The sequence below is a fragment of the Lepisma saccharinum genome, chromosome 10, assembly GCF_977018435.1.
Source record: "Lepisma saccharinum chromosome 10, izLepSacc3.1, whole genome shotgun sequence".
Classification (NCBI taxonomy): Eukaryota; Metazoa; Arthropoda; class Insecta; order Zygentoma; family Lepismatidae; genus Lepisma; species Lepisma saccharinum.
The window spans coordinates 51,838,524-51,955,546 of record NC_139238.1 but is presented as its reverse complement, the minus strand read 5'-3'; the positions used below and the strand labels follow the sequence as shown (position 1 = coordinate 51,955,546).

General features: G+C 36.9%; 1 protein-coding gene across 1 annotated transcript; it reads left to right on the top strand.

Annotated features, from left to right (window-relative positions):
* Positions 1-706: 706 nt before the first annotated feature.
* Positions 707-100,817, top strand: LOC145994102 (SWI/SNF-related matrix-associated actin-dependent regulator of chromatin subfamily E member 1-like). The gene is given in 8 exon segments (XM_083130189.1): positions 707-862; positions 20,397-20,603; positions 27,318-27,397; positions 38,907-39,043; positions 40,957-41,129; positions 58,874-58,975; positions 63,169-63,347; positions 100,763-100,817. Coding segments are annotated over 8 exon segments (1,089 nt in total).
* The last annotated feature ends 16,206 nt before the right edge of the window (positions 100,818-117,023 follow it).

The window sequence follows — 117,023 nt, the reverse complement described above, 5'->3', positions numbered from 1 at the left end:
CTGTTCCAGGTGGCGAAGATCATTGATTTTGACAGCATACACCATGGCTTTGAGGTGGCCCCATAGGTAAAAGTCCAGGGGAGTGAGATCAGGGATCTTGCAGGCCACTCCACTGGACCTCGACGGCCAATCCAGCGCTCTGGAAACTGTTCGTTGAGTAATCCACGTACCTGCAGACCGTAGTGAGGTGGTGCCCCGTCGTGTTGAAACCATAAGGGGAAGTCACTATCCTCCGTCGCTACGGATGGGAACACCAGCTCCTCCAACATCTCTTTGTAGCTGTCGGCATTCAAATTTTTGTGGATGAACACAGGACCAATGACCCGTGTTCCCCAGATCCCGCATCACACCATGACTTTGGTATGTCCAACCACCTTGGATAGATCAGTCCAATGTGGGTTACTGTCTGACCAATAACGCAGGTTCTGCTTGTTAACCTCCACGTTAACGTAAAAGTTAGCTTCGTCCGTAAAGAGCACATTCTGGGCGAACCGTGGGTTATCTGCAAGCTGTGCTGTTGCCCATTCCGCAAACTGAAGCCAGCGGTCAGGATCGTCTTCAGAAAGGTGGTGTAATAACTGCAGCTTGAATGGATGAAAATGATGTGTCTTCAAGATCCGGCGTATGGAGGATCTGCCAACACCAGTCACATGAGACATGCTACGCACACTCCTTGTGGGACTGAAGGCGAAGACCTAACACGGCGATGGTTGTCGCCTCATCTGTTGATGAACGTGGCCTCCCAGGCCGTGGCGTATCTTTCACACTCCCTGTGGCAGTGAACCGGGACAGCAGTGATGCAACTGTGGCTTGGGAAATTGGATGTCGGTCTGGATGGCGAGCGTTGAAATCGGCTGCAATGGTGCGAGAACTTCTTTCCCCTGATATTAGGATTATCTCAAACCGTTCAGCGTAGCTTAGTTTCATGTTGTCCTTACAACCTGCAACGAAGAGAAAACCTTTGTAACTCCTACACGAATAAAGATACGTCAAAATGAACAAACCATTTAATTCCTGACAAAATTCTAGCCTGAAATTATGTGTCACACGACCCCCTTCCCATTTAAAAAAATGAAGTTGAATCCAAGATGGCGGACTTCAAGATGGCGGCCGTCAAGATCAACCTCATCATAAAGTTTTCCTCCACCCCCAACACGCATATCCAACACTCACTGACACCTATCCCCACAGTGGCTTCTTTTATTTAGGTGTATTGCGACTTTTGACCCACTCTGTATATCTTTTTCCTTTTCCCTGACAAAAATTTACCTGTTATAGTGGAACCACGATCAAAACAACCTGCGTAGACCCGCGACCCCTGTGCACCGTACTCCCGCGAGTAGGGGAGGGGGGAGTGGTCCATTCTTCCTTATGGCCCGAGGTGGAGGGAAGAAGGGAAAGCTGCGCGGGGACTTTCCGTCCCAAGGTTTTTTTCCTTGTGGTCGATCTATACGTTAATAAAATTAATAATTCAAACCATAAAATTAAATACATGAATCGATGATAAATAAAATTCTCTGTACACGCATTTCAACAAAATGCATGTCTTTAAATTGGATCAAATATTATGTGCAATATTGCATGACTCGAAATTGCAAGAGTTCATTATATTACATAAGTGTCGAGAAATGCTGATCACTACTTTTGCATTATAAAATTTCAATGTCAAATCCAATATCATTGGAAAATTCGCTGACGCACAAGATTGATGTAATATTGACCATTCTTTAACACTTCGAAGCAATTTTCAAAATGGCCGCTTGCCAAATCATGCACTATGCAACAAATATCTTGCACGTTAATTCAAAACTAATGCTCCACTGTGTAGAACATTGATGTTTTGTGTCGCACTGTAATACCAAAACACTTCACATTGTGTGTTAAAACTAACACATATATACAGCGGCGGCTTAAGAGGGAGAGCCGCCGTGCCATGGCACTACCCTCAGAAGAAATGCATACCTAGCCCAAGTATTGTTAAATTAATACATTGATAGTTTACAGACAAGGAGATTCGAATCTTGCAATCGGTCAAGCTGACGTGACGACCGCCCCAACCTCCTCACTGCATCGCCAGCTGTTTCGTACCCTCGGCGAGACAGCGCTCCGCGCCACCCAAGAGCTGGCCTAACCAAGTTGAAACACATGCAGAGGGTTGGAAAAGTCTCAGCGAGTAACATTTCCACCATGAGCCGGGAAGAAGTTGGCAGGGGGTGGTGTTAGCCAATGTGGTTAGCCCATAAGACACCAGTCGTGACCTTTTTCGCCTGGCACAGAGAAGGAACTTTCGCAGTGTTGACACAGTTTCCATCTTCAGAGATAAGTGTCTAAATACGACGGATTTGTAAGACTTGTTGGGGAAGTAATTCGTGAAAAAGGTACTATCTACTTTTCTACCAACTTTTGGATAAACGAACCTAGTATTTTTCCAAAGTTAAATGAACCTTTTGATAATAGATAGATACGCCTAGAGGGTCATCCAGACTTTTTAAAAATATAATAGTAAAAAATCCTATGGTGATGCGAGTTTCCTTTGGCATTTCGACAATTTCTTTTTACATCAACTGTCTAGAATATTTTCAACATCCAGTTGGAATACGTGTGCGTGGGGGAGGAGAAGGTGAGAAGATTTGTTTTCCCTTCCTCTTGTAATTGTGTTTTTAGTGAAGTGTCCTGTAGTGTATAAAGATAGGTGAAGATGAATCGTATTAGTGTGTTCTTACATAAACACACACTGTTTTCCACATTACCAAACGAGGATAAACATCTTGGCCAGTGGGGCAACCTCGGGGAGGGGGGGGGGGGCATTGCGGGTTTTTCTTTTCGATTTCTTGATCACGTTGGCACTACCCATCATACTTGCCGCCGACCGCCACGTATCACTTTTGCTTTATTGACTTGTATGTCTGATAGGCTGCTTATACCAACGTATTTTTTTGAGCTTATTTGTTTAGCTACTGCATTGACAAAAAAATGAAAGAAAATTATGCTTTAAACAAAACATGCATGAAATAGTTTATGCTTTTAAAACTTGTTTAATTAAAACTTCCATTCGTAAATGTTCCAAATATGCATATGTGAATATTTTGTAACCTAAACAAACTTTCACTACTGATGCACAAAATTGTTTTGCACTGGGATATGGAAACTGCTACTTGCATGAAAACCAGAAAATCAAAAATAACACTTGGTTTTCTTCACGGGAAAAGTCCGCATAAGTACACATGGAAAAGCCTTACATGTGCATGTGTGGGGAGACAACATTGCACAGTTTGAATAACACATCTGGGATTATTGTTGAAACCAAAACTGCTACTGCGGAATGTTTTCTTTTTCTCTGCTTCTCTTCTTTGTGATACATGCTAATAACAGCTGCAGGCATGGTACGAAACTTTACACATGGTAAGTGGTTTTCATGTGTAAGAATGGGTAGGAAACAGCAAAACACATGTGGTGGGGTATCTTTTGTCTGCATTGAAGCAAGCTAAACATGCGAAAATGGTTGTTGAACTTGTAGAAGTAGGGGAAAATGTTTCAGCTGCAAACTATGTGGGAGGAAGTTATGGCTGATCCTCTCACATGATGGGATGGAAAATTTGAAGTATGTTGTCCAATCGACTTGTATCTTGATGACAGAATGCTGTCCTTGATAGCGAAAAATGTAGTGCCGTTATAACTAAAGTTTTATCTACATGGCTTCATCAGGGTGTAGTTTAGACGAGCCTGTCCGAACGGTAGTTGACGGCTTCTTGCGGAAAGTCCTTCGTAAAATGCCAATAACTGGTGTAGGCACTTCCCATCTGTGGTGATCTCTTCTGTAGACAGGTGGGTAATTTATAAGGGAACTTGAGATAAAGAAAGGAAGCTATTGGAAGTTGGTTTCATTGATTCAAGTTAATCACAAAAAACATTTTATTCCATTGCCTTTTCTTAAAATTATATTAAATTAGATTGCCTCATCAAGAAAAAATACTATTATAATATATAATTAAAATAAATTGGATACATATCTGCCACAATTATTTGAAAATAAATAAGGAAAATTAAAATAAAATTCATAATTGCAATTAAATAAGAAAAATAATGTCCATGATTGACATGTTGCCTTGAAGAAATATAAAAAAAATATAAATTATATCTGCGTTGCTCTGAATCTAACTGTCTTGCAAGTTGACGGTGTTTATAAAAATAATAGAAACGTGTTGCAGTTAACAACAAATTCCATACAATGAAAACTAAAATCGACATACGCAAACAGAATAGAATATAATAGAATAGAAAGAATGGTATTCATTTAAGCAACCGTGTTTCGGTCTCGTGGGCCGTTCTTACAACCAACCCTTGTCAAAGATACAATAAATGAATAAAAACATGGAAAAGTAACACATTGATCATGATAATACAATAAAGATAATATAAATATTATACAATAATAAAATGATGCATTGAATTGATAAGTATAAAAGATAAGTAATAAGTCCTCACTAGTTCATTGTGTTTGTGCGGAAGGGGGGGGGGCGGGAAGCAGTTTGTTCCATTCCCTTTTCCCTGTAACAATGAAGGACTTGTTATAGGTGGCGGTTTTATGTTTGGGGATTGTTAGATTGTGTTTCTTGCGGATATTATGTTCGACCGAAGTTCTACGAGAGCAGATCTTATCGAATAAGTATTTTCGGGGCCACTCTTAAGTATTTTGTTCATCAAGTTGAGTGTTAAGTATTTTCTTCTATTGTTAATGTTTAGCCAAGATAGTTTCTTTAAGTAGGGGGAGATATAACATACAACAGTTCTGAATTTTTTGAAGTTTATAGTTTAGGCTCTGGGAGATATTATTGTACACTGGAGTGCAATAGCCTAGTGTAGAAAGCACGAGTGCTTGCATAAGGCTATGTTTAATATTAGCGTCCAGAGTATGTTTTAAATGATACAAAGAATTAGGTTTTCCATACAGTTTTTCACAATACATCCTACTTGTTCCTCCCAGTTTAAGTGTCTATCGAACAAAATACCCCAAGTGTTTACATGTATCGACTTCGCTTAGCGGTATACTGCCGAGAGTTGGAGAAGAAGGTGCATTTTTGTGAAGTTTTATTAAGTGTACCATGAGTTCCTATGTCCATGAAGCAAGATTTTGTTGGATTTAATTGAAGGGAATTTTTCCCTTGACTAATTTGTTATAGCATCAAGGTCGAATTGGAGTTTGGTCATTGCATTATCTTAGTTTTCTGTATTACACTGAGTCTAGATTTGAGAATCGTCAGCATACTGATGGTAGTGGCAATTTTGGACAGCACGGTCATAATCAGCTACGTAAATCTTATATAGTAGTGGACATAATATACTTCCTTGAGGAACGCCTTGTTTGGTTTGATTGGTTTGAGTTGGTGTTTTAAGTCCACTTTATGCACAGTAAGGTTAATCGGGACTGGACCTACAGTTTAAAGTGGGATACGAACCACTTGTGCCTCCACCGAGTATCGAACCCGGGACCCCTCGATTACAAGGTAATGACGCTACCACTGCGCCATGGGGGAGCCTTGGTTCACTTTTATGCAATGAAAAACATCTAGTAAATGGTACTTCGGACTTCCGTTGAGCCTCCAGGCGGTAATAAATATAGCATCAGAGAATTATAGGAGTGGCATTCAAATTATAACCCAATAAGGATAAGAAAAAAACTTTTTCGATTCCGAATTTTCATTAAACAAAAAAGATAAATTAGACCACTCGAGAGGCCATATTCCAGATGGTAAAACTCATAATCAGATAGATCATATTCTCATTGATAAGAGAAGGCATACTAGTATAATTGACGTTCGTACACATAGAGGTGCTGACTGTGCCAGTGACCATTATTTAGTAATTGCTAAATTAAGAGAAAGACTCTGAGTGATAAATCATAAGCAACAAAATCTAAAAGTTATAAAATTTGATACAGGAAATTTTACTGATGAAAGAATTAAGAAAGATTACCACAATAAACTGACAAATAGCTTTGATGCTTTGCAGGATTTAAATGATGATGAAAATATTAATGAAACAGACGTAAATAAGAATTGGGAGCACATACGTAATGCAATAGAATCAGCAGCTAAAGAAAGTATAGGATACCATAAACCGAGAAAAAGTAAGCCATGGTTTGATAATGAATGTCATAATCTAATAGAAATAAGAAATCAGGCTAGCCTTAGGTGGTTATTTAACTCTGATGATACAAATCTAAACAATTATAAGAGAATAAAGCGAGAAGTTAACAGCACGTTTAGAAGTAAAAAAAGAGATTACTTGAAAAGCAAAATTAACGAAATTGAAATAAACAGCAAAAATAAAAATATCAGAGATTTATATAAAGGTGTAAATGAGTTTAGAAAGTGGTGGCAACCTAACGTAAACTTGATAAAAGATAAAGACGGTGATTTTCTAGCTGACCCAAGCGATATTCTAAATAGATGGAAGAACTACTTTTAAATGTCAATGTAGGAGGAAATCAGAAGTAAATGAAGTACACACAACAGAATCTTTAGTTCCAGAACCTAACTTGACTGAAGTTAAAGATGCTATTAAAAGGCTAAAGAATAACAAAGCACCTGGCATTGATTTAATATCCGCTGAGTTAATTAAATATGGTGGAAATTCATTAATATGTCAAATTCATAAATTAATTTGTTTAATATGGAATAAAGAAAAAATCCCTCAGCAGTGGAAAGAATCCATAATTTTTCCTGTGTTTAAAAAAGGTGATAAAATGAACTGCAATAATTACCGTGGAATTTCTCTACTCTCAACAACATATAAAATATTATCTAACATTCCTTTAACAAGACTAACCCCATTTGCTAATGAAATTATAGGTGATTATCAATGTGGATTTAAACGTAACAGATCAACTACAGATCAAATTTTTCACATCAGACAGACACTTGAAAAAAAGTGGGAATATAATCAAAATGTCCATCAGCTATTCGTTGATTTCAAAAAAGCATATGATTCTGTCAAAAGAGATAAATTATATAATATATTAGTAGAGTTTGGAATGCCTAAGAAGCTTGTTAGTATGATAAAAATATGCACCAGTGAAACAGAAAGTAAAATTCGTGTGGTTATTAATATGTCTGACAAATTTACAATTCATGATGGGTTAAAACAAGGAGATGCATTATCTCCATTGCTCTTTAATTTTGCTTTAGAATATGCTGTTAGGAAGGTTAAAGAAACTAAAGAAGGACTAAAATTTAATGGTGTGGCTCAGTTGTTATCATATGCAGATGATGTAGACTTACTGGGGGATGATGTGAATACAATTAAGAATAATGCTGAAATATTTTTCAAAACTGCTAAAGAGATAGGTTTGGAAGATAACAAAGAGAAAACTAAATATATGCTTACAGGCCGAAACCAAGTGTTAGGTAATAATCAAAATCTAATTATTGATAACAACTCGTTTGAACCAGTTTCCAAATTCAAATACTTAGGAGTAATATTAACAAATGAAAATTATATTAAAGAGGAAATAAAAAGTAGGCTTAATTCAGGAAATGCATGTTACTTCTCTCTTCATAAACTTTTGTCTTCTCGTTTAATATCTAAGAAACTAAAAGTTAAAATATACAAAACAGTAACCTTGCCTGTAGTATTATATGGATGTGAAACTTGGTCCCTTACATTGAAAGAGGAACATAAATTGAGAGTATTTGAAAATAAGATCCTTAGGAAAATCTTTGGTCTTAAAAGGGATGAGGAGACAGGTGAGTGGAGAAGGTTACATAATTTAGAACTACATCATTTGTATTCATGTCCAGATAATATTAGAATGATTAAATCAAGAAGACTTAGATGGGCAGGCCATGTTGCACGAATGGAAGAAGAAAGAGGAGTTCACAGGATTCTTGTTGGGAAACCTGATGGTAAGAGACCTGTAGGAAGGCCAAGACGAAGATGGAGGGACAACGTTGAGATGGACCTAAGGGAAATCGGTAGGGATGGGAAAGAGTATATAGAACTTGCTCAAGATAGGGAAAGATGGAAGGCCTGTGTTGCTGCAGCCGTGGACCTTGGGGTTTAAGAAGGCTAGGGAGTTAGTTAGTTAGTTAGTTAGAGTCCGCCATATACTTCAAGTGACTTGGTCTTATATGTAGACTCGCCAAGAAAAAGATATACTTGACTCATGTAAGAACGGTGTGTTTATCCCCTCGGTTTGTCCAAACAAAATAGATCGAGAAATGGTATGAAATATATTTAAATATAAATACGATCACTAGTTATTACTTACTGCACTAAACTTAACACGAGGTTAATTAGTAAGAAGTAATGAATTTCATTGCTGAACGAGCCTGTGCCAATCACCGAGGCTAGCTTAAGAATATTGCTATTAATCTCAATTAAGTGCATAAAATGCTAAAATTGCCTTTTATGAAACTTTCCCTGATTCCTACCTAAAATTCGTTTTAGCAAAATGTTAAAACTACAAAAATTAACTGAATTAGAGACATACAAAAATAGCAAAGAATTTTATCCTGATTCTAATCAAATGCGAGTCGTTTTCCCAAGACAATTCCATAAAATAAAGTTATTTATTATAAACGTAAAAAATTTGGAGGAACAACTCAAAGAAATTTATTTTCTTCTCGTTCATTTGTAAATTATTAGTCGTGATTAGTCTCAAGTTCATACATGCGACGTTTATGGCAAAATTTTATCTATGTAGGTCGAATTATCCATAACATTGTTGACTTTAAATTCTATCGTTAAATAAAATATCTAATGGCTACATCCTTAAATAAAACTGGTCTCTTGAAAATTTGATAAGCGAACGTCACTGAATCTATCAAATATGCATAGTCTAAAACTTTCGTTGACTGTCCCCATGCTAAGTTCTCACCGTGCTGAAAGAGCTTGGGAAAGCATCATTGACATACTACGGACAAAGTATAGTAAGACTAGAGCTTGGCCGACTGAATGCCAGCGACTCTGGAATGCGGTCATGTGACGAAAAGAAGGTTGTGAAAGGTTGCAGAATACGACAGCGGACGGATGCAAAAACTTAAATACTTCCGTGCTCGTACAAGGGCAACGACTTTGAAAGGTGCAAGCGAAATTAAAGGCATCATTAGGTTGTATGGAAATGCAATCGGCTTTAGTAGTGGATACATATGTACCAAAAAAAAAAAAAAAAAAAAAAAAAAAAAAACAAATACGTAATTAAAACAAATATTAGGAAAATTTTAAGCAAATGTGTAGTCATAAAAATGTGATCAGTCAAAGATACAATAGCTTCGGCAACCTGAAACTTTATTGTTAAATACTTGAAAAAATCAATCTAACTGTACTTAGGTACTCTTTGCAACATGTTAATTGACCGCCCCAAAATAATTCTAAGTCCTGATTTCGTAAACTTAGCAACATTGCACTTCAGTTCCAGCTGAGAGTATCCAACTTTGAGTCGGTCTTTCAACTAGATGAAAAACGCTGTGGTGAAGGGTTTCCAATTTCGCACATTCCATGAATTTATAAACTATAGCAAATCGCTAGTATAATACACAATCAAACAAAAAGAGTAAATAGAAATAAGAATAAGAATCTTGAAGAATTGTAACAATTTTGCTTGGTCGACTTGAAATTACATAGTTTGAAACACTGAACAGGGGTTTTCTCCACCAGGAGAAAATCGCCATCAATTTTATTAGAAAGAGGCAAATTTCTGAGGAGTGTATGCCACATTTCATTTAGAATACCCTGCACAATATCGAACAGTTCTCAAAAAATCATTTCTTTCACGACTTCTGGAGAAAAGATGCTGGGACACAGGAAGGTCGATTTTACCATAAACGTCGACGTGTTTTTAAGGGGATGTTGTCAGTAAGTTAATGTAGAGCAGTTTGTTAGACGCTGGTATTCTTATTGAAAGGTCGCGGATTCAAAGCCCACCCTATCTTTTTTTGTTAGCTGAACAGAGACAGTTGATATTTCAACACTGTAAAAATATCCGATGCACACTTTGAAGGATGTCTCTTCTGCGCAGTTTTTCCCTAAAAAGGTTAATGCTTATTCAGTTGCTTCACAGGATTTAAGGTTAAAACTTTTGTATTTTAGTTATTCTTCATAAGCTGAGTTAGCACACCTTATAACTAATTTACATATCATATATATGCATTCAGAATGCTGTAGGTAATGGTATTTAATCCTGGGTTTGAATTCTCATACCAGCATACCATCTCCCATTCTCATCTTCGCGATTAACCAAAATTGTCACAAAGGCGATGTAAATTAAACCAAATCATCAATCAAGTAATGGAATTTAAGATACGTATTGTGTATGCTCTTCACTGCACACATAAAACATTAATTATTTGGAAATACTAACACACAAATGCACACAATTATAGTAGGAAATAATCCTCTACATTGATGTAGTGAATGTTTGTAACGAACGAGAGAGTTTAATGTGTTCAATTCGCTAAGAATGTGTATGTTATGTACGTTTCTTTAATAATGACTGTTCTTATTCCCCTCACTTCCAGCTTCCAATGCATCTAAAACTAATAATAAATCCCCAATTCAAGTAAGTTAATGGATATTGCAACAGAGGCCGATACTAATAACTATTTATATATTGCGTGACATCTACAAAATGCAATACTTGCGAATAATTATTAATTCGCCACTGCTTTATATCCAAAATACGTGTCTAATTTCAACAAAATATTTGTGTTATTTCAACAGAAATTATATCTAACGAACTTTCCACCAAATTCACATTATTCAAAACAACCACCCTCAGACTTTCCTATACGTTACTTGATTCTGCCATTCCACCTTGCACGTGATTGCGTAATATCATTGAAATTGTTTCCGGAAATTCTAAACGCTTCATTATTACTTCCACCTCGTGAAATACACAGAGTGATCATCCAAGAAGAGTATATATATTTACGTCCGATGCCATACTCCTTTTGAAAATAAAATTATGCAGCCTGAGCAATCGAAGATACGACCACGCTTACCAGGAACAAGCACGTTTTCTGTTATCACTTCAATCCCTGAAGATAAAAGAACTGTCGAAACCTCTGAAGCCTATCCGGAAATAACCTGGTTGATATCCCGGTAAATCCTCTTCATCAAAGTTCGCATAAGTTTAAACAAAATTTGAACTAAAATACATTGCACAACATCCGTCATTTCTGTAGAGAGCAACTTATCCATAATCTGTGGCAAATAAATATTTAGAACACTGGCAGGTGGTTGTTGCCGCCACAGTGTTAGGAAACTTTTCGTCCATTTCCTTGTAGAACAGTTTGTAAAAGGCGCAAATGTTTTTTTTAATCTACAATGAAAGATCACAGGTTCAAATCCCATCCGCTCCATTTCTTTTCTGTAGACGTGAACACAGAAGTACGATATTTATTAAATAAAAGAACTTTAAAATAATTTAACCTTGATTATGACAGATTATTCTGAGAAAAAAAATTGTAACATTAAAACTCTAGAGTTTCAAGAGTAATCCTCACGAATACTTTCATTCGACTTCTTATGCATATCTCTATAATGACATGAGATTGCATATAAAGCATTGTGTCCCCAAAACTGATTATCGTTCAATTTCCAACATGAACATTGAAACATGAATGTTTTGGTGATGTTGCATTGAGAGCCGAAGGAAGGAAATTTGTGAGTGGAATGTATTTTTATGTGAATAAATATGATGTTTCAATCATTGTCTTGGGGAAAAGATCGTTTTATTATTGCTTTTCGTGAGTAGTGGTAAATACTATAGCATGAGGACAGAAATCATACAAATGAAGAGCTCATATGATTAAACAGACTGATTTGGCTATACATAAAACAATGTCAAGATGTCTATATGAGTCAATTGCCCAAGTGTGGTACAGTGGTGGAAAAAAGTTCTTCCCCATAAGACTTTAATGGCAGTAAATAATGCCGGAAAGGTAGGTAACACACATTGCACCTTTAGGTGATCGGGTGATTCTGTCTGTCTCAAGGACCAACTCGTCTTTTATGCAATAGCCAACAGACACAGGAAATGTAGGAAAGTCACGTGACATCAGGTGGAATGTTGTTCGTCATAAAATCGCCTTTTCTTAAGCCAGGTCGCAGAACCGACAAGAGTTATAGCCTATGTCCGAAAATGATTCCCCTAAAACCGTTGAACGAAACGCTAAAATAATTCTTGCCTTAATTACAAGGGCTACTATACTATATGTGCCGCGGTAGCTCGGTCGTTTGGGAGTTTGATTACCATGCTAGAGATCTGAGTTCGATCTCCGACTGGGGAGAATTGGAATTTTGTCCACATGTTCAAGTGGCTCCGGCGCCCACCCAGCGTCGTATAAAGTGGGTACCTCTAAGAAACTTGTGGGGGGAAGGGGTAAAGGCGGCCAGGGGTGTGGTGCTGATCACATTATCCCCACCTTCGGCCGTAACAAGAAAGTGTGGGACCCTAACTCCGCACCCCCTACACGCCTTCATGGCTTGGTGCAAAGCACAAGGTAGCACTTTGCTCTTTCATTTACTAAACGTCCCGATTTTGTAGGAACAGAACTTTCTAATTTCTATGTGGACTTCTTCCAAGTTCCGTAGGGATGTGAATAGGCTCCAGTTTTTCTTGACACAATTCATTCATGTTATATTTCGTTATATAAACCACGGCCGATGTCCTGTGTGTGTGTGGGGGGGGGGGGGCTATAATTCAAACATGTGAGGTGATACTTTTCTCACTACTCCATTCTCCAATTCTTCGTATCCGAAATAACTCTCAATTCCACACACTGAAAATGTAGCATTTCCTAGATCTTAGCATGCAAATATCTAGCAACAAAGTAATGTGTAGGCACATAGTGGTTCGGATACCACTTTAAACTGTAGGTGCATTCCCGATTAGTCTTACTGTGCATAAAGTGGACTTAAGACACCAAATCAACCAACCAACACAATCCAGTTATCGTCCAGATTATTGAAACCAGAAGCTCTGTCGCGAATAACATAAGCAGGAAGACAATGTGAAATTACCCAACAGAAACAGAACCTACAACGGCTAGATTGGATTAAATCGACGATACAGCACGCGTTCTGAAATGAAGAAGAATACGAAAGTTGAAGGACCTCGATACACACACACACTTTTCCTCCCCTCAATGGTAAGATTTCTTTCTTGCAGAGAAGCCATTAGGTAGGGATTCAAGGCCACGACGAAAAAGTGTTTACATGCAATGACGGGACCAAAACAAGGGTCTAGTTTGATATGAAAGCTGTGTTCCTCCTTATTTCGTACGTCATTGATAACAGGAACACGCCTCGTCTGCTACCCCTAGTTTCGTAGAGCAGACGCTTGTTTGCCACCCTTTGGTTCCGTGACCTTCGCTCGTAGTTAGCAAGAGTGAATGACTCACCAGATACCTGTTGTCTGTAAGCTTATGCAAGAATAGATATTTCGTTAGCGTTTGGAAGTATTGTTTCATCTGCAGTTATATCAGTTAACGTTCGAATTGTTTCCTAATGGTTACGTTATTTATAAATTAGTTCTCGAGAGTGAGCTTTCTATCTATTTGTATGGGGGGGGGTATACAGCCTGCACGTATTATTTTTTTTCCTGAAACAAGAAAAAATTCCAAGACAAAAAAAGAGTCGTAGAAGAGTAGTTAACAAAAAAGAAAGAAGAAAACGAAAATGTAAATGTTTATATAAATTATTGTATAGATCGAGTAAATAATATTTTCTCACGGGGCCTCCTCGATGGCGTAATGATAACGTCGTCACCTTATAATCAAGGGATCCCAGGTTCGATACACGGTGGATGCACGTAGTAGTTCGTATGTCATTTTAAACTGAATGTCCAGTCCAGATTAGCTTATCTGTGCAGAAAAAGTAAAAAAAAGAAATTGTCACAGTGTAAGAAAATTTCATGTTCAACCACATACAAAAGGAATAATTTATTCCATGTTGGAGTTCACATTTATAGCATCTAACCAACACAATTATGGATCGCAACGTATTTTCTCAGATCTATTTTAATTATACGTGCATGATAAAATAACAGAAGTTGAGGAAAGAGAAAGCCAAGCAAAACACAGATGCCTTCTCCAGAATTTCAAATCTCGTTACTTAAGGTTCTGGGTTGAAGTCCCGGGCACGCATGACCCTCTTGTTCTTGCCCTTTTATCTGCTTTAATGTATTTAATCATAAATCGTCGTTATGGTTTACCTCCAGGGGAGGAATAATGACAATAATTGCCAATACAAAGCCAATAACGAACAGAACAACAACTCAATTAGGGAGATGTCAAGAAAGAAACAAGACTTTACAATGTCTCCGTCTCTCGGTTTCTCGAATTGAAAATTGCTCTACCGTTCTCGGTCTCGGCTAGTTACATATAGAAATCGAAAAAGTATACATATATTTCATATATCCCGGTTTTATAGGAGATTTCGTGAGATATGAAATAAGTACTCGTCGATCATGTTTATTTTTATTAGTTTTGTTACGTAACATCACTTTTCTTCCCAGCCGTGGACGACTGACCATTACATGAAATTAATGACGAAATACTCAAACACCTGTGACAAGGACGGTACTCAAATCCGGGAACTTTGGTGACGAGATCGAAGGTTGACCACTTAATGAGCTTGCCCACCGAGTCTGCTTAATGTTGCTTGTGTCAGGTAATTCGAAATAACTGTCAATATCCCACATTCATTATCATTTGTTTCATAATTTATCTTATTGATGTTATTAACCCGAAGTCGAAGAAATAGTTGAAAGGCAATAATGCAAGATTGAATGTCTATGATGTTACTTCGTGCCGAATAATATGACGTGATATTATGATATGAATATATTAATAATATAATATGCCTAGTCATTCGATTGATTGATCCAATTGAGCACACAAAATATGGTATATTGTCCACTCCTAACCAACCTCCGTGGTGGAGTGGTTAGAACAGCGCGCTACGACAGCATGGGCCCCTGGTTCGAATCTCGGCTTGGCCATGGGTGTTCTTGGTGAGTGTCCGTTAATCAATGTCATCATATCATCACTCATTACTCATCTTCATCGTCGCTATTTGCCAAAAGTGAAAGAATAGCGACACTAAATAACAAAAATCTAATCAAATGGAACATCTTCACCGATTTAATTCTATACCGTACCAAATTCCCAGTTTATTACTGCTTCTTGCTTCATTTTACAGCATTTCAATTGTTTTCCGGTTCGAAAACAAATGGAATGTTGTTTTGTGCAGTTGATTGTGCATTGTTTCGTTGTTTGGATTGTTTAATTAACGTCGCATTAATTAGTTTTAGACCAATCGTGACAGAGGGAATCGAGAGCACAAAGGAAGGGGAAAAGACAAGTTAGAGACCACGGCTCTCTTTAAAGGTAGGATTCCTTGAACACGACTGAAGTGACTGCAGAATATTATGGATAAAATTTGTTTCGCTTTTTCCTTTTATTTCTGTTTCAGTTATTTTACTTCGCTTTTCTTCTCCCACTGACGTTAATCGTGTCGGTGAGGAAGAATTATAAACTCGTGAAATGGACGATGGGACAAAATAATATATATGCCTCTCCCACGGTTCGAAACTGTAGCCACAAAATATTGTCTTATTTTTAAAATTTACGTCAAATATGGTTTCACTTGTCTCTTTCTCAAGGCGTTCCATTGCCTCTCCGATGGCGTAGTGGTAACGTCTTCGACATGTAATCAAAGGCTTCCGAATTCAATACCAGATAGAGGAACATTTCGTTCGGATACCACTTTAATCTGTAGGTCCAGTGCATAAAGTGGACTTAAACCATTAGCGTGTGGCATGTGGCCTGTGATGAGAACCATCATTTCAGTGAACCTTCTTGACAATGACTAGTATCACTCGAAAAATATTTTCTTACGAGTAGATCTTGTTAAGAAACCAGTTGCTGAAATGTTCTTCTTGAGGCCACGTAGCACCCAGCTGTTGTTTTTGTTGCTGGGGCATGAGTCATGTGACTCATGCTATCAATGCTCAATCCTTCCCGAGAACTCAGATCCACCAGACAAACTTAAGCGAATAATTTGTTATTTGGGTTGCATAAACAACAGGCTTTAAGACGTTACGAAATTCTAGGTACCGTGGCCCAGGTAATTCTTTCTCCGACTGTACACTGTCAAATCTAAAGAATCCTGAATTCTAGTGTACAAATGAAGAATTACAGTGTACAAATGAAGAAGCCTCAACAGACTGATTTGGCCATGTGTACAAGAGCTGAATCTGTCAGTCTGTTGTCTGTAAGCCCGCTAAAAATATAGTCTTCTTGATTTTGTTATGAATACTCTTAACACTAAGCCAAAAATGCTCATAAGAGCTTTTTGCTTACACAGTAGTATTCTGTAATATATGCTTAAATACTTGTTACTGTTATGTTAATATGTTACCTGGAATATGCTCAATATTTTAATTCGGGACCAGGCTCAACTCTTATATCTAATACTAAAACAATGCACTATGCAGAGGTCTTCTAGAATTGCTCTGTGACTCTCTCATTTCTTACATCATAAACATATGATTTTTCACCTATAAGAATAACACTACATATGGTGCCGGCAGGGAGTGTATCATGGAAATCACAAATTATTTTAATGTTTGTCCTGTCATTAACCACAACCTGTTTCCTTTTCGAGGTGTTGATGACAAACATGGGTCTCTGTGCTTTGAATTCATCTGGTGAGTAATACATGTCAGTATTCCCGGTTGTATCTCTTTTGTATGCTGTATAGGCCTCATATAATTTAAGGAAATCATCCTTGGACATGTTTAAATTATAATTTTATCTAGGAAACACCTCATTTCTGCCATTTTTAATATATATGTTCTTGATGTTGCAGCTATCAAACTTACTTGAATTTTTTCTTGGTTATTGTTTCGTCCGGTCTGAAACAGTACCACCACAAAATCTGGCATGTCATATTGTATACTGGAGAATGAGTTTGTAGCATCAAATTCATAATAGCTACCAGTAGCAGGTTTCTGGACACATTGATATGTATAAAATTGTAAAGGCACCTGTGGATTTTTTAGAATATCTGCTTTGTATTTAAGAGCATAACTGGCTTCATATTCAACAACCGGGATTCTTAGATCCATAGTCTGAATAAGACATTTGCCTTCATCAGGTCGGGTATTAGGCAGAGCTGCCTCAGTAGAGTTTAATGTACTGTACCTCATCAAAGCATTATTATCATTGGCGGCTCTTCTAAATGTGATTCTTAAACCACCCTTCCACACAATGTCTTTGTAATCTGAGAAGAATCCTGGCAACAGGCGCATTGGGAACAGTACAGTGTGGCTCTTAGTTAATATTTTATCACCAGCCTCAAATCCACATATTTTGTAATAAGAAGCCTCGGTCTTGGATAAATTCAGTGTGGCCAAAGCTGTAGAGGTAATACCAGGGTAGTCTACTCTGTTTATAACAACACCATGTTTTCTGATCTCGATTTCAGAGAACAGATGTGGTACAAAATTGTCTACCAGTCTTATATTTGAGTTAGCCGGATAATCTGTACCATCAAGTTTTACAACATCAAACTTGATATAGAGGTCTGCTCTGTGGGGGTGTATAAAGCCATCCCCTACATCAAGGTCAACCTCAATCTCTGTGTTGGGTTGATTTAAATTTGCAAAGGTCCTACGGTTCGGGGGGAATGACTGTAGCTCATAACTCTCGATATTTTCCATTTTTTTGTATGTATTTTTATTTAAATATTAATTTCTATGATAGCAGTTGTTGTGGCTCCAGCAAAATCAACTAATACTTCTTTTTCATTAGTGACCATCAACTCAATGTAGTCTATTCTATTATGGCCCACAGGAAAATATAATGTTGGTGATGGAGTGTAGATGATTGGCTCCATGAATTCAGGATTAGGTTTGAATGTTGCAATGATGCCAGTTTGTTTGTGAGTGCCTATGCCATTTGATTTGGTGATCATACCCTCAGCCACATTACAGTGAATATTCAGAGTCTCTATGGCGAAGAATTTAGGTATATTAATAGCAGTGTGTTTGATGGCTGGTTCAAGTTTTGTGTTGTTCTGGAAGCCTAATAGCTCTCCTATAGTACCCAGATCTACTGTCTCTGTAGCAGACACAATCTCTACTCTGTGAGTGAGAGAATTTTTTGTTAACACTATACCTCTGGGTAACTGAGCATTTAGAGTAGACAGATTATACTGCTCTGGAGTGATGACAATGTTTTGGTCACCAATTGTAATTGTGTTGTTATGGTGTGTAATATTAGGGATCAAGTACATGCCATAGAATGCTCTAAGAGCTATTGTTTTGGGATAAACTATATCATCATGTAGTCTGAGCTTCAATATTGAATTTTGGCTGGTAAGATGGAATACTCCCATGATGCTTCAGATACCACAAGGCTTTCTGAAAATCTTCAATTGATGGTTTATTTATTTGAGACAGATATCTAAGCATAGATAAACACAGATGTCCACAATTAACATCTTTGAAGTTTTGAACCCGCTCATTATTGTAATAAAGATTAGTTGATTTTAGATATTTTACTAAATTCTCAGGTGGAATACCTCCAAATGAATCAAATATAAATGCCTCATTGTTTGAATATTTAAGATAGCAGATCCAGTGAGTGCCCTGATTTTTGTACTTATCCAAATTGACTATGCCACACTCTTTTTTGAGTGGTTATTCTGGTAAAGAATCAGACATGTAAACACCTCTAAAATGTTTGATGCCCAGTGGTTGGATTAAAGATTCAATATCTTGGTTGGTAAGCGGCTCTTGTTTTTTTAAAACTTATTCATGGCTCTCTTAAGACCTTTGCCTTGTTTTTCTATGGCCAGATTATGGCGCCTTAGTTCATCTAATTCTGCCTTATTCTTCTTGACATCTATTACTGTTTTTGCTATGGCAGCTGATCCCCCTGCTAGGCTGCCAACTGCACCGAGTGCTGCTAAGATGGCTTGGATAGTAAATATAAATCCACCCACATGTGATTTTTTTCTGGATTGCTGTAATTTTTTTAACTGGGGGGTACTAAGTAACAATTTCATACCGTGGCCCTTGGCAAGACAAGAGCTTTTCTTCTTGCGCTGCTTTTTGGTTAGAAGACTATCAATAGTCTCAAGTGATTTGAGACCTGCATAAGGTATCTGATACATAACACCCTTGGCCTTCATCGTAGGTTTATTATGTACATATTCTGAGATTACATAGCTTAATTAAGTTGTAACCAGTTTATTTAATCTGTTACAACCCCCACCCTAGTTTTTGTTTGGTGTTCATAGCTATGGTGGTCCCTAATGCTGATATTTTTTCACCCAAAGAAGCATCTCTGCTTACTAATCTACCCCGCTAGTACCTTGTGAAATACTCCAGTTCTAATTTTCACTAATAATTATTAGCAACATATATTACATTATGTTACAGTACATCGTTTGCCCCATGCTTTGTCCTTCGTGCATACACACACGTCACTCTCTTTCCACAGCTCACATCAGCCATGGTTGCAAAAACTGATATTCGAATTCTAGTGAGCAGCATTCCATGTGACTTTCAGAGCAGGGATGCCAACCACGAAAACAAAATCATTCCCAAGTAACCGAATACTGGCCAAATTTCAACACTGTTCAAACAGGATACATGCAATTAGGGGTAAAGGAACTTCTCTGACATACCGTAGAACAACTTTTTAAACAATAAATATAGTGAAACATTTCAAGGTGCAAAAGGAATAAACTAGTTTGGATAAAACAGGAGAGGGGTTCATAATTCACGATATGTGCGACTTACTCACTTTATATATATTAATTCGTATTTTCAATAAATTAAAAATACAAAACTTGTTACTTACGTGAAATGAGTATCTATTTTGTGCAACGACGTTTTGGAAACAACTGTTTCCTTCTTCAGGTTATTTTCTCGGCTATCCGAAATATACCATAGCCTCGTCAAATCATGTCATTCGTCAGGAAAAAGGAAATTGTACAAATTTGGTAAAGGTAAAATTTGGAAAACGCTTCTAAAACCGTTGTTACCCCCATGCACTCTATCACTTGTTAAAAGTATCACTGCAAAACCTTCGCACTAAAAGTCCTATGTACAACTAAAACATTAAAAGAGAAGGGACGCCCTCTTGTTACACTGTTCCCATGCGGCCTGCCAGTTTCTTCCTTGTCGTATGTGATGAGGGGTGATAAGAAAGAACCAAAAGCGGACAGGATATAGTTTTGCATATGAAGTTAAATCAAGGAAGATGTAATCTTAAAGAATTAACCAATTGGTATAAATATTTGTACTTATGTATAATGTTCCTTCTGTTCACCAGTAGTAGTAATTTAATTTTCCTTGATCCTTGTCTGCTTTCCCACAGAGCGATGCTCGCATCCCCAAACCACCGAAGCCTCCCGAGAAGCCACTCATGCCTTACATGAGGTACAGCCGGAAGGTATGGGACCAGGTGAAAGCCTAGAATCCGGAGCTGAAGCTGTGGGAGATCGGGAAGATCATTGGCAAGATGTGGCGGGACTTGCCGGAGGAGGACAAGCAGGAGTACGTAGACGAATATGAGGCTGAGAAGGTAAGTGGTTAGTTTCTTATGCACTTCCATTGACGGAAGTAGTGACTACGATTTTTCCCCCCTTCCATTAGCATCTTAGCAAATGCAGCTTTGCTGGCTGATAAATATATACAGGTCAGAAAAAGCATACAAAAAGGAAACATGAAATCACTGTACAATTTGAGATAAGGAACCTAGGGTCGGAGAAGCCAGCGTATCAAGACACGGAGCATCGCCCCACTTCGTTGTGGATGCCTGCAACCAGGGGTAGAAAAACACACTGTGCCTGGTCGCCATGGCGACTGAAAATTTTCAGCTGATTACTAAATTTTAAAATTCAGTTTTTTTTTTTATTTATTTAATATTTCAAGTTTGCTTTCAGAAATTTCCATTACATTTTAAAGAAAATAATTAGTACGGTATGTTTTGTTTAATGTTTCTGTGCTTTCTGTATAACGTGTATAATTAAATCCGAATAATAAACAAGTTACTGTAATTTTTTCCTCTGTTGCAAAATCTTGGAATCTTAGCGATATGGTAGACATGGCCATTATTATATTGCATAGTTATTAATGGTATTGAGCCTTCTTTACTAAGGCCACTCTGATGCAAGAGTTAATTACTTTTAAACCAATCTTGTATTAATTAATAAATTAAAAATTTTAAGGTCACGTTTCAAAATGTGTAGCTTTATCTTAGTTATCATGAGTATCTTAGTTCGTATTTGAAAGAAAATGGCTCCTGGGAAAAGGGGACTGACACCTAAATTATTTTTAAGTTTTGTCTATTGCTGCCTGCAATATTTGATTGTTAGATGGGGAAAGGCTATTCCCTGGCCTGCAAGGTCACCTGACCTGCATCTTCTCAATTTTTCATCAGGAATATGACTTGTTCACGAGACCCCAGTCGACACGGACATGGAATTTGTTCCCAGGATTGGCGCAACTTGTTATGTGATTCGTAATGTGCCAGGGATATTCTTCAAGGGTGCAGCTGAATCTCGTACATTGCTGTCTTGCTTTCATTCTGTTTGGTCACCATCATTTTGAACAACTGTTGTGAGGTACCTTATTGTATGTTGTTGACGCCTGTTTGCCAAATGTCAAGCATTTACCTCATATGTGTAAATCACTGTCAATAAATGTTGCTACTCATTGTACTTCAGCAGTGTCACTAACTGTCCATACATGTTACTTATTGTCATTCCTATGGGCCATGGTACAGTCACGGACGGACACTTCTGGTTCGTAACGATACCATTGAGAGTTAATGGGTTTGTTACAACCAAGAAGTGTCCATGACTGTACATGCTAGAGCTCAACATGTTTCAGCCCATCGTTACGCTTGCTTCGACTGTAGGTTCCCCATCTCAAATTGTTCAGTGGTGCATCACTTATTTCCTGTTTGCATGCTATTACTGAATCACCCTGTATATCTTTAATGGTGTGGAGGTTGCGTTTGACACATTTTAACAATGGCCACTGTCCTGCCTCCAAGCTCTTGGAGTCATAGTATTAAGCAAATGTGTCAGCTCGTGTGGGTATTTGAGCTGAGTTGGTGATCCTAGCGAAATGAATCATTGCCTCCGGAGTAAGTTTACACTTTGCTGCTAATGTGAGGCTGTGATATGTCCACATATTATAAAAGGTGGCGCAAAAGTCATCATCCTATTTGAACTGACCTTTATTTTGACATCTTGTTGTTTATATCAGTAGTGTTTTGTTAGTTAAAGAGAAGATACTCACGAAATTTATTTTGTGTGAAAATGAATAAGTATACCTCACATGAAGGTGGAAAAATTGTGATAGTATTTTTAAGGATTAATCCATCTGTAATCTTGGTTAAACCACGGTTTAAAATTTCACGTAAGTAATGTTCCCAATCGTCCAGTGCTTACACCGAAAACCATTCGACGTCTTGCTTCCTTTGGGGATATTTGAAGTCATTGGTTTATATGAATAAGCCAGATACGTTACAACGACTAAAGGGCAATATTCAGCATGAAATTGAAAACATTTCCCCGCAGATTCCTTCCAACACAATGGAAAACGCAGTAAAAAGAGCCCAAATTTGCATCAATTCGAATGGTGGTCATTTATTGGATGTTATCTTTAAAAATTGAGAACATAAAAGTTTAACACAAGAAAGCCTACTTTCTTAAATTTAAAACCCAGGCTATAGGTTAAGAAAATCAGGTGATGACTTTTGCAACACCTTGTACCTTGTAATTATTGGAATGGTCTCAGGTCAATACCCAGTGAAGGTTTTGATCCAACTGTAGGTCCACTCTCGAAGAACCTTTCTGTGCATAAGCTGTCTTCAAAATAAATTCCAATTAATTTGAAATACTTTTGAATAATTTTCTGTATCTGTTGTTTATTTACTTTTCAGTTGAAATTAAAGAAAAAAGTTTTTGCATAATTGAAATGCATAAATGTAAGAGAAATATGTGATGAACTGTTTAAAGATGTTTAATTTTTTCTTCCTTATCAAAGGCAAAGTTTGAATGTGTTTCCTAGCCATGGGATTCTACCTCTATTTCCATGATGTCTAGGTCATGCCTATTGTATTGCCTTCAGCTAGTGTAATCACATAAAATAATCATAGTGACATTAAGAGGTGGCTTTTTATTGGATGTGTACAATCTTAATTTTTATTCCCAATGTCTTTTTTGTACATCAAAAACAACTATACTTCTCTTCTAGAAAAATAGGCCATACTGTTTTGAGTGAGACCTGTAGTATGATATAATTTGCTTACTGTTAGCAAGATATCAATATTTAAATAATAGCTCACAGTCATAAAAGAGCTATGAATAAAAATGAATTTTAAAAAGTGAAGACATTGTACTTGTAGTGGTCAAAATAAGTATTTTTTGCCAAATGTGCATGTTCTTATCTGATAACACAGGGCCGCATGGGTTCTGTTGTTTTTATAATTTTGGGTGTTTTACATGTATTTGAACTTGCTGATGCTGAAACTGGCATTAGTTTTCTCACATCACGCTAGAATTTTTTACAATTCACAATTTATATATGTGGGTGGTGGTATGCACGTTTCAGTGCAATTAAAGTGATTGTCGCTAGATGTCACTGGTACGTTTCAAAATTATTCAACAAATAATAAAGACGAATAAGCTTTAAATACAGAGAATTTTTGTTTTATTTAAATTAATTAGTATGTTTCTTGCCTAAATGCTGAAAATAATACTATGTAAAACATTGATATATCATTTGAAATTAATTTTACATGTAACTATCAAAATTCCTAATTTGCTTCCATGATACGTTGATCTACATTAACATTTGGTTGTTCAGTGTGGTACATTACTGTGGTGTGGCCATGGCATCTCGTGGTTGTCTGAATAGCCCAGATGTGTTTTGCTACATCTGCGGTGAATTTGTTCCCCGGGTACAGAGACAGAAAATTACAGATTTTGTAAGAAGAGCATATTACGCATACTTTAAAATGAAACTAGGAGATCAAGATAAATCGTGGGCCCCACACAAGGTATGTAGATCATGTGTGGAATCTTTACGAAACTGGAGCACGGGAAAGCGGCCATCTATGCCATTTGCAATACCCATGGTGAGGAGGGAGCCTCAGGACCACTGCAATGATTGTTTCTTCTGTTCCTGTAAAATTGTAGGTCGAAATATTAGAAACAAGAAAAAGATAGTGTATCCCAATATTCCCTCTGCAATGAGACCTGTGTTGCACGGTCCAGACTTGCCTGTACCGACACCTCCATCAAGTCTTGAGTGTGTAAGTGATCCTGGTTCATTAAGTGATTCAGTGGAAGGAAGTGAAATGGAAGATTACATTTATGACCCCCCTCACGGATCTCGTGACCCTATACCGTTCACTCAAAGCGAACTCAATGATTTAGTTAGAGACCTAAATTTATGTAAAAAATCAGCTGAGCTTCTTGGTTCCAGACCAAACGAAAATAACTTGCTGGATCGTGGAACAACATTTTCCTGGTACAGACACCGAGAAAAAGAGTTTGTGCCTTATTTCTCGAAACAAGATTCTCTCGTGTTTTGTTGTGATGTGTTCGGTTTGCCGACTAAGTTAAATTTTCCTTGTCTTTCAACAATAAAACAAGTTTAAAATTTGTTCTGTTACATAATGGAAATAAGTTCCCCTCAGTTCCTATCGCTCATTCTGTGTCACTAAAGAAACCTACAGCAATATGCAACTTGTTCTTAATAAAATTAAATATGAGGACCATGGTTGGTTGGTGTGTGGTGATCTTAAAGTTTTGAGCATTTTACTTGGACTACAATGTGGATATACGAAAATGCCATGTTACATCTGTGAGTGGGATAGAAGGGCACGAAATTACCACTGGGGAAGAAAAGAATGGCCAATACAGAAAACGTTGAACCCGGGTTCAAAGAACATCTTACAACAACATTTAGTCAGTCCTGAGAAAGTTGTACTTCCCCCCCTTCATATCAAATTACGGCTGATTAAACAATTTGTGAAGGCACTTAACAAGGAAGGACAATGTTACCAGTTCATATGCAACAAATTTCCATCCCTGTCGTACGGCAAAGTGAAAGAAGGTGTTTTTGTTGGACCAGACATTAGGAAATTAATGAATGATAAAGACTTCGAGGAAACAATTACTGTAGCTGAAAGAGATGCTTGGTTAGCATTTAGAAGTGTATTGTTGAACTTCTTGGGGAACCACAAAAATTCTGATTACAGAGAAGTTGTTGAGAGTATGTTACTTAAATTTCAAGAGCTGGGTTGTAACATGAATATCAAACTACATTTTTTGCATTCACACCTTGATAACTTTCCACAGAATCTCGGTGAATTAAGTGAGGAACAAGGCGAACGGTTCCATCAGGACATGAGGGATATGGAGAAAAGGTATCAAGGACATTTGAGTGTTAGCATGATGGCTGACTACTGTTGGGCATTGTACAGAGAAACGCCAGAAGAAAATCACAAGAAAGTTAGGAAAGCTTACAGAAGAAAGCATGCTAAACAGAACTGAAAAATATGTATTGTGTAATGATTTTCTTGTGTGTATATTATACTGCTATATGTCGTTTTCTATATTATATGGGTCCTTTGTGTCTGTCTATATTCATTTTAAAATAAACATGTTGATGCGTTTAGTGTGATAAGCTACTTATTCTGATTGAAGAAAAGAAAAATTATAATAAAACAGTATGCAATATTGGACAAAGCCCAAATTTTGAAATTTGATTTGTAAGAAAACCTTGCGTGATAGAGAAAAACGAATTTCATATTCGTGATCAGCATGGCACAAATAATAAAGTTCACCTATTAAACAAAAAACAACATTAAATTGAATTTAATTTGCGGCCCTGTGTAATCATTTTGAACAGTAGGTATGTGTAAGGAAGAAACAATGCCCTAAACCCTTGAGATTCTTCCCCTTTGAGGGTCAACAGTAGCATCTTTTTGCTGGGGTGACTTTTGGTCAATTCATCAAGTTCCATCCAGGCCCGTCAGCCGCCTTGACATTAGGTAAAACTATTTTGTGTAATTCGTTTGCAGTGAAGAGTGAAAATGTAGACAGCAGATATTATTTTGCTCACAACTTTGGTGAAAGATGAATTTGCAGAGCATGAACAGCAGCTATTACATTTGTTCATTTTATGTATAAGAAGTGTAAGTAGCGGCAAGCATTTAGGAGATTCTCTTCTCTAGACTTCAGAAAGTTCCTTCACAGGGGAGCTTCTTTATCTGTACCTTCGTTGCCCCTATTGCGACCTCCCATTTATACAGAAATCTGTGATTTTGAAGTCGATATGCAAATTCCCTCTGCATCTGAGTCAAAGGTTAAACAGGTCCCAAGTTTAGGGAATGAAGGGGAGTTTTTTATTTTGGCCGGAGAAGGGGGGAGGGTGGAACGTACGCTAAGCACTGTGATTGAATATTGTCCATTTTTTCTTGTGCGATATAAATATCTGTATCATCAAATGTAATATGGATGATTTCAGTAGCAGCCAATTGACACTTCAATATTTTAAAAGATACAGAAAACATGTAGTATTTGTGTGCTATTTCTAAACTTTATGTAACTTTATCACCCCCCCTCACATAATTTACCTTCATTTAACACAGTTAAACCTTTTAAAAATGGGTTTTGTTTACAATGCTCTCCCTGATAACCCGTGAGCCCCATCTGGAGATCAATTCTAGCTACGGTCCTGGTTCCATGACTGGACCAGAATCTGGTTATGGTTTGCACGCTACTTCTCAATTATTCTCGCAATTGTACATCTAGCTGGTCTCTGTGGCCAAGTGGTTAGCACTGGTCTGCCAGTGGTCCTGGGTTCAAATCCTAGCCTGTGCATGGGTGTTTGCGAATATTCCATCGTCAATTTCATTACATCATCTCTCATCCTCTACTTTGAGATTAGCCAAAAGTGACAGACAAGCTAAGTCAATCAATCAGACGAAGATTGGCTTTGCATACCAGAACACAGATAATTTTTTTTGAAAAAAATAGTACACTAAAGTACAATGTCTTCATTATTTTTATTAGTTCCATAACTGAGAACATTTGCTGGTCTGTTTCTTTATTTTTTCATAACATTATATATATGAACTGTTTTGCAGTTTTTATTGAACATTTTGTGTACTGTTTTTATTTGCTTCCATATATGAACGATCTTGTCACTTGCATGGTCTAAGATATCTGCTGTGTACTTCTAAATGTCGTAAACTGTATAATATATATTCCAGGTAGAATATAACGAAGCTTTGAAAAACTATATCAATTCTCCTGCCTACCAAGCGTGGGTGGCTGCCAAGAACAAAGGTAGGTCAGCCACTCTAAGAACTAGCTTAGAGGTCTCCTCTAGCGTGCAAAATAGTAAGGAGCATGCCCCTTCTTACAAAACATTACCATCATCTACTTATGAGCATTGTGTACCTTGAAGACGAAGACGAATAACCTTTGATGCTTTTTTTGTTAACATATTCCAGTTGGGACCTTCTTACACGTATTTTTGCTTTTGCTTCGTAAATATCAGTGGGGAGTTTTCCAAACGTTACGTATATACCATCTATACATACCAGTTGAGTACTGCTTCCTTGACCCATGCCTGACTTTGGTGCTTCATTTTTTGTTTGTTTCTATTAATATTTGTGTAATTTCTTCTGCGGTTGGCATCACTGTAACTCCCGGCAGCTAATTACATGAATGTCTTTCGTTTTTGGCAGGTATTCACAGTATAGGTATATCTCAGGGTTCCCATTGGTTTAAAAATCCTGGGAAAGTCACGGAAATTTGAAAATACGTCCAAAAACCTGGAGAAATTGATGAATGAATGTGAGAGTTATAATTTTTTGGTGCATCGTCACGTATGGCCATTTTTCACCCTTCAAAGTGTACAAGGAAAACATCCTCTTATCTAAAAGCCTTGCCTTAAAGTTAAAATAGATTGTTAAGACCCCCTTGAGAGAGGTTATAAACTCAAGATTTTAAACGGACCTGCACAAGACAAACACATCATAACCAAAAGCTCAATATGCTGAGCAAGACAGAAATGTATTTTATTTTAAAACATAAACTGAACATTACGTTTCAACCTTCTAGAAAGGTCTTCATCCCACTCTTTACCAAATACAAATGAAATAAGGTACAAAACATGAAGATATATATACACACAAAAATCACTCCCCTCCAGACACAAGATTATTAGAAAGTTGTTTATCTGGAACATTCCTTTCCAGGTGTTCCAGCAGATGGCCTTCTCCTGTCAACTGTTGTTTCACTGACACGCGACTTAGATAAATATTTCCTTTCATCTGAAACGTGATTGGACTCCTTATCTTACACTCTTTTTCATTATCCTTTCTTTCTTCATTCCTCTTCTTCCTTCTCTTGTCCTTTCCACTCTTTCTAACACCTTCTTCCATTCTTTGTTTTTCTTCAGTCCCCCATTCCAGTTCATTGTGTCTTCTTTCCCTTTCTTCTCTCTTTTCTTAGCTTCCTTCCATTTTCTCACTAGTATTCTGTTCTCCCTTCCTATCTGCTTATCCTCATCCCACTCTAAGTCATGTCCTGTTTCTCTCGTGTGCTTAAATATCGCATTTCTCTCTCTCTTAAGTCATACATCATCCCTATGTTGTTTCAACCTGTCCGTCAGCCTCTTTTTCGTTTCTCCTATGTACACACACTGTCTTTCTTTACACTTCACTTCGTAGATAATCCCTTCCTCTTCACATCATGTTAGAAAGATAAGGCTAGTGTAAAAATTTTCTCACAAACTGTGAAGAGTCCCACTCCTCTAAAAAAGCAAAAAATATTTTTTAAAACACTGTCACCATTCCCCAACATGGATGATAAACAGCTGTGAAGATTAATAAAAGTTTGTGCGAGGAAAGCAAAATCAGCACTTTCTAAAAGATAAAAGAACACTTAAAATACCATTTCAGATCCTGCCCTTTCAGCAAGTGGCAATGGATGAGATGGCTGCCCCTCATACGATGCTGTTTTAAAATGACTTCTTCTCAATGGGACGGCAGAGCACGTATGAGGAACACCATGCACCAATGGTGGGCTTGATACCAAAGCCTGATCCCTGTTTTATCATCACACTCTTCCTGCCAAGTATCAAAAAGGAAACAATGAAACTTAATGAGGTGTTTTTTGTATACTTGCTACGATTTGTGAATGAAAATAAATTATCTCTTTCTTGAACCAGTTTCTTGATGGAAGATGTACTATATACAAAAATGTTTTTATAACTAATTTTTGTTCACTTATTTTGAACAATGTTGCAAGACTGTAATTTGATTATTATTATGTCAAAGCACCAAGCAAAGAAAAGTGAACACTTAGGCTATGCGAAGACATACAGCAAAGTCTGGCATTGCTCATCACCTTATCACCACAGGCCATACCATCTCTTGCCACCACAGTGCCCCACCCAACAGGTTCCTTCATCATTATCAAGGAAACCCACGCCATCATACAGTGGAATCCGACACTCCACTGAAACACAGGATAAGCTCATCTCACCTGACACTCCATACTTTGAAAGAGTCTGGACAACAGGAGGAAATACAGACCAATCACACAAACCCTAATCCAAGACGCACAAATAACATTGCACTTAGTAATCAAGTATTCAAGAGCTCGATACCCAGTAGTGATTCAGATCCCACGTCAAGTCCCGATTGGCCTATGTGTGTATAAAGTGGACCTAAGACAAATTTCAAAGCACATTGCATCGAGCATCACCGCACAGCAGATGATACAACTAGTTTAAATAGCTACTGTTGCGTATAATTGTCACCTTGTTATCAAGGAGTTCCAGGTTTGATACCCAGTGGAGGCTCATAGTGGTTCAGATTCCACTTTACACTGTAGGTCCAGTCCAGATTAGCCTTACTGTGCATAAAGTGGACTTAGAACACCAACTCAACTCACCTGAATTTGTAGGTGTAGGCTACCAATTTGTGCATGCAAGAAAGTTAGCATTAGCTAGCCTGGGAGTTTCATGACTGCAACCGTAAGTGCTTGCGATTTTGTTGTTGTTAAGTTAAGTCTTCTGAATAATGCACATTGAGTATTACACTTTTTATCACACATATTATGTAAACAACTATTATATTTCTTAACTTGCATCATAATGCCAAGGGTCGCTGGGTTAGAATCCCAGCCTGAGCATGGGTGTTCTTTGTGAGCATCCCTTCATCAATTGCATCATATCATCATTCACCCTCATGTTTGCGATTAGCCAAAAATGGCAGAAAACCGAAGTAAAATAAACCAAATCAATCAATCTAAAAATCCAACAATTTTAATTATTACTTATGGCTACATGACATGTTTTGTTAGTGTTATGTATTGTCAAGTTGTTTAAAAGATTAGCACTATTACTTGTATCAAATATCCATTAATGGTGTGACAAAAATACTTTGGGTCAGTAGCGTACGCTGAGCCCAAGTCCTGGACTATCGCACTATAACACATGGCCCTAAACCATGGAGGAATGGAGAAGACTAGGCTCGCGTAAACCCCCGGTATTAATGGTTAGACATACATTTTGCTCGTTCTTCGTGTCTTTAAGGAAGCCACGTTGCCATCCCAACGGCAGCAGGTTTCAAGCTTCTAGGAATTCAGGTTGCCAACTCCTAAGAATGCAGGTTGCCAACTCCTAAGAATGCAGGTTGCCAACTCTTAAGAATGCAGGTTGCCAACTCCCAAGAGTTCAGGTTGCCAACTCCGAAGAATTCAGGTTGCCAACTCCCAAGAGTTCAAGTTGCCAACTCCCAAGAGTTCAAGTTGCCAACTCCCAAGAGTTCAGGTTGCCAACTCCCAAAGAGTTCAGGTTGCCAACTCCCAAGAGTTCAGGTTGCCAACTCCCAAGAATTCAGGTTGCCAACTCCGAAGAATTCAGGTTGCCAACTCCTAAAAATTCAGGTTGCCAACTCCTAAAAATTCAGGTTGCCAACTCCTAAAAATTCAGGTTGCCAACTCCTAAAAATTCAGGTTGCCAACTACCTAAGAATTCAGGTTGCAACTTTTACTCTCTAGGCTTCAGGCTTCGCAGATAGCCTAGCTAACCTAGAATACACACTCCTGCTTTGACTGTAGTAAAATGTTTGTAATTGAAGAAATATAATATTTCCTTATTTTTTATTTTTTGTAAGTGTAAACCCACTTAATCTTACCTTCAGAGCAGCATCTAATCATAGGAAATGTAAATCCCATTGTATAACTTCACATTAAATTCGCGTTGCGACAACAAGAAAAGTGGCACCGTTCTGGCTGAATTCAAGCATGCACCTCCAGTCATACGGGATGTGTAACAGCGGTATTTGTTGGGCAAGATATAATAGAAAATAACTTCCTGAGTGTTGCAAACTTATAACATAATTTTTATCTCCTTTCTCCTACTACAGAATGAACAAGGTGGTTACAGAAGTCAAAGCTGTGGGATACTAAACAGAGTTGGGGGGTGGCATGGGTTGGTGACTCATTGTATATACAAGATGATATTCTTCTCATGGTACATGTAGCAACATGTAACTTTGAATAGATGTCATTCACTCTTGATCAGCATAGCAACGGCTTTACGACCTACAACTAAGAAAGCCATTTCTTGAACCTGGATTGTACTGTGCATTATATACAAGATGGAATTGTTTATCCTCATCAAAAACCAGGGTGTATATTATACATATATGCACATTATACATGTGTAATTATAGTAAATATTTGAGAAAAGGCCTAGAAAGGTGTTGCAAGAATTGGCATACAATCAAGTCACATATGATGTGAATGTTGCAAAAATGGGATATTCAGCTCATCATTTTAGTCTGGTAGGAATTTAGAAGCCTGAAGCATTTTTCCTACTCTCAGTAATAAATGCACACCATGAAACTTACTTTTAACTACTTTGACCCAAGTAAAGTGCGTGGCATGAATTAATAGGTCCAATTTAATTTTAGTTTTTCTTGTATATACGCATTGCTTGCATTGTAGAATTATTTTCCTGTAGTATACGGTCATTACAAGCATAAGAAAACAGTTTTTCGTTATGAGGTTTCAGGAGAACACACGCTCCCTTCATTAGACATTTATTTTCATTTTGACTAAAGATACAGTTATAACTGGTTAGTTTTATGTGCCATGTTAAAAAATTGCTAACCATTGGTATACCTGTATCTTTAGTCAAAAAGAAAATAAATGTCTGATGAAGGGAGCGTGTGTTCTCCTGAAACGTCACAACGAAAAACTGTTTTCTTGTGCTTGTAATAACCGTAAACTACAGTAAAATAACCATTTAATTTGTTGAAATGAGGATTGTTAATTAATGTATTGCTACTGATTAGAAACTAACATTGATAGATGCATATACTAGTTTCTGTATGTTGTTTGCTGGATCTGGATATTGTCCTAACTTGTGCTATCTGATACTTACTTTATTATTATTGCTATATTGTTTGCACTTTTTATAAGTTTCCATTTTTCTTATAATTTCATAAAAAAATAACAATATATTTACGTTGCGTTAAAAACATCATGTAACCTACATGTTTTACATTCATTATTCTCAACATTGTAGATCTAAGCAAGCATGTGTCTATTTATATACAATCATTATTTGTACTTTAGTGCTTCTAGCTCCACATTGCACCCACAGTATGTTTTAGACGCTCATGTACATCAAAGCAACGATATTGATGAGACGTTTATGTGCCAGGTTTAATTATTTCATTCTACAAACTAATGCACAAATCTTTACTTGTTGCATTCTCAGGTTCATTATTTTTAGCTTCATTCAACATTAGTTTATAGCCAGCTTTAGAGATGGTTAGAAAATACGCATTTGGAGAATTTTACTCCAGTTTTTTTGTTTGTGCAAAAATCAAAACAGAATGTTAAAATTCATGAGCTGTGAAAACCACATTCTTAAAAAATACAGTTCTCAATATCCTCTACTCTTCATTGATACTTGAGTATATTAAGTTTATTATAATTATTATTTTTGCAGTTTTTCAGTTTTTTAATCCACTGTACCATTTGGCATGCCTTGTTTTTTTTAAGGATCAAGATTTGAATGACCAAAATTTATATATGCAAACATTACGGGGGCTTTCGCATTAGCAATTGTGTAAGTGGTGAAAGAAAATGTTTCTCTCACATTGCTAGTAATTGGTCAGATAAAGTATCTCATTTGAGTTTCAAGGGTCATTCGGAAAGTAAAGAACGTTTCACCATACAAATATATTTATTGATAATATTACAGAAACAGAATATACCCATTTTGCCTCATAATTTTACCTACTTCTCCACATAGTCACCTTTGACATTCAGACACTTGTCGTACCTCAACACCAGTTTTACTATCCCCTCCGCGTACCATGTTGCTGCCTGGTGAGGTGATTCAGTCGATCCATGAGAGTATCCTGTAGGTCCTCATCACGTGCAAAGCGTTTACCAGAAAGGTGTCGAAAAGAGAAAAGGTAAAAATCTGAAGCTACGTCAATTCTCGTGAATGACGTAGTCCATTTTTTGTTTCAGTGCATCCGCAATGACAGAGGGTCTCCCTGATCGCTCCATGTCATAAACATCTGTTTGCCCATTCTCAACTCAAATTTTATGCACCATTTATGGAAACTTGCTGTGTTCATAACTCTTTGGCCATAGATTGCAACAAGTCTCTGATGAATGGTACAGGGTCTAACGTTTTCCGATGCAAGAAAGGAATCACGTGCCATGCACCTTATGGTCACCGCATTCATTGTTACAGCTTGTTACACTTGCCACATGAACAGTTCGGCAAATGCTCCAGGCAACTAGCTACACCGCATTGAACACATCAAACAAATGACTGGCTCAACAAAACAGTTACGCGGTCGCAAACCTACTGTACTTTCCGAATGGCCTACATACACATGTTAAATAAAGCACTTTGCTGCTCATCAATTTGCTATTATGAAATCACCTTATAATTTTAGATTGTACAATTTATTTTAGACCATTGCATGTTTGTTACTTTGGAAAGTATCATGGACTCTTACGGTTTGTTGGTTGTTGTAATAGCTGAGCTGTTATTTTTTTAAAAAATATTAAGACTTGTGACAGAGTATTTTTCAATTTTTGGGATTCATGAAGTTATAAATACTGTATTTAATTTATTCAAATTGATAATGGTCCATCTTTACTTAAATCTCCGAAGATGCTTTGTGCAGAAAATAAAATGTTAAAGTCAGGGAATAATAATAATAATAATAATAATAATAATATTATTTATTTATTTTGCAGTTTTTCCCATGCTTATTAATATTACTTGACTTAACTTGACTTAATTCCTTCCGTTCCTATTGGAACATAGGGCATCCACGAAGTGTCTCCATCTCACTCTGTTGCATGCGATCTTCTTCATTTCTTTCCAACTTTTTCCCTGTTGTTTTCCTTCTTCTTCAACAGTACGTCTCCATGAGCTTTTGGGTCTTCCCCTTTTTCTAGCACCTTGAGGGTTCCAGTAAAGTGCTTGCTTTTCAATTGTGTTGTCTGCTTTCCTTAGTGTGTGTCCTATCCAGTTCCATTGTCTTCTTTTAATTTGGATTTTAATCTGGTCTTCTGATGCTCGTATCCAAACTTCTTGATTTGTGATTACTTCTGGCCAATGTACATTTAATATTCTCCTGAGACATCTGTTAATGAAAACTTGTAATCTATTTGTGATTTCAGTTGTGACTTTCCAGGATTCTGCTCCATACAGCAATACTGATTTAACATTGCTTCTAAAAATCTTTAACTTTGTTTCTGTAGTTATAATCCTACTTTTCCATATTGGGTAGAGTTGTACAAAGGCCCCATTTGCTTTCTTGATGCGTTGTTTTGCATCATGTTCTGCTCCTCCATTTGTTGCAACTACACTTCCTAAGTAGGTAAAATTCTATACATCTTCTAATATTTCATTTTCTAATTGAATATAATCTTGAATTCTTGCATTTATTCGCATTGTTTTAGTCTTTGGTTTATTTAATGTCAGTCCGATTTTTTTAGCTTCTACAACCAGATCTTCCAATTTAGTTCTTGCATCTCTATAAGATTCTGACAACAGACACACATAATCGGCAAAATCTAAATCTTCTAATCTATCCATAAGGCCCCATTGCATTCCTCTTCTTTTTTCCCTTCAAGGTTTCCCTCATTACTGTATCTATTACGAGAAGAAAAATAAGAGGCGACAGAATACATCCCTGCCTCACTCCAGATTCTGTTTCAAAGGGTTCTGTAACATCTCCTTCATGAATAACTTGACTCTTGTATTGTCGATATGACTCCTGAATTATCCTTATTATCTTAAGTGGTATTCCAAACTTCTGTAATATTTCCACATTTTTTCCCTTGTTATAGAATCAAAGGCTTTCTCAAAATCTACAAAGATGGTATACAATCTAGTATTCCATTCTATGCATTGCTCAATGATAATCCTTAATGTACAGATTTGATCTGTGCAGGATCTACTAGAACGAAATCCTGCTTGCTCTCTCCTAATCTTGGCTTCTACTTTATCTTGAATGCGATTTAAGATAACCCTAGTTAGTGTTTTACTTGGGACCGATAACAGCGTGATTCCTCTCCAGTTATTACAATGTGTCATATCGCCTTTTTTTGGAATTTGTATTATAAGACCCCTTTTCCAATCTTCTGGCAGTTTCTCTTTTTCCCAAACTGCCGCCAACACTTCATATAATATTTCTGCCATCAAGTTCACATTTACTTTCAAAATCTATGGTGGAATTTGGTGCTAGTTTGATTTCCTGAATTGAAGGAGGAAGGTCTGAAATTCTCATCTTTGTACGCTCTTCATTTTCTTCAGTTTCTTCAGCCTCACTCTCTATTTCTCTCGTTCTGTCATTTTCTCTGATGTTCCTATTTAATACCTCTTCAAAGTGTTCTTTCCATCTCTTCATTTGTTCTTGTTTGTCCGTTAACAGCCTGCCATTCTTATCCTTAACTGGTATATTTTTCTTAAATTGTCACTTTGATAGTTAGCGTGTTGTTTGATAAACTTGTTTTAAGTCACTTTTACTTGCTGCTTCCTCTGCTACTCTTGCTTGCTGTTCTATCCAATTGCGTTTATCATTTCGAGCACTCTTCTTCACTTTTCTATCAAGATCTTTATATTGTCTTTGTAGCGAACTCTTTTGGGTTCTTGTTTTTGCAGTGTTTAATTCTTCCTTCTTCATTTCTCTAGCTTTAATTTTATCCCATGTGTTCGTTAACATCCAGTCTTTCTGATTACTTTCCCTATATCCTAAAATTTTTCACTTATTTCAATCAAATTTGTCTTGAGTCTTCTTCCAATTTCTCTCTATTGTATCCTCTTCTCTTTCTTCTATATCTTCATCTTGCTCCATTTGTAAACCTTCAAACCTGTTCCTAAGTTCCAATACAAACCTATTTCTTGTATCTTTATCATTTAACTTTTTCAAATCTAATTTCTTTCCCATTTTTGAAAACTTTTTACATGCTGCCATTATACGAAGTTTAAAGACTGCAAATACCAAGTGGTGATCACTACCAATATCGGCTCCTCTTTTATTTCTTACATCTAGAAGGGATCTTCTCCATTTACGGGTAATGCAAACATGGTCAATTTGATTTTCTGTCACATGATCAGGTGATACCCATGTCACTTTATGGATATCTTTGTGGGGAATAACAGTTCCACCTATGATCAGGTCATTTTTGCACAAAGATCAACAAATAACTGGCCATTTTCATTCATTTCCCCCAGTCCATGTCTACCCATAATATGCTCTATTCCTTCATTATCTGATCCAATTTTTGAATTTATATCTCCCATCAAGATGTATATGTCTTTCTTATTATGTACTAGTACTTGGTGCAATTTTGAATAAAATTCCATTTTTTCTGTTATGTCTGAAACTTCTGTTAGGGCATAGGATTGTACTATTTTAATGTTTCTCACCTTTGCTTTGAACTTCGCAGTTATAATTCTTTCAGAAACAGGGTTCCATTCCAATAAACTTTTCTTTGCTATTTTACTCAAGAGAATACCTACACCATCCCGATGTTTTTCCTCCTCTTCCCTTAATGAATATAGGAATGTAAATCCATCTTTAGTTCTCATCTCTCCAAATCTTTTCCATCTTGTCTCACTGATCCCCAATATGTCCAACCTGTAGGCCTGCATTTGGGCTACTGCTTGCTGAAGTCTACCACTCTCTCTTAAAGTTCTCACATTCCAACACCCAATTCTCGTTTTCCCTTTCATGCCAAAAGTCGTCATCTTAGAGTCAGTCCTGCTATTCTTCGTGAATGTTTCTTTAATAGTGGAGTTTAAGGTGTGCGGGTTATTAACCCACAGCACCCGATCTTGGTGATAGGGCTGCTACCTAGACCTCCAAGCAGGACGATTTTCTGTAGGGGTTTTCTCCCTTAACCTTTGAAGATCCCTCTTCACCACAAGGCAGTGGTTTTCTCTTCATTACTCCCAAGAGAATGTGTTGCCTCTTCCGCCGTTTGCACCGTACCGAAGGATTCCTTCTCTACCGCATCTGCCGTTGAGGACTTCGCCGTAACCCTGGCAAGGGGCCCTTACATGGTACTATCAGCCGGAGCCAGCTGAACCATGGTTTTTTAAAGAGGTGTTACTACTCTTGGTTCATCCGCCTCCTCCGCCGTTGAGATGATCGTCCATCTTCTTCCGCCTTTGGAGCCGTTGACCGATAGGTTGCTTCTTAGTCTGGCTCCTCTTCAGTAGCCTGCCCGGCATGGGAGACCCTGCCAGTAGCTATGCTACCGCCGGTATAGCCTAGTGAATCATCAGAGCACGCAAGCCCCACCAGCAACTACAAGGTCCTGCAACCACTAGGTGGGGCTTATTAATATTACAGTATCACTTAAAACAATGGAATAAATTTAACCAAAATAAAAGAAGCAGTTATACAATGTATCTTGTCAATAATGTTACACTGTTCAAACAACAACTTAACTGTGAAACAAACATTTTTAAAAGAAATTATTGTACATAATTATTTCAAATGAAGATGTTATAAAATTTTAATTATGGATTGCAAATATCATCAGGTAATTCAAAATCATTTTCTTTTCTACAATCTGTATACGCTTGAGTTGGAATTGCATTAACAAGATGTAAAAACAACATAAAATAATAACATTAGGAAAATGAATAAACTTTGGAAGGTCAAGGTATGCTGCAGTACACCTTCTGCTACTTCTGCCTTACTTCTGGTGTGTTCATTTCAAAGAGAATGAGAGAAATGACAATTTTTGCTTTTTATATAAGGATTTTTTTCAATGTTTCCATTTTTAGTGTAATTAACAGTACAGTATTATTAAAGTATTTAACAGTGTACAAGCTGATAATTCGCAAAAGCAAAATCAACAAGAAAATAAAATACAGTCACATGGCTGTACGGTAGAATATAAAATACTGTTTTATTACAATCATTAAAATACACGTTTCATATTTTGTATTTAAAAATGCCTTCTCTATTATAACAAGTCTATTTTATACCAATTATGGGTTTGTCATCATCAGCAGTAATCTTCCATCAATGGAATTGAATCTATTGGATTACATCCATATATTTATTGGAAACATTATCCAAAGTTAATAGAAGCAAAGTCTCCACTTAACGTTTCACAAAACTTAGTTCATACCCTGTGAAAATTTTGGGGCTGCAGCACCGTGGAAGGCCCTTCAAATATGTTGTGAACTTCTGTGTTACGTTCCCAGTAAAGATTCTTGCAGTATCTGCCCGCCCAAAAGTTGAGAATTACTCTAATCCTGACTTGGTTGTGGTAAGTACAGAGCATGTCTTATATTCCATGGCAGCTCAACAGGCGACCGAGGACAAGGAGACCCACGAGAGATCCTCAAGCGAGAGAGGGAGCAAGGCTGCCGATCGTCGCATCGACATTCAACCAGCAGAAGATGAGGATGGTGAGACGGATATTTCGTTCTGTAGGATTAAAATCTTAATCTTTAATGAAAGGAATGTGATATGATTACTATCACATTTTGCACTCCCTTTTTATTTTAATTTTATTTTATTTATTTTATTGAAGATCCCTGAAGAACAAACAGGGTAAATAAGAAAGGCCGAAAGAAACTTTACACATTTCGTACAACATGATTTGTAATTCCTTCCGTGGTTTTGAAGGTTTATAGTACAAGAACTATAACATGTACATATCAGTACATAATTGTTGATGACAAGAGTAATGTGAATCGCATAATGTTCTAGCTTGCATTTAATCGGGATGGTAAGCAAATCAACATAGTCATGGTCAACCATAGTCATAGGGTTTTGAAATGTTTTGAATTTGTGCACATTTTTTAATTAATTGGTTTGTGAATTTTGTTAACTAATTAGTCAACACAGTAAAATAGATATTAACAGTGTGTTGCAATGTCGATAAATCAGATATTTTTTACACCATTGTTACATGTAATGTTGAAATCTGCATGAACCAATTTTTAATATTGGGAGGGTCCCTCGTGAGTGTAGTGGTTATGCTGTCGCTAAACTGTAGGTCCAGTCCCAATTAGCATATCTGAGGATAAAATGGACTTTTAACCAACTTTGAAAAAGACTGGGTGTTTATGTATCACATTTTCTTGTAGGTTTGAGTTTAAAGATAGTTTCTAGAATTAATTCTCATTATCAGAAGATTTAAATACTAGTTATAAGAATTACTCATTGTTTATACAGTTAAACCCCGATTTCCCATTCCTGGATTTTATACGAGGTTTATTTTTTTAATTAGGGACCGTTTTAAAATAAAACAAGGACATGCAAAGGAAGAAATTTAATTACCTCTGTGGCTGTTCATGTGCACATTCAGTTACTTCTCAACGTAGTTCCCATAGTTGTTGAGACACTTGTCATAGTGGTAATAAGCTTTTGTAGACCCTCATCAAAGAAATCTGCCGCCAGGTCAGAAAGAAGTACTGTATGGAGGGTGGTCCATCCGCTTGCAGCCAAATGAGTCAATGAGTGACTGTGTGGCCGTGCGTTGTTGTGCAGTAATATGATACCGGAAGACAGCATTCCTCGTCGTTTGTTCTATATTGCTCAACGAAGTTTCTTGAGTGTGTTGCAATATACGGCTGCATTAACTGTTTGTCCATTCGGCAGAAACTCAAACAGAAGCACACCGAACCTGTCCCAGAAGACGGTGAGTTTCTTGGTGGAGGTCGCTTGCTTGAACTTCACTATTGTGGTGGATGATGTGTGGCACCATTCCTTGGATTGTTGTTTTGTTGTGTGGCTCCATTCTTTGGATTGTTCTTTTATTTTGGGGGTGTGGAGGGACTGGCGATAAAAACCTGCCGCTTTCACATTTTGTGTGGTCAAAAACCTGATCACTGATAATATCTCACACTCGGCATGCAAGGCATGTCGGTAACTAACACACATGCACAAAACAACCAAGCATCCAGTGTTGCCACCGTGAGCACAAAACGGGCCCCTAATTAAAAAATAAACCTCGTATTTTTCCAGATCATATATGAGGTGTAGATTGTAGAAAGTAATGCAATGTGCGACAGGAGTCTGCCTTGCCTCTAATACTCTGAAATTGCTTTGAAATAGGACAGATGTTTGGAAAACTGCTGATACCCACAACTTGGATTTTGCAATTTTACCCTAATATCCATAATGTCTCATGTATTCAATCCTCGTGGTTCCAACATAATAAGATGCTATACAATGTTCCCATATTTTACATTTTCCTGCATTTTTTTTAAACTTGACCCCATGAAAAATATAAAGTATGCTGTAATAATACAATTACCCAAAGTAGAATATTTGCATGTCACGCAACTTTAATCCACGAATTTCTCTTGAGCAGATCAGGACGATGGCTTTTCCGTGAAGCATGTGGCCTATGCTAGATACCTGAGGAATCATCGTTTGATAAATGAGATATTTTCTGATGCTGCTGTGCCGGACGTGAGATCTGTAGTCACCACAACAAGAATGCAAGTGTTGAAGAGGCAAGTTATGTCTCTGACAATGCACCAGGTGGGTACTTTTTTTCTATTTTTATTTCGGCGGGGGGGGGGGGAGTGTCAGTTGAGTACAGAGCAAGATGTCTCAAATACATATCCTTATCTGTGTAGGCGAATGAAGTGTTATGAAACACACATGACCAGTGACAGTACCCGGACCACATCTTCAATGTTTTCCAAACTTTTCCTATTAACACAGTATATTGTTACTTAATTTTCCATTTTGCCATGAGGGCTATGATACTCACCATGTTGAAAGTTGTACACAGCTGCCCCAAATTCAGAAGAAGTTGGCCGTCACTTATGTAAAGTGTGTGTTTTGAACTCCATGGTTTTGACAAGATTTAGGAGTGAAATTAAAATACTTAGCCCTTTTCCCAGTCATTGTTTAAGAAGTAATTTATAAATTATAAAATTATATTGCCCAGATGGTTGATTAATTGATTTGGTTTATTTTATTTTGCATTTCTGTCACTTTTGGCTAATTGCAAAGATGAGGATAAGCGATGAAATGAAATTGATGAAGGGACACTCGCAAAGAACACCTGTTGTGCACTGTGCTAACCTCTCTGGCCTGGAGTTTGGCTATTGGTCAAATTAATATGCATTTCTGACCAAAATGTGAATAGTGTTTGATTCTCATTGGAGGTATACGGTGATTTGGATTCCAGTTGAAACTGTAGGTCCAGTTCCGATTAGCCTATCTGTGAATAAAGTGAACTTAAAAAGAGTTAATAATGAATCTTTTGATTCTCATTTATTGTAAAATTTGTCGGTCCATTCCTATGTTTATTTTTATTTGCTTTATTTTACTTCGCTTTTTGTGCCAATTTTGGCTAATGGAGATGAGTGATGACATGATGAAATTGATGAATGGACACTCATAAACATCCACACTAGAGTACTGCATTGGACCACTTTCGTTCGCTCAAACTCTATCGAATCTCCCACGCTCGAGCATGATTCGGTCGAATATATAGAATATCAAATATCATTTCTATGTGACAATAATCGTACAAATATATGTGTAAAATTTGTGCTGGTAGTTTCAGCCCATAATCATCTATTCATTTTCATATATTGCTATGTATTGGTAAGAAAGACTAAATTACATTTTAACATGTGTTCACTTTAGTTTCAATTTCACTGCATCTTTCACTTCACGAAGCAATTTTGAACAGACAAATTACGGTTGTACGCGAACTACTGGGCTTCGCGATCGTTTGCTTCTTCGAGTGTTATTCGCTCGAGCGAAGAAACAGTCGATTTCGTAACCCATCTAGCGTCATCAGTGCGAACTATTAGCCGATCGAGCAAAAAAGCCTCGATGCAGCACTCTAATCCAGACCAAGAGGGGTTGAGGAAAACTGCTATTACAAAGAAAAGTTCGAAAGCAAGACGAAAACAGGTCTTTGTTGCCAAGCACATGTTTTTCAAGTTGCTGCAATGTGGACTGCATTGTCTAAAAATAGAAAGATGCAAGAAGGGGGAAGATTTGGCATGCTTTCGTCACCCCTTTCCTGGCTATCGTGGTGGTTTCGTGCGTGCATCAGTTGGAATTTTTTGTGTGAAGTTTGTTATAGGACCTCATCAATTAGTTTGTGAGTGTGTGTGTTTGTGGGAACGAGCTGTTCAAGTGCCATTAGGGCTAATAGTGCCTGCAGTGTTTCCAAAAGGCATATAGTGTAACGAACCTGAGAGTTTAAGATTTTATATTTATAAGAAGTTACGATTTTTAAAATGTTTGTTATTTCAAATAATGTGCAAGTTGTCACAGATAATTATAGTTAGACTGATACAGTTGTAGTTGGAACTTTTATGTATGTTTATAAATACGTCAAAATCTGTTCGTGTTGACGTCACTTTCTAATCTCAGCCGAGGAAGTGAACTAACCTGAATGTTTCTCACCTGACGACAGACTGAGTTTGAAAAACAATTGAAGGTGAGGAATAATAAGAACTTGGAAACGGAGAGAATTGAAGTATAGTTTTTGGTTTTTCGAGTTTTCTTCTTGCCGATAAGTTGAAAGTAAATAATTAATTATGTTCTTTGACTTTCGCTTTATGTGAGGGAATATACCAACGTTAGTAGTGAATGTTCTAGTGTTGTACTGGTAAGTGATTATGAAATATACGCGTTTATAAAACTGCGTTTTAACTTTGAAAACAGTGTTGTGTTTCTTTTCTACCCAGCTAGCCCTGATGATTTGCAGATTCTCATGTTCCCGACTAAAGGAGTAGCGGACTAACTTTGTGATGACTGGTGTACAACCGGGGGACGTTGCATAGTTATTTTGGCGCCCAACGTGGGGCTCGAGTGCATAGTTATTTTGGTACAATCGTGGCGGCTTGACTGCAAAGTTATTTTAGTAATTATTAACGTGATACCCGATTTAGTGCATACTGAAAGTGCTCTTGCATAGAATTCACGAAGGTGATAGTGAAAGTCCTTGGAATTCACGAAGGTAAAAGTGTGATAGTGAAGTGAAGGTATTAACTGGTAAGAGTCATAGACGGTGTTGTAGAATGGAGAAAGACGCGACAGGAATGAATCTGCGAAGCAGAGGAAGAACGACAATGGATGCAGAAACCAAGTTTGGATGCTGTGATGATCTCACCAATGACAGGGAATTCTTCCAGTGTTGCCAATGTTTGCAGAGGTTTCATAATAGTTGTGATGGGCAGAAAGTAACGTTGGCATCAAATAAAGAGATGCGATGCAAATCATGCTTGTCATCACCAGAAACTGAACCAGAACCGAACGTTCCTACCAAACCCTCAACAGATCACTGGCTACTTGATTGGTTGATGAAAGATAAAGCAGAGCGAAACCAGAAAGAAAAGGAGGATGAAGAGCGTAGACAGAAGGATGAGGAGCGTAGACAGAAGGATGAGGAGCGTAGACAGAAGGATGAGGAGCGTAGACAGAAGGATGAGGAGCGTAGACAGATGGAAAGGATAGAGGAGGAGAAACAGCGTAAGAAAGAGATGGCTCAGATAGAGAAAGTTCGAAAGAAGGAGATGATGGAGTTTAAGCTCATAGTTGAGTCTATAGAAGAAAAGAGAAGGAAAGAGAAAGAAGAGGAAGAAGAAAAGAGAAGGAAAGAGAAAGAAGAGGAAGAAGAAAAGAGAAGGAAAGAGAAAGAGGAGGAAGAGGAAAGGAGAAAGAAGGAAGAAGAAAAGAGAAGGAAAGAGAAAGAGGAAGAAGAAGAAAAGAGAAGGAAAGAGAAAGAGGAGGAAGAAGAAAAGAGAAGGAAAGAGAAAGAGGAGTAAGAGGAAAGGAGAAAGAAGGAAAAAGAAGAGGAAGAAGAAAAGAGAAGGAAAGAGAAAGAGGAAGAAGAGGAAAGGAGAAAGAAGGAAAAAGAAGAGGAAGAAGAAAAGAGAAGGAAAGAGAAAGAGGAGGAAGAGGAAAGGAGAAAGAAGGAAAAAGAAGAGGAAGAAGTTAAGAGAAGGAAAGAGAAAGAGGAGGAAGAGAGAAAGAGAAAAGAAGACTTAGATATTTTCCGTGCATTGATTGAAAAACAGGAAGAAACGAGGATACAGGAAGATATAAAACTAAGGTCAGAGTTACAGGCTCTATTCTCTCAACATAAACTTGAACAGGTAGAGAGCGTCAGAGGAGAGATAGAAAAGCTTAGTATTAAAGTCACTGAAAAGGTGGACGAAAGGGTAAAGGAAATTGTGGAAGAGCAGCTAGAGTTCTTAACAGTTCGGCAAGGACGGATAGAGAAGGAACAGGAGCAATTGAAGAAGAATATGGAAACCTGCCTTGCAATTGTCCAGTCTGGAAGAGAATCTGAATGTGACCCTCCACAGAGAGTTCAAGAATTAAAGAGTTCTGTAGAGTCTTTTAATGTAGCACTACAAACCTTTGGTGAACGAACAGAACTCATAGAAAATATAGTGCAAGGACAGAAAGTTGAAATAAAGGAAGCTGGAGAAAAGGTTAATTTTTCTCCGTGAGAAGGCTAAAAAATGGAAGTATCTCTTCGCCAAGAAATTCAGGAACAGACAGTTACAATTATAAGTAGGGTCAGTGAACTGCAGGAAAAGATCCATAATTTACAGATTCGACCAGAAACCTCTTCCGATATACTGCCTGATCCAATCCGAGGACTGAACCCAGAAGCTACTTCCTACGAACCTCCAGTTGTACTTCCAAACCCTTTCTTCCCCGGTAAAACCACAACTTCTGATAGATGCAAGAGGCCTAGAGAAAAGGATAGTAATTACAGTTTTTCTCCTCGACGAAGAACAGAGTTTAAGATGCCCAGAATGGCTGATATCGCGAACATTCCGAAGTTTAAAGGCGATATCGAAGCTCAATCTGCCGAAAGATATCTGCGTGAATTAAATGTCAGTTTCGACTTAATGCAAGTGCCAGAGCACTATAGATTGGAATTATTACCTCGGGTTTTCACCGGCAAGGCTGAGCATTGGTTAGCTGGTAATATGGACAACTTTGTGAATTATGCTGATTTCTGCGCACGCTTTAAGGATGAATTTGCATCAGAAAAGGCAAAACAAAGGCAACTAGCGGCTGTGAGGAACCGAAGGTATTCTCGCCTGGTCCACGACAACTTAGAAAGTTTTGCCTGGAGTGTCTACGCAGCGTACAGAAACCTAGCTGACAATTTTAATGAGAGCGAAGTTCTTAATTTGATCATTGGACAGTTGCCGTATTGCATTCGGAATCTTTGTCTGGCGCACGCTCCACGAAGTGTGGATGAATTGACACATTTCTTGAAGGACTTCGATATTTATGATGACCCTGATGCCTGGAAGAATAAAGAAGACTCTAAGAATAAAGATGCTGCAGGCAATAAAAGTTTTAAGATCCGGAATATCCAGACGAATTCAGAGAGTCGAGGAGGAAATTTCTCACGACCTCGAAGATTCAACAGAGGATTAGGCAGGAGAGGTTTCAACCAAGATCAAAACCAAAGACAGAGCAATTTCTACAGGCCTCGTCCAGAACAAGAGCAGAATTCTCCAGACAGATGGCGTTACGAAGAACGACGTAGCCGTAGTCCGCTCAGACGGTACTCTCCACGACGTAGAGGTGACAATTGTGGTTCTTTCTCCCCAAGACATGACGTTGCCTCAGAGCAGGAAGAACCAGTGGAGACTACTAGAGAGTTTCTGCACAACCAGCGATCCCAATCATGTCAAACAAACGTCGACCTTTTCTAAGTGCCTCCTCTTCTTTTAGGCAAGTAAACTCGAAGGGACGAAAAATACAAGAATAATATGTAAATTCTTATTGCTGACCGAAAATGTATCTTCAGGCAGTCAAGTGCAAACAAATTCCGTATGTGAAACTGGTGTAATTTCCGGAAGACTCAAGAAGAGAGTGTTAGATGGTAGACAAGTAGAACTGGAAATCGGTGGTCTGAATTTTAGCACCAAAGGATTCATTTAAGAAGGTTTTGGTTCTGACTTCCTCTGGCGAATGCTTTTTCCTGCACCAGGCAGAAATAAGTATTAAGAAAAATGCAGTTGATGTGTTGTTTGTTATCACTCCTGATCAAATGAAGGAGGATTTTCCAGATATATAGTTAGTGCGGTACATCCGGAAGGTCCGAGATGAGGATAGAATCGGGATGTATAAATCCGTAGACCTCTCAGAGAAGGCCCATATAGTAAATATTTGGATTGATTCCTATAAGCAGGAGTTATTATATTGCTGGTGAGGAATTTAAAGGCATTATTCTAGAAGCACAGAAGCAAGAAGAGTGTTGAGTTTGAAGTGCTATGGAAAAGTACTGATTCAGTTCATTGCTTATCGAAACCTATACAGTTTTCTACAAAGTCTTTCTGGAGAAGAAAATAAATATATGGAATCAATCATTGCCTGAATTCACTGCTTATTGGCTGATTAACTATCCTGGATTACATTCTGTTTTGGATACTGTAAACTACGTCCTTTCTGAGCTCTTGTCAAATGAAGAGAAGCCAAGATTGAGTCATTCAATTGTCAATATAAACTATAATTCAATGTTCTTTATGTACTCAAAATTTTTTCAGAACTTGTAAATTACAATTTCTTCAAAAATTTTCCCCAGACGAGGGGCAATTGTAACGAACCTGAGAGTTTAAGATTTTATATTTATAAGAAGTTACGATTTTTAAAATGTTTGTTATTTCAAATAATGTGCAAGTTGTCACAGATAATTATAGTTAGACTGATACAGTTGTAGTTGGAACTTTTATGTATGTTTATAAATACGTCAAAATCTGTTCGTGTTGACGTCACTTTCTAATCTCAGCCGAGGAAGTGAACTAACCTGAATGTTTCTCACCTGACGACAGACTGAGTTTGAAAAACAATTGAAGGTGAGGAATAATAAGAACTTGGAAACGGAGAGAATTGAAGTATAGTTTTTGGTTTTTCGAGTTTTCTTCTTGCCGATAAGTTGAAAGTAAACAATTAATTATGTTCTTTGACTTTCGCTTTATGTGAGGGAATATACCAACGTTAGTAGTGAATGTTCTAGTGTTGTACTGGTAAGTGATTATGAAATATACGCGTTTATAAAACTGCGTTTTAACTTTGAAAACAGTGTTGTGTTTCTTTTCTACCCAGCAAGCCCTGATGATTTGCAGATTCTCATGTTCCCGACTAAAGGAGTAGCGGACTAACTTTGTGATGACTGGTGTACAACCGGGGAACGTTGCAATAGTCGACCATGGCTTCTCCAAGTGATCTCAGTTTGGATGAAATTCGAGATGAGCTTGAGGCAATGGACACGGACTCAGAGTGGGAAGACGAACAACTTGACATTCCCTCCTTGACAAAGACGTGACACATGTTCCCCCTCGCTTCCTGTCGACTGCCAACCCCCACCCCAAACTGGAAGGACCGCTCTCAACCTGCAACCTTTCCTAGGACAGACTGAACTGAAGGCTCGACATATTGACAACAATTCCTCTCCTCTGGACTAAAGTCGTTTTCACGTTCAGAAGACACAATGGGCTCTTATGGACAATGCTTTTCTTATGGGGAAATACGGGCGCGCTGTTGTGAAATTTCTCGATTTACAAATTTAGCTTACGTAAAATCGGTACCTGCAGTTTTGCAAGAAATTTTGTAGAGAATCCGATGGTGAACACAAAAAACTGGTAACTTGTTTACATATTTTTAGATAAATTAAAAACTCAAATTTTCTGTGAAAACAAAATTTTTACATTGTTTTCATTCCTAACGTTGAAACATGCCGTAAAATTGAAGCATTCATTATGAAAAAAATTGACACTGTTTTTTAATTGTCATAGGTGATGGTGGTGCTCAGAATTTATCAATATTTTAAAGCATATTCACATTAAAAAATATTCAAATAAAGTATGTGGAGATTTTTTATATTCGTGCAGTAGAAACTGTCGTCGCTGGCAATTTTATGTTCTGTAATTCCAAGTAAAAACTTCCAGCGACAAAGTTGTGGAGAAAATAATGAAATTATTTTTTATAACCACTCAAAGGTTCCCAGAAATATTACTTCCATGCATTTGGAGTTTCTTTTTACCCCGAACCGCGCGAAGTAAGGAGACGTTGTCTGGCCATCTTGAGTTGACTCACCTCAGAATTCCGGCTAATCACCACCAAGTTTTTCGAGTTGTTATTTTATTTCCATTCAGTAAAAATATTAACTTCATGCAGTTTGTTATAATAGAATTGCAATTACTTAAATTTAATAATTGACAATTATTTCCAATGCTGCTGTTGTGAGCAACATAGTGCTGTCGCAAATACACACGTTGTTTTTGTTTACATTACTGTCGACATTAATACTGAAATGAAGATCACCTTTCAGTTACCATCGTACACATAAATTCATAGACACCATATTAACCCTTGAAAGGCTCTCCAACACGTGACAAAATATGGGGCTTCAAGATAGGACATGCCTTGCTTGAGTCATTGACGTCTAATCAGTTCAAGTGCGCCATAACTCATTTGTTTGTTTGGGTTGAAACTTGAATCTAACCCATGTGCCAGGTTTCCCTTACTTGAGTGAGAGATCTGCTTTGGTCTGTTTCGACTATTTTCCTCTCGAAAAAATGTTTTCAGTTTTGTGAGCGCTCGGTGATTTTTTACTTTTTTAAGTGATTTCTGAAGTGTCATTGTTATAGACAGCGTATCTTTTATTTCGTGCATTACACTCGCATGTAGTGATCGCAATGGATCGTAGGAAAAAGGGTAAGATAATTAAAAGTGGCGAGAGAACAGCAGTCTTACGTGTGTTCGCCTACTTGAAGAAAAATAACCCCGGACGTAACCAATAATAATACAACAACCAACAATAATAAATTTATATATATATATGTAACACATTACCATATCTCAATGTTATTCTATGAAAATATTACAGAGAAAGGCGAATGAATATTAAATGTGCCTGTGTATTAAATTAAATCTAATGGGAAAATGACATGCTAATGAACTGTAACGTTCACAGTATAATATTAATATTAATTATTACATATAATTATCATTATATATACAAAATATGTAACACCTTCATTGTGAAGGAAGCTGATATTTCCTGGCGACATGAGCTAGCACTGTATTGGCAACACTGTGCGGTTTCTCCATAAGCGGCGTTGTGTCTTCTGAACGTGAAAACGACTTTAGCAGCGGCACAGCCTGGACCATCTGGGGCCAGAACACCATCTTCTACACACGCTAAGTGGTACGAGGTGCGTGGCTTCTGCCATTTCCTCAAAATGGTAAGAGAACAGCGACAATGTGCATCGTGCGGGCCACGAACCAAATGCCGCTGCATCGTGTGTGATGTGTCTGGAGCCATGTTTTATGGAGTACCATCAGTGAGAGTCATGGCTCTAGAGTCTCCAGACTAAGTATGGGAGTTGCAGCAGCAGAGGTAAGTACAAAAGACATCATATTTGTACTTTTTTTCCAATGACTTTTGGACCAAATGTGCACTTACGTAAATTCGGAAAGAGTCAGTGGCACGCAGTGGAGGTACAAGTCGTGTTCTATTGGTCATATGATAATAGTGCAATTATTTTCGTGTTCCTAAAACTGTAGTGATTATTTCCATGTGTATTGTTACAATGTTTTGTACTTTTTGTCGGGATGGGAGGGGGGGCAAAACCCCAATTTTTTTAAAAAAAAATCTTGAATTTTCAGGTTCAACCCCCTCCCTTCATATATACGCCGAATGTGCATAAATTTTATATAGTCCGAATCTGTGGTTCATTCCGAGTAAAACGATATATCATTTGTCTGTCTACGGCAATTAGCGTCCGATCTACAGTCATATTTATAAAACTGCATTTTGCTGAAAATCAGCTAGAGCGACAAGGGGTTACATGCGAAAGAGGCTCGGGTGGCTAAAGGTTAATATATGGAGAGTTGCTCATTATATATTATGCAAATTATTAAAACATGCTTTTACACCTGAATTTAAGTAATTTATAGAACTTAGAGACTGTTTTATGTAAGACAGTGATCTCTTGTCCAATGCAGACAGTTGGTTGATGATCTAGTTTCCTCACTGGTTGTATGCAGGAGGGTGAGGTAGTTGAAGAGAAGGGGACAAATGGCTGTTGAAAAACATGTGGCTAACGTGCTTGGTTCCAACACAGAAAAAAACGTTGGTTGGGAAAAGCTGCTTGTTTTTGCCTGTTTTCTCTGCTGCACTTGGGAGATGCAGTGCTGCTACATGAAGGGAAATTTCCTTGGGTAAAGAAAAATCCAGGTGCAATTTTAGGTAAAGATTGAAATATTATGAAGATTATAAAAACTGCCAGAAAATTTGAGTCTGTCGGACTTGTGTTTTTGTTTTAATTTTATGGCTGCATTGCTCTTTTATTTTATTAAATCTAATTTATCTAGATGGAGATGATAAAAAATATGTACAATAATTAAAAATTGTTTCAGTTAACCAGTAAAGACCACTGGTCACTAGTAACATTTTCATAACTAACTAACTAACTCTCTAGCCTTCTTAAACCCGAAGGTTCATGGCTGCAGCAACACAGGCCTTCCATCTGTCCCTATCTTGAGCAAGATCTATATACTCTTTTCCATCCCTACCAATTTCCTTTAGGTCCATCTCAACGTTGTCCCTCCATCTTCGTCTTGGCCTTCCTACAGGTCTCTTACCATCTGGTTTCCCAACAAGAATCCTGTAAACTCCTCTTTCCTCTCCCATTCGTGCCACATGGCCTGCCCACCTAAGTCTTCTTGATTTAATTATTCTAATAATATCTGGACATGAATACAAATTATGTAGTTCTAAATTATGTAACCTTCTCCACTCACCTGTCTCCTCATCCCTTTTAGGTCCAAAGATTTTCCTGAGGATCTTATTTTCAAATATTCTCAATTTATGTTCCTCTTTCAATGTAAGGGACCAAGTTGCACACCCATATAATACTACAGGCAAAATTACTGTTTTGTATATTTTAACTTTTAGTTTCTTAGATATTAAACGAGAAGACAAAGGTTTTGAAGAGAGAAGTAACATGAATTTCCTGAATTAAGCCTACTTTTTATTTCCTCTTTAATATTATTTTCATTTGTTAATATTACTCCTAAGTATTTGAATTTGGAAACTGGTTCAAACGAGTTGTTATCAATAATTAGATTTTGATTATTACCTAACACTTGGTTTCGGCCTGTAACCATATATTTAGTTTTCTCTTTGTTAACTTCCAAACCTATCTCTTTAGCAGTTTTGAAAAATATTTTAGCATTATTCTTAATCGTATTTATATCATCCCCCAGTAAGTCTACATCATCTGCATATGCTAACAACTGAGTCACACCATTTAATTTTAGTCCTTCTTTAGTTTCTTTTACCTTCCTTACAGCATATTCTAAGGCAAAATTAAAGAGCAATGGAGATAATGCATCTCCTTGTTTTAACCCATCGTGAATTATAAATTTGTCAGACATATTATTACCCACACGAATTTTACTTTCTGTTTCACTGGTGCATATTTTTATCATACTAACAAGCTTCGTAGGTATTCCAAACTCTACTAACATATTATATAATTTATCTCTTTTGACCGAATCATATGCTTTTTTGAAATCAATGAATACCTGATGGACATTTTGATTATATTCCCACTTTTTTTCAAGTGTCTGTCTGATGTGAAAAATTTGATCTGTAGTTGATCTTTTACGTTTAAATCCACATTGATAATCACCTATAATTTCATTAGCATGTGGGGTTAGTCTTGTTAAAAGAATGTTTGACAATATTTTGTATGTTGTTGAGAGTAGAGAAATTCCACGGTAATTATTGCAGTTCATTTTATCACCTTTTTTAAACACAGGAACAATTATGGATTCTTTCCACTGTTGAGGGATTTCTTCTTTATTCCATATTAAACAAATTAATTTATGAATTTGACATATTAATGAATTTCCACCATATTTAAATAACTCAGCTGGTATTAAATCAATGCCAGGTGCTTTGTTATTCTTAAGCCTTTTAATAGCATCTTTAACTTCAGTCAAGTTAGGTTCTGGAACTAAAGGTTCTGCTGTGTGTACTTCATTTACTTCTGATTTATCTCCTACATGGACATTTAAAAGGTCATTAAAGTAGTTCTTCCATCTATTTAGAATATCGCTTGGGTCAGCTAGAAAATCACCGTCTTTATCTTTTATCAAGTTTACTTTAGGTTGCCACCCCTTTCTAAATTCATTTACACCTTTATATAAATCTCTGATATTTTTATTTTTGCTGTTTGTTTCAATTTCGTTAATTTTACTTTTCAAGTAATCTCTTTTTTACTTCTAAACGTGCGGTTAACTTCTCGCTTTATTATATTATAATTGCTTAGATTTGTATCATCCGAGTTATTTAACCACCTAAGTCTAGCCTGATTTCTTATTTCTATTAGATTATGACATTCATTATCAAACCATGGCTTACTTTTTCTCGGTTTATGGTATCCTATACTTTCTTTAGCTGCTGATTCTATTGCATTACGTATGTGCTCCCAATTCTTATTTACGTCTGTTTCATTTATATTTTCATCATCATTTAAATCCTGCAAAACCTCAAATCTATTTGACAGTTTAATTTGGTAATCTTTCTTAATTCTTTCATCAGCAAACTTTCCTGTATCAAATTTTATAACTTTTAGATTTTGTTGCTTATGATTTATCACTGAGAGTCTTTCTCTTAATTTAGCAATTACTAAATAATGGTCACTGGCACAGTCAGCACCTCTATGTGTACGAACGTCAATTATACTAGTATGCCTTCTCTTATCAATGAGAATATGATCTATCTGATTATGAGTTTTACCATCTGGAGAAGACCAGGTATATTTATGGATATCTTTATGTTTAAAAGTGGTACTTTTCACAATTAAATTCTTTGAGGTTGCAAAAGTAATCAATCTAATACCATTATCATTACTTAATTCATGAAGACTTTCTTTACCAATCGTGGGTTTAAATGTATCTTCTTTGCCAATCTGTGCATTACAGTCACCTAACAGAATTTTCATATCATACTGAGAAAATTTATCAAAGACCTGTTCTAACTCTGTATAAAAATCATCTTTAGTATTATCATCTTTATCTTCCGTTGGTGCATGTATGTTTATTAAAATAATTTTACACCACCTACCCTGTAAAACTGCATATGATATCCTATCATTAATAAATTCTACTGTTTTAAGAGCCGAGATAATTCTATTATTTATGAAAAACCCTGTTCCAAAATTATGGTTTTCAGTACCACCATAGAAAAAAGTATAATTTTTAGTTTTACAATTCCCTTCTCCTGGCCACCTAACTTCCTGGACAGCTACTACATCTAATTTATACTTCACTATCTCATTAACTGTACACTGAAATGCCCCAGGCCGGTAAAGGCTCAGAACATTCCAGGTGCCTAATTTAATATCCTTATTCCTAACGTAGATCTTATCCTTAGTCCAGGGACCTCCCAAAGTAGTCCCCACCCGGAGATCCGAACGGGGGACTATTTTACCTCCGGAATATTTTACCTTGGGAACATCCATGGCCTTATATTTCTGTTTCTTGACATGTCTTTTTACAGTGCAGAGTTGTCAGCTCTACGCCTAACCCCCGATATGAATGGAGGAACTACTACACAAGACAAACACAAACATATTAGACAGCACAATTACTACACCAGACGAACACAAACACATTAGACAGCATAACTACTACACAAGACACACACAAACACATCACAACTACTACACAAGACACACACAAACACATCACAACTATAACACAATATAAACACACACACACACCACAACTACTACACCAGACGAACACAAACACATTAGACAGCATAACTACTACACAAGACACACACAAACACATCACAACTACTACACAAGACACACACAAACACATCACAACTATAACACAATATAAACACACACACACCACAACTACTACACAATATAAAAAACAAACAAACAAACAAACAAACAAACAAACACGCACGCACGCGCGCGCGCGCGCGCGCGCGCGCACACACACACACACACACACACACACACACACACACACACATGGAAGCTGACATGCACAATAAATAGAGCTTTGTTAGCTTCACTACCACTACAAATCAGAAATATTCCTATGCCACTGCACGTAGATACAAGGCTTTAGAATATTGTTATTTCAATCCTAATTTCTACTTCACAATTCCCACACAAACTCTAAATGATTTTTCCTGTGTGTTACAGAATCCTGAATTTTTCCCAGGGTAATCAATGCAGAGTTTGTTATTATTAAAAAAAGATATTTTACAAAAGAGTCCAACATTCGATACAATAACAAAGAGCTTGTTTTAAGATTATTGAGATATTATGATATATGTTTCAAATTTCTTTTCTCGTTTATTTTCCAGAATTGATTTTCAAAATTCCACTTAATCTATTACAACCACAATTCTAATTGAAAAAAAAATGAACAGCATAGTAGGCGGTGAGAACATCAGAAACATTACACTAATATTATAAATTATTTTCCAGAATTATGTCAAACTCAAATCACAATTAGAATACTAGAGATTTCTTAGAGGTGACAACATGTTTATACTCGAAAATGAAGCAAATAAGAATATAGAATATTGAAATATAAAATAACTTCACATAAATACAGTGGACCCAATTTGTTGCATTGCATTGCTTACAAATACAGATTTCTTAATCTGATTCCCTAAAGTCTGACCATGAAGTTAAACAGCAATGACTTCTTATTACAACAAAAGCGAACTGCAACTCGTTCGGAATTCTCTCTTAATCGCAATCCCGAACAATTACTTCAGGAATGCTTCATACTCTAGCATCAAGTGCAACAAAGTAAAACCTGGAACTGCCGTTGAAAGCACCTTTGTCTATTCATATCTCAAAATTTAACATATAGTAGAGCAGCGATTGCATATATCACTTTACAATTAACATTACAGTAGCAAACGTGATGCCTGCTCTCATAAAATGTGCGCCTTAGCTCAACACATGTTAAACTATAGGGGAAAGTGGGGGAATTGTGCGCACCTAAGCAATTTTCATTATATTTGGAAAGGTTTTGCTTGAGAAAATATGAAATTTAGCTTAATACTTTTTCATTCTTTCTCCTTTTGAATGAAATAATTATAATTGAAAGAAAACAGTGTGTACGTGAGTAATGCATCATGTAATGCAAACCTGCATTTGCGCACAATTCCCCAACCTATGGGGTAATGATACGCAAGGGTAGGGCAATGGTGCGCATTAATAAATAGTTCAGCAAATAAAAATGTATGTAGTTATATATCAGATTAACAACATATAAATTGAATGTGTTAAAAGTGGTTGCCTTACAATTGTAGAAGGCAATTGAATTGCTGTTTCAATATTTAAAATTGAAAGAAAATTAATGGGGAAGACGATGTTATTTTCGATTACAAAAATCACACACGTAATTGTTGGCTGTATCGACACCAGTACACTCTGCATGGCTCCATTCACAGCAATAAACACATCGATACCATAATTCACCGTCTTTCCCAAAATCACCACAAATTCCGCAACGTTCATTAGTGTCTTGTACAATCAAAGCACTGCCTTGTCCGCTTTCTAAGTCTACGTCATCCAATTCATCGTCATCAAAAACAATTTCTTGATCCTCGGTGTCTGACTCAGACGACTCTGAAAGTTGCCTTTTCCTTATCAGCTTCTTCTTGATGCTTTTCATTCCACACGGAAGTTTATGGTGTCGCGTTATTTTGTCCAACTTCTTCTTACTTCCTTCTTGTTTCTTCTTTTGGGCCTCTTCTAACTTGCGTTTAATGGGCGTACTGGTCAAAATTTCTGAATGTTGTTTTGCTCGCCGAGAATTCTTTACAGTTTTGGTATCATTCCCTTTTCCTTGACGTAATCCCATTGGGACAAAGGAAAGGAAAGAGTTTGTCCCTGCAGCAGATGTTGAAGGCACATTATTATCAGGATTTGGATGGATGATTTCTTCCACTAAGTCTTCATCTGCACTGTTCGGAATGCCACATGATTTGTTCGAACTTTTAGGAGAGGAAGAATCTTTGTTTTCTTCCACTAAGTCTCTATCTGCACTGTTCGGAATGCCACATGATTTGTTCGAACCTTTAGGAGAGGAAGAATCTTCAGCGATAACAAGTGTAACGTCCTGAACAGGAGCAAAATCATGATCCTGAAACTTGTCGGGATTAAAGGGAAATATTCCTGTAGAGCGGAAACCTGAAACAGCTTTCTCCATTGTTGCAACTTTTATGAAAGCATGATTTAGGAGTTCAGCCAAATCATATTCTGTCACCCTCTCATGGCCAGTTGTAGTTAAATAAAGATCATATTCCCTGTACAATGCATTTTTCAATGGACTGAAAAATGTTACGTCGAGCGGCTGCAACCGGTGTGATGTGTGCGGTGGCAGAGATACCATATGAATGTGGTTATTCCTGCAGAATTCATAACTCTCGATTGAAATATGGCTTGCATGGTTATCTAAAATAAGCAGCACTGGGTCACTTGCTGCGGGTTTTGCAGATTTCTGGAAGTGAACTAGCCACTCAGTGAACAATTCTGCGTTTGTCCAACCATTTTTCGAACACTTGTAAGAACACCCGATAGGACCATTTCTTTGTAATTGAGGTGTCATACGTTTCCGCGGATAAATCAGCATTGGAGGAATATAAGATCCAGCAGCGTTGACAGCAAAAACACCAGTTATTGTGCGCCCTTTTTCTGCTGAAGTAGCAGCACCAATCCTCTTCATACCTTTCGCAGCGTAAATCTTCGGGCACTTCTTTGGGACGACCGTTATTCCTGTCTCATCCATGTTGTAGATTTGCCTCGGCTCAAATTTATATTCATCCATAACTTTCTGAAGATTTGAGAAAAATAGCTTCGTTTCTTCTTCATTGAATGCAGTAATTCTATTTAAGCTTGTTCCTTCGGGTTGTCGTAGAGTTACATCGGGATTTCGTTTTAAAAATCCGTACAGCCAGTCTTTACCTGCTAGAGCCTGTTCCATATTGAAAGAATGTACAATTTCGTGATCTTCTGCATATCTAAATGCTATGCGTCTTAATTCTTTCGGAGTTAACCCGTAGAATAACTTTGCCAGTGTCAGAACATAGTCCTTCAATTCACTTTCCACTTCAACAGAAAACGTTGATTTTCTTCCAAGCCGGGTTGGAGTAGGCAGATCACGATTTTCTACAAGCTTTTTCCGTAAAGTAGACTCAGGTATGTTGAACCATCTGCCAACTTCCCTTATTTTTCTTCCTTCATTTTTGATAGCGTCCAGAGCGTTTTTCAGATTACCCTGAGAGTAGGAGTTCTTCTCAGTTTTTCTGTTGTAATTTCGTGGCATCTGTGAACAAAATAAAAACCTGGGTATTACTACTTGTTTCACCTTTAATGTCGTTTGGGGAAATTGTGCGCATTCAATTACATATACGGGGGAATCGTGCGCACCCTTTCTCCGAAGCGCACCATTGCCCCACACCAACCTTACAAAAAATTTACTTTCTAGAAAAAAATATAAAAACGTTAATCTCGTAACAAGTAGACACGTGTATAGACATGATCATGCACTATCGAAACAAGCATAGTTCAAAACACTAGAGTAAAAATTTAAGACATACCTCCTTATTTTCGTCAACAGCAAAATAACAACAATGGACACAAAAACAAACATCCACTCGCTACACACAACACAATACAACTGGCGCGAAAAGCCCAATGTAGTAGTATTTCCTGAGACGCCCGCTAGGTTATAGCATGAATCGAAAGCTCATTCTCTGGCTCGAACCTTCGGAAACGTGGTGCGCACGATTCCCCGCCGCGCACGATTCCCCCACTTTCCCCTACCTATTCTTTTCTCAGTTTCATACCAACCCAGAATTTGGAGATTCTAACATATTTACAGAATGACTTTCAAATGTACCTCCTAAACAAAAATAGGTATTGAGGTTTTTAATCTGAAAAAAATATTTTATTTACATAAAACCCTAACAAGTAATGTTCGGGATAATTTACTTGGTAGGTTTAAAGTTCGAATTTGTCCCTGTTAAAGTTGGTTTGTCGGATATGCGAGTATTTTTGACTAGCTGCTGTCATAAATGTGAGACCTCTTAGGGTGGGTGAAGTTACTGAGTCATGAACAGGAAACGTATTTGTATATGTAAGATTTTCATATTGATGTCATTTTTTGTGTTGCTTTGTTCAGTGCGTAATCAGGTCTTTTTTCCATTTGCACAGAAAAAACTTGAAGCTGAGCTTCAGCAGATTGAAGAAAAATTTGAAGCCAAGAAGAGAAAATTTCTGGAGGCGAGCGAGACATTTCAAGACGAACTCAAAAAGGTAAACACTAGCACTGAGCTGGTTCACGGGGTTGCAGTGTTGAAACCCTTGTTGGCCCTCTTGTCATTCTGTCCAACTGAATTCCGGAATTTGATCTTAGGGAAGGTTGCAGGCATATTTATCTAGCTATTTAATTGTCTTTTGTGTTTAATCTTTTGCCTCATCATATTTGCTTCCACTATTATCTCTCTCCAGGGGCGCCGACTTGTCAAAATTATTGGGGAGGGGGCTCTGATCACTGAAATAAATTAATGAATGACTCCCTCCCTCCATACATTTTTTTAAGTTTTGGCCTCAGTGTTCGGAATCTCGTAAAAGCCCATGAATTCCTCAAAAATATTAAAATTTTCATTTACAGTTCGAATGCAAAATGTCAATTGTTCACGGATGGATATGTCACAAGTCAACCATAATAGCAAAATATTCCCGACTTTTGATATCTGCTACCACGGAGCGCAAAAGAGATCTCCCTAATATATCAATCATCTCGTTCTGAATGTCATGTGAGAGCCATTTATAGCCTAAACGTCCCATCCACTCTCCTAGTTCATGAACATCTTATTTTGAAACTCTTTTTAGTAAAAATGTTAACAATACTCATAATTATATACTTAGTATATAGTAATAAGTTGTGTCTCTGGCCATTACCCCCCCCCCCCCCCAAAGTTGATGGTTTAGTGGTCTCAACCCCCCAAAGTTGTTGGTGTAGAACATTTCAAATGTGTATTTAAAGTTAAGTTCATGTGGCACAATTCAGAGTAAACTTTACAAGAGAAGCAAAATAATACATTACATCCTCTTGGGCTCTGGCCTCACATCGATAACATTGGGGGGGGGGCAGCTCGAGCCCCCCCTCCAAGACCCATGTCTCTCGCGTATGTCTCTCTCCCCCTCTTTCTATCTCTCTCCCCCTCCCTCTGGAAACATGAACAGTAGGCAAGAACTTTACCTTGCTTCAAATGTGATAGCATACCTTACATAGTCTTAGTTGCATTGCATTAAGCAAACAGAAACAAAACACTAAGATAAAAGGCCAGTATTTTCGTACAGTTCTTTACGGATTATAATTCAGGTAGGACTAAGAACTTTATTGTTTCTTATCCATAAACAAATGTATGAGGGTTATTTTTTGCAATAAAAACGAAGTAAGTAATTGTTTAAAAAAAACACATTTACTTTCTGAATTTACATACACTTCTCTATTTTTCTATATAATTTCCTTGCAAGTTTAAACATTTATTGTAACAAACTAAGAGTTTTTGTATACTCTCATAGAACTCTGCCGCCTGTGATGATAGCCAGTTACTCACGGTCGTTTTCACTTCTTCAGCCGTGTCTAAACACTTGCCGCCCAGGAAGGACTTCAGATGGCGGAAGAGGTGGTAGTCGCTAGGTGCAAGGTCTGGACTGTATGGCAGATGATCGAATACCTCCCACTCAGATCAAAGGGCGTGGAATGTTGTCAGCCGGTGTCGTACTGATTCATGACACTCCAGGGTCACATGCTGCGGCTCAAACTCAAGATCTAATCAAATCTTTTCGCTATTCGATCATCTGCCACACATTCCAGACCTTGCATCTAGCGACTACCACCTCGTCTGCCATCTGAAGACCTTCCTGGGTGGCAAGCGTTTAGACACTGATGAAGAAGTGAAAACGACCATGAGTAATTAGCTATCATCACAGGCGGCAGAGTTCTATGAGGAGGGTATCCAAAAACTCGTAGTTCGTTACGATAAATGTTTAAACCGGCAAGGAAATTATGTAGAAAAATAGAGAAGTGTATGTAAATTCAGAAAATAAATGTTTCTTTGAAAAACATTTACTTACTTCATTTTTATTGCAAAACGGACCTTACTTAAAAAATAACCCTTGTATTTTTATTAGAGCTGAACTCATACCAGTGTTTGAAAATTGAAATGTTTCAAAATATTCGTTAATATTAGTGAGTGAGTGTTTCACTGCATATACAGGGTGGGCCATATTGATGGGACACATTTCAAATGCATATGTGGAGCATGTAGGAAGCAACATTTTATTACCAAATATATGGAAAACACTGCCAAAGGACGGGAGTTTTGCACTGTGTTCAGTGTTTGAAGATTACATCCCTGAGATGGACACAACCTTGACGAGAACATTCTTTGGCTCTAACAGTCATGTTCAGCATAGTTTTGTGCAGGGTTTCGCTGGGATGGCCGCTATCTCCCTTCGGATGTTGTCCTTCAGTTCATTGATGGTAGTGGGCCTTCTGGTGTACAACTTGTCATTTAGGGGGCAGGGCACTTGCCCTCCCTGAGATTTCTGGAAAGGCTTTGCACAATTCAAATTTTGAAATTGTAGCGTGAAAACATGATGTGAAGTGCCGTGAAAGACAGCAGATTAAGTGCCTATGAAAACATTCTTCACACCCGAAATGAGACGGCTTGGCCTAAGAGACATGTGGCCGCAGCAGGATGGTGCCACTATTCATACAGCAGTAGTGTCAATGACAACCCTTCGACGACACTTCCTGGGATGGCTCATCTTGAGATTTGGTGAAGTCAATTGGGCATCCAGATCCCCGGATCTAACTCCACCGGACTACTTCCTGTGGGGTTACCTAAAGGACAAGGTGTACATTACAAACCCCACTACCATCAATGAACTGAAGGACAACATCCGAAGGGAGATAGCGGCCATCCCAGCCAAAACCCTGCACAAAACTATGCTAAAACATGACTGTTAAGAGCCAAAGAATGTTCTTGTCAAGGTTGTGTCCATCTCAGGGATGTAATCTTCAAACACTGAACACAGTGCAAAACTCCCGTCCTTTGGCAGTGTTTTCCATATATTTGGTAATAAATGTTGCTTTCTACATGCTCCACATATGCATTTGAAATGTGTCCCATCAATATGGCCCAACCTGTATAAGCATCAATTTACCAGAGTTTTACTTTAGAATATTAAGAAATTACATGATAATACCAGGTGTAGAAGTATGAAACCGGAATTGGCCGATAGATGGTGCTAGCCGGCAGTGGAGGGCGCGGAAGATCGCGTAAGCAGCGCCAGCTGCTGCCCGCCACTCCCGAGGACGTTATATCGGAACATAGTAACCCGAGTGTCAGACAGAGGAAGGTGTTGCACACCCGGAACATGTCGAGTTTTGTGCCTACGAACTACGATTTGCGGACAGCATTGGCGTTCTGTTATCATTTGAAGAAAACCGCCGCAGAATCGCATCGAATGCTCGTCGAAGCTTCCGGCGAACATGCTCTCGGGAAAACACAGTGTTTCGAGTGGTTCAAGAAATTCAAAAGTAGCGATTTTGACTTGCGAAACGAGGAACGTGGGAAACCTCCGAAAAAGTTCGAAGACAACGAATTGCAAGCTAAAACCCGGTGAAACCGTTAACGCAGATCGCTACCAACAGCAAATGATCAATTTACATCGAGCATTACGTGACAAACGGCCGGAATATGAAGCAAGGCAACACAAGGGCATCCTGCTCCATGACAAACGCCTCACCACACACAGCAAAACGGATCCGAGAAACAATCGAGGCGTTCAAATGGGAGATACTAGGGCATGCGGCGTATTCTCCCGACTTGGCTCCTTCAGATTATCATCTATTTGCCTCACTGGGACACGCTCTTGCAGAACAGCGCTTCAATTCGTATGAAGATGTACGAACATGGCTCGCGGACTGGTTCGCTTCAAAAGAAGAACGTTTTTTTTTGGCGTGGCATTCATAACCTGCCGGAAAGGTGGGAGAAATGTGTAACTAGCAATTGAGCTTACTTTGAATAAAATATTGTTTCTCAGTGTGGGGCGTTACCCCCACACCCCCTATACGCCTTCATGGCGTGGTGCTATGCACAGGGGAGCACTTTACCTTTTTTTATTGTTTCTCAGTTGCAAACACCAGCCGTTTACTTCTTGCAAACAAATTCCGGTTTCATACTTCTACACCTGGTATAAGATAGAAACTGATGTAGTCATAAAATAGAGTTTTTCACATAATATTGGTACAAATTCAATGGAAACTTCAAATTGTGCATAATTTCCTGGATAATTAGATTCCTTGAAAGTGTCACGCTTCATTTTTGCAGACTCACGGCTCAGCCTTAATTTTATTTATTTTATGGTCTCGTTGCTTTCAGTGTCTTGACAAGTATTTTGCAGTTACTTATTTTTAATTTCTAAACCAGCATTGCAAGCGTGCAGTGGACGATGACACATTCCAATGCATGGTGGAGCGCCAGTATGAACTCCTGAAGAAGGAACGGGAGGAACGGCAGAAGGGAACAGGAAGCGGAGCTGACTCCGATGACATCAAATCAGAAGAGGACAGGGCCCCGGACTCTGAAAATTCTCATCCCAGCCTGAGGTGTGTATTTGCTTATATATTTTTTAATTTTAATTAACTACTGTTATATGTGCTGGTATAGTTAATGTTTGTACTATTGGCCAATGGGACTGGAAAATTCTTTTCTGTCTATGTAATTGTTAGCTATGTTGTCACATAATTATATGAATTTTATGTGAATTACAGGCATCATGGATGGGATTTTTAAAAATGATCTGAACTGACTTCATGAATCAATTGTGTCATATCAGGGTATTAGTTTACTGTTAAAATTTTCAACAATTTTTCTCGTATGTAGGCATTGCTTGCATTGTAGAATTATTTCTCTTGTAGTCTACGGTTGTTACAAACATTAATACATTTTTTTGAAGGGAAGGGAGAAAGGCAAGCAAAGCATGTGTTTTCCTGAAACGTCACTACAAGAAACTGTGTTTTTATGCTTGTAACAACTGTAGACTATATGAGAAATAAAATTTTCAACATTGACCAATTTGGAGTGAAAGGAGTGGCCCTTTACAAAGACACTCAAATGCCAACCTCCCTTCCATGTAGTACACCCTGAACTGCATTTTGGAGACTGAAGCTGTGACTGAAGTTCAAATCACAAACCCTGAGACCTTCTGTAAACAAAACCACGTGCATGCAGAAAGCATTGCAAACTCATAGAAGTAAAATAATCCACTCGAAAATCCAACGTTGTTACAGGATTCATTACGTGAGGTAAAACAACAGCCAATTTGTAGTATGGGATACGCTGCCGCAAATGACATCTTACTTTAAACCCAATGCTCTTTCTTTTGTACTTATTGCTTCACCTTTATGGTTAACTCTCTGCACCAGTAATCATTTCCCATAAATTTGGCTTCTTTCTTGCATGCGAATTGAATATATTTTACTTGCATTTTTTTTAGACAAAATTATATAACATGGTAATGTATATTTCTAAGATTTGATATAGATAGGAGTGTATTTGTAGATTTTATGTAAATTGTATCTTATGTAAATAAAATATATAATGGGAATAAACAGCCATATTCAATGCTGTAAGTCCAATAAATATATTGATGATGATGATCAAAACAAAACAAATAAAGTTTGTAAATTTATTGCAGTTGGAAACTTTGACAAGCATCATAATAACGATTTTTGTTCCGCCAAATATAGTGCACTTCGTAAAATAACTTGGTGACATGGCAAGGCAAGGTAAGTGTGAACATTTTGTAGTAATATGCATTGTAACTTTCAATGAGCTTAGATATTTGTGTACATAATGCTATTTTATGACATTGGTTATTTTCTAAAAATAATCATGTGAACAGCAAGGAAGTAGTGCCACTTTTAACTTGGCGAGTTCTATGCATGCGGAAAGGTCTCCGTGTTCAGTGATACATCGAATCGGTGAGACGGTTTGTTTACATAAGGTCTCAGGCTTGGTGATTTACACTTTATCAAGTCTTTGACATCTGATTCCTCTGTGGGGTTTGTGTTGTGTTATCCATAAATGTTTGTAATTGTACTTTCATTGTTTCCATCTTATCACCATTCGCATATTCGCGATTAGCCAAAAGTGGCAGAAAAATGAAGTAAAATAAATCAATTCAATGAATCAGTTTGACAAATTGCATATCTACAGGGCATTTCATAAGTCCCTTTGGGCTTTCCGAAGCGGTAGCTCATGGGTCAACTCACCCAAGGGTTAGGAAGCATGTCCGTGAATAGAGTAAATATCAGAAGTTTTTAACCCACCTTATAAATATTTGATATGCCCTTCCTTGGTGACTTGACAGACGTCGGTCGTTCAATCTAGCTCCTGCCATACAGTGCCGTTGGTAGCAACTGCATCCATTATTCTTTGTCAATGCTCTGGTAAATCTTTTGGTTAGAGATGCATGTAAACACAATATATTTATATAAACACAAGCACATGTAAAAAGTCACATAGAGTAAGGTTGCGTTACCGACCATAGGTTGAGTGATATAGCAAATTGCAGGGCACGCGGAGAAATGGCTGACAAACCTATGGCATCCACACAAAATAGCCTTGAACATTTCCCTCACTCCTTGACACTTGTGTATGTGAGTGAGCTATTACGCAGCAAACTTCAAAATCCCAGAGTGATTTGTGAAACATACTGCATAAATAATCTTAATTATGTGCTACATACAGAAGATTTCATTTTATGAGTGTTTTGTTAACCCTCTGTCATCTGCATCCTCATTGCCGACAAATGTCCCGTGCTTGCCCGTCATTAAAATCAACGTTATTTATGTGAATTATTGATGCAAATCGAGGTTGAATTATACTAGCACTTACTGGAAATGAGGCAAAATCTACATCAACGCAAACATGTCCATTTCGGACATTTTTATCAGTTATTAAAATAAAAGTAAAAATAAATAAAAGAGTCTTAGATTTACAACCAGGGAGTCGTAACGTACCCAATTTGCGTTACACGGTACGTTCCATTTTGTAGGAGGAAGAGTATGGTTCAGCTGCTGGTACCCATGTAACGTAACGAAATGCAATATGTTATATACTGACGTTACAGAGAACGTAACAAAATGTATTATGGTAGATATTAACGTTATAAAGGAACGGAACGAAATGAGCACATTGGAACATAACGTAATATGCAATATGGTATATACTACCGTTACAAGGAAAGTAGTAACGAAATGCAATATGGTATATACTAGCGTTACAAAAACGTAACGAAATGCAACATGGTAGTAAATAACGGTACATAGGAACGTAATGAATGCAATCCTCCGTAACGGAATGAAGTGAAAGGCCAAATGTTAATTAACGTTACATAGGAATGTAGCAACATGTAAACCACTGTAGCGGAACGGAACAAAATGCAGTTGGTACATACCATCTGCATAAGGAACGTAAATAAATTCAGTATGGTAGATGTTAACGTTACAAGGAAAGAACAATTCACAAATGTTAGCTAGTAACGTTATAGGCGCGTGACGAATATGATCTACTTAACATCAAGGAAGAAAAAGGAATAGCCAAAATCTCTTACCTTTCATTGGAACATTGCGAAAAATAACTCAGTATATCGTATGGGATTAATGTGAAATAGCCGTTAAAAATATGGTTGTTTGTAAAAAAATGAATTTCAACCAGTGTTGTTAAAGGGTCAGGAATTAAATCAATTCAATTCCGGTTCAGCAGGGAATATTAGCAGTAGTATTGATGTGCGCCAAGGCCTGTTTTCTTCGTGGGTGGTCCTTTATTTGCACGTACTTAGAACTAATTTGCACGGGTTTTAATTAATTCGCATGTACTTAGAATTCATTAGCAAGTACTTAGAGTACTTTACATTTATGTATTTGCATGTTTATAACTTTTTATGAATATATATTTATTTATTTTATGAAAAATATGTATATAGAAGGTAATTAGAGGTACGAAATGTTATGCATATGGTTTTATATTCATTACTGCAAAGTATGTAATGTATAAAATGTTAATATTAATGTTTATAGTATTGAAAATAAGTTTTCTATGGTTTATGAACCGCTATGAACGGTGGTAATGGCTGTAGGTACAGGTCCAATTACGATTGGGGACGGTCCCGGTACTCGAACCCACGATATGTAATATTATTAATTAGTACTATGTAATAATGTATGTTATTATGGTATGAAACACGATGATCTCAGACGCTAGACAGAATACTGTGTCAGAATCTCGACTCGGCGGTGATGCCAGACAGAGAGAATGAATTAATATTCAGCGCAGGTATAGGAGAAAGGAATTTTGGGGAAGCGCGCTCAAGGTCAAATGACGTCACAACGTCAGGACAAAGGAAGAACCTGATTGACCAATCAGAGAACGCGTCGGTAGATTTTCAGAACCATTTTTTTCAAGGTTAACCAGTACGCAAGAACAGGGGAAAGCTATGCAATACTGTAGGGCAGGGGAGGTATTCAACCAGACAACAAAGGATGTCTGAGAATGTGCAGCAAGGGTCAAATCTCTGAAGCTATGCGGTTTCCGCCGCCAATTAATATTCCGCTCAGGTTTGCCTCCAAGGCACAGGACGCTTTAGCGCAGGTTTTTTTTATCTGTACTATGAAGAAGGGAGAGCTATTAGGGACGGGGCCTACAGTTTTCACCATTTGCTTTTATCACGGGGTAATGAACCTAGGACCCTTTGATTATTGATTTAGGTAGTAAATGTATGTTACTGTGTGCTATTTAACTTAATTTTGAGTTTATTTTTTACCAAACTTTGACTTTATGTCAAACATTTTCACAGCTTATCCTTATTTTTACCAAAATAACACTATTTGTACTATTCAGGCAACACTTTTATTAAATTTTGGACTCACAAAGACATTTTTTTTCAACGTTTAACTTATTATTTTACAACTTTATATTAATTTTTTACCAAAATAACACTATTTGTACTAATCACCAACATTTTTTATTAAATTTTGGACTCACAAAGACATTTTTCAACTTTTAACTTATTATTTTACAACTTTAAGTTAATTTTTTACCAAAATAACACTATTTGTACTATTCAGGCAACACTTTTATTAAATTTTGGACTCACAAAGACATTTTTTTTTTCAACGTTTAACTTATTATTTTACAACTTTATATTAATTTTTTACCAAAATAACACTATTTGTACTAATCACCAACATTTTTTATTAAATTTTGGACTCACAAAGACATTTTTTCAACTTTTAACTTATTATTTTACAACTTTATGTTAATTTTTACCAAAATAACACTATTTGTACTATTCAGGCAACATTTTTTATTAAATTTTGTATTTACAAAGAGATTTTTTCAACTTTTAATTTATTATTTACAAGTTTATGCCTATTTTTTTACCAAAATAACACAATTCAATCTGTTCAGGAAAGACTTTTAGTTATATTTTCGACACACAGAGTGTGTGATCTCAATTTCTATCTGTTTATTTCACAAGTTTAGGCTTATTATTACCAAAATAACACAATTCAATCTGTTCAAGAAAGACTTTTAGTTACATTTTCGACACACAGAGTGTGTGTTCTCAACTTTTATTTGTTTATTTTACAAGTTTAGCCTAATATTTACTCAAATAACACGATTTGAACGTGTTTTTATTACATTTTGGACACACACGCACTCTCTCACACACACACACATCCACACATCCACACACACACACACACACACACACACACACACACACAGAGAGAGAGAGAGAGAGAGAGGGAGAGAGAGAGAGAGAGAGAGAGAGAGAGAGAGATTTCCAAGTTTACAGGATTATTCTCCAAGTTTACTCAAATAACACAATTTAAATGTGTTTTGAATTATATTTTGTACACATGAAGTGTGTTTCGTCAAGTTTTACCCGTTTATTTTACAAGTTTAGGCTTAATATTACTCAAATAACACAATTTAATCTAGTCAGGAAGGATTTGTTATTATATTTTGGATGCACAAAGAGATGTTTTCAACTTTTTTACTGATTTTTTGCAGGGTACGTATTAATTTTTATTTATTTTGTTTTGTATACATTTACAAATTTTTAACTTAGAGTTTAGTATTTATTTAAATTTTTTCAAAAACACTAAAAAAAAGTACTTTTAGCTAAAATGTAAGCCACAGAATATATTATTATTATTATTATTATTATTATTATTATTATTAGGGTTTACTGATTTCCACTATGCTATTTTTGGTTCTGTATTTCTATATGTATTTATTTAGGTCCGGTTACGCCTGCTACGTAGGAAAGTTTCTTTATTTTAGAGTTTGCTGAGTATTTTGTTACTTTTATACTAGGTAAAGTTTCCAAAATATATCAGGTAGGGCTCCATCCATATACTTTTGTTTTTGCTGTTTGGAGATGATGCGATCAGCATCACTCTCCATCTGCTTTTTATTTTATGTACCCAATATTATTTTGAGGCTTAGTGAATTCTAGAGCCTATTTATGCAGGAGAGAGGGCTTGAAAATTTTCATTTCAGATAACCCACAACTATTTGTCAGAGTATTTTAAAGGATATTTTATATTTATTATGTGCTACTAGAATATCAAAGCTTGCTTAATTTTTATGTCTGTAACGCTGTTATTGTATTTCTAGCTAAGGCTTACTGGATAAAGTACACGAAATGTTTATCATTTCAACTATTTGCTTTTATACGAAGCCAAATTTTTAGTGTAACGAAAATTATTGTGTGTCTATAAAGACTGAAATCCCTTTCCCGATGGGTCCATAACTGGACGCTTACGAACATTGTTCCTTTTATTTTTAAAAAATATAACCATTTATCAATATATTGACAATTCACAGGACAAGACGAAGTTCACAGACGACTGACTATATGGACCATAGGTTCATTTGCTAATTTTTTTTCTATGCTAGAAGAATAATTTAGCCTTATAGCCTTTTTCAAGGTATTTTAGAAGTATTACTGGGTTTTTTGGGTGCATCAACATTTGGGTTATTTCCATTTGGTTTATTATACGAGGCTACAATCACTATCTGAACACTGAAATTCTCTGATTGAAACTAAAAGCTTAGGGTGTAACTAGGGACTTAGTATGTATAGCGACAATTTATAGGACAACATGAACCTTACAAAGGATTATAGGTGACGTAGGACCACACGCCAGATCTTTGTTAATCTGCAAGAAGCACTTACAGCTAATATTACGAGGAAATGAGCTTGATTTTTACTGTTTCACGAGAATGCTATCTTTTATACACCCAATATTTGCTTTTTCAGGTAACTATTTGTACCAGAAGCACTTACAGACCAACTCTAACTAGACTTCGACTTATTCTATATCAGGTGCTAAATTTATAAAGAACTATGATTGTGTATATTTCTGAGGAAATACGCAAAAGCAGATTACCCGATTAAAGTATCTGAAAAACAGATTTTTCTATGCAACTATATTTTCATTGATTGGATTATTTAACAGATCAAACAGGAAGACTGCAAAATTTATTAAATGTAGTTCTATAGTATAGGTGGTTTCAGAGATATAAAAAGAACAAATATAAGATTTTGCTGTTTTTGCTTCTGAGGCTAATCGCGACGCTAAGGGTAAATGGCGAGGAAATGTAACGGAGGAGAAACAGTCCCAAAAGTTATGGGCTGCATGTAAGTTAATACCACAGAGATATTACAGTAGGTGTAGTTTCTACCACCAGAATTTTTCTATCATAATAATACTGGTTATGCTGTACTGTTAGCTAAAGATGCTGATATTTGAGAAACTCAAAAGCTTATTTGCAAAATTTTAAGATAAATAATAATCTGTTAGACTGTAAACATATTTTATATCCATTCTGCACAAGATCCGATGACAAAATTTAAAAATTGTAATCGCCCAGACAGGGACTCGAACCCTGGACAGATAGGTTAAAAGCCTAACGCTATACCAACTAAGATATCTGGGCACAAGGTATTGTTTTCTTGAAAAATTAGTCATGTTAAGAAATATATTGAAACATTTGAGAACACTTTTGGTCTGGTTCGACAGAGAAGGAGACAACATTTCCAAATTTTTACAGACTGGGTGTATTTTTCCACTATAGAGGCCTTCACTATATGTAATTCGAAACGCTAAAGTTCAGCTAGCTTCCAAAACTGAGGTAAAGATTTTGTTTGGCGAGATTAACAAGTTACAATTATATCCAGTTACGGACAAATAAAGCTAAAACTCTCAGATTTACTGTACTAGCCAAGTTTTAGTAACATTTTCTTCACTTTAGTACAAATAGGTATATTTTATTTATAATTTGACAAAATGTACTAGTATTTAATTCACAAAGTTAGGTAAAAAACAGTATTTTTAAAAAATATTGTTACTGCCTTCAAATGTTATGTTATTTAGCCACTAACAACTGGTTTACACTGTTTGGCATCCTTTAAATAGGAAAAGAAGGAATTATTTGTTTAGTATTTTTATATTTATTTAAGAAAACAATTCTACAGTTTAACTTAATTTTAACAAATTGTTACTAATTTATATATCAAAGTTATGTTATTTAGAGTGTATGAAGGCGTATAAAGTTAATATTTGTACTTATCAGTTCAACTTACAATTATATTTTACACACAAAATATAATGTTTACAGTTAAATTACTTGAATCAGAGAATAATATTTTACAGTAATTGATTCATTCAGCAGTAGTCAGTACTTTTATGCATCAGTTTTCTTAATTTTCTATTACGCATGCTATTTTGGGCTATTCTTAAAATGTATTTCTAGGGCAAACTGGTTTAATTTTCTGCTTATAATGCAAAGTTGACAGTTTTCGCAAAATGCATTGTACATTTGTTATATTCTCTACTTACAATCCAAATATTATGCTTATTTAATGTATAACTAACTAACTCTCTAGCCTTCTTAAACCCGAATGTTCATGGCTGCAGCAACACATGCCTTTCATCTGTCCCTGTCCTGAGCAAGATCTATATACTCCTTTCCTTCCCTACCAATTTCCTTTAGGTCCATCTCTACATTATCCCTCCATCTTTGTTTTGGTCTTCCTATTGATCTTTTACCATCAGGTTTCCCAACAAGAATCCTGTATACTCTTCTTTCCTCTCCCATTCGTACCACATGATTACACACCTAAGTCTTCTTGATTTAATCATTCTAATAATATCTGGACATGAATACAAATTATGTACTTCTAATTTATGTAACCTTCTCCACTCATTTGTCTCCTCATCTGTTTTAGGCCCAAATATTTTCCTAAGGATCTTATTTTCAAATAGTCTCAATTTATGTTCCTTTTTCAATCTAAGGGACCAGGTTTATTTACTGTATTTAACTTTTATTTTTTGTAATTAACAAAAATTAAAAGCTCATACTGTAGTTATTATATCTTTTTCTATCAGCTTATTTTGAAATTAATATTATTAGTTATAGTCTTTGATTTATAACTATATTGCTTTTTATCAATTTATCTAAGAGTACACGCAGACAAACACATGTGTACACACGTTTATGTAAATAGATATGCCTTTTTTCAATATTTTAGTATGAAGATTGCACTTTAGCTATTTAAGCAAGGGTAGGAAAGGAAGGATTTCTGAGAATTTGTTGCAGGATTTTGTTGTCCAAGTATAGATGAGAACTGAGCTGGGAGACTGTTTTGAACATTTTCATGATAGTTTGCATGTGAACCGTATGCAAATTCAGCACTATTGACTGTGCATGCTTCTAAGTTTTGCTGTTATTTTACATCAAGTCTGTGAGACTGTAGTCAGTTTTCCCTTTTCAAGTAGTTTTTATTGATTGTATTTGTATATGTTTTGGGGACTTAGCAGTTTTATGTTATGAGGCAGTTTGTTGTAGAATATTTTTACCGGATTGTTTTGAGATATTGAGTGTCTGCTGTTTTACTTGTAATTATTTTCCTTCTTGTGTTGTGTATTTGACTATATTTTGTCCAAGTTCGTAGTATTTAGAATAATTGTTATTGACTTGTAGATGTAGGGAGTAATAATCCTTTGCAAGATGCTCTATACTTTAGTCTGAACATTATTCTTAGTGTTCACTTTTGAAGCCTTAGTATTCTGGTAGTATTACTAATGTAGAGGTAAATTAGGCTGAAATGTAGGCATTTTTCTGATACATTATACTCACTTAGTTGTTTCAGCAGGTAGAAGTTGCATGATGGTTTACTGCTGATGATGTTAATTTGCTCTTCTTATGTACTACGTATGATGTAGCTTACTTGAGTAACTGGAATTTTCTACTGAAAAAAGGATTGCTTGTCTATTTTATTTCTATGTTGTTGAGTTTGTCCATAAGCAAGCCATGTTTTTACTCTATTCTATGCCTTGGAAGAATCTAGATATATTGTGTTTGCAGTTTTATGTTTTTCTAAGGTTTCAGCTATGTAGTTTTTTAAACTGTGCTATGGCTTAACTATTGATTTCTTTTTCTGGATGCCATGTTGGTTCTGTGTATTCCTTTTGCTGCTTGAATTTGACTTAGGTTGTTTGCTTTTTTTCTTAGATCTTTATATGTTCAGTATTTTTTATTTTTTAATATTCTTTTACATAAAAAAATCAAAGTACATTGTTAAAGTCAAAGTGTGTTAAAATTCAATTTTTCAAAGTTAAAATTTTAAAAATACAATTTTCTAAAATCAAAAGTTATAATAGTATATTTTTGTTAGCAGAAGTTTTTATACTAGGGCAAATTATTTTGTTGTTAATGTAAAATTTGTTACTTAATGTAAAATTAAAGTAATTAAACATCAATTTTTCAAAGTTAAAGCTTTAAAAATACAATTCTCTAAAATTAAAAGTTCTAATAGTACATTTTTGTTAGTAGAGGTTTTTTTTTTACTAGAGTAAATTATTTTGTTGTTAAAGTAAAATATGTTAGTTAATGTAAAATTAAAATAATTAAAATTCAAAAAAAATAAAATATAGTGAACATATAAAAATCTAAGAAAAAAAGCAAACAACCTAAGTCAAATTCAAGCAGCAAAAGGAATACACAGAACCAACATGGCATCCAGAAAAAGAAATCAATAGTTAAGCCATAGCACAGTTTAAAAAACTACATAGCTGAAACCTTAGAGAAACATAAAACTGCAAACACAATATATCTAGATTCTTCCAAGGCATAGAATAGAGTAAAAACATGGCTTGCTTATGGACAAACTCAACAACATAGAAATAAAATAGACAAGCAATCCTTTTTTCAGTAGAAAATTCCAGTTACTCAAGTAAGCTACATCATACGTAGTACATAAGAAGAGCAAATTAACATCATCAGCAGTAAACCATCATGCAACTTCTACCTGCTGAAACAACTAAGTGAGTATAATGTATCAGAAAAATGCCTACATTTCAGCCTAATTTACCTCTACATTAGTAATACTACCAGAATACTAAGGCTTCAAAAGTGAACACTAAGAATAATGTTCAGACTAAAGTATAGAGCATCTTGCAAAGGATTATTACTCCCTACATCTACAAGTCAATAACAATTATTCTAAATACTACGAACTTGGACAAAATATAGTCAAATACACAACACAAAAAGAAAAATAATTACAAGTAAAACAGCAGACACTCAATATCTCAAAACAATCCGGTAAAAATATTCTACAACAAACTGCCTCATAACATAAAACTGCTAAGTCCCCAAAACATATACAAATACAATCAATAAAAACTACTTGAAAAGGGAAAACTGACTACAGTCTCACAGACTTGATGTAAAATAACAGCAAAACTTAGAAGCATGCACAGTCAATAGTGCTGAATTTGCATACGGTTCACATGCAAACTATCATGAAAATGTTCAAAACAGTCTCCCAGCTCAGTTCTCATCTATACTTGGACAACAAAATCCTGCAACAAATTCTCAGAAATCCTTCCTTTCCTACCCTTGCTTAAATAGCTAAAATGCAATCTTCATACTAAAATATTGAAAAAAGGCATATCTATTTACATAAACGTGTGTACACATGTGTTTGTCTGCGTGTACTCTTAGATAAATTGATAAAAAGCAATATAGTTATAAATCAAAGACTATAACTAATAATATTAATTTCAAAATAAGCTGATAGAAAAAGATATAATAACTACAGTATGAGCTTTTAATTTTTGTTAATTACAAAAAATAAAAGTTAAATACAGTAAATAAACCTGGTCCCTTAGATTGAAAAAGGAACATAAATTGAGACTATTTGAAAATAAAATCCTTAGGAAAATATTTGGGCCTAAAACAGATGAGGAGACAAATGAGTGGAGAAGGTTACATAAATTAGAAGTACATAATTTGTATTCATGTCCAGATATTATTAGAATGATTAAATCAAGAAGACTTAGGTGTGTAATCATGTGGTACGAATGGGAGAGGAAAGAAGAGTATACAGGATTCTTGTTGGGAAACCTGATGGTAAAAGATCAATAGGAAGACCAAAACAAAGATGGAGGGATAATGTAGAGATGGACCTAAAGGAAATTGGTAGGGAAGGAAAGGAGTATATAGATCTTGCTCAGGACAGGGACAGATGAAAGGCATGTGTTGCTGCAGCCATGAACATTCGGGTTTAAGAAGGCTAGAGAGTTAGTTAGTTATACATTAAATAAGCATAATATTTGGATTGTAAGTAGAGAATATAACAAATGTACAATGCATTTTGCGAAAACTGTCAACTTTGCATTATAAGCAGAAAATTAAACCAGTTTGCCCTAGAAATACATTTTAAGAATAGCCCAAAATAGCATGCGTAATAGAAAATTAAGAAAACTGATGCATAAAAGTACTGACTACTGCTGAATGAATCAATTACTGTAAAATATTATTCTCTGATTCAAGTAATTTAACTGTAAACATTATATTTTGTGTGTAAAATATAATTGTAAGTTGAACTGATAAGTACAAATATTAACTTTATACGCCTTCATACACTCTAAATAACATAACTTTGATATATAAATTAGTAACAATTTGTTAAAATTAAGTTAAACTGTAGAATTGTTTTCTTAAATAAATATAAAAATACTAAACAAATAATTCCTTCTTTTCCTATTTAAAGGATGCCAAACAGTGTAAACCAGTTGTTAGTGGCTAAATAACATAACATTTGAAGGCAGTAACAATATTTTTTAAAAATACTGTTTTTTACCTAACTTTGTGAATTAAATACTAGTACATTTTGTCAAATTATAAATAAAATATACCTATTTGTACTAAAGTGAAGAAAATGTTACTAAAACTTGGCTAGTACAGTAAATCTGAGAGTTTTAGCTTTATTTGTCCGTAACTGGATATAATTGTAACTTGTTAATCTCGCCAAACAAAATCTTTACCTCAGTTTTGGAAGCTAGCTGAACTTTAGCGTTTCGAATTACATATAGTGAAGGCCTCTATAGTGGAAAAATACACCCAGTCTGTAAAAATTTGGAAATGTTGTCTCCTTCTCTGTCGAACCAGACCAAAAGTGTTCTCAAATGTTTCAATATATTTCTTAACATGACTAATTTTTCAAGAAAACAATACCTTGTGCCCAGATATCTTAGTTGGTATAGCGTTAGGCTTTTAACCTATCTGTCCAGGGTTCGAGTCCCTGTCTGGGCGATTACAATTTTTAAATTTTGTCATCGGATCTTGTGCAGAATGGATATAAAATATGTTTACAGTCTAACAGATTATTATTTATCTTAAAATTTTGCAAATAAGCTTTTGAGTTTCTCAAATATCAGCATCTTTAGCTAACAGTACAGCATAACCAGTATTATTATGATAGAAAAATTCTGGTGGTAGAAACTACACCTACTGTAATATCTCTGTGGTATTAACTTACATGCAGCCCATAACTTTTGGGACTGTTTCTCCTCCGTTACATTTCCTCGCCATTTACCCTTAGCGTCGCGATTAGCCTCAGAAGCAAAAACAGCAAAATCTTATATTTGTTCTTTTTATATCTCTGAAACCACCTATACTATAGAACTACATTTAATAAATTTTGCAGTCTTCCTGTTTGATCTGTTAAATAATCCAATCAATGAAAATATAGTTGCATAGAAAAATCTGTTTTTCAGATACTTTAATCGGGTAATCTGCTTTTGCGTATTTCCTCAGAAATATACACAATCATAGTTCTTTATAAATTTAGCACCTGATATAGAATAAGTCGAAGTCTAGTTAGAGTTGGTCTGTAAGTGCTTCTGGTACAAATAGTTACCTGAAAAAGCAAATATTGGGTGTATAAAAGATAGCATTCTCGTGAAACAGTAAAAATCAAGCTCATTTCCTCGTAATATTAGCTGTAAGTGCTTCTTGCAGATTAACAAAGATCTGGCGTGTGGTCCTACGTCACCTATAATCCTTTGTAAGGTTCATGTTGTCCTATAAATTGTCGCTATACATACTAAGTCCCTAGTTACACCCTAAGCTTTTAGTTTCAATCAGAGAATTTCAGTGTTCAGATAGTGATTGTAGCCTCGTATAATAAACCAAATGGAAATAACCCAAATGTTGATGCACCCAAAAAACCCAGTAATACTTCTAAAATACCTTGAAAAAGGCTATAAGGCTAAATTATTCTTCTAGCATAGAAAAAAAATTAGCAAATGAACCTATGGTCCATATAGTCAGTCGTCTGTGAACTTCGACTTGTCCTGTGAATTGTCAATATATTGATAAATGGTTATATTTTTTAAAAATAAAAGGAACAATGTTCGTAAGCGTCCAGTTATGGACCCATCGGGAAAGGGATTTCAGTCTTTATAGACACACAATAATTTTCGTTACACTAAAAATTTGGCTTCGTATAAAAGCAAATAGTTGAAATGATAAACATTTCGTGTACTTTATCCAGTAAGCCTTAGCTAGAAATACAATAACAGCGTTACAGACATAAAAATTAAGCAAGCTTTGATATTCTAGTAGCACATAATAAATATAAAATATCCTTTAAAATACTCTGACAAATAGTTGTGGGTTATCTGAAATGAAAATTTTCAAGCCCTCTCTCCTGCATAAATAGGCTCTAGAATTCACTAAGCCTCAAAATAATATTGGGTACATAAAATAAAAAGCAGATGGAGAGTGATGCTGATCGCATCATCTCCAAACAGCAAAAACAAAAGTATATGGATGGAGCCCTACCTGATATATTTTGGAAACTTTACCTAGTATAAAAGTAACAAAATACTCAGCAAACTCTAAAATAAAGAAACTTTCCTACGTAGCAGGCGTAACCGGACCTAAATAAATACATATAGAAATACAGAACCAAAAATAGCATAGTGGAAATCAGTAAACCCTAATAATAATAATAATAATAATAATAATAATAATAATATATTCTGTGGCTTACATTTTAGCTAAAAGTACTTTTTTTTAGTGTTTTTGAAAAAATTTAAATAAATACTAAACTCTAAGTTAAAAATTTGTAAATGTATACAAAACAAAATAAATAAAAATTAATACGTACCCTGCAAAAAATCAGTAAAAAAGTTGAAAACATCTCTTTGTGCATCCAAAATATAATAACAAATCCTTCCTGACTAGATTAAATTGTGTTATTTGAGTAATATTAAGCCTAAACTTGTAAAATAAACGGGTAAAACTTGACGAAACACACTTCATGTGTACAAAATATAATTCAAAACACATTTAAATTGTGTTATTTGAGTAAACTTGGAGAATAATCCTGTAAACTTGGAAATCTCTCTCTCTCTCTCTCTCTCTCTCTCTCTCTCTCTCTCTCTCTCTCTCTCTGTGTGTGTGTGTGTGTGTGTGTGTGTGTGTGTGTGTGGATGTGTGGATGTGTGTGTGTGTGAGAGAGTGCGTGTGTGTCCAAAATGTAATAAAAACACGTTCAAATCGTGTTATTTGAGTAAATATTAGGCTAAACTTGTAAAATAAACAAATAAAAGTTGAGAACACACACTCTGTGTGTCGAAAATGTAACTAAAAGTCTTTCTTGAACAGATTGAATTGTGTTATTTTGGTAATAATAAGCCTAAACTTGTGAAATAAACAGATAGAAATTGAGATCACACACTCTGTGTGTCGAAAATATAACTAAAAGTCTTTCCTGAACAGATTGAATTGTGTTATTTTGGTAAAAAAATAGGCATAAACTTGTAAATAATAAATTAAAAGTTGAAAAAATCTCTTTGTAAATACAAAATTTAATAAAAAATGTTGCCTGAATAGTACAAATAGTGTTATTTTGGTAAAAATTAACATAAAGTTGTAAAATAATAAGTTAAAAGTTGAAAAAATGTCTTTGTGAGTCCAAAATTTAATAAAAAATGTTGGTGATTAGTACAAATAGTGTTATTTTGGTAAAAAATTAATATAAAGTTGTAAAATAATAAGTTAAACGTTGAAAAAAAAAAATGTCTTTGTGAGTCCAAAATTTAATAAAAGTGTTGCCTGAATAGTACAAATAGTGTTATTTTGGTAAAAAATTAACTTAAAGTTGTAAAATAATAAGTTAAAAGTTGAAAAATGTCTTTGTGAGTCCAAAATTTAATAAAAAATGTTGGTGATTAGTACAAATAGTGTTATTTTTGTAAAAAATTAATATAAAGTTGTAAAATAATAAGTTAAACGTTGAAAAAAAATGTCTTTGTGAGTCCAAAATTTAATAAAAGTGTTGCCTGAATAGTACAAATAGTGTTATTTTGGTAAAAATAAGGATAAGCTGTGAAAATGTTTGACATAAAGTCAAAGTTTGGTAAAAAATAAACTCAAAATTAAGTTAAATAGCACACAGTAACATACATTTACTACCTAAATCAATAATCAAAGGGTCCTAGGTTCATTACCCCGTGATAAAAGCAAATGGTGAAAACTGTAGGCCCCGTCCCTAATAGCTCTCCCTTCTTCATAGTACAGATAAAAAAAACCTGCGCTAAAGCGTCCTGTGCCTTGGAGGCAAACCTGAGCGGAATATTAATTGGCGGCGGAAACCGCATAGCTTCAGAGATTTGACCCTTGCTGCACATTCTCAGACATCCTTTGTTGTCTGGTTGAATACCTCCCCTGCCCTACAGTATTGCATAGCTTTCCCCTGTTCTTGCGTACTGGTTAACCTTGAAAAAAATGGTTCTGAAAATCTACCGACGCGTTCTCTGATTGGTCAATCAGGTTCTTCCTTTGTCCTGACGTTGTGACGTCATTTGACCTTGAGCGCGCTTCCCCAAAATTCCTTTCTCCTATACCTGCGCTGAATATTAATTCATTCTCTCTGTCTGGCATCACCGCCGAGTCGAGATTCTGACACAGTATTCTGTCTAGCGTCTGAGATCATCGTGTTTCATACCATAATAACATACATTATTACATAGTACTAATTAATAATATTACATATCGTGGGTTCGAGTACCGGGACCGTCCCCAATCGTAATTGGACCTGTACCTACAGCCATTACCACCGTTCATAGCGGTTCATAAACCATAGAAAACTTATTTTCAATACTATAAACATTAATATTAACATTTTATACATTACATACTTTGCAGTAATGAATATAAAACCATATGCATAACATTTCGTACCTCTAATTACCTTCTATATACATATTTTTCATAAAATAAATAAATATATATTCATAAAAAGTTATAAACATGCAAATACATAAATGTAAAGTACTCTAAGTACTTGCTAATGAATTCTAAGTACATGCGAATTAATTAAAACCCGTGCAAATTAGTTCTAAGTACGTGCAAATAAAGGACCACCCACGAAGAAAACAGGCCTTGGCGCACATCAATACTACTATTAGCAAGCATAAATGGATCTGGACTGTAAAGAGCCTTCTTTCCAGATCAATTTAAAGACGGTCTAAGTTCCATATTGAAACGAAAGAATACGCAACTTGGACCGAATTTAAACTGTGCGATAAAAAATGTTCCGGTCTTGTTGCGAAACCCAATAGAACCAAAATAGAATTTATGGGTTCGTTGACGTTTAACAACCCTGATTTGATATTAAATTACATTTTTGGCTCGAAATTGAATAAAGCTTTCAACTAGTGTAGAAATGAGTAGCAATAGCCGTGCGCAAGGGGGGGGGGCAAATGCCCCCCTAATCATGGACATCTGTCAATATTTTAGACACAGGGAAATATGCCATATGCATATGCATATTAACCCGATAATAGTGTTGCCCCCTCAAGAAACACCACTTGAATTCGAAATTATCGCATTCCTGCATCCCCATTATAATAATTAATGTAAATTACTATGACAAATCAAATTATACGTGTGAAATATATACTTTTAGCTGACATTCGTTTTCTAAAGGGGAGAGGTGCCTATCCTGGCCCCCCTTCCAGATTTCCATGCCCCTATATTATTATACTTTAATCCAGAAATTTAGGGTAGAGGCATCATATCGCCGGTTATTAAACGATATTATGCTCTTGAAGAAAATGAAGTATTTTGAAGCCGATGAAAGTTCACAAAGCAACAACGGCGGAAGAAGGTGCAGTGGCATAACCACAGGGGGCAGGGGAGATTAGCCCTCAAACATGTACAGAAATCAATTCTAGGAGGTAAGGAAGGCAAACATTGGACAATAGAAAGAAAGGTTGCAGAATCTAAGAGTAGCAAGACAAAAGAATACTCAAGATGGATTTATTTTTCACATCTTTCGTGCGCTATATCTTCCAGACGGCCAAGAGGACCTGCAAGGGGGCACAGAGGGGCAATTACCCCACCTCGATTTCTATCTTTATACCAATTTAACTAAAGTTATATAAACTTGGACAGTTGCTGCTGATTACGGTGTAAGTTTTGCCCGTGTAAGGTAATAAATATATTTATTATTAATTTTTGAAGCCGCACCGTTCATTTATAAACACACTGTATATGAGTCATTGTGAATTCGAGTCAATTTAAACATTTTGCGTTGTTGCGAGATTATCTATTAGGATAAAATTTGGACAAAAATAATCTAAGTAGAAAAAATGCAACTTGTATATCAAAATTGCCTTGTCCATCTGATCTCCGAAAGTAGTGTTTAGCACGTCACATTTCAAGTATATGATTGATTGATTTGGTGTTTTGAGTCCACTTTATGCACAGTAAGGCTAATCGGGACTGGACCTACAGTTTGAAGTGGAATCCGAACCACTTGTGCCTCCACCGGGTATCGAACCCGGGACCCCTTGATTACTAGGCGACGACACAACCACTGCGCCATCGGGGAGGCCATTTCAAGTATAGTCCATGATTGTATCTAGTATATGAACGAGATGTGTCCCTCCTCTCAAACAATACGTGGCTTGTCCCCAACGAACGAAGTGTGTCACTTATAAATTAACTTTCCGAAAGCAGAACAAAAAATACTCCTGAGAAATTACAAAAATTATAAGCCAGTTCGTGGCCGGGAGTTATTGACGTTCTTCCCCCCCCCCCCCCCAACCTATCCGCTTTAGGTTCCGGGTTCGAGTCCTGGTCTGTAAATATCTTTTTTAGGTGTCTCTTCATCAATTTCATCTATTTATCATCCATCTCCATAGTTTCCATTAATTATAAAAGTGACATAATAGCAAAGCAAAATAAGAACAAATAAAAATAATTGCAAAATGACTACAATGTTAGAACTACATTTGAAAAATAAAATGCGAGCAGAAGATTCATTTTCAAACAGGTATTTGGGTAGAATTGTGTAGACAGACAGCATGCTCCCGAAAGTTGCCAATCCACGTGTAGCATGACCTTCGATACTGGGGTTGCGCTTTTTCAGGAACGTTTTCTCGACCCTCCTCAAGCGTCTTATCAAGAATGCCTCGGTGTTCGCAGCATTGCCAACTTTTTTCCGTCGGAAAAAGTATTTTTCCTCCTATTTAATCTGCGGTTGGCTGTGCAATACAGCATATTAAACAAGATACAACAACTGAATTACGGCGAAGTAGGTTAGAAACCCTGCGTGCTCAAGAGCAGCTTCGATAAGGCACCTGAATTGTTTCGAGCTGAACCAGGAAATGGGCGAATTTTATTCCCGAAGGCCATCCCGTAAAACTAATGCCACAAGAAGTTTTCTGTGTGGATTTGAGAGCATGAAATTGTAGGTTGATGATAGTACTACAAGACGTCAAGTGGATTTTTTTTCTGTTTCGTTATTTTATATAGCTTTCCTACCTATATAGTTTGAATAACTAATCAATCATTTGATGAGTAGACAAACACGAAGAAGCCGATCCCGTGGCAAATTAGTTAGCGTAATACACTGCAAAGTCTAATGTCGGATTAGAAAATATGGATGGGTCATTTGTCTTTATACCACTTCCATCACCTATCACATCCTTTATCATCGCGATTAACCGAAAGTGGTAGACGCGAAATAAAAATTGAACCTTTGCATGAATGTCCGAAAGAGAGGCAAGGGCACGACCCACCTGGAAAAGGAAAGTCAACCAAAAATTATATATATCGCGCAATTGCATTTTAGCTATAATAATATATGTTAATTATTGCATGAACATGATAACTTCAAATTAAAGCAATGGTTTTTGAGGAGACAACACATATGAAATGTATTTCACATATCGTCCTACGGGAATCAGAGGAACGTAACTACAATAATGCTGTTTTCAGTTTTGTTAGAAAAAATCCTCTGAAGAGTATTTGGAGTAAATCGACAGTTTTCCACTTCTAATTCTTATCTGTAAGGCGGAGTCACGTTTAAGAGTCATATTCCTAAGAATGCATTATTTCCTCTCCTATAAATTTGATAAATTGGAGTTAAGTCCCTCTGGTTCTCACACACGCTATCAGCTCCTATTTTCCAAAATTTGGCACGTTAGGTATTACGCCAGATGTGCCATTTGGGTATGATACATTCTTATTATATGCCTGTGGAGATTTGAACAGTGTTCTCGGCTTGCGAGCCAGGTTACATCGGCGTTAGCGTCCAACGTTTGGAGCGCACACATTGCTCTAAGCAGGATGCTCTCTACCTTATGATGGGAGCAATGTTTGCGCTCGAAACATTGGACGCTAACACCGATTTAAGCTGGCTCGCAAGCCGAGAACACTTCGCCAGGAAAGCTACACTTTTTTACCCATGAAGATTATTGTCCGTGGCCTGCAAGCAAGGTTCTTGTATGTGTGACTTTTCTGTTTCTCAGACTACGTGTGACTACCTACAAATTATGTGAAACAATAACAAACAACTTCCCGACCGATTTCCAAGGCTCGTTTCACCCTAGCTACAAACTACCACTTCGATCACTGCATGCACGAGTGAGTAGTGGTATTCGCGTGTCTTCCCTTTAATGCAAAACCACAATTTGCTCCACAGCATGCTAAGATTTTCGAAAGCAATACTTGTGTGTTAATTTAAATTTTGCCCTGTTCATTCATCTATACAGTATTTACTACTTCCAAATTTGTGTGCCTGTCTTGAGTTTGCATTCTCGTGGCTGCTGCCATATTGCGTAGATGAACGAAAACACACACTCAATATACCAAAATTGCTTGTATGTAGACATCAGACGATAAGAGATGAAACAATTGCAGCCTACAATTTCCCTCAATCAACTACAATTGCCATCTGAGTATGAGAAACCACTTACATTCTAGCCGGGTTCGATTCCTGGTGGAGGCACAGTGGTTCATTTCCCACTTTAAACTGTAGGTCCACTCCCAATTAGCCTATCTGTGCATACAAGTGAACTTAAAACAAGACAAGCTTTCATTCTAACCTCAGTCACTTGTGGGAGCTGCTTAGAAGTAGTAGCGTTGCTTGCATGGTGGACTTCGGTTCTTACTTTTGCTTTTAACAGATAGATATATTTTGAATAATAGTGAAATCATGATAGATTGATTTGATTGATTTAGTTTCTTTTACTTCGCGTTTTGTGCCTCTTGGCTAATTTGCGAAGATGGGGATGAGTGATGAAACGATGAAATGGATGAATGGACATTCACAAACAACCAAGCCCGACCGGGATTCGAACCCGGGACCCGTGGCGTCGCAGCGCGATGTGCTAACCACTCGGCCACAGGGTCGGGCAATAGTGAAATCAAAGTAATCGATTAAAGTTATAATGGAATTGTGTTATCTCCAACAACTACCTAATCTCATTCAATTCCAGTGTTCTATCTGGTAGATAGATATATCAACCTTTGCAATGATGTAAACTTTCAGTGCAATGGCGACAAAGGTCCAATAACTATAATGTCAAACTTTAAAGGTCTCCTGACAAAATTAAAAATGGATAGATCATTTACATTCTCAATGGACATGTTGAAAAAAAGACTAATATTCATTTTTTAATTTCTTTTTTTAGCGTAATAAAAGGCAGTCACTTGAAAAAAGTGGGAATATAATCAAAATGTCCATCAGCTATTCATTGATTTAAAAAAGCATATGATTCGGTCAAAAGACATAAATTATATAATATATTAGTTGAGTTTGGAATACCTAAGAAGCTTGTTAATATGATAAAAGTATGCACCAGTGAAACAGAAAGTAAAATTCGTGTGGGTATTAATGTGTCTGACAAATTTACAATTCATGATGGGTTAAAACAAGGAGATGCATTATATCCATTGCTCTTTAATTTTGCCTTAGAATATGCTGTTAGGAAGGTAAAAGAAACTAAAGAAGGACTAAAATTAAATGGTGTGACTCAGTTGTTAGCATATGCAAATGATGTAGACTTATTAGGGGATGATATAAATACAATTAAGAATAATGCTAAAATACTTTTCGAAACTGCTAAAGACATAGGTTTGGAAGTTAACAAAGATAAAACTAAATATATGCTTACAGGCCGAAACCAAGTGTTAGGTAATAATCAAAATCTAATTATTGATAACAACTCGTTTGAATCAGTTTCCAAATTCAAATACTTAGGAGTAATATTAACAAATGAAAATTATATTAAAGGGGAAATAAAAAGTAGGCTTAATTCAGGAAATGCACGTTACTACTCTCTTCATAAACTTTTGTCTTCTACACGTAGTTTAATAACTAAGAAACTAAAAGTTAAAATATACAAAACAGTAATTTTGTATGAACTGCTCGTATTATATGGGTGTGAAACTTTGTCCCTTACATTGAAAGAGGAACATAAATTGAGAGTATTTGAAAATAAGGTTCTTAGGAAAATCTTTGGACCTAAAAGGGATGAGGAGACAGGTAAGTGGAGAAGGTTACATAATTTAGAACTACATAATTTGTATTCATGTCTAGATGTTATTAGACTAATTAAATCAAGAAGACTTAGGTGGGCAGGCCATATGGCACGAATGGGAGAGGAAAGAGGAGTTTATAGGATTCTTGTTGGGAAACCTGATGGTAAGAGACCTATAGGAAGGCCAAGACCAAGATGAAGGGACAACGTTGAGATGGACCTAAAGGAAATCGGTAGGGATGGAAAAGAGTACATAGATCTTGCTCAACATAGGGACAGATGGAAGGCCTGTGTTGCTGCAGCCATGAACCTTCGGGTTTAAGAAAGCTTGATATGATCCATATTTTTATGTGACGTCACAACTTTAAAATATGTCACTGATATATTATATTTTTATGAAAGGACGCGTAAATGTTGTGTTATTATATGTAATATTGCACCCTGTTTGTAATATATTTCTTTTGTTTAATGTTTATTGTATTTTATGCTCTGTTATGAATAGTTTAATGTATCTTCATGTATGCAAGAGTGCACTACACGAATTTGTATTTCTAAAGATGTATAGATGTCAGTTTTGTTGATAGTATCCTTTTGTAGATAGTGAGTGATTCATCTGTACTTTAATCTGTGTTCTCGAAAATAGTATAAAAGCGAGGATATCGCGTAAGAAATCATCATACTTTTTCGCCACGGATCGACGAAGCTTTTAAAATTAAAAAGAACTCCTCGGTGTTGTGCATACGTCTTGGTATGGTAGTTCGGGGCGCAAGCTAGGCCTATGTGATCATAGGTACGCCGATAGCCATGCATTGATGATATGCACAATACTGCAACCATTCTACGTTAAATAGTAAAGCTAGCCTAAGGATTAATTTGGAAATAAAAGGCTAAAGAGCAAATATTGGCTCAGTTATCATTGCATATCTCTTGGTGTGGTAGTTCGGGGCGCAAGCTAGGTCTATGTGATCATAGGCTTCGATAGTCACGCATTGAGTTTATGCGTTTTAGTTGAGTCAATTCATCGACAAAGCGAGAGTTCTTCCTTGGTCCTCGCCTTCGTCTCAAGTACATTTGCATTATAATTGCAATAAATAAAGAATAAACCCTTTCAGTTTATACATACTGCAGTAATGTGGTTTTATTTCTCTGTGCTGTGAATATTGTCTTTGCCTAACACTATCCCTGTACCTGAGAGGAGTCTGTGTACTTCATTGAGTCTCATCGTTCACCGCTGAGTATTATTAAGTTAATATTAATAGTAAAATAATACGACGCGTAAAGTAAATGCAAGAACGTGTCAAGCTAGAGAGTTAGTTAGTTTAAAAGGAAGTAGCTAAAAATGAGTAAATAAAAAAATATTACGTGGCAGAGTGGTTAGCACAGCGCGCTACGACGCCAGGGGTCCCGGTTTCGAATCCCGACCTGCGCATGAGTGTTCTCTGTGAGTGTCCCTTCATCAGTTTCAGCATTCGTCGCTCATGCTCATCTTCGCTTTCTGAACCGCCAGGTGTACAGCACGTGGCGTAGCGTTTCGCGTCCGAATTCCAGGAACAGGCAACTTACGGTTACCTGACCAAGTAGCGTTTCGTCCGAGGGCTACCATCCTAATAGTGTTTAATGAAGCAAACTCTTGCTAACACTCTTAAATGCTCCATCCAAGAAAATATTTTTTTGTTGTTTTAATATTTTTTTTCCTCTGGAAATTGCAAATCTCACCTTCATAGTTGTCAGATAGTAAAAAAGTGTTGCCATCTGCCATGACTAAAATTTCTAGATCCAAGTTCACTTCCTCTCGACGATTTGATTTGATTTGATTTGTTGTTTTAAGTCCACTTTATGCACATTAAGGCTAATCGGGATTGGACCTACAGTTTAAAGTGGTATCCGAACCACTTGTGCCTCCACCGGGTATCGAACCCGGGACCTCTCTCTCGACAATTTGTCTGAGTCTGCACTCACTGTGCTGCACTCCGCTGTCTATGCAATGTAGTTTCAAAAGTTGTAAACCGAGGTATACTAGTCACCAATTCCATCGCTGCCAGTGGTTAGTCAAGGTGTGACTCATCATCAGCTAGGCTCGGACGAAACGCAACTCATTAAACCGTCGCAGACGAACTGTAGCATTTTTCTAGAAATTTCGCTTTCGGACGAAACGTTACTGAACCGTACAACAGTCCCAATGCCTGCTCCAAGTTGCACAGCTGCTTTCGGAGCCCTTGGTTTGGAAAGGGGATTGGGATGAGGAAAGGGTCTTGATTTTTTATACTGAAGCTCGTTCATTTCGTTCTCCTATTTCTCTTGGTTGAATTTTCTGAGATACGGAATCTACCTCATTTTGCTTTTCATTACGTTTTTTTGCTTCACCCACGGTATGCTTACATGTACTTAACATTTTCAATTTCCCTGTACCCTTTGGTTAGGTACGGTAAAAGTAAATAGCTGCCGTTCGTCAAATGTTGTATTTATGTTTTTGTTACCCATTTTTCTCGTACTTCAGTCAGGGAGCAATGCAGCCAGCAACTGGTAACAAATGTAGTCAGGAAGTAGCATCAATTGTTCCTTCCCCGCACTGTAGTTGACCAGTAAAAAAACAACTATGTAAAGCCTCGTTTCTATTACCACAAATTTGCCGCGCAACATGACGCACGGCATGCGACGCTGCATGTGCCAAGCATTTGTTGAAATGGAAACTGTCTGCAACATGCCGCGGCGCAAGTGCCGGGGACAAAATTGCCCCAAACGATTAAGACGCACAACATGCGCCGCGGTCAATGGAAACAGCCTGCAGCAAGTTCCTGGGGCATGCGTACTAGAGTAGAAACGACGACGCGGCTGCAATCTGTGGTCCAATAAGATTTAATAACAATGCAAAATCACTTGCACTCATTCTTACAAAGTTATCGTATCCACTTTGAAGACGTAAGTCTCTCATCAACGAGTTATACGCTCCTTCCGAATTTCTTTTCTAGAAAACTTCTAATCCACCATCTAGGTCGTTTTCGCCTCTTTTTTTTACAAGTTCATGGTACGCGCCTGCCATAACCACAAAACCCGCCATAGTTGTATTGTTCATCTTTACACAAGTTAAATCACTACCAAATTACTACAAATTGATTGATTGATTGATTTAGTTTATTTTACTTCGCGTTTTGTGCCTCTTGGCTAATTTGCGAAGATGGGGATGAGTGATGAAAGGATGAAATTGATGAATGGACATTCACAAACAACCAAGCCCGACCGGGATTCGAACCCGGGACCCTTGGCGTCGCAGCGCGATGTGCTAACCACTCGGCCACAGGGTCGGGCACAATACAAGAGAAGAAACACTGACTACTCTAAAGCACAATGGAACAACGGTACACTCAAGTCCTGCACTCCGGTGTTGTTGCGGGCGTATTTTGCAGAAGTAGTTTTGAATTGGAAACAGTGCACTGAATGACGCGCAACATGCGCCGGCACATGTTGCGCGTCATGGGTCTGGAACTTGTCAGAATGGAAAGGTAGCTTAACAGAAACAGAAGGCTTTCACGATTTGTCTGAATATTAAAGTGATCTCTTTTTTCACACCCAAACATAAATAATTATTTTCAGATTTGAAAACGTAACAAAAGTGTAAGGGGTGACCTTCCACGTATTACATCCAATCCTCAACTTCATTCCACGTAGTACACCCTGGACTGCTCTTTGCAGACTAACGAGACTCTGGCGACTGGCCCTATGGCCAGTATAATTCTGTGTGTTCTCCTGCTTTCTGTCATATGTGCTGAGTGCCTCTTTGCAGCCTCATCTTTTAACCTAAGTCAGAATATTTTAATATTTCAGTTATGCGACATTACAGTTATGTTATTTGTTATGGTAAGGGGCTGCACCCCGTATAACGTGGCGGGTGCAAAATAGCCTAAGTGCTGACGAACCCAAAATTTTAAAAAAAAGTTACATATAACTTTAAGAAATGCGTATAAATATTTCACCATCGTTTATATTTATGTACATGTTGTTAATTTTCAAATATTGTGAAGAAATGCAGCAAAATGCTACGTATTTGATTACTAATGTGAGCCACTGTATATTTATGTTTTTATTTCATGAACGATGTATGGTCAAACATTACTTTGCAGAGCTCCGTGGCGGAGTGGTTAGCACAGTGCAATACGACGCCACAGGTCCCGAGTTCGGATCCCAGCCTGTGCATTATTTTCTTTGTGATGTCCTTTCATCAATTTTGTCATTTCATCACCCATCCTCGTCTTCGCGATTAACCAAAAGTGGCATAAAACCAAAGTTAAATATAACAAATAAAAATCAAACATTACTTGGCATGACAAGAATGGATAGGTTATTTTGAAGCTGCTGTTATTAAAAGCAAATTGTATGTAGCTTTCCTAAACAGAAGTTTCACACACAGAAACTGATTGATTGGATAACGGCTCGATAACTGATTGATTGGATTCCTACTCGAGCAGAAAATATATATATTTCCATTTATTACTTACAACAATAGCAGACTGATTTCCTGCTAAATGAAAGAAAACGTGCATTCACAGTTACAAATTGACGTGTTGAATGAATTAACTACAGATTTCTCTCACTCCAATTCTGATTAATCGAACAGCACACCACAACGTGGGTCATTATACGTATATTTCCAACTTACTCTCCAGTTCCTCAACTAAAAATAAATTGACTGCGAGACAAAAACTCCTCTCCGATAACACATTATATGCAGAGTATACGTAAGTTGAAATTCCATCATAATAATAATTTGAATTCTTCAAGTAGTAGCTACAAATATAATTTTTCATACATATTTTCTTAACAAAATATGACGTTCCTCACTTCACAAGGATAGCATATACACAGTAGTCTATTTCACAAGAGTTTTTAGTTCGAGCTAGTCGTAGGCCTAATATCAATATAAACGTCACTTCATTACTTAGTTAAAAAAAAGTGCCAGGCAATCAGAATTCGAGGGTATGCCTGAAATTATTTGTAGTATCTCATGTATCAAGGGGGCTTTTTAAGTAAAATGAAGGATACATACCACATGCTTTGGTCAATTCAGAGTAGTAGAAACGTAATTATACTGCATGTTGCAACTCAAACCGTAGCCTCCGAAGGCCGAAGTCGTTTAGTGATCCACTCATACACTCGGTACCAAACATTTCAAGTTCGAGTAGACATCTGGGCATGGCTGTTTTTTTGTAAGCATCCCTTCATAGATTTAATATGATCATCATTCATCTTCATCGTCTACAAGTGGCAGAAAAGCGATATAAAACATGAATAATAAAAAAGTATAACAAACAAAAGAGGATAAAAGGATGAACTGAGTAAATGATAAGACGTTTTATAAAATTACTGTTTCTTGAATAATCTTGTCCTTTGTTCCGATTGTATTTCTCAGTCACACGTTGCTCAATGTCCATGTCGACTGCCATTCTTGCGTTCTTGAAAATTACTTTCTTGTCTGTCTATGCCCTTCTTTCAAACGTGGTAGGTAGGCGGGCGTTCTGTCTGTTTCTACACCAAAAAGTTTAATGCACCTCCCGTCCAAGAAGACAAGAATTACTGAAAGTAATTTTCAAAATTGTAAGCGGATGAGGGCCCTTGTAAATGATAAAATATACTGTCCTTTTATTCGCTTAGTTTTGAGAATCACTTTCCATACAATTCTTGCCTTCTTGAGAGTCCAATGGCCCTGTCTAGTTACAGACCAGTTGCACAAACGCGGTTTCGTTTGTTTCGTACAACAATTCCCTCTAACATTTCGTTTCTATGTATTTTCTACTTGCCAAAAGTGCCTTTCATATCGCCCCAAGGTGTTGTCTACTCGGATGCTTCGTGATCGAAAGTCACGTGTACAAAGTTTCAGGATTCAGATTTTCCGATTGTGCGTGGTGCTGCTGCTATCAGTTCGGTTCGCCTTCTCAATGTCGTGCAACAAGCAATTATTTTTCGTCTTCCGATAGGAGAAAGCTTGCCTCTCGCTTAGGTGGACGAACGCGTGGCACGGATGATTTTTTGGCTCGACCATGGTTGGTCCTTTATGTTTCGTCCTTCAGCAACTTAATCTAAGCACGAATCATTCCCATCGCCAAACTACTGTATTTTTTTTAAAAAAAATGATGTAACACATGTAAACAGAGAGAGAGAGAGAGAGAGAGAGAGAGAGAGAGAGAGAGAGAGAGAGAGAGAGAGAGATAGATATAAACGTTTTCCCTCAACAATCGTATAAAGTGAACGTACATGTTAAAATTCATCTTGCATAAATAATCAAATTAGAACAAATTCACATAAAGCGATTAAGTATGCAGAAAATAAATATATTTGTGATAAATACATAGTTAATAAGTAAATTCCAATAACCAGAACTTTTGTCACGCCGAATCTTGTTTACGGATGTTTTCAAACGTTTTGTTTCACAATTTAATTTTTTTACTGACATCCAGAACAAAAATACGTATTATAACTTAGTGACTTTCAAGGGATCAAAGTACTGTAATGTTAGTATGCTGCCGATCATAATTATGAGGCTCCTTCGAAAACGCCTTCGATAACGGTATTTGCTATTCGTAACGGATATGTGTATCACTTTTTCGAAACAGACTTTTGTGGAGGAAAAGAACTGTAACGTTACAAAAGTAACGAGCAGAATTATACGAGAGACCTATGTTATTCTCTCCGGAACACGGCATCGGACACGGTATTGCACATCGGAACGTCTGTATGATACCAGCTATAAATAACGTTGTTGCTTTGAAAAAAGGAGTGTAACGTTTTTTTCAGTCGTGACCTCAATTAAGTTACTGGTTAATTATAACGTTACTATCACTTTACACATACACTAAAGTTACTAGTCAATACGTGACGAACCTCTTTCTTACCCTGTAAAGTTACTGGTTGCCGGCAATGGATGTAACGTTAAAGCGTCACCTAACGACCTACTGCTTTACAAATCAGTTATGGTTCGGTACCGTTATGCACACCTGTAACGTAATGTTTATATACCTGAGGTAACGTTTCTGTTCACGAAAAAAGTTATTCTGTTTCAGGTTGTAACATAACGGAAACCGTAATTGAAAATACCGTTCCATTTCGTTACGTTACGACTCCCTGTTTACAACCCATTTTTAAAAGAAATAACATATTTTTTCAAAAATTTTCAATGTTATTTTCAAATCAAATTGAAATTGTACAACTTATATGGGCGTAGAAAGGAACTATTTGTTCCAAAACTCTTTGTCAAAATCTTACTGACTCGCAGAGAAAGCAATGAAATGTAGAAAACACACCTCGAAAAACTTACAAAATATTTTTAAAATGTTCAAGTCTCAATTTGTTTCTCGTATTCTTACGAGGTATACGTAAGAAAAGACATACTGACTCAAATATAAGGAACCGAATGTTGTCACTTTTCAATATCGTTATTTTGACAACTCTTAACATTTCGTATGGGTACTGGAATGGTTTCTGCATATATAATTTGCATTCCGAACAACATACCGTGGTTTTATTCCTCTTATTTTCTCCAAATTCATGACTGGCGTGCTGTGATTTTAGATGTGAAATGTTCCCAGGCACGATACTGAGTACCACCAAAGGGGGACCGGTCACTTCAGAGGCATATAAACAACTGAAAGAACGACAGAAAAAAGTCACCAACGCCTCTATGTTTTCGGGGAAGAGCAAAGATAAGTTACCTGGTTCTTTCCCGACCATTATTGTGCTGGTAACGGAAATAATAGAAAATTATAAAAAAGGCAGCACTCAGTGCCGCCATGTGAGTTACAGAGGGTTAATAAGTCACAAAATGGTGAAACTCATGCCATCTGAGGTGTGTATGTCAAGAGAAGCTACATTTTCTTTACATGGTATAGTTGCTGACGCTTTTGCATGGTCATCAACAAATCTCAAGTTCGATTCCCAATGAAGGCACATTATAGAGTACTTCAGATCCCACCTTAAACTGTAGGTCTTGTCCCAGCTAGCCTATCCGTGGATAAAATATGCTTAAAATGAACTTGTCCAAAATTCATGTAGTATTAAAAAGTTGTTTTATTTGAAGAGTAAATTGGCTAGCTGCTGATATATGTACTCAACTTCTTCCCTAAAAATTTTCAGTTTGTACTTTTTCATGAAGAAGATGATGTAACAACTAGAGTGTTAATGTTCATTTGAACATGAGGTCTCTCTCACCAACGACTTTTCCTCCCAAATTATCACAGAACCGTAGAATATTCTAATTTGTTAGATTCGCAACAGATGATGTGACCACTTAACATTTGTTTTTTGCATTATGTAAAGTATAAAATAGTGGATATGACTCTGTATATTACATCTGTCTATATTATTCTTTTGGGTACTGCTTATGTATTGTGTTGCTTTGCTTGTGACTTGTTAAACTGAAGTTGTGGGTTTTGAAAATCGTATGCATAAGGTTGTACCAAACTTGGAGTTCAATCTATAATCTCGTGACATTCAAAAGCTGTGTGGGACTTTGCATAAAATTCTTGTCTGTCATCCTTAATTACTAGTCAACAGAATTCATTACAACTGATATGCAATAAGTAACACGAAACTTCATGTGTAAAGCACATTCACAAGCAAAAGAAAGGTTAAGTCAAAAATATAACTTTTTTGTCATCAATTGCTTAACCCTCCCTTGTTCGCGCCAATGTTCCTAATACCGATGCTCGCGTGGCGTCTAACAGACTAACGCGATGACCTGCGTTGAAAACATATTTCTTGTAGTTCAAATGAACCGAAGCATGAACACAATTGTATTTCAAACCAATATATTTATTAAAAAAATACAAAACCTACATATTTAATAAAATATAAAAAAACTCCAGCAATACACAACAAAAACTTACATTTTTAGTTGGATAAAACACATTATTTGTTTTGGGCACAAATGCAACAAATATGCATTGAGTGTTCTAAAATACAAAACCTAAATATTTAATATAAATAAAAATCTCGAGCAATACACAACAAAAACTTACATTTTTAGTTAGATAAAACACATGATTTGTTTTGGGCACAAATGCAACAAATATGAATTGAATGTTCTAAAATACAAAACCTACATATTTAATAAATATACAAAACTCGATCAATACACAACAAAAACTTACATTTTTAGTTGGATAAAACACATTATTAGCCTTGTTGTTTCTAGAACTCTTGTTTTATAACATATGTTGTGTGTACGATTTTGTGACACGAGTACTCGCGTGTCGTCTGAGAGACTCTGTGCAGACAATATCACTAATAACTTCCCACCGCACAAACTTGAACTGTCATAACGCGTTCTGAATAATTATTTGCTCTTACCAGAAAGGTACCGGGACGGAGAATACCAGAGCTACGTCGTTTCAGAAGTTATCATTACTCGTAGACGCCGCGTGAGTAACTGAGGGTTAAGTAAGCTTGTTTACCTGGTTTTTGCGTTAGATTTGCAAGTGGTGGACAAGTGTTGCCAACTCATACATACCTGTTTCTGAGAAGTAACAATGGTCATAGTTTTCTCAGAATTTTTGCTGTTTTTCCCTAGTACCACCATTATTACATGAGCAGTTGCAATTGCACAGTTACTGGCTGGATTGCTGAGAAGTGTGTGTTGACTTGAAACGTGAGATAAGTGTGAGTGGTAATCGAAGAACTCTTGGTCGCAGATAAAATCTAGTTATCTGGTAAGATAGGTTTCGATTGTTAATCAATTACTTTGTTATACAGGAAACCCTGCCACAATGATCAGCTCCCCACCTCTCTTTACTAAATGCACCATAATTGATAATTTTATTTTTAATTTGTGGAAATTTAAATTCATCTAAAAATATGAAGGAAGACTGCACTTTATGAGTTATTGTGCCTTGTTCTGACATTTCAAAACCCCTGCCAGTTTCTTCCTCAGGAATTAAAAAGGGAAAGGTAGGTAATGTTTTAAAAAATCGTCAGATATGATGAGAGGGCTACCAATATGACTAACTGTAACTCTCTAGCCTTCTTAAACCCGAAGGTTCAGGCTTCAGCAACACAGGCCTTCCATCTATCCCTATCCTGACCAAAATCTATATACTCTTTTCCATCCCTACAGATTTCCTTTGGTCCATCTCAATGTTATCCCTCCATCTTCTTAACCTTCCTACAGGTCTCTTACCATCAGGTTTCCCAACAAGAATCCTGTAAACTTTTCTTTCCTCTCCCATTCGTGCCACATGGCCTGCCCACCTAAGTCTTCTTGATTATATCATTCTAATTATGTAGTTCTAAATTATGTAATCTTCTCCACTCATCTGTCTCCTCATCCCTTTTAGGTCCAAAGTATTTTCCTAAGGATCTTATTTTCAAATACTCTCAATTTATGTTCCTCTTTCAATGTAAGGGGCCAAGTTTCACACCCATATAATACTACAAGCAAAATTACTGTTTTGTATATTTTAACTTTCAGTTTCTTAGATATTAAACTAGACGACAAAAGTTTATGAAGAGAAAAGTAACATGCATTTCCTGAATTAAGCCTGCTTTTTATTTCCTCTTTAATATCATTTTCATTTGTTAGTATTACTCCTAAGTACTTGCATTTGGAAACTGGTTCAAACGAGTTATAAATAGTTAGATTTTGATTATTACCTAACACTTTGTTTCGGCCTGTAAGCATATATTTAGTTTTCTCTTTGCTAACTTCCAAACTTATATCTTTAGCTGCTTTGAAAAGGCTACCAATATGATCCTGTCTTCTCTATTTTAATATTTTTTCTATCCTTTTAGCTGTTTTGAATGTACGGGGTGCACACAAATTGTTGGAAGGTTTTTGTAAAACCAAATTTTCACCATTACTGACCAGACATTCATCATACTACTACCACTTGTAAGATAAACTTTTGCAGTTTTATACAGACCTTAAATGCATTTAACATGTGTCCAACGTGTGGCAACAGATTTCCAGGCGGTACTTCTGTTCTCCCCAGACCTCAAGCATGTCTTGTATGACATTTCTGAGAGTGATGTTTATGCACCACCGTGGTCACCGGACTTCACAGTGTGTGATATCTTTCTGTGGGGTTTAATCAAAAACAATGTTTAAAAGTTCCTGCACTTCCACGTACACTGCCAGAATTGTGAAAGTGAAATGACACCGCCATCAAAAATGTCACAAAATACATGCTTGAGAAGGTATGACGAGAATGAGTCTATTTTGCCACACGTTGGACGCACGTCAAATGCATTTAAGGTCATTACCGCACGTTGGATACATGTGAAATGCATTTAAGGTTTTTGTGAAACTGCTAAAAATCCTCTTTCAAATGGTATATTTCTGTTCATTTTTGTTGAAAATATGGCCTTACAAAATCGACCAATAATTTGTGTGCACCCTGCATTTCAACACCCGGATATCCCTGATGAAGAAACTGTCAGAGCTTTGAAATATCAAATGAATAAATTTACTTGTACTGCATGTTGGATGCAGTAAACACAGTTTTTGTATTGCACAAGTAAAGTTTGCTGTTTTTACGTTGTGAAATGAATGTGTTTTCCCCGATTAATTTCGAAAGCAGTGACACACTCGTTGCCAGAGGCAAGAAACGGCAAAGGATGGTGATGATACACTACCATCTCCATTCCAGACGTTGCATCCTCAGTTAATGAAGGCAGCGGGCTTTCGAAATTAATCGAAAAAAAACAACATGCAATTCACAATGCGGAAACACTAAACTGTATGTGTGCAATAGTCCCACTTGTAAGAATTTTTTTTCCATTGTTTTAGATGTTCTTTTTTGGTTATGTAATCTTTTAAGAAAGTGTGCATTTTTTAATTGTTATGTACATTATGAAAAAAGTATGTGTATTTTTATTACCGGTCTACATCTATCAAGAGTTTGTATCTTCCTGCTGTATTTGTGTATATATTTATATCAGTGTATACATACTTCTAAAGACTAAAGTAGTAAGCCATGCTTACCTTCTTTTGCATATCAGATGATAGTGTTTCACTTCATACAGGTAAACGTTCCCCACGCTCTCTCTGTGTCTTTGATAGCTGGTTTAGTTAGATGCGAGACTTAGATGTGGCTCTGCAACATTTGCATATAACAGTTTGTTGTCTTAGAAATTTCATTCAACATATGAATATACGTTCCTTTCTTCTTAACCCTTTCCGTGCTTCATCGACTTCACTTACAGGACTCGTAATCAAACTGTATCTCATGTTCAAATATGTTGAACATGAAGCAAACCATCTGCAGTAAACTTTGTCAATTCGTTGTCATTCTTACATGTCACTTTTGAGCAGTTCGGAAGATACAAATAAGAAACTTGTGAGAAGGGCTGTGTGTGTCGTTCCCAGAGATTGGAGGAAGGAAAATTTCTATCTTAATTTTTGTAAGGGCTGGAGTTAATAGAACATCTACATAAGCTGATAAACATTGATACTGATACACAGAGGCATGCGTATTTCATATTTGATGAAGACACGAAATGTGAAATAACGCACTGTAATGTTCATTTTTCATATTTTTGAAAAATTTCATCTCACAGGTACATTTATCAACCATGTTTTCTCACGAAATGATTCGAAATGCACTGCAAATGCGAAATAAACTCTTAAACACAAAATTTATAGTGTCTGAAATCTAAATTATCCTGTGGGTTATGCAAACCATGGAAAATTGAATAATCCTGTGGTAAATATTTGAGAAGCAAGAATAAACTTAATACATTAGAAGGGAAATGTTTATTTTGTGTAATAAGTGCAGCGTTTATACAAGTGTGGAGTTATATACACCATTTTAACAGTAAAATGTAATGTTATATACTGCTTTTGATCCTGAAATGTGCCCAGTTTTTGTACCAAAATCTTGATCTTTTATCCACCACAAATATGTGGCTGCACTGGTGCAAATATGTTTCTGATTCCCATTGTTACTTATACTTGAACTCAGTCATGGCCATATGTATTTCGGACTAAGTTATTACACTACCAACTCATTCCGATACCAGTATTCGAACATTGTAACAATTTAAAGCAATTCGAAACATGTATACATTTACCATGGAATTTCACCGTATCAATCTACCAGTTTTATTTGAAAACGTTCATAATTTTACATATGAGATCCAAATACTAAATTAGCTCTTGCTTCAATAACATTTAGAATGCAAAAATGTGTCACACAGCATTTTGCAGGTCAGGTCCCGTGGGAAAATATTAGGAAATATTCTTTCAACTTGGAACCATGCCATTACGTATATTTTTTGCACGGAATGGAAGGCTAGTCTTCTAGAAATATGAATTTTGCATTTACAATAAACATTGAAGTTTGAAAGATGAGAAAAAGACACACAAACAATTCTTCAAGAATCCTAGCACGGAAAGGGTTAATCTGAAATCTAATCTGCTGATTGAGAATGCTGTAATTTTTTTGTGTATGCCTTCTGGTGTTTTTTTTATTTTTTCATAAATGAATGCAGCCTGAAGATATAACATTTAATCGACCATAAAACTGACGTTTTTTATTATTGGTATTTTTGTCTGTTTAACAATGCTTGATGATTTCAGTGTATTGGCGGCTTGAAGCATTTTTTTAATGAGAGTAACCTATAGTGTGTTTTTTCAAGGTATGGGTGTTAACAGTAGGGCTTTGCAGTTGAATTTTTTTTCTAGGTACGCATGTGTATATTTCATATTCTTTTCTGTGTGAGAGCCATTCTTCAATTTAAAATTTTTCTTCACTTCTCTTTTCGTATTATGAGTCATAAAATGTGAGCATATTTTGACTTATGAATATTTTTTTTCAGTATCTTATGTAATTTTGATCACACTAATCAGGTTACGATGGTGCCTATTTTATAGTGCTATTTCAGGCAGTGAATTTTAAAAATTTCAATTTTTCTCCTCTTTGAAGGTTAATACAAGTGTATTCTTTCATTTCACTGTTTTCTCTCCGTACTTTCAGTATTAAGTATTTTATAGTAGTAAGTAAATGCTTAAAATTACTTGGGTGAGCAAATAACAATTGCAAGCCCAGTTCCTTTTACTGGTCAACCGGTGGCATCTTAAAACAACAACTGAATGATACCAGGATCGGAGTATTGTTTGAAGTACATAAGTGAAAAATATTCTTTCAGTTGTACAGAAAAATGTGTTAACCCATTAGTGCATAGTGTGCAATATATTGTACATTCATTAATATTCTTCTATTCTTCTATCAAATTCTTAAAATGATTCTTTATTTGTATAAGACAGTTTTCGGGACATCAAAAATCACATTTTTATTAACGTTCCGGCAATTGTGATTGTTGAATCTGAAGAAGAAGAATAACTTTTAAAAATGGCTCAAAGAGATTTTCAAGTAACACGCACTAGGTAAGCAAATTTCAAATTATAAATTTTATTTCACATTTCATGTAGCTAGTTTTTGTTTACCAGGAAGCTGCGTATTGCATGTTTGTGTACAGTCAATATTTGCACTAAGAATCGGTTTACATAGATATCTGGAAAGAATAAAAGTTAGGTGTACAATATATTGTACGCTATGCATAGCAACCTCTTTGAAAGCCATTGTTTCATGATTGTGGCTTGCATTCTGCTTGAAATGTTGCACTAGCTTTCCATTCATGATTTCTTTATGTAATTGTTGAGCCTTGTTATACAACAATGTATGTAGCTTGTTATTGTTTTTTTGTTAGAAAATAATGAAATTTATTCATAAAGAAGGAATATACTGTTCTCGTTTTATACTTCAAACACTAATTTATCAATACGTTGATATGTTCTTTTTTCTCAATAAATGTTTTCCTTTTTTCAGGTTGAATGTTCACGAAATTCTACCGAGTGATCAAAAAGTCACGCAACCCACGTAACATTTGCTTGAATCTGTGTTAACTGGGAGCATCATTACGAAGCCACTATGGCCGCCCAGATCTCCCGATCTCACTCCGCTGGACTATTTCCTCTGGGGATTTCTGAAGCCTGCGGCCTATACATATTGTTTTGTCTTTTATAAAATCAACTGATATTGCTCCAAATGCATGGCATAAAGTTTTTTTTATAATTATTTCACCTCTGTAGCTCTTATGAATGAGCTATCTGCATATGGCATATGCGCTACAGGGACAATACAGGATGGAAGAACAATGAAATGCACTCTAGTAGAAAAGAAGGACATGAGAATGAAGGATAGAGGAGAGCATGATTATTGTTCGTGTGATGATGTACTTCTTGTACGGTGGAACGACAATAGCGTCGTTACCCTAGCTACAAACTTTGAGGAACTCTCAATTGGCCAATCCAATCGTTGGTCTCAGGCAAAAAGAGCAAAAATTACAGTCACGCAACCGATTCTTATATCTCGCTACAATAAAGGGATGGGAGGAGTGGACCAAATGGACCAAAATGTTGATGCCTACCGCACACGAATTAGGCAGAAAAAGTGGTGGTGGCCCATATTTGCATATATTTTGGATGTTTCTGTTTCCAACGCTTGGATTTTGGTTAAAAAGGTGAATTCAAGAAACAGTACAGAATCCCTTCTCTCTTTTCGAAGATACATAGCTCTTGCTTTGTTAAAAATGTTTGGAACATCTACACACCAGGGAAAGCAAGCAGGAACTCCATTAGTCGATGAGCGGTATGACAGGATGAATCACTCCCCAGCGAAAATACCTAAAGTCAGGAGATGTGCAAATGAAAAGTGTTCAAGGAGAGCTAAATACGTATGTAACAAATGTATCGTGGGACTCCATCCTGAGTGTTTCCTACAATACCACGTGAAAACTGATAACCAGTTATAGAATATGATTATAATTATTGTTATTATTCAAAAAATGTTAAAGTGTGCAAATGGATAAAGCTTATAACAATTTGTAGTATTAAGTAAAGTCATAGGCTTCAGTGAAAAAATATTCTGAGTTGAAACCAAGTTCTTAATTGTGATGTGAATAAACAATACACATGTTAACCATGCATAGCGTGCAATATATTGCACACCCCGTAGTTCCTGAATTTGTTTGTTTGATTTTAAAATTTTGGGTGCGGCAGCACTTAGGCTATTTTGCACCCGTCACATTATACGGGGTCCAGCCCCTTATCTTTACAAAGAACAACTCTAACGTTGCATAAGTAAAATCTTAAAAGCTTAAAATGTTCTGACTTTCGTTAAAAGCTGAGGCTGTAAAGGGGCACTCAGCAAACACAAGGACAAAAAACAGGACAACACACACAAAATTATACTGGCCAGAGTGCCAGTCGCCAGAGCCTCGTTCGTCTGCAAAACGCAGTCCAGGGTGTACTAACGTGGAAGTGAGGTTGACAGTTGGGTGTACTACGTGGAAAATCACCCCTTACACCCCACCCCGTAGTTCCATTGTTACCAACAATAAAACTGAAATTATGGTATTTGTTTCATATTTGCACCCCACGAGTACCAAAATTATGAAACAAATACAAAAAAACATTATTAGTAAACTTTATGCACTAATGGGTTAATCCTTAAGAGTTCCACAGTTTGGAAGTAACTGATTCAATTTTAAGAATAATTTGCATAGGGATGGGCCGATAAGAAATTTTGGTCGATACCGAAAAGTACCGATATAAAATTTACCGATACCGATAACCGATATTCTACCGATCCGATATAAAATTATAAATGGTTCATGAAGAACCTGAAATGTTCATTGATCTCCTTAATAAATATGTGTTTCGAGGTGACTGCAGTGCAAAAGAAGTTGAATATTTACACAATTATTTTTTTAAAAAGTGGGGCATTGAGGTTATCCATAAAAATTACAACAAAATGGCAGAATGTTGCACTAAATTATAAGATATTTATCGATATATCTGATCGGTAAAATAATCGATCATTTTACCGATACACCGATATGCCTATATCGGCCGATACCGATAGAGTACCGATTAATTGGTCCCATCCCTAAAATTGCATTTAGTAATATTTTACACATTTTGCCAAGTGCATGGGTAACTTTACCTGCCTTTAACTTGTAGGCCAAGCAGCAAGGTAATATCAGGCATGGAGATTGTAGAAAGCTAGATCATACTTTTTGTAAGCTCATTATTTTTATGTATGTTTCCTAGGATTTCCAAACTAGACACATTTACGGTCCCAGGTTCGAAACCCAGTGGAGGAGGCACACTTGAAACTGAAGGTTCAGTCCCTAGTAGCCTTACTGTATATAAAGTGGACTTGAAACACGAACCAATCAAATCAACTAGACACATTTACTATGCTAGTGAATGTTGTATTGAGGCCCGCTTATGCCGTGTTGGTAATGTTATCACTAGGGTGCGTATTTATAGGCACTAAAAACCTCTCAAGTAGGCAGGCAAATAGGCACCACAAACAATGAAAATAGACACCAAAATTAGCACTTTAAAAGACACCTGGAAATCAAAAATACACTAGAATTGGCTAAAAACGCGGTCTTTAAAAATCTGTCACTCTTTCGTGAATATTTATTTTGTGTGTTTCCTATTTAACGTTGTTTTCCTTCCATTTTGCCTAATCGCGATGATGAGGGTGGTAAAATGAAATTGATGATAGGATACTAGGATACTGACAAAGAAACACCCCTGCCCAACTTTGGAATAGCACGCGGAACCTTCGGTGTACTGATTGACTCCTACAAGTTTTCAGCTGAAAAGAAAAGACTAGGTGGGTTGGCGTCATTTTGTCCAAGCATGAGTCACCAACCAGTTGACCAGTTTCCTTACCAATATATTACAATGGTGCGTTTTACTCACTTTCAATTCAAATAAAAAATATATAAATAACTTACGTGAGTGAGTAGGAATGTTTCAGAACGACGTTTCGGAAGTCTGTACTACTTCCTTCATCAGGTAATTAAAAAGAGAAGAAGAGAGGGATGGTGACATATACAATCGTAAGAGGGGAACGCTGGAGGGGAAATTTCACCTTCCATGCAGGATAGGAGGGCTCACAGTCCATGTGTTCTACCCAACACTGACGGAGGTCACTAGGGGATTTTTATTTGTTTTGGTTTTGGTTTTGGTTGTGGGTTTTGTTTTTAACATAGGGAATTTTTAATCAGCGAAGACTTCCATCGGAGTTTTTATGCTGTCACCATAAGTTTTTTACCTCATCTATCCTCAACCTGAATTCTCAACTTACGATTTAACAACGCGGTACCATGTTTGGCACCTAAAGTTTTTTATTTTTTTAATTATCTGATGAAGGAAGTTGTACATACTTCCGAAACGTCATTCTGAAACATTCCTACTCACTCATGTAAGTTATTTACATATTTTTATTTGAAGTTTCCTTACCCTGATTGAAATCTACTCTGACATCCCTTGCAACCCTCAAATCTGTCTAAGTCCAGGTTTTAGTCAGTTCAACATTAAAGACATCCCTTTTTCAATGTAGAGACAGTCAAAGATGCGTTAAAAAAGCTGAAATAATAAAAAAATGCAGAATAAGCATTTTAGGGCATGATTAAGCACAATAGGCGCTAATGCTCAAAATAGGCATTTATAGGCACTACAAAAATGCATTTTCTGACCAGAAACAGCATGAAATGAGCTTAAAACATTGAAGCCTATGTTTTACTACAAAGGAATAGAAAAGGCAAATAGACAAAAATCCGCACCCTAGTTATCACTTTGTAATCAAATGGTCTTAGGTTTGACTTCTATTCCACTTTAAGCTGTAGGTCCAGTACTGATTAGCCTACCTGAAAAACAAGTGCATTCAAAACAATTTTGGCAAACAACATAGTAATAAAATGTTGTAATGCTGCCTATTCTTCTTGTGCATGAGAAAGTAACAACGCCATGTTAGTTTTAAGCAATGGAATCCACTGTGTAAATAATTTTCTATGTAATAAGAATTCAATAACACAAGGTCACAGAATTGTTTTGGAGCATCGGACCTAATTGGGGGGAACACAAGAATAAAAATAAAGAAATTTGATCGCTATATCTCTTGACTCACTGTGTTGAAATAACTTTCTTATTTTTAAATTGTCAGTTTTCATTGCCCAAGTTTTCCATTTATCTTCTAGATGCAGAGTCAATAGTGTGAAATATTACGCATTGAATCTAGTGCAGTTTATTAATATTCGAGTAAAATGTTGACACACACTTTCCTCATAATCCTACTATTTTCAATTTGCTAATCAAGTTATAAACTACATTTTATAAAAAGTATATATCTTTAGCTTCTGGGAAAGATATGCATGGAAATATTGATACGCAATAGAAAGGACATAATCTATTACTCCAAGCAAGTAATTATTCTCTCAGCACCACACCAAGACGTATGATTCTGGAACCACATGCAAATAATTTTGGTGCTAGTTTTTGACCATTTAATTAAAAATGTGGATGATACAATATTTTCAGACAAGAAATGTATGATACCTTTAGCATCCCCGATGGCGTAGTGGTTACGTTTTCGCCTTGTAATCAACGGGTCCTGCCTGGGTTTGGTACCCGGTGGAGGCACATGGCACAGTGGTTCGGATTCCACTTTAAGCCCTAGGTCATCCCGATTAGCCTTTCTGTGCATAAAATGGACTTAACAAAATCAATTATGAAATCTTTGTGGCCTCCACAACCTCCTGACCTAACCACTTGCGATTTCCAACTTTGCAGAACAATAAAGTATTAGGGAATTCATTCAGAAATGTTATATTATCCACACTCCATTTTTGTCCAGCCAGAAAGAATTAAGCAATACACTTGCAGCATGTGAGAAATATAAATTATCCACATGTTCAATGTATATTTGGAATCTATTTATTCATTCTACATGTTTATTTACTTGAAGTCCAATGTGTTCCTGGTGAAGACTTGAAGAGGTAATTTTTTAGAGTAATTCAAATATATTCTTCATATTTAGTTGGTGTTTGTAAAACATTATGGTAATGTAAGACTATATTGTTTTAATGAAATTCCAGTTTGTTGTAGTCTTTGCTCATGTATAATGGGGTATGGTAGGTTAGCTGCTGTCATGGACAGATTGCGTTTGTAACTGTAAGCGTCTTGATGCTGTACCTAGCATGATTTTATTTTGGTGAATTGATGCTTGGATTGGTGTACATTGTTTTTGGAAGTGCATTGGCTTTATGTGTTTTTAGCATTTCTCTCGTACTTGTTCTGAAACTGTGCCTGTGTTCTGTGTTGCTGTATTCGGTGGTGTCATTTTCTATGTGCGTGTGTGACACTTTCGTACTCTCCCAAAACAGCCAATGGAGGAACAGCAGAGCGAGTCTGAGCAGGAGGTGCCGTCTGTCCAATCGACCGCACAGGTCCTCGAGGAGAACACATCGGACATCACTTCTCAGTCCTCTCCTTTCCCCAGAGAATCTACACCTCAGCCACCTACCTCGTCCCAGGTCCCGGCACAGCAGCCGTCTCCCCAACCATCCCCACAGCCACCGGCAGCCGGACCGCAAACACCTGTGCACTCCCCGCAACAACAGCCGCCGACGCCGCAGTCGTCGACACAAGCACCACACCAGGCGCAGCCTCCACCGCAGGTTCAGCCTCTGCCACAACCCTTGCCTCAACCGCAGGCTCCTCCGATCCAACCACCTCTGCAGCAGCAGCCCCCGATTCAAGCCCAGCCCCAGGCACCACAACAACCCTCTCAGATCCTCCCCCACACTCCCACCCTTCAGGCACACCCACAGCCTCCTCTCCAAGCTCAGAGTCAGACGCAACCTGCATCGCAGCCTCTTCATGCTGCTCCGCCAACCACCCAGGCAACTACCAGACCACCATCGCTGCCACCGGCACAACCACCAACCTCTCAGAATCAACAACCACCTCAGCAACCGCAAACGACCCAGCCTCCGGGACAAACCTTTCCGTCGACCCAACCCCAGATTCCGCCAGCAAGCACTCCTCAGCAAGGAAGCACTCCAACCCAACCGGCTGCCCCATCGCAGTCCCCCCAGGCACCCCAATGCCGCATCCCCCTCAGCAGATTCCCAGACCCCAACACCCCGAACCTTACCCTCCGTACCCTCAGCAGCCGCACACTACAGGCATGGCACCATACCCGCAATCCCATACCTCCAGTCCCAGCAACCCCAACACCCCTCCATGCAGCACCCGCAGTATTCTCACGGCCAAGGCCCGATGCACCCTCACCACCCTGGCATGCAGCACATGCACCTGGGTGCCAACCAACCCTACTATCCGCACCAACCTCCTTCCCACGTGTCGTACCCTGGCCAGCCTGGGGCCCAGCCGCACGTGCAGTACCCAGGGATGCCTCATCCTCTCACCACATGCAGCCGGGACACGGACCACATCCAGGAATTCCGGTGCCTCCTGGGGGCATGCATATGTCACGTTTGGGATCGCATCCCATGTCGGGTCCTCCGCATGTGCCTATGCAGCCTAACGTTCCGCCGCATGGTGGCCACCTTCACTTCCACCCCCAAACATCTCACATGGGACATCCAGAGGGACAGGTGAGAAAAAAGCAGTCACGGTGATTTTTCTTTTCCAGTGTGTCTAACAAACATTTTCTTGCCTGCTGGATAAAACAGGAGAAAAACTTGAAAGAAGAAACTAAATCTCTATGTTCTTCTTAAAGATTCGCATAACCACTTTTTATACATGCAAAATAATCTAACAGTTATTTTTCGTGGTTTTTATTTATGTATTTATAAAAACCACTAAAAATAACTGTGTTAGATTATTTTGCATCTTTGAAGAAACAAAATTAAAACTACCGTATTTCACCACAAAATCGTCGCACAATGTTTTTTTAAGTATGAAGATTGGTTTATAACCTTTAATTGCATAATCGTTGCATCGCTGCATATGATGATGAAACCAATGATGGAATTTTTAAACACAGAAGATTAAATTTTGTAAGTCCTTACTTTGAAACACTGTAGCAAATTTTCTCAAGTGTAATAATTCGACTATAATAAAAAAATCAGTAGCAATTAATGTTTTAACTTTTTTACAGACCAGAAAAATATTTGCTAAGCTTCACGAAAAACTTTTGTGTGTTGATTAGGCTATTCAATTTTAATGAATTCACAAGTATTCCGTGCATCCTAATCTCGCAGCAATGACAGTTTAGTAATTAATTATTTTTAAGTAGCGGTAATATGGCACATTTTTTAATAAAGAAAGCTTCACATAATAGTCACACCTCACTTCTTTGCAAAAGAATTTGGAATAAAATCTGAGAAGATTATGCAGTGAAATATGATATTATTGGTAATTAAACCAGAAAAGACAACCAACAATGTGAGATTGTGGATGTAATATTCAATAATCCAAAATTCATTGTTAATTCTAGTCATTGAGTTAGCAATCAAGGTGCTGCTGGATTTACATCACCACACTTCTTTCTGTTATGAAGTAATGAGCACAAATGTTGTGAATAATGGGCCTATAAATTTTTCATTTTGAGAGAATATTTATTTTATGTTAACTCATTGCCAAGCTTATATTCTAACATTTTAAAGCCATGTTTTTTAAGATGAGAAACCCTTTTATGAAATGGCCCTCGTACAATGTAACTATGCCATATGTAGCTTTACCTTTTGCTCTTTATGTATTTGTGAGGATGAAACATACTGGAAACGTTGCAAGTATGTACCTTCTTTAGTTCACCAGTTTTTTTCCATTAGAAAAGGACATTATAGCTGTTTCTCTTGAAAACTTGGTTTGGCATTGTGTTCAAAAGTTGAAAATTATCTCCTTAATATAATAATGACAAAGAGAAATAACTAACAATATATACAATATGAATTGCATTTTATGTGTGTGTACGTTCTTTTTTCAGTTTAGGAGCAAGTCAGGTTCAATTGTTGCAACAAGTGGATATGTCTCACTTTTTAAAAATCAGTAATAATCAAAGTATCGCTTACATTTGATTAGTTGAGATGTAGGAAAGCAACATTTTGAAGGTCACGCCTACTAAAAACCAGAATCATTGCCAGTAAGATAGGAAAAGTTCACTATCTAAGAACATTATCATTGAGTAGTGGAATGGAAACATTTAAAACCAACAGAAGTAACAGATGATGTCAGTTAATATCACTGGACATATTTTACTGATATGATCCATATTTTTATGTGACGTCATCAGTAGAAAATATGTCACTATTGTATTTATTTTGTAAAAGAAAGAGTAATTTCTTTGTTATTATAGTTATTATATGTAATAACGCATTTGGTTTGTAATGTATATCTTTTGTTTAATGTTTATTGTATTTTATGCTTTGTTATAAGTAGTTTAATGTATCTTCATGTTTGCAAGAGTGCACTATACGAATTTGTATTTCTAAAGATGTATAGATGTCAGTTTTGTTGATAGTATCCTTTTGTAGATAGGGAGTGATTCATTTGTACTTTAATCTGTGTTCTCAAAAATAGTATAAAAGCGAGGATATCGCGTAAGAAATCATCACACTTTCGCCACGGATCATCGAAGCTTTTAAACTTAAAAAGAACTCCTTGGTGTTGTGCATACATCCTGGTATGGTAGTTCGGGGCGCAAGCTAGGCCTATGTGAACATAGGTACGCCGATAGCCATGCATTGATGATATGCACAATACTGCAACCATTCTACGTAAAATAATAAAGTTAGCCTAAAGATTAATTTGGAAATAAAAGGCTAAAGAGCAAATATTGGCTCGGTTATCATTGCATATCTCTTGGTGTGGTATTTCGGGGCGCAAGCTAGGTCTATGTGATCATAGGCTTGTCGATAGCCACGCATTGAGTTTTATGCGTTTTAATTGAGTCAATTCATCGACAAAGCGAAATCCTCGCCCTCGTCTCAAGTATAGTTGCATTATAATTGCAATAAATAAAGAATAAAACTTTTCAGTTTATACATACGGCAGTAATGTGGTTTTATTTCTCTGTGCTGTGAATATTGTCTTTGCCTAACACTATCCCTGTACCTGAGAGGAGTCTGTGTACTTCACCGAGTGTCATCGTTCACCGCTGAGTATTATTAAGTTAATATTAATAGTATAATAATACGACGCGTACATACATAAGTTAGTTTTAGAACGTGTCAAGTGGCAGCTCAACGTGTTGGCTCGATTTTGTAGTGTACAAGGGCAAGACCATTGTTTAAAGTTGAGATTAATTGTGCAAGAGCACTGAACTTTCATATTTATAGAAAAGCACAGAACTACTTCGTTCGAAATGGAAAGAAAACATTTGCGTAGCGCAAATAAAAATCTTGCTTCAAATTCAGAGCTTAATGTTCCCGATTGTTGTCGGAACATTGATAAAGATAAAACCACATTTGTGTGCAAGAAATGTACAAAGCTTCTACATAATGAATGTTGTGGCTTAGATGTTCGATCTGAAAGCCACGAAGCTACCGATTTCGTTTGTAAAGACTGTGAATCATTGTCTACAACTATTACATCTGATCCATTAAATATGTTTGAAGCTTTAAAAACCATGATTGAAGGAATTAGCAAGCAGCAAGTTGAAAGTATGGAAACATTACAGGCTGATATTAGCAAACAGTCTGAAGCACTGAAAGCTGATATCTGTAAACAGTCTGAAACCTTACAGGCTGATATTAAACAACAAGCTGATTCCATTACCAGTTTGAAAGCTGATATGTGTAAACAGTCTGAAACCTTACAGGCTGATATTAAACAACAAGCTGATTCCATTACAAGCTTGAAAGCTGATATCTGTAGACAATCTGACATATTAAAAGAAGATATCCTCAGACAATGTGCGTTGCTAAAGGATGATATCGGTAAGCAGCACGATGAATCTATAAAAGTATTAAGAGCTGAAATAGGCGAGATGGCCTCTGAGATTCAACAACTGAAGTCTGAGAATGAGGAAACTAGGGCGCGATTCTCTGAAGAAATCCGGCAGGCTAGAGAGATAGACTTTGATGACTTCCGGCGTAGCTTGGCAGCCGATGTAAATAAAGCCACGGAAAGTGTTCGCATCGATGTAGAGGATATAAATTCGAGATTCACTGCGGAGTGCAATAAGATTATTGAATAACAGCTGACAATGGAACAGATATTGGCCGAGGCCGAGACTGACAAAATACGATTCCGATCTGAGGTCCAAGAAAATATTAGTCAGATTTCAGTAGTTGTGTCTCAAAAAAGCAAGGATGTTGAGGAAATAAAGACTCAAGTAGAACAACTTACAAATCAGTTAGAGACTATGCACGTTTCCCGGCAAACGGAAACAGAAACTGGATCTCGAACAGCTGGTCATCCGCCTGCAGTTGTTGAGAGTGCAGTGTTACCAACCATTAACATTGAACTAAATGAAGCGATGGACAGAACAGGGGGAGAGAGAACTAGAAAAGACAAACAAGTATGTCGCCCACGAGTTACTGCTGATTCAAGAGCTAATGAAGTGGCCTCTGCAGTTCCACCTACCTTTAGTCTTTCGGGCGATGAAAGAGGTTACAGAGAGCGTGAATCTCGCCGGGCACGGCATCGTCCTTATGAAGAAGGGGCAAAGAGGAAACGTATAGAAAGGAAGAAAGATCGCAGTTCCTCCTCTTCCAGCACCAGCTCTGACTCTCAGTATCAAGCAAAAATCAGGAAGCGAACACGAAGGCATGGAAATTCAAGGAATTCAAGGAGCGGGCCAGATGACTCGCCGCCAACAACTCAGCGATCAACAATGACTGGAACTCCAAGGATGGCAGACCTTAATTCCTTGTCGAAGTTCAAGGGAGACCTGGAACACCAGAATGCTGAGCAATACCTAAAAGAACTTAATATCAATTTTGATTTAATGCAGATTCCATACGAATACCGATTGGAAATTATTCCTCGGCTTTTCAAGGGCCAGGCTGAGCATTGGTTTCGAGCAAACCAGTTAGAGTTCAAGTCCTATTCTGATTTCTGCCGTCGTTTTCGCAAACAATATGCTTCAGAAGAGGCCAAAGAGAGGCAGCTGACAGCAGTGAGATCTCGCCGATACTTAAAGCAGTCCGGTATGAGCATGGAGGAATATGCCTGGTCTATTTACTCAGCCTACCGCAATCTGTCTGCTCGTTACATAGAACCTGAGATTGTGAATTTAATCATCTCCCAGCTTCCATATAGAGCTCGCAGTCTGAGTCTAGCTAATTCTCCTCAAACTGTACGCCAGCTAGCCGACTTTCTGAAAAGGTTCGAGGTGCTTGAGGAACAAGACAGTTGGAAGCCTTCGTGGAATAGAGAAGGTGCAGGCCAGGGAAATGCTCCCAGACAAAATAGAATTGGAAACCAACAACCCAGAGTCAGACAAGTTATGCAGAACCAGAGGAATGGATATTCCAATTACAACAGACGACGTAATCCTCCTAGAAGGGATGGCAGGAACAACTACGCACGTGGGCCGCGTCGTTCCAGATCTGATCCACAAGACCATTCCCGTGACTCTTCACGTAACGCCTCTGAACCCAGTAATTTCAGGTCGACGGCGCCTCCGTTTGAACCTTCTGCTTCACGTTTGACGAACGAGCAACGTCAAAGCGTCGACATAACAAGAGACTTTTGTTGGGCACCCTCGACTAGTGCTAATCCGAGTGGTATGCAGTCGGATTTAGCCAGTCGCCCAACGTGAATTCTTCGTTCCCGATCATGGTTGGGCTAAAATCTTGGACTTCTCTGGGAACAGATGACAGCGTTATAAATAGTGAAGACAATCATCTTTTTGTTGTGCTGACCCTCAATGAAGGAGAACAAAGTTTAGATAGAGCACTACAACAGGCAGTTAGAAAGGAAAATTTACCCAGGGCTCCGTTAATTAAAGCAACTGTAGCAGGCGTCGATTTTATTTGTGTTCTGGACACTGGAAGCGAATGTAATCTCATGAGCTACGCCATTTGGAAGAAGATTAAAGAGAAGCTGCCGTCATTGCAGTTACAACCATGTCCAGATGTTAGGCTGACTGATTTCACTGGGAGAAACAAAACTAGAGTTGTGGGATGTAGACAAGTATATCTAGAGATTGCTGGAAGACATTTATTGGAAGACATGTTTGTCTTGAAAGGTCTCGAAACTGACTTTATTTTGGGCTACCCATTCCTCAGAAAATATGAAGCAGGAATTGACCTACAGCGCGAGAAGTTATCCCTCACCGTAGACGGAGTTCCGGTAGAGCAGGACCTCGTGAATAATGGATCTTCGACAGGGACGTATGTAAGAAAAGTCCGTGAAGATTCCCATGTCGATCAGTGGACGGCTAGTCCTGACGACATTCTTCAGAAGGTCAATGCGAATGAGATTTTATGCGAAAGGGTAGAAGCCAATTGAAAGAAGTCTTATTGAAGCATAGAGATGTATTTTCCGAGAGACCAGGTACTATTAAAAACTTCCAGTGTGAGATTGAACTCACCACCACAGAACCAGTGTATCGATCTCCATATCCCATACCTATAGCAAAAAGGAAACTCCTGGAGGAAGAATTAGAAAAGTGGAGACAATGGGGTGTTATAATGCCTTGTAATTCCCCTTACTTGAACCCTTTAATTGTAGTCGACAAGCCTGAGGGTACAGTACGCCCATGCATTGACTTCAGAAATTTGAATAAAATTGTACGTGTTCCACGAAATTCAGTTGAGCCCATTTCGGATGCCTTACAAAAATTTAAAGGTGCTCGTTATTTTACAAATCTGGATCTGGCTTCTGGATATTTACAGATCCCTGTAAAAACTGACTGCCAACCATGTACTGCCTTCTCCTATAAAGGACGTCAGTGGATGTTTGCTCGAATGCCTTTTGGTATCTCTAGTGCTGTGTCAATTTTCATAGCTGCCATGCATGCTGTATTTGGTCCTGAAACCGAAGAGTATCTAACTCAATATATGGATGACTTGCTGATTTTCGACAAAGAACTCTCCAAGCATCTCGAACATCTGGACGAAGTGTTGAAGCGACTCCAAGAAGTGGGGATGACTGTAAAGCTGCGAAAGTGTGAATTTGTAAAAAAAAAAGGAAATCATCTACTTGGGTCACGTTGTTTCTGGAGATGAGATCAAAATCCAACCAGACAAAAATTCAGCCGTTAAGCTATTTCCTAAACCTAAAACTAGAAAGGATGTTCGGAAATTTCTTGGCCCCGCCAACTGGAGGCGGAAGTTCATTGAAAATTTTGCAGCAAAATCTGAACCGCTCACCAAGCTGTTAGGTAAAAATCAACGTTGGATTTGGGGAGACGAGGAAGAACAAAGTTTCCAGCTACTGAAGAATGAACTTGTAAGAGATGCTGAATTAGCACAGCCTGATTTTGAACAGGAATTCTGTATCCAATGCGATGCTTGTGGGAAAGGATTGAGTAGTATTCTTTTCCAAATGGATGGTGAAGAGAGAAAGGTCATTCAGTATGCAAGCCGAAAACTGAAGGAGAACGAACGCCATTACTCCATCCATGAGTTAGAATGTTTGGCCATAATCTTTGGAGTTGAGAAGTATGCTGTTTATTTGAAAGGTAGACCCTTCACTATCTACAGTGATCATAAAGGGTTGGTATGGTTACAAGACGCCCGTAACTGGAACAGTCGTTTGACTCGCTGGTCTCTAAAACTCCAACAGTACCAGTATAAAATAGTATACGTCTCTGGTCGCCAAAACGATCTGGCAGATATTTTATCTCGGTATCCTGCTGATGATATACCCCAGATCCATCCTGAAAATAGCCAGCAGACATTCAGAATAAACTACCTGTGGGCCGAAAGAGGAGAAATAGATGACGTCGACAAGTGGAGAGAGGCACAATCTGAAGATGAATTCTGCAAAAATTTACTCCAATCTCTAAATTCTCAGGAACCTAACCTCAGATTGCATCGTTCCTATCGCATTCAAGAAGGAATTTTATTTAAGAGAGGATCAGACAATCAGTCCCTTTGGAAATTGTGTGTTCCGGTGGTAATGAAGCAACCTCTCTTGAAATAAATTCATGATGAAGCTGGACATTTTGGAGCATCCAAGACATTGAAGCGACTTGCAGTACGATATTTCTGGAAAGGCATGAAGGATGACGTGATACAGTACATCCGAGATTGTGAAATTTGTGCCCAGAGTAAACCAGACAAATTGGGGATACTCAAGGAGACCCTTCATATCAGTCCCAAGCAACCTCATGAGATGCTTTCTCTGGACTTGATTGGGAAGCTTCCTCGATCTAATGGATACCAGTACATCTTGAGCCTTATTGATGTGGGTACACGTTTTGTCTCCGCATATGCTTTACGGACTGCCAGCACCACAGAAATTATAAATACGTTTCAGAGAGGATATTTTGCTCACTATCCAAACGTTACGTTTACCCTGAGCGACAGAGGAGCTCAGTTAACCTCTAAGCAGTGGAAAGAATTTACCAAAAGCCGTGGTATCCATCATGTTTGCACAACAGCTTACAATCCAAAGGGGAACATGGTAGAACGAGCAAATCAAGAGATAGTAAGATTACTTCGTTTATTTTGTTATCGAGAACATCAGACTTGGTCGCGATACATATCAAAAGTTGTTTGGTTAATTAATTATTCTATTTCCGAAACTACTGGATATTCGCCTGCTGAACTATTCTTCAATCATCCTATACCCAGAGAGATCCTAACACATTTCAATTGGCCCGAACGGGAAGAAGCCCAACCGGATTGGAAGTCCAAATTATTCTTAGCCCAAGTCAGGGAGAAGAAAAAGCTGTCGAAAGATTTAAAACAGAAGGGAAACGCCAAGACAGTGACAGTTGGAGACTTCGTGATGGTTAGAAACCATTCCTTAAGCTCCTCACTAGATAGGACCATTCAAAAGTTATTTATGTTGTGGATTGGACCTTATATAGTGGACAAAGTGGAAAATAATGTTGTGACATTGCTAATTCCAAGGACTAAGGAATTATATGATAAGGTTAACTTGGATAACCTGAAACTAGTGCGTTTTTCGGAGGATAAAAAGAAAGACTTCGTACTTTAAAACTAAGTTTCCTCCAGGTAGATAACTTCCTTCTTGAAACTTAGTTTTCGAAAGGAAGGGGCAGATGATATGATCCATATTTTTATGTGACGTCATCAGTAGAAAATATGTCACTATTGTATTTATTTTGTAAAAGAAAGAGTAATTTCTTTGTTATTATAGTTATTATATGTAATAACGCACCTGGTTTGTAATGTATATCTTTTGTTTAATGTTTATTGTATTTTATGCTTTGTTATAAGTAGTTTAATGTATCTTCATGTTTGCAAGAGTGCACTATACGAATTTGTATTTCTAAAGATGTATAGATGTCAGTTTTGTTGATAGTATCCTTTTGTAGATAGGGAGTGATTCATCTGTACTTTAATCTGTGTTCTCGAAAAGAGTATAAAAGCGAGGATATCGCGTAAGAAATCATCACACTTTCGCCACGGATCGTCGAAGCTTTTAAACTTAAAAAGAACTCCTTGGTGTTGTGCATACATCCTGGTATGGTAGTTCGGGGCGCAAGCTAGGCCTATGTGAACATAGGTACGCCGATAGCCATGCATTGATGATATGCACAATACTGCAACCATTCTACGTAAAATAATAAAGTTAGCCTAAAGATTAATTTGGAAATAAAAGGCTAAAGAGCAAATATTGGCTCGGTTATCATTGCATATCTCTTGGTGTGGTAGTTCGGGGCGCAAGCTAGGTCTATGTGATCATAGGCTTGCCGATAGCCACGCATTGAGTTTTATGCGTTTTAATTGAGTCAATTCATCGACAAAGCGAAATCCTCGCCCTCGTCTCAAGTATAGTTGCATTATAATTGCAATAAATAAAGAATAAAACTTTTCAGTTTATACATACGGCAGTAATGTGGTTTTATTTCTCTGTGCTGTGAATATTGTCTTTGCCTAACACTATCCCTGTACCTGAGAGGAGTCTGTGTACTTCACCGAGTGTCATCGTTCACCGCTGAGTATTATTAAGTTAATATTAATAGTATAATAATACGACGCGTACATACACAAGTTAGTTTTAGAACGTGTCATTACTTCGGGAGGTTTTAATGTAAACTTCCTTCATGATGAGAGATTAACTTGCCTTGTCACAGATGGTAAACGACCTTGAAAATCCTCAGCTTAGATAAGTGA